This window comes from Amblyomma maculatum, chromosome 7, assembly GCF_055883805.1.
Source record: "Amblyomma maculatum isolate TAMU_Amacu chromosome 7, ASM5588380v1, whole genome shotgun sequence".
Classification (NCBI taxonomy): Eukaryota; Metazoa; Arthropoda; class Arachnida; order Ixodida; family Ixodidae; genus Amblyomma; species Amblyomma maculatum.
The window spans coordinates 124,430,703-124,574,881 of NC_139350.1; the positions used below are offsets into that span (position 1 = coordinate 124,430,703).

At 45.7% G+C, this 144,179-nt stretch overlaps 2 protein-coding genes across 2 annotated transcripts; both read left to right on the forward strand.

Annotated features, from left to right (window-relative positions):
• The first annotated feature begins 18,123 nt into the window (after positions 1-18,123).
• Positions 18,124-101,773, forward strand: LOC146184662 (uncharacterized). The gene is made up of 3 exons (XM_084609433.1): positions 18,124-18,422; positions 44,636-44,841; positions 100,372-101,773. The coding sequence occupies exons 1-3, from the start codon at positions 18,269-18,271 to the stop codon at positions 100,768-100,770; spliced, it is 759 nt and encodes a 252-aa protein (XP_084465559.1). The 5' UTR covers positions 18,124-18,268; the 3' UTR covers positions 100,771-101,773.
• Positions 101,774-122,967: 21,194 nt separating this feature from the next.
• On the forward strand, positions 122,968-126,222 carry LOC146184663 (neprilysin-1-like). The gene is made up of 2 exons (XM_084608596.1): positions 122,968-124,545; positions 125,770-126,222. Exons 1-2 carry the CDS (start codon positions 122,968-122,970, stop codon positions 126,220-126,222), a joined length of 2,031 nt encoding a protein of 676 aa, XP_084464722.1.
• Positions 126,223-144,179: the final 17,957 nt, after the last annotated feature.

Genomic DNA, 144,179 nt, shown 5'->3' on the forward strand with positions numbered 1-144,179 from the left:
CCTCGTTCGCCAAAGCAGATGGCACTTCACATATACAGACACTTTTATAACTCAGATGCCACCTCTCCTTAATCTAGACAATACACAAACGCACACACAACCTTTCGGGTGAAACACTAGAGACGGCCCACGCGGCACAACTCAAGTACAGTGTTCAGACTGGTGGTCTAGTGCATATCTGCGGTCACAAGCATCTCGTGCCACTAACAGTTCGAAGTCAGCGTTGGGAACAAGTGAAGCCGTTGGTCCGGAGCACAGCTGTCAGGTGTCCACCGGTAGACAGTCACGCAGTCGAAGGAGCATGGGAGACGACGACAAACCAAAGTCATCTCGTCCTTTCAGTTCGCCAAGTAGCGAGATGGCGAACCGAAGCTGTCATGTCGCTGCACAAAACACTCAGGCAAAAACCCCTGCATTTGAACACGAACACTATCACACACCACCCTAAACGCCACCCCGCACATACCATGTCATGTTCGCCAAACCTACCGCTGCACTAGTGCCACGACCACCACATAGGCCCACTAAAAAGAGTCGCAGATAACAAGATCATAGCAGCATAGCAGAACATAGCAGGATTGCACCATAATATGGCAGAGTTAGTTTGGCGCACCTGGTAGAGGTATCGACCAGCGTATTGCCAAAGGAAAGGGCTCAACTTAAGTACGAGAGCAATCGATGAGGTCATGACAGCTCAATAAAAGTATGATAAATTCAGTGGTGTACAGAAAGCCCCAAATAATGACTCTAGGAGTACATGAGGCCAAAGGCTTGAGCTGTCAATTAGCAGCACTAATTGAAATACCACATAACGGCATCATCACTTTGAATCTGGCAGCACAGATTCTCATTCTAGATGGACATAGCAATACCAGTATCTAAAAGGGGCAAAAGCATCAGTGCCCTCCACAGGAACCTTCATCACATTTGACGGTAAAGGCAAGTCTCAACTTATCAATGAAAAGGCAAGTGTTGCCTCTGGAACTGTGATCACTAGATTTACTGTGGCAGTATCGGATGACAGATCATGGAAGAAACCGAGCGGTGACGCGGAAATAAGGAACAGTGGCAAACAGACGGCGGCTGTTGTAGTCCAGGTGCTCAGGAGGTGAGGTTGAGGTAAAGTTACGAAGAGGGTCATAAGCGTATGCTCAGTGGTCGGCTTTGTCAGCAGCAGACAAGATACGGCAATGGCAGTGATGCATCACGTGTCAGGCGATGCTGAAGCTGTAGCAAATAGGCACATTGTCCAGAGTCCACCACGGTTTAAAACATTGAAGAGGTGGCAAAGCAGCAGGAACAGGGGTTGCCCGAGGGGACGTCAAATTGACAACTGCTGCCAGTGCTTGTCAGGCAACTTCAGTGTACGTAAGCAGTGCAGCAACGGGAGGCAGGTTGAAAACTGACTGCAGGACCTCAGGCAGTTGCTCCTGGACTATGTGCTTAAGGGTCAGTGCCATGTTTAATGGTCGGCTCGGGAAGGAGCAAGAGCTGTCAAGTGACCTTACGGACAAGCTGCTTTAAATGTATTGTGAGTAAAAGGGTGGCCTCCATCATCAAGTCAAGGTTGGTAAGAGCCTTGGTGTGCCCTGAGGACAGCTACGAGAAGACAAGTTGTCGGTGCAGCTCGTCATAATCCTGACATAGAAGGTCTCGGCAGGAGAGGCCTGGCGAGCGCGAGGGGCGGCGCGAGGAAAGAACCCCGGCGGAGACTGATTGACCCAAATGCAAGTCGTAGATTCAGGCTCACACAGCTGGTGGTGTCGTCATTTTCAGCGCCAGCACACTGGACCCAAGCCATCATTACACACTACTTAATGGCACGTAGTCATCTTGAACTATCGCAATGTCGTCTTTGAAGCCACCGTAGCAGATGCACCATCACCATTCGTCAGCACATCTATATTACTTCACTGTTAAGGAACCTCGTCTCCATAGCTTGCTCTCTATAGTTTCCTCTACAAGGAGTGTGAATCTTCCTCAGACAGCCACAGTAGCTGGGGCCCGGTGACACAGATTGTGTGCTGAACGGTGATGGAGAATGAAATATATCGCCTGATGACACATACATCTGATGATACATGCTCCCCTGTGCAGGTCGTCAATTTTCTGTAGTCACTGGCCGGTGTGTGGTTTTGGGGCAGCAATGGCAGAATTGAGCATACCTATTCGTTTGTACATAGATTCATCTGCAATGCCACGAGGATGCCATATAACCATCGAGTTCGCTGCCTACCTGTTCTCCTGTGTCCCTCACTCTTTCCCAGAAAGATAGTGGGAAACTGCAAAGCTTGACGTGATATGGTTTATAAGGTCACACAGAGTTGGACACGACTGAATTCAACTGATTCGTCTGTAGAGGCGTGGCAATGTGGCTAGCCTCATCGCAATGGAAGCACAAGAGGCAGTGGCTGGAAGTCCTCCATGCTCTGCTTTCCTGGGGCTTGGGCATCGCTTGTATGATGGAAGGGTGGCGTCCCTTCAATTACTGGTTCAAGTCGAAGAGGGTCTGGAGTGCAGATATGCGACCCAGACTTTGTACTATAGAGGCATAAGTTATGGCTAGAGCTTCCACTACAGTCAAAAATGGTCAGTAGGCAAATGCATGCTGGACTTCTTCATGGACGTCCATAAGCATTGTCATCTGAGGCTGTTGGAACAACAGTAGCAGCCAGCCAGCACACGTTTTCCCGAACTATCTCGCTAATAAGATCTCGCAAATTATCTCTACTTGTAGGTGTGCCATCATAGTGGCTTGCAGAGTATTTGAAGTGGTTGGTTGAATGATAGAGTGCCAAGAGTTACAACATTTTGGAACAACGAGAAATTAGTGATGCACTGCTGCAATCAATCGAGATAAATATTGCTGCATCGCGCATAAAAAAATTCATAAAGCTGCATCTCGGCATAATAGCGTCAACAAATGAACAGCATAAATCTTTGGGTAGCATTGTTGCATGCAGTGATGCTCATCTTGGAAATGGAGTAACTGTTCTAGAAAACACGGACAACAGAAACAGAAGTGGGCATGGACTTAGACAGGCTCACAACTGTATTTTACTAACCGAAAGAGGACATGTATACAGCAAACAAAAGTATAGCGTTGAGCATGCGGTTTTGTGCACTTTATATGCGTCATCTTTACTTAGTAAAATCCAGTTGTGAGTCTGCAAGCCTCCTGTCCACTTGTTTCTGATGTCCAAGTTTCCTAGTGCACTTACCCAATTTACAAGATATGCACCACTGCATGCTGCAATTATTGCTGTAAGAAATACAGAGATAAATCCTGCGACTCTTGACAAATGCCTCAACTATGAAGGTCACTGCTTGCCATGCTTGTCCATATTTTACTGAGAAAGGCAGCCTTAAAAAAAATGTTCAAAATTTTTTGACCGCAGGACGTAGGCCGATACTTATGTCTGAAAAGGCACAAGGTACTGACCAATCCGCATTTTGCGGGAGGATGTGCCGCCATCATGCGGGAGCGGGCGAGAAACACATTGGACGGCAGTGTAGCAGACGACGCGAAAGCGCACCATACGAAAAGGCCACGCCAACGCAGGTAGAAAGCGAAAGCTTCCCCCCTTTTTTGGCCTCTGGACAGAAAGTAGTGACAGTAATTGAAGTATATCATGTTCACGCAGTATGGGGGAAGGTAGAGCGTTTTCACAATCCACTCATAACACACGAATATACTATCTTCGTATTGTAAGAGCGTGTAGCGCGGGCCGTGTTCGACGTGACAGAATGAGATGCTCTCAGCGTGCAGGTTTTCGGCAGACAGGAGAGCGCGGAGGCAGAGAGACAGAGAGAGGGGTCTCAAAGGGCAAAGCAGCCAGGGGTTTGTTGATGCTGCAGAGCTAGGTGGAATCATCTCCTGTGACTTCGAGTGGCGCATATGCGCGGGGTGTCTTGAGTTACCGAGCACAATGCGGTCGCCGCAGCGCCGGCATGGTGCAATGGGCGTCGCTTCCTCCTCGCGTTATCTACAATCGTGCAGCTATAGGATTTCATCTACGAAGCTCGGCAGAGAAGCACTTATACACACCCCATGAAAAGGTCATTGTCCCGGCCGGAATGCACACCTGCAGGAAACGCGCGGCATTTTTCTGGCAACGGATGATTGAGCGCTGTAGCCGGTTGCTGCCCTCAGGAATCAGAACGGATGTGGTCGCAGTGGTGAAAAGGTTTTCAGTTCACAGCGAATGGTCATTCTGTTGCGAAAGGATCCACAACCTTTCTGACTCCGCCGCGATTTCTGCGGAGTCAACGACTTGGTGACACATGTGCATCTCCTACATATCGGATGCGCATCTCGGTCAGGAACCAACCCTGTTCTACGTCCAGAGCAATCCGATCTGCAAGTGAACGAGCATGAACCCTACAGGAGACTCATTTGTGCCGGGCGGTTTCCTTGCCGTTGCAAACGGTTGGACGAAGACGACGATAGCTTCCTAACGAAGTGCATCTGATTGCGTACACCGAAGAAACAAAATCCGAATGTTTTGGCGTGCACGAAGGCGAGCCTTTAAGGTAAAAAAAAAAATACTGTGCGTCGTGCAAGAGTGTCAAGTGCATCATATGCTCCGAGCGGCAAAAACACAGATACTACAGGTATGTATGCATCTAAAGGAAATATCCATGATGAAAAGTACCTACTGGAGTTCGCACCCAGCCTGTAACGCACCAGTGATAGCTGCAATGAGGATTTCTTCGGTGCGTGATTGCTTTAGTTGCGCCAGGGCCTGAAGGCGATGTATTTTGTCGTTTCTTTTCTTTATGTGCGAAAGGGCTAGGTAGCTTAGATATCACAGGCGGCTGTGTGCGCTAGGCCGTAATATTTAGCATGTTTTATCATGACTGCCACCTGACTAACAAGAAAAAAAAATACGGCGTTTTAATGCACTGCCGTTCGCGGGCCTCATGACCAGCTCAACCAATCGGCTCGCGAACGGCGGTGCCTCACAACAAACGCCCATTTTTTTTTCTTTTTAGTCAGGCGGCAGTCGTGATAAAACATGCTAAATATTACGGTGTGGCGCACACAGCCACCTGTGATATCTGCGCTACCCGGCCCCTTCGCACATAAAGAAAACAAACGACAAAATACATCGCCATCAGACGCGCCGAACAAATGCTCATTGCGGCTATCACTGGTGGGTTACAGGCTTGGTGCAAACTCCGGTAGATACTTTTCATCATGCACATTTCCTTTAGATGCATACATACCTGTAACGAATTGTTTTCCGCACAGTCGAGCGTACGCAGTCGGTTGCTAAGGTCGGCCATTCACATCTTGACGCTTGGTGGCCCTAATTCAAGCTTCACGTAGTTGTTGGTCGCGGCTCGTTGAAAGAAACCTGTAAAACCGCGTCTTGCATCTTCGCTCGCTTAGAGAGTGGGAGCCGTACGCGGCAGGTGTGGTTGGCATCGCTTTGCCAAGCCTGTGACGGTCACCGTGCCGCCCGGCGCCGTCAGCCCCCGTGCACTGGCGGCGCCGAGAAACGCCGTCGACGCCGTCCAATGTGTTTTCATCGGTCGCCGCTACGATTTCGCGCATGCGCAGAAAACTCGCGCAAAAGGCGGATTGAGGCAGACACAAGACAAAGTAGATAGACACATGACAGCTGTACAAAGATGTTCGGCAGTTCATTGCAAAGTGGCAACTTTATACATGCGCCCTACCTGTTACCATCTCAAAGTTTGGTTCTTGAAATAGTCAATAAAAGCAAAATCCCGTGCTACGCTGCCAACCCCCCCCCCCCCCCCCTCTACAGCTTTCTTAACACTGCTCATTGCCTTGTTGAAGGCAACATGATGAGACTGCAGTACGGCACCTCCAAACAGCTTGTAGAGTAGAGGCCATCGGGGGTAGGCTGCATCACTATAGATCACATATTTATGACCCATGGTGGTCTTTTGCAGGTTTTCAAAGTGCACCGTCTCCTTGAGGATCCCTAAAAGATAGCAAGAATTAAAAATATAACCAATGTGGGTCTACACAGGTGCCTCTGTTCTCTTTGTATAATGAGATGTAATTGCTGTGGCAAGTTTTTAGATACATTCTTTTCCTACAAATTTATAAAATGCCACATGCTAACACAATCTTGCATCACATACTTAAGTGCCACGTTTCTTTACAGATGAAATGCTGTTTTTCATGAGGTGGGTCATTGAGTACCCTTTCCCAAAAACCAACTCAAAAATTATAAAAGTACTTGTGGAATTTTCGCAGCAGAGATGTTAGGCTTTAATTTGGAAATGCACTCCCCTGATTATGAAAAACATATTACAGCTAGTTACTGCAATGAAGACATGACTGAACAGGCTTACCTGCATCGTGACGCCTGCCTTTAAATGGCCCGTCCAGCTGGCAGACTATGGCAATGGCACACATTAATGCCTGATATTTCTGCACAGGTGCCACTTGTGCCCAGAGAAGTCCTCCTGCTGAGCCACATGACAGTCGACAAATTTGCCTTGCTGTGCCATGATATGATGAAGCCCCAGCAGTTGAGCACGGGGGCCTGCCTTTGCATGCACCGCCTGAGGAGGAAAAATTGAAGCGGCTGCAAGCAACGATCACTCATAGAGTCCCTATAAAGTGGTCACGCGAAAATAATCTTTCAGTGTGCACCTTCTTTACTGTGCCGTAGCATAATACTTATTGCATTGCTCTTGGAAGAGCTCACTACAGTTCCCTCGCACAGGCCCATCAATTTTAAGGGTGAAAATCTTTAATGGCTCAGTCTGTCGGCATTCGTTTGTTTGGTCACACTATAGCTGTCAATCAAATGACGTCATGATGATGCCATCAGAAAAAATTCCACTGGGAGCCGAACCTCTATCACTCGCATCTCCATACGAGCGCTTTAGCCAACTGTGCAACGCTCGGGATCGTGAAACACACATCAAAATTCTCCTTGTCTACTGTAAGGATGATAGTAGCGATGACAATGAAGTTGGAATTAGCAGTGATGACATTAGCAATGATAATGACGGTGCATTTAATTCATAATGATGATGAGAGCAAACGTGATGCACTGTGTGCACCAGCAACGCTTAGACTTTCACATTTCTGCAGTGTAGATTCCGCAGTGCTCCCGGATTTTTCAACACTATCATCGACACTTGATTTTTTTTTTCAAAGCAAGCGAAATTCAGAAACCTACACTAGGTTATTTTTTTTCTGTAATTGAAAGATCATATATACATCTCACTTTTGCAAATGGTTTGAGACAGTAAGGATATAAATAAAGACCAGGAATTGCACAGAAATCATGTGTCAAATCAAAAATGAGCCAGATTCTGCTGATGTGCAGATGGAAATGAGCCAAATCTATTTTATTCTTGACAGCTTTCTTTCTCAGCTTTAGCATGATAGGGTGGACTACTGCGAGTGAAAATTCAATTATTGCTTCTCCATAGCTACTTCCTTATCGCTGCCTAGGATATGAAGAGATGAGAGGAAAATCTGAAGCCAGAAGATAAAACACTGGGAACATAGCCCTGCAGCAGACGAAGCAATTGTGCATAAAGCTAGAAAAACAACTTATAAAAGACAACATTTAGTTTAGCCTTTTGGCAGCGGCTTTCTGCATTTAGCAACATAAGCAAATAGCTGAAACTGGCAACAAACGACAATATTTGCCGCTGTCTTGTCGTTTTGCATCCTATGTGCATCTACCATTCCCCGGCAATACAATGGTGCACTGAATTAAAATAGCTCTTCATTAAACACATTCCAACTAATTTCTACCAATAGAAAATAGCCTCACATCTTTGCTTGAAGCAGAAGCCCACTAAGCATTTATTTGCTCACTTAGAGCAAATCAGTGCTGCTGATTGTGTGACAATAAATATTACAACTCTTCATCAGCTGTATTCACAGTATGATCATTTACAGGTATTATTTTCACAAAGAGACCAGAAACGACTCTGAAAAAAATTTCATTTAGTCAAAGTAGGGTGAAATATAGATTTTCATATCGATAAGGGCCAAATCCAAAATTGCTTACATTGTTTAAATTATTGCATAAAATTATATTAAATTTCTGTGTTGAGTATTTCTAATACATGAAGCAAATTAAAAAATAATTTGTGCTGATAACAACCCTTTTCGTATTTCTCAGTTTGTTTCCGTGGAGTTCCCTAATTAAAAAAAAATTGACTTGTAAGTGTGCTAGTGTTTATGTTGATGACCTTAAAAAGCAGCATAGCACTGGTTGCATTAGGGACGTTAAACAGTTTCACTAAATTTGATGTCGACAAGAGAGCACCTTCCCAAAGCTCTACAACCGAGTTGGAGAGCAGCGGTATATATATATATATATATATATATATATATATATATATATATATATATATATATATATATATATATATATATATATATATATATATATATATATATGCCTTTGCACAAGTGCGCCTACGTTGATTGACGTAAAAAAAAATCTGAATGATTACAGCAGACGGTCGATGACTGGGCACGAGTCAACTGCAATCGTTAATGTATATTATGTTTTACAGTAGCCAAAACTGATCGCCTGCTAGAAATGACACAACGCCGTTACGCGCCAGAGAGCACTGGCCCCATGCCGTCATCCCTAGGAGCATGAGCGCTGGTGCCTTTCGACTACAAAATGGTAGGGTTCTGGCGTAGTTATATCGAGTATAAGGCTCGGTAGCGTTTGTGCACACATGGAAGCTGATGGGGATGATGTGCAATGAAAAGCGCGAGAGTGCGTAGCAGTGTGCACGCGGGATGATACGACATCCCGCCCCGCTTCTCACAAGGAATTTATCGCTTTAAATCTGCTCCGGCCTTTTTTTTTTTTTATTTGAAAGCGCTATAAGCGGTCGCACAAGTGTTAGACTGTTTTGATAAGCTCCGAACTTCAGGATTAGCGCTAATTCGCATTCAAGATGTCTACTGAAACGCCACAGCCAGTCAGCTTTGCTTTACATGTTTCGGCGGGCATATTTATTTGACACAGAAAGCACTGATATCAATAATTTGGCTTGTAACCGTCAAGCCACCACAGCCACCACACCATGCGCTACTTACCTCGGAGAATCGCTGAAGAGCTTGCAGATCAAGCCACTTGCCATATCGTAGAGTAGATGACCGAAGTAAAAATCGAGCTGTGCCTCGGAGCCGGAGACCCTGACACGCTGCGCACTGATGACCTCATTTGGAATCAGGAGGGCTAACTGCAGCTCTCCGAAATCCTCTTCCTAGAATCTAAATACCCTGTTGAACACTGTGTTGTTGTTGGCGCCGATGTTGAAGGGTACCACGCTCACGTAAGTTCCTTCGAGGCTTTGGAGTATCGCACTCCCGTTGAAATCTATGCATGTCTTCAATTTCATCCCATGATAGGGTGCTTAAAAGCTGCCTGTCCTGAAGGGTGAAGGACGCTGTCGGCATGATGTAACGTAACGTGGGCAGGTTGCACCGATAGCAGAAGCTAACTCTAGCATACGACCGAACACCAGCAAACACGAGTATACAATATACGAGCACTTGTTTCCTTCGTCCATGCGAGCACCAAAACAAACGGATTTAATGCAACTAGGCTTGGATTGTTCAGGCTTGCTGCAGGTGACAAAGTGGTTAAAAGCATCATCATCATCATCAGCCTGACTATACCCACTCCAGGGCGAAGGCCTCTCCCATTTTTCTCCACTCAGCCCGGTTCTGGGCTAGCTGCATCAACTTGACCCCGCGAACTTCTTAACCTCATCCGCCCACCTAACTTTCTGCCACCCCCTGCTACGCTTTCCTTCTCTTGGAATCCAGTTTGTTACCCTCAGCGACCATCGGTTATCCTCTCTTCGCACTACATGTCCTGCCCATACCCATTTCTTCTTCTTAATTTCCACTAGAATGTCGGTAAATTGAGTTATTTCTCTGACCCACTCTGCACGCTTTCTATCTCTTAATGTTACCCCTACCATTTTTCGTTCCATAGCCCTCTGGGTTGTCCTCAACTTAAGTAGAACTCTCTTGGTTAGCCTCCACGTTTCAGCCCCATAGGTGAGTACAGGCAAGATGCAACTGTTGTATACTTTCTTCTTGAGCGATACCGGTAAGCTGCTAGTCATAATCTGCGAGTGCTTGCCAAATGCGCTCCACCCCAATCTTATTCTTGTTAAAAGCATAGGTGAGCTCAAATTAATAATTATTCAAAACACAGCTAACACGCCATCATGATGACTTCGGGGGATCTGCATGTGACATTTTTGTGACATTATTTGAAGTATTTATTACAAATAGCTTCTATCTTTTTTTATTGGATAGCCTCATCATCATCTACATATACGTCTGCCGATACGTTTGACGTATGGACGATACGTACAGCTAAAACGTGTTTTGCCCGGTATCAGACGAATACGTGTACATCAATTTGCACGCATGCGCAGTAGGCGTCCGATACGTCTACGTCTGTACGTCTCCGGCAGACGTCATACGTCATCGGTAAGCTAAATCTCTCTACTCTCTAGTGAGCCGGCGCTTCGGTAACACCGTCGCCGCCACGCAGGGAGAGATGAGGGGGGGGGGGGGGGGGGAGGGTGTACAGGCAGCAGCGGCGAACGGTGGTAGCAGGAGGGCGCGCAGCAATCGGAGAACACGCGCGGTCGCTGTCACAGAGGAAGAGGGGGGCTGAGCTAGCTGGGGGGCGGAGCTGGTTACGAGGCACGAAGCCGACGGCGACGACGATGACGACGCGAAACCCAGGAACGGGCGCCAAAGTGCTGCGCTCTAAAAGACGTCAATACGTGACGAAACGTCAGGAAATAAAAAAAAAAGTGACGAAACACGGCATCAATCAATGACCAGCAGGCTGCCGCCCCATGCCATTTATTCGAACGGCAAGAGGTTTATTCACACTTCAAGAAGTCGCTTGTTAAGATTGTTTTTCTCATATAGACCGAGAATAAAATAACTTTTGCTTTTTTGTTTTTCAAGAAAACTCATTTCAAGTTCTACTCCGTCAAAAGAAAACAGACAGCAGCTACAGTTTTGTGCAATTGAGTGTTCTCGGGTGTAACCTCTGTCGCAATGAGAGCGCGCTGGCCGAAGTAAACAAACCGTAAACATGCTGGCTTTCACTAAAACAGCTGATTACCCGGCTAGTCCCTGCTTGTTCCTATCGTCTGAAATCAAGGCATCGTGTGGTGGTCCTAAACGCGCGGATAAATCTGATCAAAGTCAAAGTAATCAGGGTTACGTTGCTTTCGCTCCACATTTCAGTCATCAGAAAAAAAAAAAAAAAAGATCCTTTCTCTGCCGGGAATCCAACCTCCATCCTTCGGACACCCAACCGAGCGCTCTAATAAACGGCACCATGCCCGCTTTTATTTTTTATTGCTCTCAAAATATACAATATTTGCCTTATTTGACTAAGGTAACATGACTGAAATTATTTCAATGCCTTTAATTTTTCAAAGTGCTGGAGCCAGTCAGGTGATAGATCCACAAGTTTGATAATTTCAAAATACCTTGCAATGACTTCCTTAAAGTATTCCCTTACTGGCCGTACCTACGTCAAAACCTGCATGACACCCCGCCATCCTACTTCTATATACTATGCATGCCTAAAGACATTACAATATCATGAGGAATACCAACCTCATTTTCAATAGGGAGATATGCCTGATAACGGGCCGGTTAAGCGGAAAAGCTTTCCTTTAGAGGACGTTCTAGCAGTCCAAGAAAATATGCTCAATAGTTTCGTCATTTTTGTACAGTAGACAGTGGATTCGCCAATATACAAAAATTCCTTCCTCTTGAAAGTACGCTTTAACAGGTAAATTTCCGATGTGCAGTCTGAAAAAGAATGTTTTGCTGTAGGAGTAATGCCGATTTTTTACAACTCGTTTTAGAACCATTGCACCTGGGCCTGGCCTAGCTGTACAATGTGGAGCTATACTAAATGGAGGAAACAACGTCTCACATATATTGCTTCTGCATTTGTTTGTTTTTCTTGTCACGTGGCTAAGGTAATCAAATGAAAAAAGTGTGCGAAGAAAACGACACGCTTGTACAACTTCTCGGAAATTCCCAAAAATAGCTATTTGAATGCAATGGGATGTAACAAAAAATTCAGGCAAAACTCCGCCCAGTCTCAACTGAATAACAGCGCGTAAAAAGTGGTCCTTAGTATACGATATACTAGCTACTGCACAAATAATTGGCATCAACCAAGACATCCAGCGCGTACGCTCCCAAACAAGTCGATTCGACTTGTCTTTTCCCAGGAAGAGCCTCATGCAAACACTGCAAACACTCTCTGCAACTTTTGCATATTTAGACGGAATCAGTGCAGCACATGCATCATGCACCACAGCTTGCTGATCAAGAAAAGAATTGCAAACTAGGGCACGTCCAAACTTTGAGAGGACAAATCTACCAAATCCTTTACGCTCAATTCTGCAGCCTTATATCGCTAAAAAGGTTCACTATACCAAAAATTCAAGAGGGACACCTAAATACATAGGAGCTTTTGTTGTCCATGATACATTGCGGAAGACACTCGGTGCCCGAGGCCATCCACATGCCAATATCTCAAGCTCTTTCTCGAACTTACCGCACTACCACATGCTCAGCAGAAAGCTTCAACTTTTGTAACAACTTACAAAATGCTTTCATACTTGGAAAAGAAAACAGCAGCATCATCAGCGTATGCCAGAACACGAACCTCTTCTTTGCGCAGTCGAAAACCAGTAAGACATTGGTTATGGATAATACTGAAACAGAACAATTCAATACAGATTCAAAATAACAATGGTCAAAGATGGCACCCTTGGCGCACGTATACCATTCCACTCGAATTCTGTTCCCGACCTTTTTGTTGACAATAAAGCGTGTTGCCCATCCACAGTAAGGCACTTTTGCTCCATTGTGAATTACCTTTCCAATATTGACCTGCTCTAGCGAAGACAGAAGAATATTGTGAGGGACACGGTCAAACGCTTTTCCAAGTCCTTTTCATCATTGCAACACATTTCAGCGTACCATCACACACTTCTTGACCATGGCGCGATTTCTGTATGCTTGTAACAATACTGCGTTCTTTAATACCGCAGGTCTGATGACTACCCACAGTATCTCTCGTCACACTTTGAAACCTTCTTGCCAAAACTGTCATAAAAGTTTTTAATCAACTTTCCTTAGCAGGATTTAACTTACGTCAGGCTGGTTCGATAACCTGTTGAAGCGAAAGCTTCACTACGCCGTGTAAAGCCAAGGTCACCGTGCCAGGCGGTGGCTACCACTGCGCATGCGCCCTATCTTGTTCCCTTATTCGGTCGTCTTCCGAACCTTCTTGCTTCCCGTCATCTTGCCTTCTTCTGACTTCTTTTTTACTTTTATTTTTTTTTTTCGAAGACTTGCCAAGTGGCATCTCCTTGGCATCTTCCGATTCTTCTTGCTCCAGTGACATTCTTCTTCTGTGAATAAATGCTACACCCCATGTAATCATTAGTAATTGAAGCTTTTGCTTACATATTAGGCTTAATCAAGCTAAACCATCAACAGCCTTTTAGGTAACATTTCTCTATGCGAGGAGAAAAAAATAGGTGGAAGGAGTTTCATGTCATAGAATTCGTTAAAAACATTTGTTAAAGCGGGTGCTAGTTCGCTTTTTTAGTCCATCCGGTCCTGGTGGTTTATTAGGGTTAAGGCCGTTTAAGGCTTTGAAGACTCGGGTAACAGAAAATAGTTTTTCCAAAATGTATCTCATCTTGTCACCCACTTTCGGCAGGAAGGGTAAATATTCTGCCTTAAACAGGCCATCGTGTAAATACAGGCTGATGGGCAAAGAGCATTTTACCTTAAAAGCATTTTCAGTAGCCATAGTATCGCTCGTTACTGACCCATTGTGTTCAATGTGGCTGATCATATTACTTTGGACATTTTTCCTTTCAAGAAACACACTTAGTCGGCGTCTCGCCAGCTGCTATATTCAGTGTCCCTCGGTGTTTTTCATCTTGCACCTCGAGGTTTTGTTTCGCAGTGCAATGTCATCTTTACACTTTCCGGTTCGACAGCCTCCCACTCTATGAACGTCTTCAGGTTCGCCTTAAGAACGCCTTCTGTGGGCTATTGTTGGGCTTTATTGCACTGAACCGCCCTAGGGCCTTCATCTTAGTGCGCTGTTTAAAGCACTCCCGCCAAACACTGTCTCTTTCATTCGTCGTTTTTAATACTTCTATTTCTGTTGAATACTGACTGTGAGAAGAACATCGTAATTCTCCTTCTCTAGCTTGAGGATGATAGTAACGTTGGTAATGAGGCTGCATTTAAATGATATTGATACTTGATGCACCGTGTAGACCAGCAACGCTTTGGCATTTCTGCAGTGTAGATTCCACAGTGCTCTCCGAATTTTTTCTTTAGGCAATACAAGACGCCCACGAAGCACGGTCTGTTTGGCAAGTCAAAACAGCTTTTTTGGCCGCATGGACGTCTGACACACAGATGAGTCACAGTGTACCCAGTTTCCGTCTGTGTACACTGCGAAGCGCACCCGCATCTTCAGTGAGCCAACATTGCATGGCACCAGCCACTCGAAGCACGCATTTGCTCACTGTCTGTTCTACGAGGCGGCGATGCTCGTTGCTATACGAAGACTTGAAGTCCTTTGGAAGAAAGAAAAAAAAAAGGGTACACACAGCACTTTTTCCGCCGCACCGACAGAGCGCTCACCCGCAGGCCTCGCAGTTCATAAGCGAGTTCGTCGCATAAACACAACCATTTCGCTTCCTCTTTCTCAGATCAAAATAGGCTTCGGAACAGACCACTGGGCAAGCAGACCTCATTTTCGTACACCTTCCTTCGTCGCTATTCGCGCCGACATTACCAACTTAGCGCCACAGCCACCAACACACCACCGCGGGCATAATTAGGCGTGCAACGTCAACCTGTTTTTTCGAATCCACGAGGCAATATAGTAGTTTCCAGTGGCGGAACTTTTCAATATAGCGGCGGTGACCAATAGGAGCGGGCTTTTTAGTGCTCACAATTGCCGAGGGGTTATAAAGCGGTCCGCAATACGAGCCGTGGGTTTGAAGCCGGAACCAGCGCCTAGCGTTCCAGGGATAATTTTGTTCTATGACAAAGTTTCTGAGAAAGCTGCACAGCTTTCCTTTGTAGCCGTATGGCTGCGCTCGAGTTAGCTTATGAGTAATTGCGCTTGTATTAAAAAAAAAACTTCACTGCGAGTCGCGCTCGCCTTTCGAATCTCGAGGCGCCCTTTACTGTGCTGCTGATGATTGCTCCCTCGGCCCTTCAAAACGCAGGCAGTGTGCACGCGAAACTGCCAGACTGAGTCTGGACACCCTTACACTGTTTGTCCCAGCTCCAATTCGACATCCACTCGAGGAGATATTTATATTTTGGCCTGTTTTAAGGCAAAATTTATAAGCCTTTCTTGGCTGATGGTAACAATCTCACTTGAGCGAGATCTGTGCTCGAGGTCTGTTTGCAAGAATCCGCGAGGTGTGTTCTCCTTGCCTAACGTTCCTGTCATCTCCACGGCAACGTAGGGGGCACGACGATGAGCTACTCTGAGCTGTACCAACTCCTCGTAAACTATTTAAAGCGCCCCGCCCCGTCTGGTGAGGTCATCCTCCGCGGATGCGTTCCGCTGAACGCGTACTGGGACGCATCACAATTAAAGAAGCGGCGTCTGAACGGCGAGCCTGAAGCGTCCCATTAATTTTTCCCCTTTTGCTGCACGCTGCTAGTTTGTCGAGCCAGTCACTTCTATACGTGCTGTTTTTCTCGAGCGCGTTCTGCGGCATTTGAAACAATTGTGTTGTGTGCCTTTGGGCCCAAGCAACTACAAGACGGAGAACAAGGTTAATGTGTTTTTTTTTCCCAAAGGATGAAGAGCTCTACAAGAATCGGTTGGGTGTGATTCCCCGAAAGGATTTTGTGCCTACTGCAAAGAACAAGGTAGTATACGAATCTATTTTCTCTGCTGTTGCCACAAATTCACGGTGTGTAAGGGAGCCATAAAAAAAAGAAAAATCTCTCCTTCGATATTAGGTAGTATTGTGTTGTTAATATTTGCTATTCTAATGCAGGTGTGCGCTTTACACATCTATGCATCCCGTCTCGAGCATGCTTTATTGTACACCGATCCTCGGACAGGGAAGGTGTCCGAAGTCCCACTGAAGGTGCCGTGTCCGCGGTTCAAATCAGTGCCATCCCAATTCCTTAACTGCACCTCGGGTCTCTCGAAATAAGATACCCTGCCAGCAATGGACTGCCCAGCTGAGAAAACAATATGCCCCGGAAGTCATATATCTTGCTCGTTCTATAAAAGCGCCTGCAGCCAGCTATCAAGAGCAAAAAAATGCAGTGTAAATTATCAAAAACTGCTTGAAATACTGGAGTGGGAAAAAGTGAAATGTGTTCCAGTTCAGTGCGCTGTTATTAGTCACCCAGACTGTACAATGTTACTGAACATTGTAAATGAAAGCGCGTCGATTCTACAGCCCTCTGTGATATTTTTCGCAGGTCTTCGCATCACTGCGTCTGTTTCACGGCAACTCAGTGAAATGTTTAGGAGATTCGGTTGTGTCCGACGAGGTCAGTGATATCAGTAACCTTCTTGGTGTAATAAATAATGGTTGCAGCAGATTCCAGATGACAAAGGTCCGTCTGATGGCTGTGCTGAAGTGATAGTAAACCTCCTTAAAGAGATCGAGCAAACAGTCCGCGAAAACAGAAAGGACGCTGTTAAGTTTTTGAATGAACAACAGGGAACGCAACAACGCGGCTGATGTTGAAAATACCGACAAAAAAATAACTGAAGACACTGACTTCAAACCAAAGCTATTTATCATACTGTTATTTACGTAGTGTTCAGTTGTATTGTGCTTGTCTAATGTGAATAAATTCACGCCATAAAAAGTATGGGGCAGCGCTTTACCGGAATCAAAGCATGTGTCCTCCCTAAGCAGCGCTTACAACACGCAGCAGTCTATAATAAAAATAATTATTCCTTCGAAAGATTTCATCAACCGACGTGCACGCTTTCGACATAGCATGCAGCAGACTTGCTGTGTAGAGACGTTGGAAGCAGCGCGGCGGCGTCGGCCGACCAGCGATGACGTGGCTGACGTCATTCCGCATGCCGCCCAAGCCTTATGTCTGGGAGGCGTTGACTGTACCGCCATTCCCACACTTGGAATGGACGCGCGCCAAGGAAGGCCACGCGACAGTCGTGATGCGCCAGCGAGATTCCGCGAGTGACAGATAGTGCGCCTTTCCTTGCCTGTAAAGCATTTATAGAACGCCGGCGAACTTTGATGCGTACAACGAAACGCCGGTTGTATCCGACAAGAGACACGCCGTTTTCAGGGGCAACTCTCAGGCGTCCGCATTTCTCCAATGCAGATTCTGCACTGCTCTCGCAATATTTTTACATTAGGCCATGAGTTAACTAGAACTAACAAACTCCATTTCTTTGCGCTGAAAGTGTTCATACGATGCGTGTTCACGAACGATGGAATAATAGGGATGTGACAAAGGTTCCTACCTACTGTGTATGGTACACTCAAAGCTCAAGACGCGATAATGTAAGTGAGCGAAGAGAGATTATTGTTTGCTACTGAATTTCACAGTCTACGGGTGTTGCTTTCGCTCATTTAAGAGCGAACAGTCTCTTAAACGACGAAGAATACAAACGAGACCATCGCTTCTCTTGTTTCACTTTCAAAATGGTAAATGCAGACGATGTGAAATTCCCCAATGGCTACGAAGGCTACGCACTGACGCGGCCCACGCTGGCGCGAGCGCCCACTATGCCCCCGTAGCAGACGACGCAGACACAGCTGTCGGACGACGTCGGCGGACGCTGTTGCCAGACACAATATTACCTCGCAGACAGCGCCAAACACGCACGGTGTAGAGCTCGCACTGTCAAGCTTTAGTATACCCTACTTATGACGACTCGACTGCAACAAACGAACATACTTTTCTTTCTTTTTTCTAGTCTAGACCTGCATTAGATCGAGTTAGCCATAATCGCCGGCGCGAGCACAACAAAGCGTGTTTTCCGCCAACCGACGCGAAGACGAAAGCTACTATCGTTATCGCCACTGACAACAGCGACAGCGAAGAAAAACAGGTCGTGGAGTGCTTCGGTTGGCATATTTTGCATTCTAGCCCAGGCAATTATTTGCGCTTGAAACTCACGCGTTTTCCGATTGTGAGCAGAGCGCAGGCCGCGGTATTTCATAATTCGCGATGGAATTCACTCATGACGTGGAAAAAGATCTGATTGCTCTTGTGGAAGTCCGGCCATGCCTGTGGAACTCTAAAGATGTGCACTACCACAACAGGCATGTTAAGGAGATGGCCATGCGGGAAATCACGGAGCAACTTGGAGCTGGGTTCACAGGTGAGCTCGCACGGCATTTCTATCGCTGTGCGTGGAGAGCCGTGGGCTGGACAAAATGGGTGCGTGGAACAGCGGGCAGTGGGACGCTAGTGCCATCTGGTGACATTCTTAGAAGGTAACGGCGGTTGGTAGTGCGCGCGGTATTCAAACATGGCGAGAGGATTTTAAATGTGAAGTTCGGTCGCTAGCCGTCTATTCAAAATTCGGCTGGGGTCCCACATCTTCGTCTTCCAAGGTCTGCCAGGTCAGAGAGTGTTTCAAAAGAATTAACTGCTGAGCTAGTTGGTATTCTGCCGTCTCATTTATCACTAGTTTATTCGGGTTAAGTCACAACGTATATATACCCGGTGATGTTTTATTTTGTTAGAAGTTTTTGTAGGGAAGCCTGCGAGTAATATGTTGTTGTGGTCTGTACAGGTTAACTGCACTGCGAGGCAGGCATTAGGGTTATTTCTTTTAAACCTACAGCAGCTACAGTAGTGTAGCAAAACACCATTAGAGGTATTGCGCTACATTGGTGTAGGTTAAAAAATTGTCCTGCCATCTCCGTTATGAGTATAGGGATTGTACTATTAATTAAATAAGGTTATCAAAGCATTTTGTTTTTGATATTAAGGAGAAATATGTCTCAGTATTGAAGGCCGTCAACACTAATTTTTGGTGACCGTCAATGGACTTGGAAGTAACGAACGATCAAAAGGTGCATTTCAGCGCCCCGCGGTGTAGGATTCCGTGCATTGCAAAGTGGTCAAAATTTTCGGAGCCCTCTTGTGTGGCATCCCTTATTACTGATGTCGCTTTGGGTAGTTAAATCCTATACACCAAACGAAACCTCAGCAGACAGCGCTGCTTTGGGAGAGGGGAATACACTCTGTCGCCTTACAGTGAACTAGAAAAAAAAATCAAATTGCTGCGAAGAAAACAGCTTTACAAATCACGAATTTCACCTGTCCCCGTGTTTCGTCTGTATGTCGATAAAAGGGACTAATAGCATAGCGCGACCTGCTGCTGTGATAGCTTCCGCGCACTGATGTGTGTCATATTCAAGGGCACAGTAGCGCCACCCATGCGCATGCGCTAGCATGATCCGATACGGCCAATGTGTACGGCGGGCGCGGCCGCCAGTGCGCGCGTTGATCGGTACCTACGTGGCTGATGTACGCGCTGCCGGGAAGCATGCAACTCGCACTCAAAGCAGTCACCGTATGAGTGATCCCCTGCAGATGCGGATCGTGCCAGTGCTAAGCTGCAACCGTAATAATAATAATAATAATAATAATAATAATAATAATAATAATAATAATAATAATAATAATAATAATAATAATTGGTTCACAGGAAAGGAAAGGTGCTGTATCAGTCACACTTGCTCTGTGAACACCTTAACCGCACTGTAAAGGCCGGAATACATGGAGCGTTTTTGCCGCGTCAAACCGGCGTTTTACGCCCGACGGCGCGCATTCGACGCCCCGCGTCAGAAAAAACGCGCGCCGCCACCGATCTGGCCTTGCCAGATATTTGACGCGCGGGCGGCGCGGCGTCCTCTCGAACCGGAAACTGCTGTCGGCGCGAGCCAATAGGAGCGCGGAAAGTTGGCATTTCCGGTTTGAGCGGCCGCTGTCAACATTGCCGCCATGCAGGGAGGAAGAAAAAAAACTAGGAGGGAGCGCGCGCAGCCTCCACAAGCCAACCTCCTCTGACGCCACTTCCTTCTCTCTCTTGCGCGCAATGATTCTTGGGAATTTAGCCAACATATTTGCCAGACTCAAAAGCAGCAGAGTACATGGTATATTTTAGTGTCTGGATGACCCCGCGGAAAGCCTACCGGAGTGGTCTGCCGAAAGTTGTGCGTCTCGTCGTAACACATAAGTTACTTTGTTTACAATTGTTGCATTGTACTCCGTGTTTATAGGCACACAGTGAGAACTGCAGGTAGCCTTTTCATCTTTGGTTTCGTCAGGGAGACTACGAATTCGACATAACATTACATGCCTGGGGAACTGGGTTCAGCTTAACAATGTGTATTTGAGGTCTGCATTTCCTAAATGAATCAAACGATTTTCATCTCGAACAATACATGCACATGCCCTGACAAACAAACGTTTCGTTTCTCGAGGAGTGCGCATAACAGCTAGGATACTCACCGTTGGAGCGACAGCCCCGATAGGTATATCCGTGTAGTTCTTGCGTCCCGGCACGCAGCATTTCATATGGCAGTACTTTTTGTTGAGCTAGTTGGTTTCAATTCATGCTTGCGGGACTCAGCGCACAAAGACAGAGCACAAGAACACAACGGACGACTGGATGAAGCGCTGATAATCGCTTCGTCCCCTCGTCTTGTTCTCGCGTGCTTCGTCTTTGTGCGTCGAGCCCCGCAAGCATTTCATATGGCGCAGCTGAGGGGACCCAGCCATACTTCGCGAAATACACGGGTGCACTGCGCGGCGGCGGCAGCCCCCACGCGATCAGCCCGTCTAAAAGTCCAATGTTCCATCCATCGCCTGCTCGCAGAACGCGCCTCAGGTTTCTAGTCGCGTAGCGAAGGCCACGCGAAGGCATTCCTTCGGAGCGAAGCGTGCGAAACCGCAACCGAAACCAGCTACTGGCTACCGCTTGCCGTATCACGTGACGGCTAATTTCCCATGATTCTTTCCATTATATTTTTTATGACTAGGCTTCACGTTTCCGCCGCGGCGCTTCCTCCTAGTTTTTTCCTTCCTCCATCCGCCATGGCTGACAAGGTAAGGGGCAATCTGGCCGCAGAAATGTGATTATCGTACAAATCAACGCTTAATCAAGCACGGAATGTCGCTTTTTTGTGAGTATACGACCTACTCTCGGATCGTTGTGTGTTTGTTTGCTCCCTGGAGTGAAATTTGTAAAAATAAAAAAGAAAACCGTGCCGCTGGTATCCGAGCGGGCATTCCGAAGTATCTTCGTTCATTCGAGCGAGCCAAATCCTTGCGCACCTATGTACGCTTTCTGCATTTAGCACAGTAGCATTAGAATGAGTACTTTCGCGATTTTAACACAAGGGAGAGCGTCGCTTCTCTCACGTACCTCGCTCTGCGGTTATTTCCGCTCGCTGATGCATTTGCTTTCGCATCGAGTCATCCGTGGCGGCGCTCGCGGCGCTTCGTCGTTCCATGTATCTCGAGCTGGGCGTCGCGTCGGCGCGGCAGTTTTCGACGCGCGAAAATCGTGGAGAAAAACGCCGCATGTATTCCGGCCTTAAGGGAAGGGATGAAAGTGGGAGTAAAGGTGGAAAGAGAGAAGGTGGAGCCGTAGTGGAGGGCTACGGAGCAATTTCGACCACCTGGGGATCTTTGACGTGCTCTGACATCGCACAGCACACAACGTCTCTCCATTTCGTCTCCAGCGAAACGCAGCCGCCGGCGGTTGGGATCGCACCCGGGCACTTCGGCACAGTGGTCGGGTGTCTTACCACTGCACCACCGCTGCGGGGCTGAATTATAACGCTCCAGCTCGAATATATCCGCCAGTTATGGTTTCATGTCCACGCCATTTTACGGCGTACTCTGAGCCAACGTTACTCTGAGCTGCAGGTCATGCTCATGCCGCGAACGAATGCACGTGCCGCGCGAATGGCTAACGAGGGCAGCGAATACTGCGAGATGAAATTCGCGGGAAAAAGCGAGCGGAACGAGAGCGGCCGTGAATGGCGCCTGGTGGCTAGTTAGGCTGGAAAAATGGATAGGGTGATTTTAATGTAAGATCGAAGGCAGTGCGGCTGCTCGATCACTTAGATTTATTTCATTTTATATATTGTTGCCTGCTGAATGGAAACGAAAGATCTGCAAATTGTTTTACCCAATTTTTTTTTTTTTTTCTAAGCACCCGACATTTTCAATGGCGAAGTGGTGTAGTACCGCGCTCGCTTGCTGTGCTGTTTTGGGCAACTGTGGATTTTTATTTATTTTCTATGCTTTAGTCGCCGAAGCATTATAGAGGGGATTGGGTTTACATAAATCGGAAAAAACAAACAGCGGTGATTTTAGCGACCGAACCCAATACCATAAAAATTTCCGAACATTGAACTAGAGCACAATACAAACATTAGCAAAGTTGCTCTAGCGTAATGGAAGTAGTGCAAATTTTCGACCAATACCTTAGAACACATACAAACATAAGCAAAACATATCATGGCAAAAAAGAATAAAATGGGCTACTTGTGAAGAAAACAAATCACAAAACAAAACTGCTGACAGTGACTAGCGAAAGAAAAAATACATAATCGCTTACTTACAGGGTCTATGAGAAGGTAGTTCTAGTCATTTAATGTACCTGGCGTGATCGAACAATAAAAATTGTTTGTGCGGCAGTGACTCGCTAGAACTCACTTATATAAAGTGGCTGACGGGACGAGTTTGTTTATTTTACTTTGCTGTGCGCTTTTTTTTTTGTGTTTCACCATTCCTGTCGTGAAACGTGCGACTGGAAACAGCGGCGTCGCTATCGACGACACCCCGTCGCCTGCGTCATTTTGACACTTCGTAGCAGATGATAAGCTACCCCCTGACCTCATCGCTTAATCTCCGGGAGGGGGGGGGGGCTAAGCCCCCTCGAAAACATTTCGGGGCCTGGGAGTCTCGAGTCTTTCAATACATCCCCCCCCCCCCCCCACGCATTTGGCACCTCAACTCGGATCGTGATCTGAGTTTGAATCCGGACTCATGACTCAGATCCTGTTTTGAATGCGAGTCTGTCTCATGACTGCGGTCATGACCTTATATCTGGGATTTTGAGTGTGCCCGTGATTCCACCGCCCTATACAAAAAGCAAGATACATGTTTTAGAATTTCAGAAACATGATTGCCGTCGGCACTGCGGGTCGACAAATGTTTGCTGTGTAGCATAACAGATGCGGAGTTTTCAAAATCCCGCACTCTAAGCACCGCGCCCAGCGCCTTCATCAACATTATCATCAGCCTGATTATACCCACTGCAGGGCGAAGGCCTCTCCCATATTTCTCCACTTAACCCGGTTCTGTGCTAGCTGCATCCACTTGACCCCGGCGAACTTCTTAATCTCATCCGCCCACCTAACTTTCTGCCGCCCCCTGCTACGCTTTCCTTCCCTTGGAATCCAGTTTGTTACCCTCAGCGACCATCGGTTATCCTCTCTTCGCACTACATGTTCTGCCCATGTCCATTTCTTCTTCTTAATTTCCACTAGAATGTCGGTAACTTGAGTTATTTCTCTGACCCACTCTGCACGCTTTCTGTCTCTTAATGTTACCCCTACCATTTTTCGTACCATAGCCCTCTGGGTTGTCCTCAACTTAAGTAGAACTCTCTTGGTTAGCCTCCACTTTTCAGCCCCATAGGTGAGTACAGGCAAGATGCAACTGTTGTATACTTTCCTCTTGAGCGATACCGGTAAGCTGCTAGTCATAATCTGCGAGTGCTTGCCAAATGCGCTCCATCCCAATCTTATTCTTCTTGTTATTTCCTTTTCATGGTCCGGATCTGCGGTTACTACCTGTCCTAAGTAGACATATTCGCCTACTACTTCCAGTATTTCGCTACCTAATGTAAACTGCTGTTCCTTCCCGAGGCTGTTGAACATTACCTTAGTCTTCTGCATATTGATTTTCAAGCCTACCTTTCTACTTTTTCTGTCTAGGTCATCAGTCATTATTTGCAGTTCATCCCCCGAGTTGCTTAGCAAGGCAATGTCAGCGCCTTCAGCAAGGCAGCGCCTTCAGTCAGTTGTAAAAGTGCCACATTGCCTTCTTTGGCCGGCGTGGGCTGGGGCAGCAAACACTTCGGAGCACTGCAGCGCGGGAGAGGCAGAGAAGGCGACGCAGAATTTGCTCCATGATGAACGGCGCTGGATGCGGTGCTTAGAGCGCAGGCTTTCGAAAGCGGAGTTAAATTTGGCACCAGATAGCTAATGTTTTGGGAAGCAGAGCGCTGCGGGTAAGGTACCGCGTTTTCAAAACTGAAAACTGATGTGGCTATTAGTAATGACCAGCTACAAATCCATATTCGCAACTAAACGCAGAACTGTTGTGTTACCAAGTTAATTATCACAGGTTTTAGTGAGCTTACTAGTTAACATTGTAATATTGTTTTTGGTATGCGTCGGTAATCTGCAATTTGCTGATGACATTGCCTTGCTAAGCAACTCGGGGATGACCTGCAAATAATGGTTGGTGACCTAGACAGGAAAAGTAGAAATGTAGGCTTGAAAATCAATATGCAGAAGACTAAGGTAATGTTCAACAGCCTCGGAAAAGAACAGCAGTTTACATTAGGTTGCGACGTACTGGAAGTAGTAGGCGAATATGTCTACTTAGGACAGGTAGTAACCGCAGATCCGGACCATGAAAAGGAAATAACAAGAAGAATAAGATTGGGATGGAGCGCATTTGGAAAGCACTCACAGATTATGACTAGCAGCTTACCGGTATCGCTAAAGAAGAAAGTATATAACAGTTGCATCCTACCTGTACTCGCCTATGGGGCTGAAACGTGGAAGCTAACCAAGAGAGTTCGACTTAAGTTGAGGACAACTCAGAGGGCTATGGAACGAAAAATGGTAGGGGTAACAATAAGAGATAGGAAGCGTGCAGAGTGGGTCAGAGAAATAACTCAGGTTACCGACATTCTAGTGGAGATTAAGAAGAAGAAATGGGCATGGGCAGGACATGTAGTGCGGAGAGAGGATAACCAATGGTTGCTTAGGCTAACAAACTAGATTCCAAGGGAAGGAAAGCGTAGCAGGGGGCGGCAGAAAGTTAGGTGGGCGGATGAGGTTAAGAAGTTCGCAGGGGTCAAGTGGATGCAGCTAGCACAGAACTGGGTTAAGTAGAGAAATATGGGAGAGGCCTTCACCCTGCAGTGGGTATAGTCAGGCTGATGATGATGATGGTGATGCGTCAGTAATAGGCAAGTTGTGGCGCGGGAGGCGTCGTCATATGTCAAATAGCCTATTTTTAAAAAAAAAACTGGTATACTGTTCCCTTGAAGTGCTTGTTATAATAATACCTTGAAGAGAACGTGATTATTCATTTACTAATTTTAGAAAATGCACTCGAGCAACAGGTATTCTATCAGTCCTCGCCGCAGCGCATAGGAATTTTTAACCTAGCTTTACTAGCACCAAACATAACGGCGGTCGAAAATGCCGCACCTCGTCTTCCGTCCCCTCAACTCAGCGCATGCTGGCGGGCAAAAAAGATACAAAGAAAAGACGCAACAGCGCCCCACCGCGCCCCACCGCGCTCCGTCCCACCCACATCTCTTGGGAGTGCCCAGTTAATGGGCGCTGTTGGTCAAAGCACTTACAAATTGCGTGGGTGCATCCAGAAAGCCCAGTTGATGTCAATGTTGTGAGCTGCCGCCAGGACCACTTAAAAAATTATTTGTAATTACAGGCTTCATGTAGAGCTTCTAAATTAGGTGCTAATACTCACAAAGACCACCTCAGTAGATTTCTTCCATTATAATATTGCTGCAGTTGTTTCCAGTGGCCCTTTTACCTCTGGGGCAAGTAAGTGGTATTTATTTGAAAAAATAATAAAATGAACTAAAAGATTTGTTCCACCCCAATCCGCCTTTTTTCACAAGATGTGGTGCTCTCTGGGGATTTGTTGCAAATTCGACCGCTACTGGTTAAAAACGCCTTTGGGAGACGCAGCTGCCTGCAAATCGACAATGTGTGTATTGACAGGTACCGTTATCAGCCGCATTTGACAGTCGCGAATGTGAACTGTGCATGACCTCTGAGAGAAGCTCTGGCTGCACCAATCGCAGGGGCAATAACTGCACATGCACAACTGTGCTAGTAGTTTGCCTTCAACCAGAGGAAGGGCGCGCTGCACAGAGAATCCGTGTGAAAAGGGTGGATTACTGAAATGCTTGAACTAAAGTGGCAGAAGAAAAATAAGGAGAGCAGGGAGGGAAAACCAGAAAGGGAGAAAGGAAAAAAATTAAGGAAAAAGGACAGGATAGGTTAAAATTACAATAAACACTAGTACAGTTCACAACAATGATTGCCTGGAGCCCACCTACAATTGTCTTAGCGCACGAGGGCTCAGCACATGGGTGGGCCTCCACTATGAGGGCTGCATCAGTGAGAGGCTGCCAGTGATGTTCTTTCTTTATGCCCCCTCCCTCTCCTTGTATACTCATTGTCCATTTGAAGCTGCTGCCCCCCGCGGTGACAATGGAAGGACAGGCAGAGGGGGCTGGAGATTTTGGTGTCACAGCATGAAGGCCTATGCTAACTCCACATACAGGTGAGAGGATTGAAAAGCAAAACAGAAAACACACAAGCCATGCAAATGCTGTCATCCTGACTCGACAGAGTCAGGTTGAGTTAGCTAGTCGAGTAAAAAAAACAGTTGTCGGGATCCTGTATGCACAGTTGTGTCACATAAAGTAGGCGGATGAGCAAGTCAGCTTGCCAGCAGGGGTAGGTCATCTTGCTTGACCCAGTATTCTAAACGCATGTAGTCTTGGAAAATGGTGTGGTCAGGGAGTCAAGTGATGAGGAACTCTGGGATCAAGCGCTTCAGCAAGCATGGAATCAAATGCTTTCTTGCACTCATTAATCGAGGAAAGTGAGTAAAGCCCTCAATAGGAAGCGGCAAAGAAATCAGGATGTATTCAAGGATCTGAAAGCCGAAATGCCTGCTATTGGTTTCAACTGGGCTTGGCAGCTGTTGCGAAACTGCTGGAAAAACCTGAAGAAAAGATTCATGGCTGTGAGTATACACAGTTCCTTAATCGAATGCAATCTCTTTACTGACTGATATGACGTTGCAGCAGCACATCTTTAATTTGTGTTACAGGAGCATTTCAAGCAAAAGAAGAGTAGAGCTGCACCATCTGCGTGGAAGTGGTACGAGCGTGCTGCTGAGCCATAAGTGCCACGAGCCAATGGTATAGCTCGGGACTATGGAGTGGAATTCATTGATGATGATGCCGACCACAGCAACAACTTGCAGCTGGACAAGTATAATCTTTGATGCGTGCATTTTCATGCTCAGTTGGTGCCATGTAGCAGGTCAGCAGTGCCTATTGAGCACTCAGTCACAACATTGTTTTGACGAGCTTGAGGTTGTCTACTGCACTGTTAAGTGGTTAGCTTGTTTTACATTTTTTATGGCCATGATCATTTAAAACCCACCACATTATGTGTGGCAATGCTTTGACGATTGCACGCCGGTATACTCTCGTACTAGGGGCAGAAAGTGTTCTGGTAACCTAAATGCTTGACAAATGCAGGGGCATCCGGCAATGCTGGCTGAATTCTTTTTTTTATGATGCAGTCTTGTAACTACGCAGACGTATTTGACAGCGGTTTCCAACCTAGGCACTTCAATGAAAAACAGGCCTACAAATGTTTCAGCCAGAATAATATTTTATTTGTGCCATGCACCCTGCTCCATCATGCTTTTTTTTCTCCCAAGTGGTGTGGAAGGTTTTATTGAAGTACACACGACAGCAGTGAGTTATGGTATCAAGTTAAATTTGAGGAAATGCTGCAGCATAGTTCCTTTTCCTCATAATATAGCCTTAAAATTTTGTTTTCTTTCCTTCAGATTAGTGTGGTGGTTTGCTTTGCAATGCATTGTCTTCTCATGCCTATTTCATTATCAATGGCTTGGAGGGGTTTGCCATCTTAATTTCTTTACTTAAATGCATGAACAGTCTGTCAGTAGAACATTTGTCATATCTGCAAATTTGGCAATGGCATTTACATTTTGTTGCGCTAGTGAAAAAGTGCACTCTGCCTACTCTTACGATCATGAGTTGTATAAAATGAGAATGGCCATGCAGACAAAACTAATGCTCAATTTATAGAATCTGCTGTGTTTGGCAATATGTATATAACATCTCTTAATGAAAAGTTTGAATGTAAGCATGGTACTACAGGTACCACTTAATCTGCAGAGTAGGACATCTATAAATACTGTGCATGAAAGGTCATTGTTTAACTGTTCACTGACTACTCTTTTTGTCTCTTAATGTCATTCCTGCATTTTTTACAGTAGCTGACTATATTGTACTCAATTTTATTCCCTGCCTCTTGTTAATCTCCAGGGTTTGGCCCCATGCCAGAGTACTGAAAAACTGCACTAGCCCTGTATACATGGACTTAAGAGCACTGGGTCAAGTCAGCATCGAGTAAGTGAGGCCACCCTTAATCAACCTGGTTGGCGTGTCCATAAACTCACCTGTAGCGAGTAAGTATATCAGTAGTGTATAGCATCAAGACTTGCACTTGTTGTGGAAGCTTCCTGTTCATTTGTGATTTCGTTGTCTTTTACTATCAAGAGGTTTAGTTATTTTTACCACTAAATAGGGCTAAAAGGCATTCGATTTCACTTTCGCTCCTTGTCGCCCTGGAAGCGTTTTGATCTCATAGTTCTGCATAACTCCACTCCTTGACTCGGCAATATTTACATGCTTTTAAGCAAGTGGGTTAACCTACCCCCTGCAGGCGATTTGACTCAACTCACTCCACCACTTTACTCTATGTGACTGTATATACATGAACTTGAGAACTGATTTTTACTCGCCACACAAACTCAACCTAAGCCTTCCATGTGCACAGGTTTATGTATATACTGCAGAGATGTAGGTATAGACAGTGTTGAAAATCCAATGTCTGAAAGTTTGTCGTGCTAGTCTCACTCATGGGGCTGAAACTTCAAGACTAGCAAAGCAGCATAGGTATGCTTGATATTTGTAATGTGCAGCAATGTGCCCTTGAGTGACTGTCAAAGAAAGACATGAGTATTCAATCTTTTAGAGGCTGTGGTGCAGTAATAAGGTAACAAAGTTTACTTGGAACATGCCATGCTAGATACAAAAGAAAGGCAGTTGAGTCGTGAAAGCTATCTTACAACTCTCAGGTTTGTAAGGTATGCTTTGGGGGCGTGCAGTCGGTTATTTCAGTAAATGTTCTTCCAATTTGCAGAAATCGGCAACAGCGACACAAAAATTGAAGACGAAGCTGATGCACTTCAGGAGCAGGGTGTATGTAAGCATGGGCAAACTTTAAGACTGAATGGTATTTTGGGGCTGCATACAGAGAGTGAGGGGGCAAAATTATCTACCTGGGGCCAAATTGCACACTGATCACAAAAATCACCACAAGCCTGTCAAAACTTACCAATCAGCCATGCTCCTGTTGGTCGGCCCTGTTCAGTGAACATGTCAGCTAGTAGAAGGGGGGGCTTATTGGTAGGCTTGTGACAGTGTTTGTGATGTGATCAGTGTATAATTTGTCCCTTGGGCACATGTTTAGCTTTGATCTCAAGGTGTCATTCCTTTGATACACTCCCCGCTGATTAGTTGAGTCGGTGGAAGCAGATGTGCTGGCTACCTGCTCTGCTAAAGGCCGCTGTACGGTTGCTTTTAGACCCGCTCCGCATGCATGCGGGCGCACCGAGACGACCGGTTCGGAGGGGCATACAATATCGCACGCCCGCATCCTTCATCCGCAGAAAAGTTGACTCAATCACAACTTTTTGCCCGCACGTGCTGATAGCAAGGCGACCAGATTGCAGCTATTGGTTGCGCTGTAGGCAACATCTCTGGCTCCTCCTCCTCGACCTTGCCAGGGCAATATGGCCGCCAGCGGTGCAAAGCAAACCGTAGATGGTAGTCGTTGCTCTACCGCAAAAACCAATATACTTACTGCGCATCGCTAATACTAGTGTTCCTATCAACTGTGATTTCCTCTCAAGTCGGATCACATGCACCACTGTTATCTGCACTGAGCTGGAGACACTGATCTTCCAACCGGCGAAGTGTACTAGGTCGCACCGGTGTCACGATGTGTTTGTGATTATCGCTAGCCGTGAGGATCTTCACGGCCGACGGCCAGCAACAGTAGTTCGCGGTGATTTTCATGCGCACGAATCGGCTCCTCAGCGCATCGAAAAGTGCCCGTGCATGTGTTGTTAAAGTGTTTACGACTTGAGCGACTGCCTCCTAGCAAGGAAGACGACTGTCCATGTTTGCAAAGTTCGTCACACACTGTGTTTTCCTAATGCTGAAATTAACTTGGTTACAGCTAGTCTGGCACCCCTTCTGCTGGTCGCAGTGACCGCAACAGAAACGAGCACACAACGTTGTTTCCGCGACGTGTCGATCACCTGTTGATCGTGGTCCGTGTATGTGCTGCGCTTGCCGAGCCCTTCCCGTGCGAGCGCTGAGCCCTTCGACGACGGTAGTTGCACGGCTTTCGGGCTTACTAATATGCCACTATTCCGCGGTTTGTGTTTTGTGCTGATATGGGTGCTCGACGGCACTGTGTACACTGTGAAAATATTGTGTGCTTTCACGGCAGCTGTCACTTTGAGAGTACCTTCCTGTTTATTTTTATTTCCTGCTAGCTATGTGCACCTATGTCTGCAATAAATATCTGTGTGATGAATTGGTCGACTGAACACTTCTGTATGTGATAGGCTAAACACTTTATCACCATATCAGGTCTTTAAAAAAAAACATTAATTAGACGCGATACCAAAAAACGTAGAGTATGGCGGGAGGTTATGCTTATGAAAAAAGGCACACCATATGCAACTGGGCCTCATGATATGGACACTTTGGTGTACCTAAGGCATGTTGAGCATGAAAGCATATTTGCTTAAAAAGAAAGAAAACAATTGAAGAAATTATTGTGGTTACAATCTGCTTTCTTCCTGCATAACTTGGATGAGTTAAGGTCATTGGACAACTGCTTAGACAAATGATGTATGTAGGCTTTATACTGACATAATGCTGTTATGGAGTTGCACACATTACATCCATACTTGTTGCTTTGACAGCTCTACTCCCTATTGCCTTGCGATGCTTGGGCTGTAGCTCGTCGCCTCCCACCGCTTCCAGGAAGTTCAGGAAGACCAGCTTCCACTGTTGCCAAGGTACTGCAGGTTCGCCTGGTGTAGGCAGGAACGGTGGGGGCGGCGGGTAAGATCCGCCCGACATGGTGAATGTACAATTTTCGAAACGGAAAACTGCTTGAATCCTCGTCGCCATTCTGTGGTGTCCGGTATCCGGACGGGAGGGAACGAACAGGCGCAGACCGCAGCTCAGGGTAGACTATTTACGTCAGAGTGTGAGCGTGTGAGCTCGAGAGAAGAGAGAGAGAGAAATGTGCTGATGATGATAGCACTGGTGTATGGAAACGAAACCGAAACTTGTGCGGGATACAACAGATGTCTTGCATTGTTTGTAAAATAAGGTATGTGTAATCAAGAGACAAATTGGGAGATCTCACTAAAAGTAAGGCACATGGTGTACTAGACATGGCAATACTTGACAATATAGAATTGACCACAAATGTAAAGGAATGTTTACAGCCACAATACAAAGTTAGTATAATCCAAAATGACATTGCCTTCTTGACTGAGCCGATGTTGTTGGAATGCTAAAAGGATGATTACATGCAGGAGCTAACCATAAGTACTTAAAAAGCTTACTAGTACAGCTGTAACTATGCACACAAGTAGAAGAAAGCCAGTGAGGCGCTGTGCACTGTGAATTACAAGTGAACAATACACTTTTTTTCATACATGCGGTACAATAACTAAAGAGTTTAAAATGTGGATGCACTTTAAACAGATGACCGCATTGCATCCACCTGCACATGGTATATGCTACTTACACGTCGCGGCACTGGATTGTAAAAAAAAAACGTACAAGAGCTTACCTTAATGTGAATGCCAGCTTCTCCCCAGCTGACAAACTGACCACTGAAGCTTTGAGTGGCTCAATCAGAGGTCTAACTCTAGGAGGCTCAAACCTGCACAATAACAGCAGCATAATGAAACACTTGTCTATCGAATAAAATGAGTTAGACAACCCCACGTTTCCTGTACGCAAAAAAGCGCGGCAGATGCATGTATGCTAAGTAACAAGGGCGATATGCTACAGCAGCCACGGGTAAAATTAAAATTAGTTCATGCTTGTTACTGATGGAGAAATTCATGAACATGATGTTGGCCGTACTCCTTCATATCGGGTGAGCCTAGGTAATTACCGCGAAGCTGAGGCAAAAACACACACACACACACAAAAACAGTAATAATAGAACCAACTATGCAAGAAATTGATGTCCATACTTTATTTCTTTCATTGACGAGCACTTCCGCGTCTTTGGCTCGCTTTGTTGAAAGGCTTCGTTGAAGCTAATAATCCACAGATGTAACCGCGTTTGCATTCCCAGTCTCTTTCATAGTTATGAGTAAAACAAACAGTAATAAAGTTTTCACACGCTCTATGCTCTGATGGATGAAAACGCACTTCCCATCTCATGCATCCCTGATGCGAGCACACTACCTGCTCCAGCGTACTGCGCTCAAGAAACTCGCGAAACACAGGCAAGGATGATATGAACATGTACTACTTCCGCTACTTACCTTTCCACAGGCATGCGGAAGTACTGGAGGAAGTCTGCCGTCTCCACTCCTCATGTCCCGCACCAACGTAAAATACTCGCCAAGTCGCCGCCGATCCCTCAAAAGACGTTTTATAGGCTTATGCCTTTTACGTTGCTGCTGGTCAATTACGTCGGCGGCGATGAACTGAGCAACTAGACCAATTCGCATCGCTTCTGGCGGCCACGTAGGTAGTCAGTCGCTCTGCTAAACTGCGATTCATGTGGTAGCTGACGAGACCCATCGACCACACCAAAAGCCTCAACAAAAACCATGCCATGGCGATTCCGACACAGCCGAGATGCAGCACGCTGGAAAGGAAGACGCGAAAGAGCTCCGCGGTTGTCACGCAGCAGTTGGAGTATGATGGTATTGGACAGAAGGCGACGCCCAAACGCGCCAGTCGGGACGCTGGAATCGTCCGGCTGACCGGCAGTCAGCAAAACGATCGTACAACACCCTTTCTGCACCACGTTCGCTTGAGACAGAAAACGTGTGGACCGCATGCTTGCGGAGCGGGTCTAAAAAGCAACCGTACAGCAGCCTTAAGCACTTTCGGGCCATCTTGAAGATAGTAGAGTATGCTTTATTACTGATCTGGCAACCTGTTTTTGCTGTATAGCCTGTGACACTGCAAATGGGGCTAATGTATCAGTGGTTGGGAAGTCATGCCAATTCTAGAATGACGTGTGTAAGTTTGGTGTGTATAGCTACTGCTTTAACATCATCAGTGACTCTTTGTGAGTCTCTGAAGAGATCATTATTAAAATGTTCAAGTTATTATTGCAAAGCCCAATTGCTTTGACACACAAAGGTATGCTGCTTGCCAATTAGTATGATTGCAATTTCAGGACGAACACTATAAGCAGATGAGCTTGTATATAGCAGATGCCAGTTGTACTTCATAAAATTTCTGTTAATAATCTCATAGGGCAGGGTTGAACAAAATTCTGACTGTTCTCACTGCACACTAAAGTTTATGAAAAAGACACAGGCAGAATTGCTTCTTTTTATGCAAAGAAAAATTTCCTAGCATTCAGGTCCTATACTTCAGTATATATTGTGAAATATTTAACCCCTCTTTTGTTAACAATTGCACAGGCCAGCTCATTTCGATTTGTTTCAGTTTAGTCCTCATTCCCTCTACTTTTAACTAAACAAGAATATTTTTTCTAGTTATGTGAGTTTTCCCTAAAATCATATTTTTTCAGTGTTCATTGAAATGTGCCCGCAGAAAGGTTAATGCATACATGTGTACCATTTTAATTCAGTAGCTTTGCATCTCTGTGTTTCTTATGTTGGAAGAAAACAGCCTCATATTTAGCTTGCTTTTCTGTTGAGTTATTAAATTAAACAAGAAATGACATTTTGCTATTCAAGATCAGCAACAAGGAATGTTTACTGTAATTTTTTGAGGCAGAAGCAGCATGCATTCAAAATTCAGTTTAGTAGCCACTACTATGTAGTTATGTCATTTTGCTGCTCAGGCTGATTTTTCTGTTCTCCACCTCATACCAGTGAAGTACATGCCAGTGAAGTATGTGATGGATCACCTCACACGACAATGACACAGTCACACGATGTTAATCTGGGCCATGCTGCCATAACAGAATGTGAGTGCTACACCTTGGAAGGTTATTTATGCAGGTGTATGGTATCTTTCCCAATATGGATTATTAGCCACTAAGGTGGCTTGAAAGCACAAGATGGAAATGTACAGTGCAGAGGAGGACAAGGACAGAATGAAGACACATGAGCACTGACTTGCTGCGGAAATTGTGCAGACTGACAAGGCCCAGTGGCTCAAGGAATCCTAATGGCAAGAAGAAGCACCGAAAACAGTGTAGAATGTACACATTCAGTGGTTTACAGCATCCCTTTGAAATGTGGGCAAAGCTGTGTAGGGAAAAGAGGTAGGTTCTTGAACGACTGCCTCCGAGAACATTGTAACAATGTGTCTGAACAGCAAGGAGGGTTTTGTATTTACACTGCAGGAAATGTAAGCAAAATATTATAGACGAAAATGGGAACCAGCACGATTCAGATGAAATGTCCTTGTGCCAGCCTGTGTACCAAGAATGCTCTGTTATCATGAAAAATCACTGTCAACTGATTCGAAATATTATAGAAGCTGAGATGATAGATCAGCTGGTGGGTCTTGCATGTCCAAGCCTTCTATCATTCTTACTCATAAGGAGCTGGTATACTTGCGTCAAGTTATGAATCTTTCACCTACTGCGCATGTGTGATGTTGGCTTTTTTTTAGCTATATATAGCTCCGAGGCTCGAAATAAACAGTTTCCAGTCAGTGCTCATGTGTCTCAGGTGTCTAATTTGTCCTTGTCCTTCGCACTGCACTTTTCTATCATGAGTAACCAACACACCCAGACTGCTATGGTACTGAAAGCTCAAGGTGTTTGCTATGTCACATTTTCACAACAGATCATTCATCTCATTGTAGTATTTCTGGCCTTTATTATAAAAATGAGTGATTTTAATAAATACTGACCTAGCGTTAGGTTAATTTGTTGCAGGGTTGCTTTATGGTTTATGGGGTTTATGTCCCAAAGTGACTCGGGCTATGAGGGACACTGCAATGGAGGACTCCAGATAATTTAAACCTCTTTAGGTTTTTAAACATGCACTGACATCACACAGTACATAGGCACTGTTTCAGCTCCATCGAAACATGGCCGCCATGATCAGGATTGAAACACATTACAGATTAACCAGATGAAATACAATTTCATGGTTTTTCAACTCTAAAGTTAACATACTGTTACGTGATGGCATGACAAGCAATGAAACACGGTGACACAACAGAAACAGAATGACTTGATGACATGACGATGAAATATGCTTTTAATGGCCAGCGGGCCTGGCGCGAGCGCTCAGCCCCGCGCCACTGCCGCTTCGTCATTTTTGTAGCATTACCCGGGGCCACCGAGCGATCGTCCCGATCGATTGCTAGAAATCCAATGCATGACGTGACGATGAACACAGACACAAAATTGGTACATGAAACGCTGGACACCACAATGAATGCGAAGATGGGAGGAATGCTTGCACCGGAGCATCAAGTCCAGTCTTCACCGTTTGGCGAAGGATAAGGCTCATGTACACGCCGAACGCCTTGGGCGGGGGTGCTGTCTTCGCTCGATTGGTCGTGAGGTCGGTAGGGTCGGCTTTGGGCTCTTCCTGGTCGTCGTGTGTTGTGGTCAGGGCTGGAGACGAGGCTGGGGTCTGAGCAAAAAGGGCTGGGGCAGAGCTGGGCGGCGATCTCCACGGGCTTTCGGCAGATGGACCCGGCTTACGGTTGGCCTCGACGGTGCAAGGCAAGGATGGGGATGGACCGCACCTCCAACCAAATGTTACGTGGTGGCATGACAAGCGATGAAACACGGCGACACAACAGAAACAAAACGACTTGATGACGTCACGATGAAATATGCTTTTAATGGCCAGCGGGCCTGGCGCGAGCGCTCCGCCCTGCGCCACTGCCCGCTTCGTCATCTTCGTAGCAATACTTCCAAAAACACAGCTTCCAATAGACTTTTCAGTGCATTTATCTTCTTCAACCATTGTGCTTTCTCAGTATTGTTCTCAACTAGAGAGTAATTTTTATCTATTTTCATTTCTACCTGCCATTGCATTTGGAATTGGCATACTGGCAGTCAAGCATTTCCTGCTGAATATATTATGGTCTTTACACCTTTCCTTGCTTCATAGTCTTTATGACACTCGCTTACTTGGGCCAGTATATACATCATTACAAGGCTTCCTCATAATGTTATAGAGTACTGCAGCTCTTCTGGAAGTCCTATCCTTTGCAGGGGGAAAGACATCTTATGTTCAGAAGATTGACAACAGTGGGGATGCATTACGAGCAACATTGTGTGGCTCAGAAAGAAAAAGTATGTTGTTTCCCTTTGTGTTCATTTGTAATCTTTGCTTAGTACCCTGCCCTGAGTTGCTTTCAAATTCTCAGTTGCAGATTTGTTGACATTCACTTTTATATGATCTTGTTTTAATGATGCCTGCTTTTTGTTGCTGCCTGTTAGCAAAATGTATGCACGCTTCTTTTAAGGGGCGATACAGGGGAGAGGGGGATGGTATGTTTCAGTGCCACCCCCCCCCCAAAAAAAAAAAACTTTCAGTGCTTCATCTTCCCTCTCCATTTGGTCTTTTCACGCATCCTTTTTTTCAATCATTGGCATATAACACCCCAAAAATATTTCTGCCTATTCCAATGTTTTTTTTTATTGCCTGACCAGGCTGAGAGAACTCTGATCTATTTTCCTCCAAACCCCATTCACAGTTCTTGTATACATGTGGTTTCTGAGGCAAATCTCAATAAAGTGTACTGACATTTAAAATTTTGTTGCATTATGTATTCCTTGGTCAATGCAGGTATGGTAGGGCTGCTCAAGATATAAGTGAAAAAATGCCGGCATTACTAGTAAGTTTTCTGCACAGTGTAAGTGCAATAATACTTTAGTATAAGACAGGTCATGCATGTTACAAAAAGCAAAATTGCCTTTAGTGTAAAAGATGATAAAATACACAAAACACACAAAGTAGATGCCAACTGCCTAGTGGAGTTTGCATGACATTCTCTTCATGTAACACCTGAACATTAATGGATTGAAGTACTAGGCAGCATGCAAATTCCATTGGGAGCTCACATTTATCCTTGCTTATGCTCACCATTTTAGTCTTTTGTACTAAAAACAATTTTCTGCTGGATGCAGTTCATGAAATGCTGCTTGCAAAATCAGGAAAGTTTTGATCTATGTAGCTGCTGAGGCACTTCCTTATTTTTTACTGCTATGTGCTTATGAAGACCTGCTGAGAGGCTTCAGGAAGTCTGCTGTTTCAATAATTGAAACAGTGGCATTTCCAGGATTCTTAATATGGTTCCTAATGCTGCTCACAAAAGTTGTGCAGCATGTATGCCATGAGGGCAATAGTAGGCACAGCCTTGTATCATTTAGGTGCTTCAAGAAAACATGCCAACAACTCTTTATTCTGCCAAGTGCCTCCTGCACAATGCTGCTCCCAGTGCTAGGATAGACATTGAATGACTCCACTTTTTTTGATAGCCTCCTTATGTAGGGTTTCAAGATCCAGGGCAATGGAGGGTATGTGGTGTCAGCCAGAAGCATGTGTGGAAGAGGCGGTTGCCCTTTGGCATCAGCTTTTTAGAACTTAGACATTTTAGAGCCGTAGAATTGTGTGTGCTACCTGGTGGAATGCGTGATATACAGTGAAACCTGCGTGCATAAAAATGCGGTACACTTAGAGACAAAGAAGGCATTAAAGTCTATCATTTGCGCCATCTATTTAGGTGATGATATATTGTTACAAAATAAAAACAGTCAGTTCATGTCGCTGTAATTGCCACAACAGGGAGGCAACCCTTACCTCCGAAACGATGTCAGCAGTTAAGGAATTTTAAAAATGTCCTGAAAACATAGCCTCCAAACCATGCTAATTTAACAAAACTAGTATAAGGGCAAGATGGTCCATAGCTTTTGGAAGGAAAAATAGCACATAGTAAAGGTGGATGTCTTGTATATTATTGCCTTTCTGGGTGCCTTTTTGTACTTTTATCCTGACTGCTAAATGCTGTTTGATATACTTGGTGGTGTCGGTGGTGGTGGTGAGCCCATGGGCTCACAATTTACCAACATAATTACGTGCACATATTGATACAGCTAAGGTATTTTTTTGCAGTGTTCTGTTTAGACTAATGCTGTTAATTTCAGTGTACTGGTACCCTCCATGTAACTGCACATGCACAAAAGAACACTTGCAGTACTTTACACATAATAGTCATAGAACTAAAATACACAGATAACGCAAAGGACACCATCACAAGGTATGTTGAGCTTTCTGCTCGTGCTCCATGTTGCCACACCAGTTTGATCGGCTCCAAAAGAACCATGCAATGATCGTCGTATAAGTTGCGCAGCATCATGTAGGTTATCCCATCCAGGTCTGACGCCGAGCGATGGCTGCAGCGCGTTGAGTTCTGTCGACGTGAAAGGGGCGTTGCACAAGCCGTCAAGGATAGGAGGGACACTGGCAGTTTAGCGGTACCGCTTACCACTACCGTTACAGCCACCGCGCAAGCATCAGAGCGTATGTACAGATGACCCCGAGGGCGACAGATGGCGCGACTTTCCTGTCAAATTCCGGCGGACTCCACACGCAGGGACCAATCAGCGCATTCTGTGCTGATGACGCACGGTAGCAATAGACGGCCGCGGTAAGCGGCAGCGGTAAACTAAATTCTCCTCTGCAGCCTGCCTGGCTGCGTTCTCAGGGGCTTGGGCGCGAGCGCCACCACTGGAATGAATGGCGCTATCGGCGACCTAGGGGAGCAAGTAGGATCACGTGAATCTTGTTGCTGCTGCTGGATCAGACGCTCGATTGAATTTGTGCATTTTAAACGCTAATAGACGTATTTTTTGTAGTTTTGCGTGATAAACAGTGCCAGCATTGCACTCTGATCTCACATCGCTGCTGAGGTTGCTGAAATTTATTAAGCTGTTGCCACGGTCAGTTGTTGCTCTGTATCCGGATGCACGCTACAGAACCCGGCGCAAGCTGCCATTGCTACCCGAAAATAAGCTGGCGGAATCTTCCTCTTTCAAGATTTCAATAAGCAAAGAAGCGAGGGGTCATTCTCATGTGTGCAGCAAACATTTCAGCGAGCAAGGTTTCATCATGGAGTTCGCACTGACAGTTCGGTGAGTGGCGGCAGAAGTAACTGCGCGCGCGTTTTAATTTGGGCTTGTAACTTCTGAAGCTCACGAATACCTATTGCTGACAAGATGGAAAATATGCTTCCTTTGCAGAGCAGTACGCTCTCAGAAGAAGGAATGTTCATTCGAAAGACGAGTCTCGTTCTTCTGAATGGATGCGTTGACACGCAAGTTTCACGGAAGTTTCACGGAAGTGAACTAAAGATCGATTCTGCAGCCATGACCAGCGATTTGAATGATGAGTAGTCTAAGGCAGCGTCGCCAGTGGGGATGTAATTTCAAATGTCAGCGTGTGTGAATAAATGAGGAATGGAGCGTTACTTATTGGGATATGCTGAGGTATGTGTCAGCAAGGATATTCTGTGCGAGGAAATCAAATAAGCGCACCCGAACCATGATTGCCAATGACGGTATAGTCTGCGCAAGAATTCGCTACGTAGGAAGCACTCTTCACATTTGCTATAAGAACTAAACCATGTCTTCCACATAGTCTAACTTTTCTGCTGTGTTCAAGGGAGCAGATGAACGGCACCTCTTCCACCAGCGCTGTTTGAAAGTGCTCAGCATCTGTCAGGCGCCTTTCAGCACTGCTTCCTCTAGCAAAGAATTCTGACGATTGAGATTCACTGGCAGCTTGCTGCTGACTGGTTCTGTGGAAGCTTCAGTTTCTTCCAATAGCAACAACAATGTTGGCCGGTCCGCTTCCTCATCCAAGTAAACTTATCGCCCGGGTCTCCACTTCGGCAGCTAGCTTACTCGATGAAGTGCTGTCTTGCTGAATGAGTGGGCCTAATACTTCAAATTAAGCTTAAGCAGGGTCAAACTGAAGTGTAAATAAATATGGTGGATCCAGCATTAGCCCGCAACTAAACTGCACAGGAAACTCGCACAGCAGCAGTTCTCCCCCCCCCCCCCACCCCCCTCAGGAGTGGCGCAATGGTTACGGCACTCGACTACTGTGCCCAAGGATGCAGGATCGAATCCAGGCCTCGGCAGCCGCTTTTCACTGGAGGCGAAAAGCAGGGCGCTTGTGTGCTGTGCGATGTCAGTGCACAGTAAAGAACCCCAGGTGGTCGAAATTTCCTGAGTCCTTCACTACAGCGTCTCTCATATTCTGAGACACTTTCAGGCATTAAACCCCACAAACCAAACCAGCAGCTCCCACATAGTGCTTCACGCGGGGCTGTCTAGAGGTGGCGCCACGGTATGTCCTCGCGCCCATTAGGGGCGCAAAGCGGACCGCAAACCACTCTGCTAGTTGTTTGTAGCGAAGGCCGCTCGAGATAATAATATTGTTTATTTCGACTAGTTTATACAAATACGGACCTGTCGAAGTCACGGAAGTCTTCAGTGGAAGCGCTTGGCAGCAGCTAATGCACATGGTATACACTGCCGTAAAGACAGACACAGCAAAAATTAAATAAAATCAGTTTATTCGGACATGAACACGTGTACACAGAATATGCTCACGAGATGAGGCAAAAGGAAGAATCTGATGTCATACTTCCTGACGAGGCCTCACCCCTGGTCACACATCAATGGCAGAAAGATGGACAATCATTTTCACCAAAAACAAAACATAACGTTACAAATAAAGATTTGGGCATAGTAAGAAAGTAAAAAAGAGCAATGGCATTGAAAACAGAAAATACATCAGTAACGCTACAATTCGCAACACAAATTAAATAAAATAGAATAAGATGTACACTACATGTCACACATATTTTGGTGCATTGCTAAGAGGTAGAAAAAGCAAGTTCGCTTTCTTTCTAAATTAATAAATAGCTTTAGTGTTTATAGCGCCATCATTGAAGGATAGGCATTGGATACTGTACTAATTTGGTTATCATATGTCGGGGCTGTAATTAGTCCGGGCGCGAGTGGAAACAGGGTAACACCCAGACTGTCACCTATATTTCTGTTCACATACACATTTCTGAAAGATGTGATGTCCTGCTTAATTTGATAAAAGATATGTACAGCAACAGAATACTGATGACACAGTGGGAACGGAGGAATATGTAAGGCCTAAAATAAGCGGTCGCTCTTATGAGGGTTTGTGGAACAAGCGCGCAGCTCTTGCAAAAAAATATAGTCTATCTGAACAAGTTTCGTTGTATGTGCCCCATATTACAATTGCAGTATACCAGTTGAGAATGGATTAGGGCAAAATACAACTGTTTTTTATCTGCATGGGCAACAGGTGCCTGTTGCGATTGATCACGTCAATAGATCGAGCTACCTGCAGACGAACATGATTTACATGGTTACCCCAGCCTAGGTCACTCGGAAAAAGTACGCCTAGGAATTTGCAGGTTACAGATCCAATCAGGATATTGTTAAACTGGACTTGGATGGGATAATCTGTAGGTATATTTTTAGGATGGAAAAGTATGAATTTTGTTTTCTTAACATTCAATTTCATTTTATTCACAGCAAGCCACATCATCAGTTCACGTAGCCGCCTCACTCTAGAAGCCACAGCAGTACCATTCACAATGCTTGCTACAACTTGCAATACTTGCAATAGGGTGTTTACCCCGGGGCACTCTATCTTGCGCACTAGCGATATTGTGAAGGGGTCTCCAGTATCCCTGTGCTGCCATTCATCACAGTTTCCGAGAAGTCTCTTCTGGACAGCCATGGCTGGTTTCAGCAGACCAACCAGAATCTTGCGCTCCAGCTTGGCGAGTGCCAACTAAAATGGAGTGGACCAAACCCCTCTGAGCCGCACTGTGCCCCCTAGTTACGCTAACATCAGCAATGCTCAAGCTGCAGGAAAGCGCTTAACAAAGGCATGCTTTAACGTGTGGTCAATTGAATCGATCAATAGTAATACATTAGCATTAGTTTGGCAGCACACAGAACACAAACATAATTAAGCCACTAGAGCCGAGGCAAGGAAATAAGTTATTTTTCATGGAGGCACTGTAGCATGGCCGTTTCATTTCCCTCTCAGAAAGTGGGATAAAAGGATGGAACTGAGTGCGGGAGGTCTATGTCAGTTGTGGTGGAAGTAAGGATTTCCCTCTCCATCCCTCTTATTGTCTCCATTGCATGTTTTAGACGTTGCCCCCCTCCTCCCACATTTCTTCTGGCGCCACTGGGCGGAAGGATTAACTCTTGCCCAGTTTACAAGCAACCGCAGATAGCTTTCTAAGAGGCACCCCCGGGATGGCGGAAAATTTTTTTTTTTTCATTTTCAGGATAGCGCCTCACCAACTGACCAAGATAGACGATGTTAGGTGCATGACAGGAGCACGTTCTGGCCGTTTCGCTTCATACGTTACTTGACGTTCCATTATGCGTGGTTTCATATATTTAGCAGGTTACAATAAATAGCCCCCATTGCCATGCTTTCAGAGATGAGTCCCTGGACTGCAGCCTCCTTAGCTCTCCCGTTAATTCATCTCTGGGAGTGAGCGTCCCGGCTGCGTTGCCATGGTGTGCAGATCATGTCCTCGCGCGTTGTTTTCCACACTACCCCAGATACAGTAATGGGTGTTAAAATCCCCAAGGAATATTTTGCGTGGAGCGCATCACGAGGAAACTGCAATGAATCACAGTGCGCTCCACGGCACAGCTGGGCGCACGTGAACACAATCCACCGACGCGGACTGCCACCACTGCGCACTCCTGTGCTTCATTCGTCGCCGCCGAACCGACGAGATGTTGCATGCCTCGCTGCACATTCACCGTACATGGCGATCTTCCGGGCTTGTGCTATGGATCATAGCATGGCACTGTAGCATAGGACACCTGCTCGAGATTGTCGGGGTATGATATCTGAAGTATCCAGGTAGCCACATTTGGGGCTCCCCCTTTGTGCATGGTCTCCTAGGTTTTTGTAGCCTCTGGGGCAAACGGAAGCGCATACTGCATATAATTTAACAGAAATTATGCGTCAAATAACATTTTAACCGAATTTCAATGATGACTTTGTTGACAACACCTTGCCCATGGTCAACAGGGTTGCATTTTATGTTGTATATCACACTACGTAAACAGAATGGTAACGCTAATTTTGTAAGGGATCTTCCTGGCATCTCGGACAACTCGTAAGCAGTTGGCTGTGATAAACGCTGCACCCAACGCTACTTTGCTATAATTGTGGCCATTTTCGTGATCCCCGGAAAGCATGTGCCTGGGTAGTGTCATGAGCCGCCTGTGTCCCCGTGACTAAGCGAAAAAGAGCACTTGCTGCGCTAAACCACTTTGGAGATCTGCCTAGCTCGAGTGAAACCATGCATTTTGTGATGGGGGTAAATGAAATAAGGAGCAGCGTTGCTTGAGTACATAATATGCTGTATATCCGCTCTGATCTTTGGACTGAGGTGGACAGGGGACATTGAAGGTGCAGAGCATTAATAGGATGAGAAGGCTACACTTTGCGAATGGCTTTAATGAAGTCACTAATTTTGTCATGTTGGACTTTTGTACTTGGAGTTTTGGTGAATGAGCAGAGAAGCTTGTACGTCGTATATTATCGCGTGTTTGTTGAGTGGTTATGTGGGAGGATTTGAAAATGGCTCAGTTTCGTTAGTGATCGGTGTAGGCTTTCCGGGTGCATTTATTGTGTACGCGTACTACCCCATAGCAAAACGTGTGGCATCCATGTTTATTGTTATACATGTCCTGTTTCTACGGTGGTTTTACTTCTGCTTGATGTCGACCATCGGGGGGGGGGGGGGGGGGCGCTATGCTTTTTTGGGGTTGGGAAGTACCATGTTGCATGGTAGTTAAGGGTTTTGACTAGCATGTCAGCAGAATGTGGGGACTCTTGCTTATTTCAGAATGTGGCATCCTTGCTCTGTACAAGACAGGCGTGCTATTTGTGATAGAGGCATCACTGGTTTTAGGTGTATATCGGTGGACCAAAGGCGGCTTTGTGGAGAGGTTTAGATGAAGATTCGAGTTTTTTAGTTTTCGTCAGTGTTAGTCATGGAACAATATACAAAAACCGTGCTTTACACAAGCACAGCGACGAGCTATACGTTCCTTTTTCTCCGCTTCGCAGAGGCCGTGGTGAAAGCCAAGTGGGCCAACCTGCGCTCACAGTTCCAGCGTGAGGTGAGGAAAATCAAGGACTCGGCGCAGGGTGGCCACCCGTTGGACCGGTACGTGCCCAAGTGGGCACACTACCAGCAGTTGCAGTTCCTCCGGCAAGACGACGCTGGCGAGGCCGGGTGCCAGTCCCTCGAATTGGGGACAGACAATGGCATGGTAGGTGCGCTATTGCGATGAATGCACGGAAGCGCACCGCTGCACACTGCAAAATGTTTGCTGAATAATACAGAAAATTTCTGCCAGCTTTCCTGCCAGAAATTTTCTGTTCTGCTGTGCTTTCTGCTCTAAACTTCTTTCTGTGATTTAGCACTTTTTTTTTGCTTACAACTAACATAAAATTTCTCTACATTAACAGAAATCTATTATACTACATTTCATGTACCTCTGTTTTACTTATCTGTCAGTCCACTGTCTTTTCTCTTGCAGCTAACAGAAAATGTCAGTCTTGTATATTTCCCTCTGTTCATTCTGCTATTTCTTCATCAGTTCTAGCACATCTATATAATTCTGCCCTATCAACTCGTGGTTTTCCTAAAATATATGCATAATTACGGTCCAATATCTATTTTACTGGTATTTTGTAAAGGTCTAAAAAATTATAACAGACTTGAAAATTTTTCTACAAAACGTGATTTTATAACTTAATACCAGTTTGGCTTTAAAAAAATTGTGCAATAGCGAAGGAGCTTTGCTAACACAAAAGAAAATAATTTTAGAGAATATAGAAAGAAAACTGATGACTTTGGGGATTTATTTAGATTTCAGTAAGACATTTGACTGCAATAATCAGGATCAATTAATAGATAAATTAAAGCAATATGGATTCCCCAGAAAACGTCTATAACTAATCCGATCATATTTATCATCGCACTCTCAATTTTCTGACATTAATAATTCCCATGTAAGGTCTCTAGAATCTGGGGTATTACAAGGTAGCAGTCTTGGTTCTGTCCTTTTTTGCTTTACGTTAATGATTTAGACCTAATTGATAAATCTTGCAGCATCGTTATCTATGCGGGCGACTGTAATATGTTTTGCTTTAAAACACGAGAATGTGCCTTGAATAATAACCTCCTGTTAAATGAATCGAAAACGAAACGCATTCTTTTTCGTCCACCAGGCAATCGGTTGTAGTCTTTGATAGCCTTATCATCGGTCCATATGTCAGTAATACAACAAAATAATACTATGCTGCAGAAAACCAATGAAAAGCCGTGCTAGCCGTCACGCAATTCTGTGCGCTACCCAACCGGTCGAGGCAACGCTTTTAGCGGCGTTAACTGAGCAGACGAATAATGGTCGTCTGACCAGTTTTCTCCGTTCTCGCTGAATGAGTGAGAGGTGGATTCATGCACGAGCAGCATCGCCTAATTATGATAGCATGGCGGGGGGAGGTTTCTTGGCACATATTGACAGATGTTAGGTTTTTGCGAGACCAAAAAGTTTCAAAACCTCTGCTTTAAAAGCGGTGGCTGAATCGCTACTTCACAGAATAAAGGAGCATGTGACGCTTGGTGATAGTGTTGCAACTAAGCGAAAGAAATTTGAGGTGACACAGTACTTTCACAAGGTGGCCCAAAACATAATAATGGGAGCTGCAAAGCAGCTAGGACATTGACGTTCTGTTTTCTATACCCCCTCTAAGCTCACTCCCTTCTGCTCAGGCACCTCGATAGGCGTGTCGCGCCCCTGGCTTATAAGTCTCAGCTTACGCGCGAAAAGATTTACATCGGTCAGACACGCCGATGTATCAATGATCAACTGCGTGAACACCAACTCCTTGAGCTCTGTTGATGATTGAGCAAATGTGCCTCGCCATTCCAGAAAGTGTCACTCTTACCCTCTGTTCTACAATCTTACCATTCTTGGCAAAAGTAGGAGCAAAGAAGAGCTCGAAATTTTAGAGGTTTACTTCATCAATACTCATGACGATAACTAGCAGTACCACTTCGACGCGCTTCTTAGGAAAACAAATATGCAGCCCCGCCGGGGTGGTATGGCAGTCGACTATGTGCCCAACGACGCGGGATCGAATCCCGGCTGAGGCGGCCGCTTTGATTAATCCCGCTCTAGACGACCATCAACGAGCAAAAGTGGCGAACATATGTGTCTTGTGTTCGCAATTTTTTTAACACTGACCGTCGAAGTTCGATGCTGACACGAAGCACCAAAGTTCCGAATGACACACCCCAGATTCCCCCCGCCTCAAGAAGACGAGAATGAACCACTTGAAAGTGAAAATAATGGAAATAGTTGACGCCAAGGTTGTGGCTCACAAAGAATTCTTACCCGAAGGACAGGCAATCAACGTTGTATACTACTTGGATATGCTCAAGAAATTGAGAAAAAGGGCCCTCCAAGCGCGAAAAGAGATTGCCGATACCTGGCAATTGCACCACGACAACGCTCCCAGCCACACTTCCCTGTGTCTGCGGGAGATTCTGGTCAAGCTCAACTTGGCGACGCTACCCCAGCCTCCCGTATATCTTGTCCTGAGGTGGCCCCGGCAGTCTTCTTCCTGCTCCCGAGAATCAAGAGCGCCTTGAAAGAAGTCCGTTTTGGCAACGTCGAAGCGATCCCAACCGCTGTCACAAAGGCTTAAACGAAATGACGTTTCTGTCGACGCCTTCCAGGATGCGTATAGTCCTGGAAAAAAAATATATAGATGTCAAAGGAGACTACACTTCAAATAATTTTGAACGTTTCTAACGATGTCGTGAGTATTTTTTTTTTTTCTGCGGATAAAATTACATTACACACCCTATAGTACCAAGCTCCTCTGACTGAGTAGAGCAGCGCCGCGACATTCCGTTCTCTCAACGGTAGGGTCCTCTGAGCAGCGTCACCTGGCAACAGATAGCGGAAATATTGTAAAAATGACTAAGAGCGCATTTAAAACCTGCGGGGCTCGTTGCTTCAATGGCGCGATGGACTGACACTACTTACCTGAGCACAGAGCAAATAAAACATTTGTTCGAATCCTGTAAATGTAACTTTTTCTGATTTTTTTTTAAATGCAACGTTAAAATAAGCTACCAAGATCCTTTCGAGGGGTTCTTCCTCTTTAGGTTGCATTGTGATGTTTTCCGGACTCCTCCAGTACGGCGTCTCTCATAGCCTAAGTTGCTTTGGGACGTTAAACCCCACAAACCAAACCAAACCATCATTCTTATTAGCCACAAAACCAGCCGTGAACGCTACCACGAGTAACACTATTCAGTTAGCTTCACCGTAATCATTTCCTGCCTTCAGTGAGAGTATGTTACCTTTAGGTTGCGTTCAGAAACACCTCTCGGTAACAGTCGCGGTTTAACCCACTGGGAGGCAACAGTAAGGAGAAAGAAGTTGCGGAACCCTACCGTTGAGGAGATGGAATTACGCAGCAGCGCCCTAATCACAGCCACCGCGGGGAGGATAATGCAGCAACTAAAGATACGGCCGATTGTTCTGTGCTAATTCGTCAACTCTGAGGACTGAAAGAAAGTATGGCAGAATTTGCTACGCGTGTTTCTCGAAGCCTTCAGTTAATTAGCTGGCTAAACTAGGCTTGAACATTCCTTTTCTAAACGTTTGGGTTCTTGTGTCCCCTGATATATGGTCAGCTGACGATGCGGGTAGTTTAGCCAGTTCGTGATGGAATCAGTGAAAGAGCAGTCGCTCTTTAACGTGTCGTATCGATCTGCCAATTTGCGCCCTGGAACGTTTTTGTCTGCGAGGAGTTCTAAGGACAGGAATCTTCTTCTTCAGCTTTCGCCGATGTCTGCATCATTTCCTGCGAACATTCGTCCGGTAACCGTGAAAGCGGAAATCTGGGCGTCGTCATGTGTTTGTGCTTGGGGTGCACAGTTCGCGGAGCATGTCCCTCAGAGCCGAGCTCTGAACCAGGATGTTTCTTCATGGGTTATTCCGCGCCAATCGCATCGGGTTGTGCGCGACCATCTTCGATTTCCGTTTTAAAAAAACGTGGTCTTTTGTGTTACTGTATCGAACATCATTCCGACTTGTTCTTGGTGAAATTTACATATATATATACATTGTCTTCCTAGGTTTTGCTGCCGCTTGCAAACTTAAGATGGCGACCACTGGCAGAAAATAAATTTCGTCAAAATAAGTTTGAAGATATATATATATATATATAGTTATATAACTATATATATATATATATATATATATATATATATATATATATATATATATATATATATATATATATATATATATATATTTATATATAGTTTTCTCCGAGTAGTCATTTAAGCAATTTTAAGTTTTTGAGGAGACAAATAAACCTGTAAAAATAGTCCGGAGATCAAACAATGTAAAGCGCATCGGCCAGGAGGGGAGAGAGGTCCGGGCCACCTGCTTCCAGTCTCGATCGTTGTCGCCGTTCTTAAGATCCGACGCGGTGGTCTCCGCAGCTCGTCCGATGACAATAGGGCAGAAATAATATTGCAAGTTGAGTGCTTGCGACAAACCACTGCGAAGCTCCCTGCTTGCTGTTTAATGCAGCCCGCTTTCTACTGGCTGCAAATATACACAGAATCAGCACAGCGCTGCTAAATGCTGTAGTGCGGTAGGCATGGTCACTGCCAGCTTCGACAACACATAAATCCGCTAAACGGTAGGAGTAGAATAACGTATTTTAGAAAACTAATAAAACGGAAGTGGCAGCCTGGCAGGAGGGTCGTGGCACCCCGCAAGGCAACTTGAGATGCGGATCAAGGCAGATGCTGTTCTCAGCCCGTAGCTGCAGGCGCCGCTTTCGGTCGTGCTCGAGCAGAGCCTCAACCAAAACACTACAGAGCTGCCTATAGGTCGGGAAGCAGATTGCGGTATGAGCAGTAGGAGTATGAAACCTTGCGAGATAACGTGCCATGTTGAGTCTCAGCGAAACGGAGTAGGTTCTTTTAACAGCAAAGTATAGGGAGCATCCACTTACAGTATACCGTACAGTGATACTTATGCCCCTCCTTGACGTCGGTTCCAGAGTCCATTGCATGTCAAGAGCAAGCGGGGAGCAAAGTCGGGGTTGAACCCAAGGGCTGAAGTTGTAATTAAATTAAACTCCGGGGAACAAGTACCATTGAATGGTACAGTTCAACGTAATATCTATATAATGAGGGTATTTCACGTAACTTGAACCAAGGATTAAAATAAAGCGAAGCTTGTATAGTTGTCTGAGGCCAACGACATATTGTTTCGCTTCATGTAGTGCTCCTTGGAGCATTTTTATATTTCGCTATTTGACCAAGGTTAATGATACATTTTTTTATTCACTTTAGGGCCATGTGAATTTCATTACGTTGTTGAGGAGGTCAAGGTACAACCGGTCCAGTTTTTTTTTATTAACCTATCTACTATGCCATCGTTTTTTTTTTTTTTTCAGCATTTAAAGAAAGTCCGCGAATTATGAAAAAATACCAAATGACTGCGGTCCTGGGCTTCCGAATTGCAGCACTGCCAAACGCGCTTTGAATTAACGAAACGTGCATGCTCCCCGCCTCGAAATGAGCGGCTGACGGACTTCACTATCAGCATAGTCTCAGAACTGCGGCAGCACATTCTGCCGGAGCACAGAAACTGCCCGATCAGCGATTAGCGATCGCCAGGCCACCGACAGCCATCGTCGACGGAGATTTTGTCAAGCTATCTGAGCACTTTTCAAGTTCCTGCAGACGATATCGTGCACCAAGTAACGACACAAGCTCCATGCTTTACATCTTCGCCTGTCTTAATTTCTCTACAGACGGAAACATCCGGAGCCACGAACACGGATTGTTTGTTCGTGCAGTCAATTTGATCTTCACTTGTTTTGCAATCTTTTCAGCGCTCAGGCAAGCGTCGCAAGCGAACCGCTGTGTATTGAAGCAGCTAAAGCTTATTGTAAATGTCTTTCAAACGCTTTCTTTAGCTTTCGATTGCAATGATCTGGGCCCTTGGAGGAACTTCGCTAGCAGCAACGGCAAACGAACCCTGCACTGAGTTCTGTAAAACGTTACACATTTAGGCATGTCACGCTCCGTTTGCAAAAAGCGCCGATTTAGTGGCGCCTCTGTTATCTATTTTTAGTGTTACACACACGACAAAAGACAAACGTGCATGCGGCGTCGTGGTGACATGATATGGTTGGCATCGTCTCCTGAAAGCAAACGATGGAAGGAAGTTGCAAGGTCATGTGACGATAATGCTGCTTCCTGTCAGAGCGGAAGCCGAGACATGTCAGCAAGTAGTCCGAGACTCGAAAATTGAATGTACCCATTGGCGAAACAAAAAAGCAGAAAAAGCGCTCAAGTCGCCTAATTCAAGGCAGGCTCGTTTTGAAGCGAAAAGCTTCACTATACTCGGGGACAACTTTCTTTGGCAATGGAGTCAAAGCTACGGGGTCAGGGCTTTACTAACGGTGTTACTACGCCATGTAATTCCGAGTACCTGGCCTCGGCATGTCGGCAACGCGCACGACATACGCTTTCAAAAGCAGACGCACATTGCGAATGCGCGCAGAAATGGGCGGATAAAAGCGGCAGACGCATCCCACCAGACAGCCATCGACATGAAAGTTGCATATTAAACTCTCGCTGTACTGGCTAGTACTGCATTATAATCCCGATACAATAATAAGGTTAATAGTTCCGTAATAGTATAACAGTCCACAGCATCACCTGCGAAATTTCTAGAGGCACTATATTCTTGTGCGGAGCGAGCTGGTGCGCTTCGGCTCCGTAGCTTCCACCACATTGCCACAGAAAGTTGTCCCCGAGTATAGGCTAGTCAACTCCGAGTCTCGCGTGTGCTCCGTCGTGCCACTGGCAGGAGCTGCCAACTGGGGTCGCTCCTTTCATACGGGAGGGTGGTATCAGAATACAGAACGCTTTGCATTCACATTACCCCTAGAACACGCAGGCACGTCCATACGGCTTAGTTAAAGCGAGACTTTATATGTGAGCTGTTAGCTTACGCTCTTGCGTCATACCCTTAAAGGCTGAGGTTAAGTGTCCTCAATAACGTAACGCCCTGCACTGATAGGATGGGATAGGAGGAATAATGTAGCAGGCAAAAGAAGTTTTCGCTTCCATCAAGGTTTAACCACAGCTAATGTTTTGTTTGTGTGTGCCATGATGCAAGCCCGTAAAATTAGTGGCGGCCTCTCGCTTGGGCACGGTCACCGCGTACCTTTCATTCGCACAAACGTTGTTGAAAGCGCTGCAATATTTTTGCGCACGGGCGCAGTCACGCGGCATTTTTTAAATATTTTGCGGGCTTTCTTCAAATGTCGAAAAAAAATGGCGACGTCATAGCTATTGTTGGTATAAAAAGCTGGATATGTTGTTTCTGAAACCCCTCCAAAACTTGATGAAATCCACTTGGTCCCAAAAGGAATAATAAATATTTTGCAAAATTTATCTTAGTTAACTAATTGAGCGAAATGTAAGCATACTATGAGGAGCTCTATATGACGGAAAAGTATATGCCGTTGGTTTCACAAAGCTTCGCTGCATCGTTCTTTTTTAATCCTTGGATTAAATGAAGTATAACTGCAATAAATTTGCAAGTTAGGCCTTGCTTTCAACCCGAATTTGCTCTGTACTTTCTCTTCTCTGCAATGGACGCTGGAGCCGTCTTCAAGGAGACACAGGAGGAGGCTGGAGTACTTGCCTCCTGAGCTCCGATTTGAAACTCTTGCAAATAGGTTTTGCATAGCCCCAGGACGGTTCTAACATGCCAAACATAGCACGAACTTGCATGGTCCCGTCCTGGGGCCATGAAAGGCACAATTGAAAGATTTTGAAGTCGGTGCTCTGGGGGCAAGTACGTCTGTATCAAGACTGGTTGAGGGCGCACGTCCAAAAGAGGCCAGATTTGTCCGGACCATGCCGCTCCTTCGAAGGATACTAGAAGCTTGCGGTCCAAATGACTGTATTTCTCTGGCACCTTTAACCGTCTCAGCCTTCCGGTCAGCACCAAGGTCAAACCGTTCCCAGTGGCTAGCGTAAGTGTCCTTGGCGATGGAGTTTTGCTTGATGATGACCTGAAAATTCTACAAGGGCCAAAATTTGAATTTCAACCGGCATATAGCAAGTGCCATTGAGGGTGATAGAGCTGGCCAAACGCGCATACCTTATCAAGAGAGTGTGCTTGAGATTGGAGAAGGCTTAGACGTCCTACTTCGCTATAGGGCTTCCACAGTTGCAGGCTAAGCCTCCCATCTTGATCATCGCCAAGCACCTAAATAAAGGGTATCTCGTGGCTTTGTAAAGTGACAAAGAAGGCGGGTTTGTCATCCTCGTCGACAAACTCTTCCAACAGAAAGCTGCAGCAGCTTTGGACAAGAATTTCGGTATGGTCTAATTCCCGTACAATAAGCATAAGACTACAAGTGTCGTTGTTGCTGTTGCGTGTCTGCGTTGGGGTATTTTGGTCACAGAATAAAAACTCCGGTGAAACAACTGATTTAATGGCTACATGGAAACTACAAGAATTTACACCGACGACCGTTTCGCTCGGCGTCTTGCAAGCCACTGATCCACCGGCAGGTAGTAGTGAGCAGCAGTCGTACCAGAAACGCTACACTAGCCGCTGAAGAGCACCGCGGTGCGCACAAATACGCACACACACGCACGCGCACAAACACACACACACCCGCGAGTGGCCGCTCGGTTGGTTGGGGTGGCTCATCGGAAGGGAAAGGCGCAGTATCTGTCACACTTGCTCTGTGTACACCTGAACCGTGCCGTAAGGCAGGGGAGGAAGGTGAACCGTAGTGGAGGGCTACGGAGTAATTTCGACCATTTGTGGATCTTTAAGGTGCGCAAACATCGCACAGCACATGGACGCCACTTCGTTTCGCCTCCATAGAAATGCAGCCTCCGTGGTCGGGCTCGAACCCGGGAACTCCAGCACAGTAGTCGTGCGTCTTACGACTGCACCACCCCGGCCTTTCTCCGTTTTTGTCCCCTACAACACGGCTGAGATCGCTGAAGGATTTTCTTTTTGACAGCATGAGAACATGGGCCGAGAAAGCAGTAAGCGTATTTTTTACAAGAAAGACCCACATGCCTGACTGCTCACTGAAGCCGATTGTCTCAGAGAATGGCACATGGCAAGCAGTAGTCGATTCATCGGAAGTTGTTCTGCAACTGAAATAGGGTATGAAGGATACTGCAGTCGGCTTGATGCAGAAGACCTGTCGGATTGGTGTAGAAGGCCTGTTTACTCCGTCTCTCACAGCAACCTTCTCGCTGCTGTTCGTGAGGCAAAATACTTCACTCAGGAGAATTGCGCTTCCAGAACAGCTCTGGTATTACCAGCGATGGCTTCCTTCAGCTGCTAGAATTCTATCTATATTCGATGGTTATTCATTTCAATAGTAGACACTTTGTGAAAAAGAATGGCATTGGCATAGAGTCCAATCGCCCCAGTTCTGTGTGACATCTTCGCGGCTGCTGTCGATAAGCGTAAATTCGAGAGACTTCCAGGTACCGCAGTTCAGACCATATATCGGCATGTGGATGATTTCTTAATTCTCTTTAAAAGCCGCTCTCATTACTCCGTTCACAGAGTTGTTTCTGATGTTGTTGCTCTTTTCAAGTCTCGATCCAGAGGGCATAACTTCGCGTGGGAACCGCCGACTGGTAATTGTGTGCATTTTCTTGCTCTATCAATCAGTTTTGAACCTAACTACCCGTGTTCGATGGTGCCATCCTGGTTCCAAGAAAGGCCTGCTTCACTTGGCTAGCGCGCACTGGAAACTGATCAAGCGCAGAATATTGTTATCAGCTATCCAAGCTGCACTGGCCAAAAGTTGCCCGCACTCCATGCTGAGAAGTGTTGTAGCAAAGGTTCAACGACTTCATATAACACGGCCCCGCCGCAGTGGTGCAGTGGTTAGGGCGCTCGACTACGGCGCCCAAGGATACGGGACTGAATCCAGGCCGCGGCGTTCGCTTTTCGACAGAGGCGAAAAGCAAAACATCCGTGTGCTGTGCAATGTCAGTGCCTGCTAAAGAACCCCAGGTGGTCGAAATTTCCGAAGCCCTCCACTATATACAGCATCTCTTATAACCTTTAGTCGCTTTGCGACGCTAGACACTACAAAGCACATAATCAAATTACTGAATAGTTTAATTTTTATCGACAGCATATAGCTGACCATTTCTTTCTTCATCGACTGTCTACAACACGATTGAGTGTCGTCAACGTCTCCCCACTGCAAGGTCCGGTCTCATATCCGAAGTCGCTTTGGGACGTGAAACCCCATAAACCAAACCAAGCTTCATAGCACATGTTACCCTTCAGATCTTGTGCGTAGCTTCTCGGAGACCCTTCTATAGAACGCCAAAGGAAAAGTTGGCAACAAGCAAAAGCAAACCAAAATAATCTTAGTAGTGTTTGTATCATACTGCCAAAGCCAAAAAAAACTAGTGCCTTGTTAAACACATCGATCCTTTTTCTGAATGTGCCACTTGTGTAATTTATAAGATTCCGCTGAAGTGTGGCCGTATGTACAGCGGCCAAAGAGGCAAGTGCCTCAGTGAGATTGTTTGAACACTGACGGCTTGTGCGTAACAAAGCCGGCGACCATCTGGATGAGCACTGCAAAGCATGCAACGCAGTTAAAAAGAAGTGTGAGCCACTGTTTTTAAAAACGACAGTTCAAAGCACGGGCTCAGACTGAAGTCGAGAGGGTCATCATTGAAGCACTGCTGATTGCAAAGCCGGAGACCAGTGTGACAGTACCTTTTGAGTTTTACTGACTCACAAGAAATTAGGTTGTTTGGAACGGTTTTAAGTGTGATCTTGCTTCTACTTCAATGTATTGACACTGCTTTTGCATTAGTGGTTGATTTCATGGTTTAATCTGCCACGTGCCCATTGATCCATTGGACTTAGGTGTGTGACTCAGCTTTGGCCCCTACTTGTTTTCTTTTGTTAATGTTGTTAACTGTTACTTTTGACTCTGCTTTTGTTTCGATGCTGCTGACTCTGCTCTGGTTGCTTTTTTAGTTTTCGTTTGTTTTTTTTAGTATCCGGGTTCGATCCCGACCTCTGGCGGCTGCATTTCGATGGAGGCAAAACAAGTTTCGAAGACGTGTCCGTATGCTGTGCGATGTCAGTGCACGTTAAAGACCTGCAGATGGTCGAAGTTACTCAGGAGCCCTCCACTACGGCACCTTTTCTTTCCACTTTCACTCCCGCCTTCCTTCTCTTACGGCACGGTCCAAGTGTCCACAGAAAAAGTGTGACGGCGCCTTTCCTTTCCTGTGAACCAGTTATTTTCCTTTGTCTCTTTCACTGATTTCTTGTGTCCTTCTGTTCGTTGTTTCCGGTTACGTTTGGCTGTGCGGCGCTTTGAAAAGTTTGATTATAAGTGTGTAATAAGCTAGGGCAATAGGAGGATGACGTTTTGTTTGATTTTTGTTACTCTTGGTCTCTTGGCGTCACATCGGTTGTGGATTGCGTATAGCTGCTCCCTGGTTACAATAAACTGTTGGTAATTCAGCGCCAGTCCTGTTGTCTTGTGTTTGTCCTTGTCTGTTTGCGCTGCTTCTTATAATTACGCATTCTTACCAAACAGCGCAACCCACTTAAGGCTCTGGTTGTAATGTTGCCGTCTATAAAACAGGAATACTGAAGGGCTTAACCTATAGCCACTGTAGAGCCCTCCAGTCATTTCAAGCTGCCAATAAACCCAATATGCGCCATGATTTAATATAGCTGGGATACGGCCACTTTTTAGAAACGGGTAACAAGTTGGAGGAGATGGGGCGTTTAGTTGAGAACTCGATAGACATAGAGGACTGTTCTACTCTATTCCTCATGAAGCCTTGTTTGCAACACTCAAACAGCAAGTAGAAGAATACGGTGAAGTCAGTTTCCACAACGCTGTTAGCATGTCTTTGGAACAATACCTTGAGCTGTGGAAATTTTACCTTGCGTCAACAGCGATTTGCCACAAAGGACAGTTTTACATTTACAAAAGTGGTATATACATAGGCTCATCTGTGGCACCTGTTTTATGTAGTATTTTTCTTGCTTCTTTGGACCAGTGCCTGAAAAGTTGTCTACCCTTATAAAAATGGGAACATCCTTTGAGTTCAACGTGAACTCAAAAAAGTCAGAAGGAAGCAACTTACTCTGAACTGAGAATTGGCCACTGACTTTGAATTCACAGTGAATTAACTTTCTCTGAACATCCTGTGAATTTCCGGTGAATTTCCTTTGAGCTCCCAGTGAACAGACCGTTGTCAGTTTGAGTTAAGTTCACAGGCAGTGTCCAATTATTGGTTCAAAGGAAGTTCGAAGGAATGATGACTATAGGATATTTGATGGATGTTCAAAGAAAGTATGTTCTGACTGAAACATTTGTTTGTATGAGCTTATATTTATTTGAATAGATGTACTTCCTCTGTTTAGGCCTTGCAATTAGGCCTGCTTTTGAAGACCCTGTGACAAAAAAATCGGATCACTGCCCACAATCCCAGTGCAAACATGCGCAACTGCCGGCTACCACCTTGGCCAGTACTCTATTGAGCAAGCAGGTGTAGGCTGCAAAAAGAAAAAAAAAACGGAAACATGACTGCAATGAACAAGCTAGAGTCCATCCAGCCTTCTTTAGTTTTTGTAAATTAAATATGCAGAGCACAGACAGTGTAAGCGCCATGCAGGCACAACAGCATTATGCATTAAGGCAAGCACTATAAACCTAACCATCACTGAAAAGTCAGCTATTTGGACAATATTTCAGATCCCTCTTGCATCACATGCACAGGCTATGAGCTCGAGGACTTACAGATAACAGCATCCAATTTTGGGCAGTCTAGTGCCTTCTTTGGAGCTTCTTCCTTGCGGGCATTGCAGACACGGCCATAGAGTGAGCTTTCTTCCAGTTCTTTGGGAACCCGCGCCAAGTTACACGCAAACTTCGTTGCTAGATTGCCCGCATTGAGTTTCATGCGTTCAATCAACTGCTGATTTACCATAATATTGCTGCCAATGTGCACCTGCAAGCACAAAAAGCAAATATTAGCACTATTACCAGCATCGTAACATGCAAAAGTATTCCTTGAAATGCAATAAGAAAATGAAGGGGCTTTACTAACAACAAAAAACTAAAACCAGCTTCAGAACATTCAAAGAAACCCCAAAACTCATAATTAAGGTCATTTGTTTTCAAGTGAAAATTAATTTTATTTGATTATTGCACCCTGAAGACGTTTTCAAAATCGGGTTAAACTCTATGCACACAAAATACACATTCAAGAAGCCATACTTTAACATGTACAACCATGAAGGCATACAAAAACTATTGGATGTTTTCAGCACCTTCCCGAGCGGTGTTTCATCTAATAATTTTGAATGATGCCAAACATCTTTTAACATTTCATATCCACAGCACGTCATGATTAGTGGGGAATTTCGAGAAACTGCAAGAGATAAAAACACAGCTACTGAATTGGACGCCTTTCCAGCATGTTCTATGTAGCATTACCCAGAATATTCTGCTCAAGATTACTGTGCAGTTAAAATGGCTAACATGGTGTTATATGTTTCAGCAACGTGCAAATAAAGCCACAGAGGTGTAACGTAGATGCAAAAATGGTGCAGATGGAAATGGCAACATATGCACCAAAACAGTTAAATACAATAAACTAAACATCTCATACCGTAAACAGTTTATTAGCGTAACCTGACAATTCTGTACTATGTGTTTAAAGTAACTAGCCAAAAAGAGGGCACATAATGCCCCGCAAAGGATTGAGCGCTAATAGCGCATTGTTATAGCAGAAGAAAAAACAAGAAATAAGAGATTTTTTAAGGACCTAATTTATGCTCGCATTTCAACAATAAAAAAAAAAAGATTTTAAGTCAGAAAATGAAGGGATTTACTCATCATTAACATTGTCATTAAACGGCCATTAAAAGCTGGTTTAGACAGCGCACAGTGCCCAAATTGTTACCTCCTGTTTAAAAATACTAACATCCTTTTAGTACATCAGAAGCTCAACCAATTAAAAAAACTGCCAATGAAGGTTTAGTAAAAGCGTGCACTCCCTGCTCTGTATGTTCTACTTTGAGCCAACATTTAGTTTCCAGCTTGCATAAGTAGCTTTCATAATTTAAACCCTCAAGCGCTTTGAACAAGCAGCTCGTCCTTGTAAAGCTGCCCTCAAGCCATTTTGGACGAGTGTAGCTCATCCTTGCAGGATAGTCCCTCACCCTGAGAGTTTTAGGCGGGTACAGTGCTCCTCTGTGGCTTAGGTCATGCACCATTTGACAGATGGCACCACTGACCCGTTAACTGCTTTTTGTTCTACCACTTGAAAGCTTTTTAAGCAGCCTTAATAAGAAAAATGGTGCCTGGTAGAGGCAACGCATGCACTGTTGGCCCGTCATCGCGGAAAAAAAGCTTTTCTTCGTTACCGTCCTCGCCATCCGAAGATGGCTTAGACACCAATTTTTGCATTTTTATGGGAAGCAAAGACGACAGTGATGACATACGAGTAGTTCTTCCGACGAAGATGATGACAGCTCAGAAGATACTATTGCGAGTTCTGCTTCAATGGATGAAAATTGACAACATTCCGATGAAACCCCCTGGGCTTCCATTCTTGGTCATCCCTTGTAAGACATTTCCAGTTACCTCGCTATATGACTTACTCGACTAGATTGCTGCTTATTGGCGGGCAGTTGATTTCTCACGTAATGAGCAATAAACTTCACTGTGCTCATTTGACTTAGTTTCTGGTTCAAATATTTTTTTGTCTCGGATACCTCTTTTTTATTACACTACCAATAGAAACCAGCAGTAAAAATCAAAACTAGAGGGGCACTTAAGCTCCGCCTTTAAGGGTATGACGCGACAGTGTAGGCTACCACCCAACATATAAAGCCCTGCTTTAACCAAGCTGTATCAACATGTCTGATTAGCCTAGGTGTAGCATGCCTGACTCAGCATTGAAGAGCACTGGAAGGTTGATTCGTATTTCACCTTCCCACTTCAAATGAACGACCGGAGTTAGCAGCTCCTCCCAACTTTTGGATATCATGTGGTCTCGTTAAGCCACACAAATCATCGAAGAATGTGTATTCAGCCATGCCACTTGCCAGCGCCATGCTCGTGATGTTTCGCTCACAAAGACAACAAATTTTCTTGTAATGGGACCTTTAACGATATTGTAATTTTAAGCAATTCTAGTAGAAATCTCGAAATAATAGTGCTCAAGAGGTTAAAGTGAAATGAAACTATTGTTCGATCAGCTTAAGAAGCCACAACTCCTTCTCAAAGGAGACCCTCCTGGCAATGCCATGGTGGTTAATTGCCTTAGACTTGTCAGAGTGACATTGCAGGCGGATGTCAGGTGCAAGTGGATTATCTGCACATTAGCTTGAATACCATTAAGACTGGCCCAAGTCGCTTGCTAAAATGCCTCATAGGAGCACCAGCTGCGTCATTTGAGTTGTAGTGCAAAAAGATGGCCTTCCAAGATCGATAGCCTAAGAAATTGCTGAATATTAAACAAGCTAGTGGAAATCTCATTTCTGATGAAAAGGGCTTTGCTACAGCCCAAGCGAAGTATGCTCAACAGGAAGCGTAAACAAAAGTAACCTTGCACTTCCAATCACTACAGCTTTCACAAAACCTCTTTCACATCAAAGTACACACGAATGAAGTACTAAAACGGAAGGAAGCAGTTAGGTTTTTTTTTTTTCATGATTGTTTTGATGAACCTAAGAAAATAGCACTGTCTGTCTTTTGGCCTTTCTATTAAATTGACATTCATTTAAAATATCATTATACTACTAATTATGCAGTCTGTGAGCCCAGCCTCATATAGAGCATCCCATCCACGGCAGCCGCTTTTCAATGGAGGCGAAATGCAAGGTGCCCATGTGCTGTGTGTTGTCAGTGCACGTTAAAGAGCCCCAGATGGTCGAAATTTCCAGAGCTCTCCATTACAGTACTTCTCAGCCTGAGTCGCATTGGACATTAAGCCCTAAGAACCAACCAGTCATAAAGAGCATTGCTTTTTGCCTATTCTGCATAATGAAAGGAAGCAAGCACTTTTCTACTAATGTTCAAAATATGATGCAAGCCAAGACCAAAATTGTGAAGTATGAAAAAGTGTACCTGTCGTAAATAATCATGAAGTAATCATTCGATGAAAGCTCTAACTTTGACCTCTTGGAAGAACCTACACAGTCTCGACTAATTTTTTAGCATGCAAGCATGTATATGGCCACATAGTTTGCATGCTCTCGCAGAGCATCTGTTCATGCACTGGCTCCATGTGTTTCTACAAGCTCGCACAAATACGTGAGCAGCTCATTCTCATTCAATCTTGTACAGTGGCTGTGCGTGCTTTTGTGGGCTCACTCATGGGCACATTCAATCTCACATGAACTTGTACAATTTCATGCATTCCTGCACAGTGGCTCTACGTGCTCTCATAAATCCACGTTTAATCTCCCAAGAACTCATATATTCTTATACATTCTCATTCACTCTCACACTTTCTTGTACAGCTCACGTACAGGTTTTTCAGTAGGGAAGGCTGTTCAGGAAACAAAAAGGAAAAACAAAGGAAGTAAAAAGGCAAATTCCATTTTTATAAGGGTCCGAACAACGCATTGTGCGCATTTTTCGGTGCGTTGATGATTATATCGTGATGTTAAACCTCTCTTCTTACTGTATAGTCTGCCTGATTCAGTTAGTACTATCCTTAATGTTTTCAAGCGTGAAGGAAAAGGGTTTAATTTTAATTGCCCAAAGGAACCAAATCCACTTTTGGACATTAATCTGGAATTTACGCCCTCACATATCTGTTGGTCATACGACCCCAGAATGAACAAGCAGTGACAGTGCACATTCAAAGTTGATTAAAAGAGCAATTGTTCACCTTGCCTGCCGTTCGGCCCTAGAAAAGTCATGTGAGCACAGAATAGGTTCAATTCTTAACCGTCAGATTGAGAGGTTGTATGCTGCTGGGTATCCGCTGCAACTGATAGCCTGCGTTTGTGAAAGTCTGCTACAGGGGATGAAGAATACGAACCGCCAAACGAACGAAGACCGAAAACCAGTGTGTGTGCTATGCCTTACCTGCACCGAGTGTCTCACAATATCAGGAAAGTTGCAGGAAGATACGACGTCACACTCGTGTTTGCGGCGCCATGTAAGCTCGCTAAACTGTGTGCAGTCATGAACCGAGATGATAGACAGCAAAGATGCACCTGAAATCACAGCCATGAGTACACTGAATGTGCCAGAGAAGTTATTTACCAGGTACCATTATCCTGTGGCAAGACGTACATCAGTCAAACCGGGCGATGTTTCAATGAGATGGCGGCTGAACATGTTCGCAACCTTTCTACCAACTCAGGAGGAAATTTAGATTTACATTGTACGAAAAAACTGATTGTCACCCATTTCTCGAAAGCACGAAGTTCCTCGCTAGAACCAAAACGGAAAGGGAGATAATTGAGGCCTTCCTAATCGCGAAGAAGTCGAAGAATTGTGTGAGCACACCGTCCATTATGCTCTTTCTGGTAAAGAAATCTTGATTTTAGAAAGAAACACATTAAACCGTCCATTTCAAAACCTCATCTGTACTGTTGTTATTGTTTTTTCCATCCTTCATAGATTTTAGCCTGGTTTTTGTCTTTTTATTGCTCGCGTCGCCTTTACCTTTGTTTTTTGTTGTCTCCATCTTTCACTCTCAGTTTCACAGTTTTTAGCCTCCGTGGTTTTCTTAATTTTTAGTTCTTTTCAGCTTACGTCTTTTAGTGGATTTGCACCTTCATCGTTTTCTATTATTACTGTAGGTTCCGCGTCTCATCCCATTTTGCTGAGTAGGTTTCGCTAGTAATACAGCGTTTTATTGATGCCCTCATTCGTGGTTTGGCATTATCTTCACTTTCAGGATTTTATTTTTCCTGTCCTTTTTTTCTTTTATCAAGGTTCAATGGTGCGTAAGGTTGCACACACTGGTGTAGTTTAGATTGGGGCTCTGGCGGGTTCGCGCATTATGTACGCGTAACTGTCAATCTTATCTGTTTTTGTTCCTGGCTGTGTCATGTGGTGGTTGTTTAGAGGGTATAAAAGGCATGCTTGAAGCGTTTTTTGAATAAAAGTTGGAAGTTCTCCGCTCTATGTGCGTACGTGTTTTCTGTCTCGTAACTGTCAATCTTATCTGTTTTTGTTCCTGGCTGTGTCATGTGGTGGTTGTTTAGAGGGTATAAAAGGCATGCTTGAAGCGTTTTTTGAATAAAAGTTGGAAGTTCTCCGCTCTATGTGCGTACGTGTTTTCTGTCTCTGTCCGTGCTTTTTTCGCGCAGTTTAATCATGAGAACTCAAATAATAGCTTCTGAGTGAAGGAAGTCGTGCAGCGCAGTTTGTTTGATCAAAGAACATTTGGAATTGATAATTGGGCTTAGATCTGCTATCTGTGCCAATATATAAGCCGGGATCCACTTTTTTTATCTGTCTGTAGCAATGGTGCAGGAACTTGCAGATGTGTGCGTGTATTTTCCGACCAGGTGTTGACCTGGCGCGTGTTCGAGGTGCTCGTCGTTCCAACATCTCAACTGAAGGTGCACGTAGTGTACACTGCAAGACTAGCACGTTTCCGCCGATTTGAGACACTACATAACACTCAGCGTTCGCCTGTATAGAGCACGAATCAGTCATGCGTGGTGCGCTTTCTATTTCGGAAAATAATGCGATACGGGGTACACAGTCTTATGTTGATATTTTTCTTCTGCTTAATCAGCGCCCTCTAATGTAGCTGACTGGAGGGAAAATGGCTGGCCGAAGATTACGGTTGACTGGGTTTTGAAAACTTTTTCGTCGTCAACGTCAGCCGTCGCTACGTTCGCTGCGAAAATGGGTCCTTGTAAGCCGCGCCAGCTGTGAACCTCACCCGAATACTTTTGCCTCACGTACACCAACCTGGCTCTCTGCAACCCCCGGCAATGTTCTGTTCGCCTGGAATAAGCTCATTTTCTCTAATATGACAGGAGTCATATTTTCTCCCCATCACATGCCCCTGCCAGGGTTGTATTCTCTTTTCAGTTAGGATTCATGGACGTTCTCGAGTCAAGCAGTTTGAGAGCTCAAAGGTCAATGCAGTGTTACGCCCGTATTCAGAAACGCTCCTGGACTCGACGTCCCACCTCCACTCCATGGAGTGGAGAAAACAGCCGCTCCTCCACTCCAGGGCCGATTCAGATTTATGACAATATTCCCTCCACTCGAAGCAGAGCACTAGGCGCATGGAGACGAGATTAGACCAGAGCGTATTGGTACCTCCGCTCCGCTCGCAGTGCCCGCTGAGCCTAAAAAAAAATATTTTTAGCTAAGCGGAGGCGCAGGTGAACTGCACGAAGAGCCCCTTGGTTATAAAAATTGGTACTAGGCACCACAAAAAATATTGGGTTATTTTCCCGTCGCACTGCAAAATAGTATTTTTGCGCGTTAACATTTTACATGTGAAGCGAGAGGCATACACTGTCTTTGAGAAGGGATTTGTTATTTGTGAGGCCGGGCCGTCGCGCAACTTGTAGAGTCACCATGTGCGACGCGCTCGCAGGGCCGCTCCGCTAGGACCACAAAACAAGCTGAACGGAGTGCCGATCCGCTTGCGCGCTTCCGTCCACCGTACTCCCGTCTGAGCGTTTGGCACATGCGCAGTAGCTCTATCGCTCGCGGGCTGAGCAGAGCGGAGCGCATAAAAAATTTACCCCGAGAACAGCGTGCTGGAGTGTGCAATACGCTAATTTTTTCATGTCAAGTCTTCTAAACAACCTTCGCAAGCAACCTCGACGTTTACAGTATGGTAAAACTTGTTTTGTAGGCTGCATGAAACGTACTCTCAGGCGAGGGGCAAGCCAATAATGCGTGGGGTGCAGCACAGATGTCCGCACAGCTGCACCTCGCTTCCGGTGCCCCCTAGCTTACTGCATGCAACACGCTGTTCCCCCACAAGTTCCTGGCCGCCTGCCGCAGCCACCGCGCAGGGCCAGCCTCGGAAGGAACGCGCCGCCGCCGCCGCTCGAGTCCGGCCGCGGGGCGAGCTCACCGTTATCCGTTAAATGCGCGCCTCATCTCTGCAATCGGTAGGGTCTGAAATGCTTTTCCGGTATTCGGTGATGACTTGAAATGTGCCCGCGCAACAGAAGCGTAATGCGATGATGCGATGATGAACTACAGCACTGCTGTCGGTGGCTGATTATATTTATCCATGTTCGGCATGAGCGCTAGGGACGGCATGAGGCTATAGCCACGGCCGCACCCGTACAACGATAACGTGCCAGAAGCCCCAGGTCGCTGTCACTTTAGCCAATGCTTTAAGAAAGGTTCGGTGCATCATCATATCCACTTTCGTGAAAAGTTTGGTATACTGGTAGAACTAAGTCCACAGAACGAGCGACAATGCGACGCCCGCCATGTTTACAAGTGGAGTGGCGGTCGAGGAGCGGCCAAGGTAGCGTCGTTGGCGATTAGAAATTCTCAAGAAAACCCCAGTTTTCTGCGCCGTTGGAAGAGCGATTCGAGTGGAGGTTGCTTTCTGAAACGAAAAACAGGCATTGAGGGCCGCTTGGAGTAGAAGTTCGCTCCGTATATAGCGAGGCCACGTGGCTTAAAGCTTTTGCAAGTAGGAATTCGTGGAACGTTGACTGTGCTGCAAAAACCTCTGCCATGGGTCAGCGGCTGTAGTGGCCTGATAGCATGAGTAAAATTTGTCGGGTTAGTTGGTTCATAGTTCAATGCAATAAAAAGCTGCGCAAATAAGACACGGACGAAGGAAAGGCAGGACGCACACAAACGCAGACTGACAACTTTATTTCGTGAAGAAAACCAATCGCGTGAAGAATACGCGATCTCCGCTACTATCTAATCACAAAAAAGAGCAAGCGAAGAAGTGACGTGCACTAAATCAACACAAAATATCAAATTCTGCTGCAGAGATGATAAACTTAACTAGGGCCGGCCCACTAAGTAAACCAAAACCAAAAATCTTCCAGTCTAACGGATTATCAGCACAACCATCAAATGGTAATGCACGAATGCAACACAGTGATGCAAGACAAAACCCATAGTACATCATACCACCATCTTCAGGGTGGACAACGAAGCATGATCTCTGGTTCTACTAACACATTCGCTGTAGCTGCTGCTTAGTGCAGGCCGCAAAGCAAGTAACATTTAGGAGTAGAAACTATGCTTTTTGCGGCGACCAGAAAAGGTCACAAGGCCGCGGCGCCACTATCATGCTGGCGGCGCCTGTCGGCGTGGAAAGAAATTACCACCGTTTCGGTTGCCAAGGCAATCAGTCCAGGTTTCTTTTTGTCGTTGCGGCTTCTACGACGCGCCGCATACCGCCGCCACTGCATACAGCCGCGTCATGCTCCGTGCCGTCGGCGCTACAATTGTGACCTGATCTGGTCGCCCGCGCTCCCTCACGCTGACGGGAGTTTCACCTCTTAAGTGGTTTCTTGCTCCGTGGTGCAGGCAAAGTGCAGAAGTGTGTTGCGTGCCCAATTTCCGAAGCTCATAAAGCAACCTTAGGTGGTAGGGATTAATCTTAAGGCGTCCACATCGTGTATCCGTGGTGCACTTTTGCCACTGGAGAGAATAATTATTTTCGCATGCTGTAGTAAAAATATTGTGCCTCGCTATTGCGCCCCCCGCCCCAATTTAAATACTTTTCATTTCTTGTTTAATGGAGACGTTGAGTGCGTAAAAAATGCAAAGTGAGGCGAAAAAAACGCACCGGAGCTGTACTGCGCAGACAGGTGCTTTCCTTTTTTACTTCTTCGAGGTTCGCAAATAAAAAGCCGCGCTAAATGGCTCGTTCCCTTGGAAGTCCTTCGTCCCCAACAAGTCTCTCCTGGCCCGCGGTATCATTTTCTTGAAGAAGACTACGCCATCATTATCATTTTCGCTCTGTCCTTTCCATCTTGGCATCTGCCTATGTTCTGAGCCTAAAACGTAGCTCTCGCGTAAATGCGCTGACAAGTACCTCATGGCATATAATCTTTTGAGGTTATCTTGCTAGCTCCTGTATCAGCAAAGTTAATTCGTTATCTTATTCCTTCTTCTTCTCTTCTTTTTTCGCCGTATATTATACTGTCTGCTTAACTGTTCTTGTACGTTCGTGTATACGTTCGTTTGTACATTCGTTCTGCCAGCAACCAATGAAACAAGAACCCGAAAACTATGATTCCAGCTCGAAAACACATGCATATGTGCACCTGGAAAGGAAGCAAGAGAATAACACTTCTAAAAGGCAGTCTTCGCGCTTTCGAAGTGAAGTTAACCGATGCCAGTTTAGAGCTTCCCTCGGATAAGTTTTCACATTTTTTGGTATTCGTTTTTCAGTAGTCTTCTTGGCGTTTCATTGGCTCCTGATATATCTTATCACCTTACTGTGACATTTTTTGTTCGAGACCACCGCCAGCCCATGAGTATAACTTATTATTATTATGAGCATTGCTTATTTCTGCAGTTCAGCCTTCAGAATTCACCTCTCATTTTCTGCGGCTTTACTGACATGCAATTTCAATGTTCGCGTAAGCAATTGTTCATGCGCCAATTAAGCATTTTTTCTGATGTTAGCTGGTCATAGTGTTGTTAATGAAACTGCTTTATCGACTTAAAGCAAAAATAACGCAGGTGTTCCAGCTAAATCTATCCATGCTTTTAAAATAGACTGAGTGTCCTGGTCCAGTGAAACCAACTGAGGGCTGTTGTCAGTCGCGCGGCGTAGTCTGCGATATTTTTTTTCTTCTTCAACTGTTTCTTTAGTCGGGCTCGCCGCGGTGGCGCAGTGATTGGGACGTTTAACTGTTGTGCTCAAGGATGCGACATAGAATCCCGGGCGCGGCGGCCGCTTTTTGGTGGAGGCGATAAGGCACCCGTGTGCTGTGCGGGGTCAGTGCGCGCCTATGAACCATAGGTGATCAAAATTTCCAGAGCACTCTGATGCGGTCCCTCTTATAGCCTTAGTCGCTTTGGGACATTCAAAGCCCCATAAACCAAACCAGACTTATAGTCGAATGCAACATAAGTCTGCAATAACCGACACTCACAATTTCCCCGCTGCAGAAAGCAGTCCATTGATAGGACTTCTCTGGTTACACTGATAAATTGCTAATCCTGGGGAACAGATTAAAAGCGCAGGAGTTTTGATGCTCCTGACTTGGTTGGTATTGTCAAATATTAAAAGCTGATTTCATTTACTGTCCACCGGAGGGATATGCACGCCGCGTACCACTGCCCATATAGTTAGTAACTGCTGTTTATTTTTTACTTATATCCTACTGTAGTAAAGAATTATTACCGAAGTTTCGTTTTCGGGTTTGAAGACGAAGTATCAAACAAAAGTTCTTAATCGTCTGAAAAAAGAGCTAGCTGAAATGCTTGCACCAAGGTATCTATACTGTTTACGCAGATTTATTTACTCCCGTCAAAAAAACAAGAACTATTGCATGACCAGCTGCTAAATCGCATCTCTCCCACAGTGGACAGAAAATTCCCATCGTGAAGAACACGCCAGGGAAGCGCAGATTTTGCTCTTTGATGCGCGTCTTACGACGCTGAAGTAGCATTGATGTCACACGGAAGCATTTTTATTGTCAGTGTTAGCTTGTAAGACCAGTAAAGCGGAAACGTGTAGGAAACATTTCAGTAAGCTGTTTTTCAATACGATCTACGAGTTCTGTGCTGATAAGCCACTAAGTTAAAGGTTAGCTAATTAGCCGTTGCTTTCTGCTAAACTTTGGGATACGAGCCGGTTCGTTTCACAAGCACTATAACACTCCGTCTTTTAAAGCCCTTTTTGTCTTTAGCTGAGGCACTCATCACGTTACTTGCGCAGGAAAAAAAAAAGCAAAATTTAAGAGGCTTGCACAAAAGTTCACAAAACACCCAATACACCCAGTCAGAAAATGGGAAGATATTAAAGTCTAGCTTAAGCATTCTGTGCGTCGCACATGTGTGTCAGATTTGTGTATGCCCGCCTGAGCTTTCGGAAACGGAAGTTATAGACGGACACCTGTCGATAGACCGGGCAGGGCGGAGCAATCTTCTTTGAACTAGGACAAGATGACGTCATTTATTTTTATTTTTTCTCAGAGCTGTCGATTGCTCCTACCACAGCTAGTCTCGAGGAGAGCGCTTGCTTGCGCGCGCTCCTATCGAAACTGCCCACGTCCTAAGTATGGAGAAAGTATGTCGATGCACGCTCGTGCACGCTCCCTCATACGACTTAATTAAGAAAAAAATATTCCGAAACTGAATTAGAGTCGTTTGGCAGCATACTGAACGGCTATACTTGTCCAAAAGGAGCCCAGGTCGGCCAGAATGGGTATTCGCTCAGAATTAGCGCATAAATGCTTTCTGTTGTCTTCCTCGTCGAAATGTTATAACTTACAAAGATGATCCTGATTTTAATCACAGTTGTAGTGATTTACAGTGGTATGTGCTCCGTCTTGTACCATAGTCTCTTCGATCAAGGTCCTCAGTGAGTTTTAGAAAAAGAAAGCCAACTCAGTTTTTTTTTTTAATTTTTACTCTTCGATCAAGTGACATAAAAGGTCCTCGGCCCGTTTTTGGAAAGAAAGCCACTTCAGTTCTTTAATTTTTTTTCACCCTTCGATCAACCAACATAAAAGATTTTCAGTCCGTTTTAGGGAAGAAAGGCAAAAGCCACCTCTGCTTAATTTTTGGAAGTGTCTACTTATCTTTCTAGCTGTTGTAACTAGGAAAATAGCGAGCTTGTTTCAAGTTGACACCGTTTCTTACTCGTTCGTCGGTTGGCATAGTGCTGTCCTCTCTTGAGGGCCTCAGGAATGCTGAACCGCCAAGTTTTGATGACGCTCGGAAGATGGCGCGAGGTCACAGGCCACTATAAGGCTCCTCCATTTTTTTAAAGGTAGCGACAACTACACGAGCGCCCTCTCGAGGGGTCCATGGAGCAGCGCTAGCAGACGACGCGCCGCACTCTTTCATGCATACCGCGTGTTCATGAAGCCGCGCTCGGTGCACACATAAACCGATGAATTCAACAGATTTGTATCCTATGCTGCTCAAAAAGCTTCAAAAGACAGGAATAATAACTTAAACATGCGTGTGCAGCATAAACGTCAAAAAAAAAAAAAACGCTTACGTTAAACAAGCCAGCTCATTCTTCTGAACCGCTCGCCTCAATAAAGCGGTTAGGAAACTTCATTAATTATGCTTTGAAATTAGAAGAAACAATAATTCACTAAACGTATTGGGTTCGGTTCCTTACTAAAAAATAAGTAGACTGCGAGTTTTCTGCAACTTTTGGAAACGTCGTTGCGCATAGAGCTCTAATGCAATATGGGCGTGATTTCGTTTGTAACCGTTCGGGTACACTCCGTTTTACACACTTTTTGGCTCAAGTTTATTTCATTTACACAGTATTTCAATAACTTTATTTCGGAGAAAAGGTCAGTTTCTCTGCAGCTGTGCATTGTCAACGCATGTGTATCTTCCAACAACTACAAAAAAAAAACAACTAGTATGATGCGAAACAAAGCTCACGGATAACGTTTTACTTTTCTATTCTTTATTTGCTTTATACTGTTTTCCTTATAGCCTGCCGGGCAGTAATGTCACCAGTAATATTGGATGCCGCCTCTTGAAACTTGACGACTCCCTGTGCGCATTCAGCGGAACTTGTTTGCATTCGGTGCAACGCCGCGAGACTCCTCCGTTAAAAGAATAGCTCAGTAGCGTTTCACACACATCGGCGTTTTTACACTTTTTATTGTACAATTTTTTTTTTTTTTTACTTTTATACGCCGATATTGAGCATAGGCAAATATTGACTTTCCATTTCGATCATTTTGACACATTTGCACCCTCCTCTTTTTCCAATGTTACATTTTCCATTTATATCAATTAACTGATCAATCGTTCGGAATAAATTTTCATAATAAGCATTATCAAGTATTTCCTTTTCATTCTGAGCTTTTTGACACCATTGATTCCACGCGTTATATTGCAGTTCTGATCTGTTCGGGGAAAGTAAGGGGGCGCGAAACGGCAGTGAGTTTTCACTAGACATCCACAGTACAAGTAATGGCTACATAGTCATAGCGTCCTTGATATTTTGCTGATGAAATAGCATATGCCCAAACAAAGGACATCCCGGGCAAGCGAACGGCTTTTTAAGCAGACAGAAATCGCTTCTCATAGTCGGGTGTTTTCTGTGGCCATGAAAATCTTACGCCCGATCCTATGAGGCCATAGCTTCTTTCTGTTGCTATTATAGTCACCGCGACGAATGGCAAATGACTTTTTCACGTCTTCCGCACGGTCCCGGCAGCCGAAAGCACAGCAGCCCGGTGTAGCCGCATGTCACGCGTGCGCTTCAAAATTTGAGTTCAGAGATGCAATTCTTGCGTTAGCTTAAGCATTAAGTACTGCATATACACTCCTAAAAATGCAATATAGGTGTGTGAAGTACTTTTTGCTTAACTAATAGGCCAATATCGCAGACCGCCGTGCGTTTCAGCGGCGCAGCGAGCACCGCTGGACCCTTTGGGCGGAGCTTGGCGGCGAAGAGATCACGTGCAGCCAACCGGCCTATCGGAGGGAGGGGCGGCTGGATCAAGACCTGTCGCTACCTTTTAAAAAAGTGGAGCCTGCTTCAACGTTACTAGAACAAACTCTCAACGTTGGCCTGCATGTTATGCTGCGGGCCACGACACTCCTTCTTCGCTGCACTTTCCTCCTCGTTTCTCTTCAGAAGGATGCAGAAGGAAGCATCAGAAGGAGGCGCTACAGCGGGAAAATGAGAGAGGCACTTTACCTCGCACAGAACGCTGCTTCTTGTCGGCACGAAGTTTTTTCGGCCGATATAATGAAGCTAGTGCTTCGCCTGCAAGCTATCCCGCTTTCCTTGCGATATTAAGAAAACTGCATAACCCAGGCCAGTTAGAACAGCTAAATGCGCAACACTGTGGCATTTGGCGAGCGCACCGCAACCAGAAATAACGTGCGCATGGTCTGCTTGGCTTGAGCCAGTGAAAAATGGTGCGAGCAACAAAAACTTCACGAAGAAAACAAAAAGTGCACGCGTAACCATGAGCGATTCCGGAGACAGCCAGAGAGACCAATCAGCGCGAAGCGGAGCCCGGTGCGCAGAGATGCGCAGCCAGTGTTCGTCGCGCGAAGCTCGGAATCCGAGCAGGTGGCGAGGAGGTTGTGAGGATGTGACGCGGCGGCGGTAAAGTACAAAGCGAGACGGTACTTTTTATCGCGAGACTTAATGCCAGAGAACAACTTGCCGGCCTCTTTATTGACATACAGGGGTTCTTGTGCCAGAGCTAGCGTTACGGAAGCACTGAAGAGTTACACTGATACACAAGCGGGCGGAGACACCGACAATCTTTGATCGTGCCGTCCAGTCACTGTCACCAGTGTCGTGTACCGGCTGTTCGTGCGTATCGTGAACGAGTGGCTAAGTGGGTGGGCCGAGGCTGCCGTTATCCTCACCGAACTACAGAACGGCTTCCGCCCGGATCACCGTTTAGATAATTTCTTCGTCCTCACTCAGTGTGCCGAAATCGCAAGACGGGAAGGGCGCTTCTTGCTGTGCTGCTTCCTTGACGTCAAACATGCCTATAACAATAAATTTTGCGCATACCGCCTTGTTCAAGCCCATGTCGGAGCTAGGTATGCATGACGAGCCTCTGCACCATTCGCCACCTGCATGACAGGAACGAAATCGTCTATTTCGGCGACGCAGTATCGGCGCCCGTCACCGTAGCGAAAGGTCTACGCCAAGGTTGTCCTCTCTTGCCACTTTTGTACATTTTGTATGTCACAAGCATTGAGCGGGCCCTGCTCCAGGCACACACTGGCTTCCGCTTGCCGTGTTCTACCAGCGGGTTCGACGAGGATCATCGTTTACCAGGCCTTGCTTTCACGGATGATCTGATGCTATCGGCGGAGTCGCACGCGGACATGCAAGCCCAGCTGGACGTCTGTTCCGCCGAAACCAATGGGCTAGGCCTGAATCCCGTTGTCGTCTGCATGGCTGGTGGGAGAAGGCTTTGGTACTGCTGATTTCAGGCTGGGTGGGCAGGGAATTCAACTACCTCGGCGTATGGATCAGCGTAGGAGTCGGCATGTGCAACCTCCATGAGCTGCATCTTCGAAAGGCCACTCCTAAAGCGCAGTCCATACTTCGTCAGTCGCCGCTGCCTCTGGGACTACAATCGCTTCTCGTGGTTCGCGACTTGTGGAATCTGCTCCATGTGCTGGGCCTCACATTCGCAAAAGCGGTGGTGTGCCTCCCGGCGGCAATCACAAGGTGGCTGGAGCGGCGACAGCGAGAGATGGGCTGCACCGCGCTCGGATGCCATGGCCGGGTGGCGAACGAGACAATTCAGGGTGACCTGGGGTAGTTGACCTTTAAAGCCCGTCAGGCAACGAGCAAGTTGGTCTACCTCGACCACCTGTGGTTTCTGCCCAGAGACCGGTGGGCCCACCGGGCCCGCCGGATGGGCCACCAATACTAGCGGGTGAAGAAATGCAGCATTTTCCAACAGCGCATTGGAGCGGCCACTGTGGCCAATTGGACGGTCGAGGTGCGTGGTCGCATACAGGCAGCCGAGTGGGAGGTGTAGTCCGCTAATATGGTGAAAAAGTCCATGCTGACCTTCTACCGGCTCCACAAGACAGACATCGTGCATGTGCCACTGCATGAGAACAGCGGAGCTAGCAGCCTCCTCTTCGATGTCCTAGCTGGGGCTCTCCGGACGCTGTTGCAGCCGTTTTGATGCAGAGGTGTCATGTCCGATGTGTCAAGTGGGCGACGCAGCGGAAGAAGTGGAGCACCTTGCCCTCAATTGTAGCGGATTCCGCGACGCCGTCCATGGAGGAATTTACGCTGTCTGAGGTGCAACTCGCTCAGTTTTCGGTTCTTCTGCTGTCTGAGGCGCTCGCCTTTGGGCAAATGAAACCGGCAGCAGTGGCAACCTGCAAGCACCGCTTGGTGGAGTGGTGGTCGGGGGTGCGTGCGTGACTGATGGGACCCAACCGTGCCGAGCACCGCTTACATTCATGTGTTTTCCTTTCCTTTAATGTAGCTTAACATTTTTTTTTGTTGGACTCTTAATCAGACGTCCACTCGTTAAAAAGGGCAAGTCCTCGATGTCATCATCATCATCAGAGCTGATACATAGTGCTAAACGCGCTAAAAGCTAAACGCGGGACCCGAGACTTTGCAGGTTAGGTTGATAGCGGGTTCGCTTTGTGTTGTCTCGCCTCGCCTATCCTAGATAGCTCTGTCAACAAAACACTCGCAATCTCGGCTCATTCGTGTCGCAGGCGTAAAGACGTAATTCCACCAAAGCTATCATGCCGCTATGCGTTTTGCTTATGATAGTACATAAGTGCACTTAAGGAGCGTCGTATTCATAACCGAGAGATAATATAATAAAGAGCTAGACTGAATATCACTGCTTCGCAAAAAAAAGATAAAAACATCACAGGAAACAGTAAAAGCTAAAACCATTCACTCTCATTTTCCCATGATATGGGAACAATAGCAAATTTATTCAATTTTAAGCTATCATCGACACTTCCAATAAGCAGAAAACGACTTTATAAGCACTGAGGTATTGGATATTGCGTGAGATAAAATGTAATTAAATTCAGCAAATAATGAATCGAATTTCCGAAGGATACTTTTAAGGGGAAGGCCTCAGTAATTCTAAACTAAAGCAATGCGCTCAGTTTTTTATTTATTTTCATATTTTCGTTCTGAATAATGCAACACTTCTTAGTTCCTGATGTTTTTGAAGAACTCGGTATTTTTAGGCGGTTTAAATGAAAATAAAAGATGGTGATGTTTTTTTAAAATCGAATCAAAGCTGTCCATTATCTATATATTTTTGAAATTTTGACCAATTTCGAAGTAATATGGAGAACGAACAGATAACTACAGAGCTACAAATTTTTGCAGCAATAAAAAACAAGGCCTGCGTAATACCTAGAAAAGGGTTCAATGGGAACACTATTGCATGGTGCCAGAATGTAGGGCTAAATATTGACAATTTTCAGTACAACCTCTTAGTGTTATATTAAATTTTACAACTTTAAACACTATAATGCAACACATTTTTAGTCCCCCATGATTTCGGGGTATTAGGGCTCCTCAGGTAAGCGGTAATAAAAATCGAAGTTGGTGCTTTTTTGCTAAATTGGAACCAAATTTCTCTTTTTTGCTGCTTTCGAAATTTTGCCGAATTAGATGCGTTGCAGAGGAAACGCCTGACGGTTTAGAACCTCCAGTGTTGCATCAAGTTAAGAACATAGCCTCTATAATCCAGACAAAGAATTTGTAACAAAAACGTAATCCTTCGTGCCAAAATGTAGGAGTGAAAAACGACTTTTTTTTTTTTAGGCGTGTTGCTCATGGAGCAAAGTTTGCGATTTTTTTTACTAAAACAAATGCAGGAAAAAAAATGGTTTTAGTAATTCTCCTTAAAGTAAACGTTCCAGAGATTTATTGAGTAAAAAAATAATCCACAACAAAATTTTTAGTGTGCAAGCAACAGGGCTTCAAACTTGCAAATTTTTGATAACGTGAATAAGATTTTTTTTTTTTTTTCCGAGAAGAGGACGGCGCATTTTGCAAAACTAAGGTTCATTCCTTTGTGCCGAGACATTTTCCCTCCGCATAAAAGATTTCATTGCAAAAGAAAAATGACCATGCCCTTGATTACCGTTCTTTATATATAATACGCTTTTGTTCGTTGTTCATTTTATTTACTGTTATTTTGTCCGGTTAATTTTCACCACATCCAGACACAAACATATATGTATACGTACATACATGCACTCAGGGGTAGAAGTCGTGCTCCATTCTGCTCCATTCTGCTCCATTCTGCTCCAAATTGCTTTCCCTGCTCCATCCTGCTCTGAAACGCAATATTGCTCCAAGGTCGCACCAAACGGACTGCCGCAGTGTTTTACTATCAAATTAAGCCGAACACGGGAGCGGTGATAGACATATCATGCATCTTGCACTTGGTTTAATAAAATTCAAAATTTCTAAAGCTAGTGAAGCGTGAAGCATAATACATATAAGTTCATAAGTAAGTTTAATGCGAACCGCAAGCTATTGAAGGTTAAGTCCGAAAAAAAAAGTACTGCGCATTTCACATAGCACGTCCTCCCAAACTTTTGGGTGGCTGGTGTAGAGAGAAGCGGAGCAAGTGAAGCAGACAGTGCAAACTACCGCGAGCAGAAAACTTGTTTGGGTGGAAAAACCGCGCGAGTTGTTCTAATGATTTTGCTGTGAAAACAAGCAGATGCTTCACCATCAAGCATCTTTGTAACAAGCCTTTCAGGCGTACGTATACGTCAGGAAAAAGTATGCTTTAAGCGTCATGGGGTAGTGCACCGAAGGTGCCAATCACTGGAAGCCTTCTCAAGAGTGCTGGAACGCCATAAAGGATTGAAAATCGTGTCTCGGGCTTTGAAGTGACACCGCAGCCTCGAGGAAGTTTTTTTTTTTTTTGGCCTGTCTTGGCGTCACAATATAATCACTTTACCCAAATTCTAGTTTGATGGAAATAACGTAGCTAGCCGTTTTTCGACACGATATACAACTTTTGCATTCACACTTTTTCTCTCATGTCAATAATTAAAAATAGCTAATTAAACTTTACTAATTAATTAACTTTCATGAATAAAAAATGCTGCAGGTCAGCATAGACGACTCTGAACAGCTCTAACTGATTTGACTGCACTATGGCACACTGTATTCTAAAAGGGGGAGGGGGGGGGCTAATTTTTTTGTTTTGTTTTGACATGGATTAGTTCTCTAACCGTTTTAGAAAGATGAATTCAAAATCGAAAAATAACGGGCTGACGGTGAGAACCGAACCCATAACATACGAATATTGCGTTCGGTGCTTTTACCAACTAACATCGACAGTTGTCCAACCTTCTACTTTCTTGAATATTAATGTTGCCTATAACCGAACCTCAGAGTGTTCACCAGCGCCACCCTCAAGCATAGCGACGGACATGGATCGCGCTGCGTTACCGCGAGTGTCAAATGGAACGTGATCGGGAGAGAGAGAGAGAGCGGAAGCTGTTCGAGAACTGTCTTGCGCCACCCATATGGCTTCAAGACTGCCAGAATCGAGATCGACCTTGGCAAGCTATAAGCAGAAAATGAAGGAGAAATTACGGTCTCATTATGATACACGAAGGAAAGACGCGAGCTGTCGGCAAGGCCAAAGAAAGCGTAGGATATTTATTTTTATTTCTTTTTTTTATTGACATGAAATAACACTAATTATTTTAGGGCAGATGATGGTGGGGTATTAAAGTGGCCTGTAACCGAACATCAGTGTGATCACTATCGCCGCCCCCCCCCCCCCCCCCACACACACACTATATATATATATATATATATATATATATAGTATGTAGGTATATAGATACAGTGTCTTGAATATTTGGGGACTGGATTTAAAAAAATTCCTATGCAAAATCTACTACCCCATTCGAGCTGAAATAAATTTCACAAAGTAGCAAAATATAGTCTACATTATCTGATAAGTGCTTCAACATCGGAACTTGCCTAGATTTTCCGAAATCGAGAAAAACTGCTCTCGATGACGTGCACAATTTTCGCAGAAGAGAGTCGAAAAGCTATTTTGGCATGATACGTCATCTGTCGAGCAGTGAGGCAAGCTCCATTCCGGCCGTTGGAGCGCTTGCCTCGCTGTCCGACAGATGACACACCATGTCAAAATAGCTGTGTGTGTGTGTGTGTGTGTGTGTGTGTGTGTGTGTGTGTGCGCGTGCGCGTGCGCGCGTGTGTGTGTGTGTGTGTGTGTGTGTGTGTGTGTGTGTGTGTGTGTGTGTGTGTGTGTGTGTGTGTGTGTGTGTGTGTGTGTGTGTGTGTGTGTGTGTGTGTGTGTGTGTGTGTGTGTGTGTGTGTGTGTGTGTGTGTGTGTGTGTGTGTGTCGGACTGATCGCTGGTGTATAATTTTTGGTTTCGGAAAACAGGTCTTATTACAAACGTTGCAAATCGCTTCGAGAGACGCTGTGCTGGCTCCGTTATTTTCATCACTTCATGATTTACGCACGTTTATCGATTGCCCGTCAAAGAAAGCTGTCAGGTTACCAGCTGCTATTCGCATTCTTTCGCAAGGCGCGCACACAATGCTTCATCGGAGATAGCACTGGAGAGAAAAACGCATCTGTTGTTTGGTATGCGTCTCGGTAGTTGGGACTTTAAAAGGGCACCGCCTTCACAAGAAAGCTTTTTTATTGAGCCAGGTACCGTTTCGGCAAACAAACAATTTCACGTAAACGCTAGCTTCATGGAAACAACTCTGTTAGCATTTTTCGAGGTGATGTACTACTTTTACTTTGACATCTTTTTCCTCGAAACAATAATTAAAATTTAGCGGATCGGTCATTACTAATCAACTTTCGCGAACGACAAAAATGCTGCAGAGTAGGCCAGGCAATTCGGAACAGGTTTTGTTTTCCTAGGGCATAATAGCTTACCGAAAATTTTATAACCTTGGTTACGTTATGTCGAAGTCCCTGTGTGCATGCACACCCCTCTATAATGCGTACGCTTTTGAGAATAAAATGAAATGTGAAATGAAAAACAAGTTTCTTTTTTGTACTGCAGAGGCGCAGGCAGTGATTGTGGGACAAAACAAGTTTAAGGGTGATTGTTCGGTTGTTTCTGGACGATTTCACACCTTTCAAATATGTTCATTTCGCCGTGTTTGAACAGGAGACGATGGGGCAGGTGATAAATACATTTACAATTTACCGAATTTTTTAGCGTTGCCAATGTTTTCTTTTTTTTTTTTTTTTTACTGCTAGGGATACGTCGTTGTGATCTGTGCAGGTGGTTTTACGGCAAGGTGGACTTTATACAAATGATGGTGCTTGACGAGGAGATGATTAGGTAACCAGAATTGACCGATCAATGTTTTTATGATTGATTTTGAGGGGCAGTGTAATAACGCCGTCAGCATCAAAGGTGATTCCCAAAGGCGCACTTGAAAGTTCGTTGAGTTGCCTTTCCCGTGTTGCATAACTAGGTAATCTTGTTACATGCGGCAATGTTACCAAAACCGTATTCATTTGTTCTACAGCGTAAAATACGCCAGCGCTATTTGTATTTAGTGCATGACAAGTTCGATAGATTCCACTTTCTTAATGTACAAAGCGGGAAAGCCATTCAGCAACCTTGCATAGACGCATTTTTGACATTCTGTACTTTGAACCATACCAGCGATAAGAAAATTAAAAAGCAGGGCTCGCCTTTAATGTTGACGCTCATCAGTTTCGCGAATACGATATTGCCCCTTAATATCAGAAATAAGCATTAATTAGTCATAGCTCCCCTTCATGGATCACTGCCTTGTCGTGGCGGAGGGGCTTGCGAAACTCGATGAAGTCGTGTGCTCTGCTGTGTATGGGCCACCCAAGATAGACAGGTCACGGCAGAGAGTTCTGACAAAATGTGATTCACTGGAGAAGGTAATGGCAACCCACTCCAGTATTTCCTGCCAAGAAAACCCTATGGCCAGTCACAATACCATTAATGATATGGCGCCGGAAGATGAGCCCCCCAGGTTGGAAGGCGTCCCACATGTTACTGGGGATGAACAAAGGGCGATTCCTAGTAGCTCCAGGACGAATGAAGCGGCTGGGCTAAAGCCAAAAGGACGCTCGGTTGTGGATGTGTCGGGAAGCGACCGGAAAGTCCGATGTTGCAAGGAGATATATCACATAGCAACATGGAATGTAAGATCTATGACGCAAGGTAAACTGGATGTCGTCAAGCGAGAAATGGACAGATTGAACATTGATATCTTGGTTATCAGCGAGCTCAAGTGGACCGGAATGGGAGAATTTAACTCCGGCGACCATTATGTCTTTTATTGTGGGCACGAATCCAAGAGAAGGAATGGGGTCGCCCTCATAGTAAACAGAAGAATGGGCAAAGCAGTGCTAGGGTACAACCCCAAAACGACCGAATGATTTCACTTCGAATCCAAGGTCACCCTTTCAACATAACAGTCTATGCACCGACCACTACTGCTGAAGAAGCTGACGTTGAGAGATTTTATGCGGACCTACAATGCCTTTTAGACAGCACCCCATCATCAGACGTCGTTTTTCTCATAGGAGACTGGACTGCTAAAGTCAGGAGTGAAGAAATATCCGGAATTATAGGCAAGTTCGGTCTTGGCGAGCCAAATGAAGCTGGGCAGAGGCTAGTAGAGTTTTGTCAAGAAAACAACCTGACCATAGCAAATACTCATTTTAAACAGTACAAGAGGCGCCTGTACACATGGGCTTCACCGGACGGTCTGTACAGGAATCAGATCGATTATATTCTTTTCCGGCAGAGATGGAGAAGCGCTATACAAGCAGTAAAAACAAGGCCTGGGGCCGATTGTGGCACCGATCATCAGCTTCTTGTTGCCAAAATTAAGCTCCGATTGAGGAAAACGCAGAAAACTAGAAGGCCTCTCAGGTATGATCTGGATCAAATTCCATTAGAATATGCTGTGGAAGTGAGGAATCGATTTCAAGAATTAGATCTAGAAGACAGAGAGCCGAAAGATGTGGACTGATGTTCGTGATATAATACAAGAAGTTGCTACTAAGGTAGTTTCAAAGCAAAAGAAATGCAAGTAAGCAAACTGGTTATCTGAAGAGGCTTTGCAAAAAGCTGAGGAAAGGAGGATGGCAAACGTTATGGGGGAAAGAGAAAGATACAAGGTTCTCAATGCGGATTTTCAGAAAATAGCAAGGAGAGATAAGAATGCCTGCCTGAACATACAGTGCCAAGCAGTTGAGGACAACAGCCAATTAAGGAACACAAGAGCTCTGTATAAGACAATCAAAGATATCAAAGGAAGCTTCTGTGCTAAGCTGGGCGTGATAAAGGACAAACGAGGCAAGGACCTCACTGAAGCCTGAGAGATAAAGAAGAGGTGGCAGGAATACACAGAACTGTACATGAAGGACCCGAATGTGCAAACCCAAGATAAGACTGTTGTGATTACTGACCTCGAGCCGGGCATCCTGAAGAGTGAAGTTGAATGGGCCTTAGCCAACCTTGCTAAGAACAAAGCTAGCGGAATTGATGGCATTCCAGCTGAGTTGCTTCAAAACCTCAACCATGACGCTGTTAACATTCTGCATGCATTATGTCAGAAGATTTGGACAACCCTGCAGTGGCCACAGGATTGGAGGGAGTCAGTTTACATCCCCATTCCAAAGAAAGGCAGTGCCAAAGATTGTTCCAACTACCGCACGATCGCGCTTATTTCGCATGCTAGCAAGGTGATGTTGAAAATCCTCCAAGGTAGGCTGCAGCAGTATGTGGATCAGGAGCTTCCGGACGTGCAAGCTGGGTTTCGCAAGGGCAGAGGAACTAGTGACCAAATTGCCAACCTTCGCTGGATCATGGAAAAAAGCAAGCGAGTTCCAGAAACCCATCTACTTCTGCTTTATTGATTATGCGAAAGCGTTTGACTGCGTAGATCACAGCAGATTGTGGCAAGCTCTCCAAGGGATGGGAGTTCCAATTCACCTCATCTGTCTCCTCAGGAACCTGTATGAAGGGCAAGAGGCCACAGTCAGAACTGGACATGGTCTTACTGATTGGTTTCCGATTGAGAAAGGAGTGAGGCAAGGCTGCATACTGTCGCCCTGTCTATTTAACCTATATGCAGAGTGCATCATGAGGAAGGCCGGTCTGGACGAGTCTTCAGCTGGAGTGAAGATTGCTGGAAAACGTATCAACAACCTTAGATATGCGGATGATACCACTTCAATGGCAGAAAGTGAAGTGGAACTCAAGAGACTTCTGATGCGCGTACAAGAAGAGAGTGAGAAGTTTGGGCTTGTACTTAACATTAAAAAGAGAAAGATCATGGCGTCTTGCCCTATCAAGTCCTGGAGCATCAATGGACAAGAAGTGGAAGCTGTGACAGATTTTCTCTTCTTGGGCTCCAAGATTACCTCGGAAGGAGACTGCAGCCATGAAATTAGGAGACGCCTGCTTCTGGCAAAGAGAACAATGGTTAGCCTTGACCGCCTAGTAAAGAGCAGAGACATTAGTCTGCCAACCAAGATCCGTATAACTCGTGCTATGTTCTTTCCAGTTGTGATGTATGGATGCGAGAGCTGGACTGTGAAAAAGGCTGAGCGCCGAAGAATTGACGCGTTTGAATTGTGGTGCTGGCGAAGACTCTTTAGAGTTCCTTGGACTGCCAGAAGATCAAATCAGTCGATATTGTTGACCATAAACCCTGACTGCTCATTGGAGGGTCAAATTCTAAAGTTAAAGCTCAGCTACTTTGGTCATCTGATGAGAAGAGAGGAGTCGCTGGAGAAAGATTTGATGTTGGGAAAGGTTGAGGGTCGCCGGAGAAGGGGTAGGCAGCGAACGCGATGGTTAGATGACATCCTCGAGGCACTGCAGATGAAGTTGTGTGATGTTAGGAAGATAGTGAGAGACCGGAAAGCATGGCGTGACATGGTCCATAGGGTCACGAAGAGTCGGACACGACTGAACGACTGAACTGACTGAACTGAACCGAGTCATAGCTCATCAGTCATATCATCAAGATCTATCTCGTACGTGATGTCCGCCTTGCTGTTGAACCTAACTGCACAGACAGGACAGACGTATCTCTCGTAGAAAACGGTTAGAGAAATCATGTTTACGAGGGCCGAGTAAAAGGCAATTTTAGTAACTGCAATGTTAGAGACAATCAATCTCATCCAAACAGACAACTTTGCGCGTCCTTACTTTTCGACTGAGGGTTTCAAACAAAGCCTAGATCTTGTAAAATTATGAGCTAAGCACGCAGTCTCTATCTTGAATGCTGTTTCATGTTTTTTCCTCCGATTTTAAAGGCCTAAAAAAAACAAATGGGAACTGCCGTTCTTTAAGGCCAGACCCGGGCTTCGCTAACTCAATAAAATTCTCATACAGCCCCTGGAGGCAGAGGTGGGCATTTGACCTCAAAAAGTGCAACCTCACCTCAACCTCAATAAAAATTTCCTGACCTCACTCAACCTCAACCTCACGCTTTGAGGGTGAGGTTTGACCAGGTGACCTCACCTCAATTTTTCTGATGCACACCACCGACGTCACTCAACCTCACCTCAAACTCAAACTGCGAGATTGAGGTCGGTCGCTCGACCTCAAAAAAATAAAAAATAAATAAAAGGTTGTTCACTTGAGAACACTAACTATAAAACGTCATGGCACAAGTCCTGTGCGTTGACACGCCAGAATGACGACATAAATTTTAAACATTGAATATGATGAGGCTTACTTGTAAAGTAAAAAAAAATTAAATGAACATTTGCCAGCGGGGCTACTGATTCATAGCAGGCTGACCTAATAACGGTCAGTTTCAACTCTTCAAATTTTATTTTTATTTGTTTTGATATGGTGACTTTTGACCTAATTCCCGCTGTAATGCTTATGTGTCCTTGGTGCTGCTGGATGCGAAATCCCGAAGGTCTGCAGTGAAACGTCGCACATATCTGTGACCGTCAAATAGTGTTTCCTCATGACAAGCAAGTCATAATTTCTTGGTGAAGACATTTTCCTGCGATTTGAAATCGAATCGGATGACAAAATCACAAACAATCTAATGTTTCTTCAGTGTAACGTCTCTGTTACAAAAAAAAAGTAGATCGACCACTTGCGTATATATGGAAGTTGTAGTACCATAACATTCTTTTATCAAACTGACTTCTGACGTGGGACTTGTCACAAGAGGCGGACAGAACAAAATGTTACCATATGCAGAGACGCTTAGTTACGAAAAGGTAAAGCATGCTTGACTTTTGACATTGCGCTACTTTCGATAATCCTGACGAGTGGGTTGTGCTGTATAGAGCAAACACCGTGACAAATTATTGGAAAGGTTACCTTCCCTTCTACTTATAATAACAAACGGTGAATTTGCAGCCCCAAAACATTCCTTTTATCATTGATATAAGTTAAAGAAATAATACGTTGGATTAGGGATAATTCGCACATTACCTTGAGATGCCAAGAGAAGCTCAAAAGCTGGTTTCCTTGTCCACACAGTTTCTTGTCGCAGTGAATGCATTCGAAGTTTACAGTGCTTTTCGTTTCTTTTGCGTGGCTATTGTAACGGAAATGGCCTTCGATGTCTTCGCCAATTCGAAAACTGCGCGCGCACACATCATCGTCGGTATACTTAGATTTTTTCGCTATATCTGCCATAACCAGACCTGCCATAACCGCAACCATGTCATGCACCCTCGACGCCGAACGCAACAATGCGATAGACCTCGAAGAAGAAGGGCAGACCTCAGCTGGAAAGGGCGGAAACTTCCGTCATAAATTACAGCAAGTCGCCGACCACGGCATGGCTGCGTGTCTTCGCTTGAAAAAGACGGCCACGGTAAATGGCGAAGAACACAGCATGTCGTTTAGATGCTGCCTTTTATTTTCTTTTTGCCGATTTCGGGCGGCTCACCGACGCCGTTTGGGGGCGACTTCCAAGCAGACGTTCCAGGAACGATTGGTGTCGATGAGAACGTGGGGCTAAGACACCAGCTTCTAGTCGCGACGAGAGAACCACGCCCACTGGGACAAGGAAGCGCGAACACTTGACCCATGCTACGGGAGTTGTTTCGTTTTTCTTCGACTGCACAATATTCGTCAAGAGAGGAAGACTAGCGGGTGGTGAGCAGGGTGGCAACGCTTCTACAGGGAGGAAGAGCAGAGTTTGAACACTGACTAGCGTTTCCCTCCTGCGAAACGATGAGATGCCTGCATGGTCGACAAGCGACAGAAGTCCGCGCAGCCGCCGCGGCATTCCGAGAAGCGAGAAGGGCCTGTCTTTATATTTCTTTAGACCAACAGGAATACGCCAGTCGGAAGTATAGCGCACAACCAAAAGCTAAAGAAGCAAAAAAAAAAAAAAAGAAAATGTTGCGAGAGGAAGAATCTGAGAATTGTCTTTTCTGATTTTTTTGTTTTTTTTTTTCTTAGGAGGAGGAGGGGGGGGGGGGGAAGGGTGACGACTGGCCGTACCGCAGAAAAGCGGCCGGTTGTGAGTAAACGCGGGTACACAAACGCGAGAGGGGGCACTGGTAAGTGACCACACAAAACGAAAACAAGAAGTGAGGAAAAATAGGAGTGGTGCAAGTGTACTGAGACACTAAAGAGAAGAGGAGACTCAGATCTTCACTCGCGCATTCCTCGAGCACCGCGCACACAACTCGCTCTCTCGCCCACACTGCCACTGTCCTGGTAACTATCGGCCCCGTTGACAGAAACGCACCTAAATATACCTAAAACTCACAAACTCCCAGAGGCGCGCGTATGTGGAGTGGCTTACTTTCTAAGAAATGCCGAGGGGTTCCCGGGTCTGCGCTTTGTCCGCTAGTTGAGATCGGACACCGGCTGCGGAGCCGAAAGAGCAGAAACCAGCTTACGAACAAAAGGCGCACCCGCCACTTTGGCGGCATGCTGTAAAACGGAGGGGAGGCCCTCGATAAACAAACATGTAAATTAAAAAGGCGCAAGCTCACGTAGGGTATGAGAATGACTGCAAGCAGTCGTCAGTCACCTGTCTGTTCTTCAATGATTCTTCGAGAAGAGCACATTAAATTTATATTTTTATGTAAGGGTTATTTAATGTCTAGTGACTAATAATAATAATACAAGAGTGGATTGCACTGATACAACTACGATCTACCGTCCTATTGCTTTCTTTCGTTTTTACTCGTACCATATACAATAGCAAAAGCAGATTTTATTTACTAAAATACAGTCTTCGTGGGGTGACTTCTCGTCAAGCCATCTATCTCTCGTCTCTTCTGCATCCTTGTTCTTTCCATATGCCTCTCTGAAACCTCCTTTCTCGTGCCATCCTCCCCAATCAATTCCTTGGTTGCTGGATCTTGCGCTTCCCTCTTTTCTACTATTCTAGCTTTTTTTTTTTTTTTTCCGAGAAGTCGACATACCCACGTAGGTCTGGAAATCCTTCGAGTTTGCGCATACTTTCTTCACTTCCCAAACTGGCTCAGAATGGTGGCGGGATCTTGTTTCACCTTCTTTCGAGTCTGCAGCCGTCGTCCAACCCCACTCGTTTGCCGCGCTGCGCTTACGCCCCCCCCCCCCCTCCTTTTTTTTTCGTGTCGAACGCAAACGCACAGACGCAAACTGTTCGTTACGTGCGCATTGGTAGCCAAAAGAGTGTACACGACAGGCATTATGAAAGGTGTTTTTCCGGCTATTTTATCGCTGCGGGAAACAATAATTTCGACCTCACAAGCCGACCTCACTCAACCTCAAACTCACGCATGAGGTTGAGGTCTCATTTGCTGACCTCACTCAAAAATATTTCAGGTATTGCCGACCTCACCTCAACCTCACCTCACTCCGTGAGGTTGAGGTCATTTTGAGGTTGAGGTTGACCTCATGAGGTTGCCCACCTCTGCCTGGAGGTAATGCGCAACCTCAGACTCAGGGTCGTACTGTACCTACAAGAAAGAAAGCAACAACAGAAGCAAACAAGAAATAAATCAACATAAGATTCTAAAGAAACCTCTCTGTCCACGGGAGCTTCCTGTTTCCACGTTCGTGCACTTGCGTCACCGCATCTAACCCGCCGCGCCGCGCCTCCGTACCTCATTTTGAAGGATAGCAGGTCATTTTATCTAAATGTTGCCAATCGATGGCGATTGTTGCAAACCACCGTGTTTGTTAGAGCCGGGCGCTCGACCTACTCACATTGGAGGCATAGCATAGCGCGATCCGCTATAGGAGACCCAAGCATCGCAGGGTGGCGTTGCGGGCGCCAGTGAACAGCGCCCTCTCCGGCTAATGCCATGCAAATGGTCGGGCAGAGTGAATAGCTCGCCTGTAGACTTTCGTGTCTTTGCGGCATCTGCACGCGGAAGCAACTCGCTTTGCGCGCGCTCGCGTTCTTTGGCGCTCGCATTCTTGAAAGTTGCTTGCGCGTGCGCGCCTCCTGCTTCTATACTTTTCAAACTCACGCTTGGACGAAGTGGTGTTTGAAGCGAGTGTGCAGCAATGTACAAGCTTCGATGTAGTTTAAGAGAATAGCCGACAGCGGTTATTTTCGCAGCGCAAATGTCAGAAAGGGAGAGCTGTTGGTCAGCCATGTGCATTCTGTTAAGCAGATTGCAGAAGACAACGCTGTTATTGTGAAGGCTAAGTGTGTGTCGCAGGTCAGCGACCACATCCTATACGACGTGAGATTTGAGGCAAGTATTTCATTTTTATTATACACATTTAATTACGGCCCAGATTTGTAAAGCGAATGCAAAAATTCGATGCGCTGTTTGCTTTAATTTCTGAGGAGCTTGCAGATGTAATCCAGTTGGTGCATATGAACTTAATAAAATCACGTGGGTTCATTCGCATCTTAGGCGCGCTTTTCGGTATATGCCGATATGTTAATTTTGATGCCAATTGTCGTGCAATAGCATACTCAGAACATTTCATACGTAATTTTCACCTGAATAGAATGTGCATTCACATGTATACGAAGAAACATCAACCTTTCGGCCGCAAATGAGATATTTTCGCGTTTTAATTTTCGTGAATTGCATTCAGCTCCTAATAACTGGCCCCGCAATTGATCGAGTAATTTCAATTCCACACAGTAAATGAGGCAGTTGTGGACAAAATCTAGAAAAACAAATTTTCGCTGCGTGGTTATTACTTCATTGTTCGTATAGCTTTTATATTGATATATAACTGTTTTATTCAATCACTCGCCCCGCCGAGGTGGCTCACGCGTTAGAGACTGCTGGTCATGGCGACGCGATTGGGATCCCGGCCGCCGCTCGCTGGAAGCGAACTACAAGGAGGTTTTTAGAAATATAGGTGCCCGTTAAATAACCACGAAAGGGAGGAGGGGGGTGAAATATTTACAGGTCTCCAATACAGCGCCCCTCGTAGCCTTGTCGAGCCGGAGTGTACAGGGTCATCCACTTCTAGCTATAACATGGACGCTGCTTTCAAAGCAGTATTACGTCGCACTCAGAGGCATATCGATGCAAAATGATGCAAACACAGAGGGAGCCGGACGTGCTTCTTCACATGGCCTGCCACTTAACTTTATTGCGCGGCCGGGTTAGAAGCAATGGCGATTTGAAAGCAGGGACCTTGTTATAGCTAGAAGTGGACGGGGCTGTACGTTAAACACTACAAAACTAAACGAACATGATCACTCAATTGTATCCTTGCTTGCAGGTCATTTTATATATCCTGCCTTGGAGCTTCAGTGTCTGCTTTCTGAAGAAGAAACAATCTGAGTCTGAGCATGAGTTGCGAGGCAGCATCCTTTTCATCTTTTGTTAGTTTTGCTCCGTACGTCGTGGGTTTGAAATGAACCAAACGGCACGCCTCTGTTATGTGGCATGTTTCTTTGCAGATAGCACGGACATGCCCTGAAAAGCGCCAGCTTGCGATTTCCCGTGCCAAGTGTACCTGCAAGGTACGAATTCAGAGGCGCTGCAAGCATGCTGCTGCTGTGTGCTGTTTCATAAACTCCCACGAAGATGAGTCCTGCACAAGACAGGCACAACAATGGGGCAAACCCAGCGGCAAAATCGGAAGCCTTCTTTAGAGAGCATCTGTGCTTTAATGAAATGGGTATAATAAAAATGTAATACTTGCCTCAAATCCCACGTCGTACACGATGTGGTCGCTGACCTGCGAAACACACTTAGCCTTCACGATAACAGTGTTGTCTTCTACAATCTGCTCAACAGACTGCACATGGCGGACTAAGAGGTTTGCCTTTTTGACATTTGCGCTGCGAAAATAGCCACCGCTGTCGGCTATTTTATTAAAACCACATCGAAGCGTGTAGACTGCTGCACACTCGCTTCAAACACCACTCCTTCCAAGCGCGAGTTTGAAAAATAGAAGCAGGAGCGCGCGCGTGCGCGCAAGACAGCTTTCTTTCAGCACGGAAGTCCAAGCGCGCCAAAAGCGCTTTCAAAGCGAGTAGACTGCGATAAGGGCGCGCGCAAGCAGCTTTCAAAAACGCGAGCGACAAGGAACGCGCGCAAAGCGAGTTGCTTCCGCGTGCAGAAGCCGCAAAGACACGAAAGTCAACAGGCGAGCTGTTGTGACAGCCAACAACACAACAATACACTGTCCCACATTTCGAGCGTCGCGGAACCACTCCAGCCACGTTTTAAACTCAGCTGTGACACCTGTTTGCATGCCTGCGAAGCCACGGTGGCAGGCCGGCGCGAGCACTCATAAAGAGAGGTAACGCGAGCGACGCGAGCAGCACACGAAGCCGCCAAAACACTTTCGGTCAAGCGCCGCATCAGTGCCGCCCCCGACCAATGCTTCAAAATTTTGCCGCTTGCGGAGGAGCGCGCGCTGCAGTCGCACAGCCAACTTGAGGTTGGGTTTCCTATCCTTTCCCGTGACCCGCTAGTGCGCGTTCCACTGAGCATGTCCACATCGCTTTGACGGTGCCGCATACCGGCCAGCATACCGCCACATTCTGGCCCGCGACGCGCAGCACTGCCACGTCGTGTCCAGATGCGCGGTAGTGGGTCACGGTGACGGATCTGGCTTTAATGAGAGGCGGTGGAGCCGACCTGTATGACTACAAAGAGTGAAAATGGTTTACTCTTCGCAGGCTCCGATTCTATTGTGGTGAGGGCGCCCACAGGGATGTGCTAGTTTTTTTTTTTTTTTTTCCAAATGCGACAAGCTTCATTTTGCTGATGTTTTAAATCTTTTCACACGCGCTTATTCTGCGTCAAGGAATCTACCTTGTATCACTCTGATAACAACCTGACTCGTTTTGTGACTATAAATTCCTTCTGTTCGTGAATTAACGTCAGTTGCTAGTCAGCGCCTGTGTTGTGTGGTCTCGTCTTCGTTTTCGCGCTGTTTTTCTTCACCTCTATAATACACAAACTAGTCCGCCAAAATGCTCTCGTAGGTACCTTGACAGTCGTGCAGGCATTGCGAAATCAGAGCTCAGACGAGGCGTATGTGAAAGTACTGGAAGATACCTAGTGCCTGCAGAGCAGCCATAGTTTTCAATAAAAAAAAAAGGATAAAAATTCCCATAATGAGACGTGTTGGGCAAGGAGACACGATTTCTGCGGTAGTATTCGTCGCTTCCGTGAAAGAAATATCCTTACCCGAAATGGGGACTGTTAGCGGTAAGGGTTGGTGGAGAGTAAATGCATCAGTAATCTGTGATTCGCTGATGACATTACCTTGTTATGTAACTCAGCGGAGGAATTGCAATATAATGTTTATAGATCTATACAGGCATGACAGAACTGCCTAGACTAAACTATCGCTAATAGCCGCGGAAAGGCACTGCAGTGCACGGTAATAGCTGCTTATCCAGACCACTAAAGTGAATTAACGTGAAGGATCAGACTGGCATGGAACGCGTTTTTCATGTACTCTCAGATCGTGAGTAGCCGCTGCCAGTATCCTTCAAGAAGAAATAATCGGGAAACGAAGTAAAAGCAAATAACGAAGAAGCCAGTCAACAGTTTAGCGGTTAGCGGTTAGAGGAAAAGTGGATGAATTCAGAATCTTTCTGTAGGATAAGTACTCAGCTTTAACCAATGAAGATGACTTTAGACGTAATGAACGATAATGTCAGTGGTATCTTATGGCTTGATAGTTAGACCGGATGCCAGTAAAAGTTTTGAGGAGGCAAAAGGTTTTATTAATAATCTTCATAGCATGAAAGCCTCCAAACCAACCTAGAGTATAGAATTGTATAAATGATAATCAGTAAGCATAGTATATCCGGCTTAATGAACATATAGAATTGAGCATAGTGTAAGGACGACTGTTGCCTGAAGACGGTCAAGAGGGAACTAGGCATTGGCAAAAGTCGGATTTTTGTGAGTGATAAACAACAAGGTTGGCGATGTCGTAACCAATACGGGCGGGGTAATCAGTGTAACCGAGGAGTTCTGTAGTAACCATCACGATAAGCAGTGGCGTAGAACTGTCAAATGTTCCGCCGCAAACGAATAGCAGAAAACATTACAACCTATGAAAATTGACGGAGCACTTGGGGAGGATCAGGCAACTGCAGATTTGCTGAAAGAGGTGGAGAGATGGGGCTAGAAAAACTGCCACCCTGCATACGCAAAATCTAATCTCGACTACGGTGCCGGAATCACAGAACAACTATGACACATTCATCCAGAAGACAGCGGGTGTCTAGTATTACAGATAGAGCAGCTTACTGCCTCTCACCACATTAAGCAATTACTAAACTTCTAGCTTTTAGAATCGGGGAAACCTTAGACTTCAGTCAACCAAACAATCTAGCAGGAGTTATTAAATGCTACTGTAAAATAGGTCGTATGCACACTATCAACCAGGTGACTTAAAATGGTAACTCTTTTGCATACATTCATACTGCAGACTGCGAAAAAGCATATGATTCAGTCGAAATCTTAACCGTCATGCAGGCACTGCGAAATCGTGGTGTAGACGAGGTGTATTTGAAGATACTACCTAGCAGCTGCACGGCAGATAGTCTTCCATAACGCTATGAAAAAAAAAAATTCCATAAGAAAACGTGTTGGGCAGGAAGGCATGATCTCTCCGGTACTATATTCACTGCTTGCTTAGAGGCAGTATTGAGAGCCCCGGAATATTTATTTATTTATTTTATTTATTTAACAAATACTGCCGGCCTGTGTCACAGGCCTTAGGCAGGAGTGGGGTACAAACATCTTGGTAAAAACAAGATGAACATTACAACAGAAGCAGGAAATAATCAATCAAAACCAGAGCATGCCACACAAAACCGAGTGCAGAGGCAGAGAGTTGACAAACGATGTCTAAGTTGACAACGAACAAAGGCATTCAACTTGGCCCAAAACGGGGAAACATAAGAGCCCTATGCTTCATTAAGAGCTTGTAAAAATAGATTCACGGATTTGCAATTGACAATGTCTGCGGTTAAACCATTCCATTTATTGATGGTATGAGGAAAGAAGGATTATTTAAAAACATTTGTTTGACACGAAAACGTGGAGACTTTTTAGAATGGTAGGAGCGTGTAGGGCGACGAGATGTGTGCTCAACTAAAATTCCTTTTATTTTTATTTTACTGTGATAAAATAAGTAGAACTTTAATTTTTCGCGATGACGACGCAAGGCCAGTTCTTCAAGACCTGCGGTTTTCAGTAGGGCTGTTTGAGAAACTTTCCAACTGTAACAATTAAATATAAACCTGGCTGCTTTGCGTTGGACATTTTCTAATTTAAGTTTGTTAGTTTCGGTCCAAGGGTCCCACACTGCTGCAGCATATTCCAATATTGGCCTAACGAATGTTTTATATGCTAAAAGCTTTATTTCTTGTGTGGTTTGTGCCAGCGTTCTTCTCAGATAGTGTAGTTGTCTTAAAGCTTTTCTTTCTATACGATATGTGCTCGTTCCATCGAAGATCAGAGGTTATGTGGATTCCTAAGTACTTAAAAGTGCTTACAACTAAGAGGGGTTCATTGGCTATGCGGTATGTAAAACTTAAAGGATTCTTTTTACTTGTCACAGTCATTGCTACAGTCTCCTTGGAGTTTAGAGTCATTTGCTACGTGGAGCACCATTTTTCTATTGCAGATAAATAATCGTTTAAGAGGAGTTGGTCGTCAGGGCTACTAATTTCTTGATAAATTATGCAATCATCTGCGAATAGGCGTATTTTAACATGTATGTTTTGAACTATGTAATTAATAAATACTAAAAAGAAAAGGGGCCCCAAGACTGAGCCCTACGGAATACCAGATTCTGCTGGAACAGCATCAGAAAGGATACCATCAATAACCACACTTTGACGTCTCTGCGAAAGATAGGCTTCAATCCATGAGAGAAGACAATCGTGTTTGAGTATAGGTTTTAACTTCTGCAGTAATTTCTGATGAGACACACTATCAAACGCCTTCTCGAAATCAAGAAAAACAATATCAACTTGATTATGCATATCTAGTGCTGCCGCTAAATCGTGAACTGCTGCAATAAGCCGTGTTATTGTGGAGAGACCGCGGCGGAACCCGTGCTGATTATTATGAAGGACGTGGTTCTCCTCGAGAAAGGTAGTGAAGTGCTTGCTGATGATATGTTCAAGCAGTTTTACTGAAGTGCACAAAAGGGAAATCGGCCGGAAGGAAGAAGGTGCTGATTTGTTTTGTTCTTTAGGAATAGAAGTGAGTTTTGCAAGTTTCCAATCAAACGGCGATTCAGAGCGTTCTAGTGATTTTCTAAACATTAAAGTTAAGTATTTTGCGCACCATTCCGCGTATCGTACTAGAAAGGTGTTGGGTATTTCGTCAATCCCTGGCGACTTCTTTACGTCTAAGTTAAGCAAGAGAACTAGCACACCTTCCTCTGTTTTGGAGACAAATCGTCAAAATAAGAGCATTATGGGATGCAGCCGTCATCGTGCGTAAATACGGAGCTGAAGTACTGGTTGAGTGCCTGTGCTCTAACTTATCGTCCATAATTGCAGTATCTGCAGAAAGACCAAGAATCATTTCTTGCGTGGCGCGAGATATCGCTAAAACTTGCTTAGAGAAGAAACAAGGAAGTTTTTAAGCGTTCCGCGTTCCGCAACGACAGGCGTAGCACGGAAATCTTATCGGCAGTCCGCGAAGAAGGACGTTTTGAGTGTTGCTGTCTCGCTTTCTTTACTTTACGTCGAAGACGCGTGATATCTTTTGTCATCCATGGATTGCTACTGCGCAAAATTTTCCGTTTTCTTTTTGAAGAAACGCCACATGCGTTCAACTGAGGTGCTCTGTAGTCCGTACAAGCGGGAAAAAAGAGAATGAGCTGTCTAATAGATCTAAGACATCGACATCTCTTGCACGTGAGAATATCGGGATAATTACTTCTCTCTGCAGAAGATTTGATGTAGGGTGTAGTTCCAAAGTTAGATGTAGCATTTTGTGGTCTGATATCCCCTCAAAGACAGTCACACGAGGCGTTCGGCGTAGCAGGTTGCCAGAAACAAGAAAAGGATCCAGAATTGACTGCGAGTCATCTTGTATACGGGTAGGCTCGGTGACTAGCTCAGTCAAGTTATGAAAAAACACTACGTCGAGAAACAGTTGGGAGGCACCGGTAAGAGCCACTGGAGTATCAGGCAACCAATTTATTGATGGAAAGTTGAAATCTCCTGTCAACAACAAATTGGCTGAGCGGATTTCGTTCCGGCATAAGAAATCATTAGGCTTTTCTGGGAATATGTTATGAGAATTCGGGGGCCGGTAGAATCCCGCAATAATTAAATGAAATTTCTCAAGGAATACTTCGAGTACAACACTTTCTATCCCGTCAATGTTTGGCAACCTTGACACCCGCAGTGACTCTTTGTACATAATGGCGACGCCACCACCGCGGCCATTTCTGTCGCTCCAGAAAATATAACCACATGGTGTTATTTCACAGTCGCCAATATCGGGGTGCAGCCACGCTTCCGTCACGACCACAATGTGGGGATTATGCGCAAGGACCATGCTCTCTAAATCAGTTACTTTAATCAGTATGCTTCGGGCATTGACGTTGATACAACGAAAGGTCTTTTTAGAGCAGTCATCTATTCATTGTGACCTTTTTGGACTGCGGCGTTCTTCAGTTACGGGAACCCTTTTCTTCAGAGTACTGTCCCACTGAAAGACATCATTTATTTTAACCTTATCATATAGAAGTTTTACTTTCTTGCCTTCTTTCCTTTCCTGAGCTGTACTATCCCAAAGGTGCTTTCGAATAGTTCTTGTAGCAGTGGAGAAGTCTTCAGATACACAGATGCTCTCTCCTTTGAATTTGTGGCAATTCTTAAATATGCCCACTTTTTCGCGGTGATCAAATAATTTAAGGATTACTGGTCGTAATTTGTTAGCTTGTTTACGCCCTATTCGGTGAATTCTTTCTATCGAAGAGACCTCCACCCCTAGTTTTTCCTGAAATAAGTTGGTTACAGTCTCTGAGAGTGATTCAGAAGTCGCATCGTCCTTTTCGATCATGCCATATATAATAACATTGTTGCGGCGACTTCTGTGCTCGAGATCAACCAGTTTCTTTTCTAGGCTTTGAATAGTGCTAAGTCAGTGATTTTGCCGCCTAGTTCCTTTATCATTGATACAGTCTTCTACCTGCTTTTGCTTCGCATCTATGCCATCCAACCGGTTATGGATAGTTTTCTGTCCTTCGAGTAACTGCTGGAGCAGCTTTGTCGTATTACCAGGCCCAGGATTACACTCGACATCACCGCAAAGCATGAAAAGAGCAACAAAAACATTGCGGATGCACGAAAATAATGTACACACACTGTGGGGGCACTCCAGCTGGATGAAGCAACGATCACTCGTTCTAATAGAACCATATTTGTTACTGACCTGCATAAAAAGCAGAAAGAGATTCATGGTGATGTTGTCGGACGGCCAGCCGATGTGCCCACTAAAGGAATCCCAGATCGGACCGCTCCTTAAATAGGGGCAAGACGATAACGTGCGAGGGGGCGGTGTCCAGTCGATAGCGTTGACTCGGCGCGACTTTTCGTGTGCGCATGCTCCGTTCAGGCAAGTCGATAAGATTTGGCACACTGCTTCATCCGTCGAACTGTCCAGTTCCAAATGTCAATATCTGCATAAAAAGCACAAAAGGGATTCATGGTGATGATGTCGGACGGCCAGCCGATGTGCCCACTAAAGGAATCCCAGATCGGGCCGCTCCTTAAGCAGGGGCAAGACGATAACGTGCGAGGGGGCGGTGTCCAGTCGATGGCGTTGACTCGGCGTGACTTTTCGTGTGCGCAGGCTCCGTTCAGGCAAGTCGATAAGATTTGGTACACTGCTTCATCCATCGAACTGTCCGTCACTGCAGTTCCAAACGTCAATATCTGCATAAAAAACAGAAAGGGATTCATGGTGATGTTATCGGACGGCCAGCCGATGTGCCCACTAAAGGAATCCCAGATCGGACTGCTCCTTAAGCAGGGACAAGACGATGACGTGCGAGGGGGCGGTGTCCAGTCGATGGCGTTGACTCGGCGCGACTTTTCGTGTGCGCAGGCTCCGTTCAGGCAAGTCGATAAGATTTGGTACACTGCTTCGTCCATCGAACTGTCCGTCACTGCAGTTCCAAACGTCAATATCTGCATAAAAAGCAGAAAGGGATTCATGGTGATGTTGTCGGACGGCCAGCCGATGTGCCCACTAAAGGAATCCCAGATCGGACCGCTCCTTAAGCAGGGGCAAGACGATGACGTGCGAGGGGGCGGTGTCCAGTCGATGGCGTTGACTCGGCGTGACTTTTCGTGTGCGCAGGCTCCGTTCAGGCAAGTCGATAAGATTTGGTACACTGCTTCATCCATCGAACTGTCAGTCACTGCAGTTCCAAACGTCAATATCTGCATAAAAAGCAGAAAGGGATTCATGGTGATGTTATCGGACGGCCAGCCGATGTGCCCACTAAAGGAATCCCAGATCGGACCGCTCCTTAAGCAGGGGCAAGACGATGACGTGCGAGGGGGCGGTGTCCAGTCGATGGCGTTGACTCGGCGCGACTTTTCGTGTGCGCAGGCTCCGTTCAGGCAAGTCGATAAGATTTGGTACACTGCTTCATCCATCGAACTGTCCGTCACTGCAGTTCCAAACGTCAATATCTGCATAAAAAGCAGAAAGGGATTCATGGTGATGTTGTCGGACGGCCAGCCGATGTGCCCACTAAAGGAATCCCAGATCGGACCGCTCCTTAAGCAGGGGCAAGACGATGACGTGCGAGGGGGCGGTGTCCAGTCGATGGCGTTGACTCGGCGTGACTTTTCGTGTGCGCAGGCTCCGTTCAGGCAAGTCGATAAGATTTGGTACTCTGCTTCATCCATCGAACTGCAGTCACTGCAGTTCCAAACGTCAATATCTGCATAAAAAGCAGAAAGGGATTCATGGTGATGTTATCGGATGGCCAGCCGATGTGCCCACTAAAGGAATCCCAGATCGGACCGCTCCTTAAGCAGGGGCAAGACGATGACGTGCGAGGGGGCGGTGTCCAGTCGGTGGCGTTGACTCGGCGTGACTTTTCGTGTGCGCAGGCTCCGTTCAGGCAAGTCGATAAGTTTGGTACACTGCTTCATCCATCGAACTGTCCGTCACTGCAGTTGCAAACGTCAATATCTGCATAAAAAGCAGAAAGGGATTCATGGTGATGTTGTCGGACGGCCAGCCGATGTGCCCACTAGGAACAGTTAATGATAAGGGTTGACGGCGAATACCTCAGTACTCTATATTTTCTTGTTATGTAACTCGGACATATTACAGATAATGAATATGATCTATATACAGGCAAGGCAAAACTGTGTGTCTAAAATTAATGTTTAGGAGACTGAGGTATCTTCAACAACTTCGAAAAGGATCTGCAATGTACAATGGTGGTGACGCTCTGGGAGTTTTTGGGAACATTTCCTCTTGACCGCTCTGGGAACAATTACTACTGTGAGGTAGTAGCCGCCTATCCATACCACTATAGAGAAATAACTGGGAAAATCAGATTGGGATGAAGTTTTTTTGGCAAGTACTCCCAGATGATGCCTAGCAGCTGCCAGTATCCCTCAAGAGGCAGGTATAATGGAACAGAATAACTAGTCAGGCAGAAGACCATCAACGAGTTAGCGGCAAAAGGAAAAGTGAAGGAAATCAGGATCTCGCTGCAGAATTCACGTTTAACCAAGGAAGACGACCATATTTTAGAAGCAGTGAATAGGATAGTTGGACGGGATAGGGTAAATTTTTAAGGAGACAAAAGATTTCATTAAGTAACTCCATAGCTGGAAAGCCTTCGAACTAACGAAGAGGATATAATTCGAAGAGCTATAAGATATAATAAGCCTAAACGTAATATGTGCGACGTAAATAACTCTAACATGGATTAGCTTGAGAGAGCTGTAAAGAACGGCAAATGCCTAGAAAGCGGTCAAGAGAGAACTAGCCATAGGCAAAATTCAGATGGATGCGACAAGAGGCAAGGCGGGCAATGTCATTACCAAAAATTAGGAGTACGCCTAAGTTTCGCTTTTAGAGTAGACGCAAACAGCATTTAACACCGCCTTTTCATTGCGCGTATTTTTGAATTTTTCTTTTTTCATCGTTTAAAATTATTATCACTGTAACATCAATACATATTCCATAGACGCGTTAGCAAGTCACACGCACCTCTACGCGTTCGCTTGATGCCCTCTAACGTGCTTGATACCAACGACCCTTGGCGTCCTATACGTTGCGTGTCCGTCCGGCAGAGGGCGTGGTCTCGAACTCCAACAGCGACAAATTCATTTCGTTGAATAGCTTTGTTTGGAATGTGGTGTGTTCCGCACGAGGGGTGGTGACTTCATAACCCTGTTGACCATTCAGGATTTTCCCACACGAATATTTCTGACACGCTGGTGCCGACAACTATACTACAACGACGCGGATGGCTTTTTGACCGAACGAGCAGTATGCGCTTCGCATAAAACGGACAGGATATTCATTGTAGCCCTGCAGTTCTGTACGTATCTGCTCAGTAGCCGAAGTAACCTGCATGATGATGAAGGGAACTGTAGCGCAGAGCAATCAAACGTTCCGCCGGTAACGAGGTGCCGAAAGCATTAAAAGCTATGAAAGTTGGGGAAGCAGCGGAGGAGGATCTGGTAACTACATATTTATTCAAGGACGCTGGTGACATAGTGCTCGGAAAGCTGGTCACCTGTGTGCGCAATGCCTAATCACAACGACGGTAGCGGAATCTGGGAAGAGCACTATTATCCTAACGCATCAGACAGGAGATGTCTAAGGCTTCAAAAGTTGCAGGCCGGTCAGCTTACTGTCCGTTTCGTACAAATTATTTACTGAGGTACTAGTTAATAGAATCGGGGCAGTCGTAGAATTAAATCAATCAAATGATCTAGCAGGATGTCTTAAATGCTACCGCGCAACTGTGCTAATAGAATTGGGCAGCCTTAGACTTCAATCAATAAAGTGATCTGGCAGGATTTTGTAAACGCTACTTAACAATGTGTCATATCTACACTATCAACCATGTAACTGAAAAATGCACAGAATATATCCAACCTTTTCAAGCCAATTTTTTAACGCAGCTTGGTGTTCCTTTGAGTTGACGCCTTTTTCGAAGAGGACTTGATAGACTTGACGCCGCCAATCCAACCAAACTGATAAATAATTATACCTAAGTATTTGGAACTAGTAACATCATAAATAGGACTGCTATTAAGACAGTCGTTAATATTAGTGGTTTGTATTTGTTGTTTCTTTGAGAAACAGCCGCCATCAGTCTCCACAAAATGTGTACAGTTTTTTTTTTTATATATGGCAGTGGGCTTAATAAATTAGCTCCCATTATCTTCCATTTGAGAAGCAACTTACTATAGCTATCCGCCCATTTCGTAGTCGCAACGTTCCGTGGTGAAAAGAGTGGCGCACCGGCCTTTTTTGAGTTCGAGATAGTGGCAACCTCTCTTGGCCTCATGTGACGCCAGCAGTATGAAGCGAAGTGGGATCGCTGAGCGGAGCGGTTTACGTCGGATGGGCTCGTTCCCTACCTCTTTTTTTACGGTGTGTAGCAGCCTATAAGGGTGACTTTTGTTTCTCGTCCTGCGAGCTACTAGCTTTGTTTTTTTTTTTTTTTTAGAGTGCGCTATATCAAGGACGAGCCCAGAAATACCTAGCCCCTAAATAGAGAAAATAAAAATAAATAAAACATTTAGTTCAGTGGCATACTAATTAATTGAAGTATTCTGTGTTTTATCTGGTGCCCACAGTAGCCCCCAGTGCAACTCCAGCGCTTAATTAAGTCGGAAGCAAATACTTTTTCTTTTATTTTTTGGACACACTATAAGGAAGAACACCTGATATATTCGGTCACCGGTATTTAAAGCGATGCAACAATGTGCTTTCTAGTTTTAAACGAAGAAATAAATGTTAATTATTCCTCAACCTGTGCGAGTCTGTGTAACTGCGATAAAATGGTGTCTTGGGATCTGATTGCCGAGGACATATGAACGGTAATAAACGAGGAAGTAAGTGTTAGGGGATAAGAAAGGAATTCGAAAATAACCGAAAGATGGCAAATACTACGGTCATTTTTCACACATTTAAGCGCAAAAAAAGCTTTCTGCAATGGTGTAATGTTTGTATTTAATGACAGCCTTGTGATCCCCCCCCTCCCCCCTTTTTTGTGGTTTTGGTGGTATAGAGAAAAAATAATAACTAACGTGTATATAAGCACCCAAGCACTTGAGTAAACATTCGATGTGGAAACCAAAAAATGCACTCGGCGCTTAGACTCACATTATGCGGCGATGGTTGTTTCGAACGTTGACAACATACACTTCCTTTTTCAGTACCTGTGAATAGCTTCTAAGCTCACCTACTTGTGGAATTTAAGTAGCGCGAAAATTTATCTCGTACCGGACATTCATGCGTACCCGGAACACATCCTCTCGGCGGCTGAAACTCCGTCTTTGCAACGGCATTGTTCTCTGCATGATCATATGTTTGTCATCAGAAAAAATGTCTTATCCACATTCTTTGAAAATCTACCGCAGGAACACGTCCCGGAGATCCATGAGGCCGAGATTTCCCAGGCTGGGCCGGCAGGCCACACGCCCAGTGTCTGCGTGTCCCTGAAACGCAAGTGTCTCGGTGACGGCGGCACAGCTGCCGTTTTCGGAGCAAGCAGTTCGAGCGCCTTCACCGGTACCCGCTACCGCCGTGATTTGCCTTCAGAGGAACCTGCCAGCGCGCAGACGGCCGCTCCCGCGGTGGGTTCGTGCCGAGCCTTCGGCCTCATGATGGAGAACTGCGTCAGTGAAATCCCCGAGGGTCCTAACCGCGACCTGGCGATGCTGGTTGCATACCAGGCCCTCGTGAGGTTCAAACTTACACTCAGTGGACATGGAAGTGACGCGGTTGACATCACGCTGGCCGAGCTCTTCAAGAGTTGAGCCGCATTAGCTGATCTCATTTCGCTCTTACGTGCTGTAGGCGCCCGCTTAACTGACTCTTGTCGAAGGATCAGTAACGAATTGTAAATCCCCTACAGGTGCGGGTTGTCGGCACCAGTTTCGTAGTCAACGTACGGGGGCTTGTGATCATGAGCGACAGTTTTTTTTTGTTAGAAAGGAGGTTTTGGTGAAGTGTCGTACTTTTATCTTTACTTAGTTCTCTTCTTGTGTGTTGCGTCTGTGCTGTTTCCGTAAGTATTTCAATCACTTTTTTATGTACCATGAAAGTCGAAAATGTAAAAACTGCTGTAGTTTTGGTCAAACTGCGTACGGTTTAAATGCAGCGACATTTTTCAGCACAAACATCACTGTGATTGAGGGCTGCATTTTGCAAATGCAGTTGGAGTTCCCTTGCTTGCATTGTGGAGAGAAGGCAGTGAGATGATAATTTATGGGAGACAAAAGAAAATGAACAAGGGTTGAGAGAAAGCCTCAGTGCTCTAGTATTTACCTCGTCTAATCGTCATAGAAGCCTGAGTGTCAGACAAGTCCTAATGTCGGAGTGAGTTCTAGGGCACTGAGGCTTCCTGTAAACCTTTTTTCATGGGCATAAATGCTTTGCATGCTAGTCACCAAATTGTGCTTGTGGTTTAGGAGTTCATATATTGCAACAAAGAAACCGTAATATAAAAATGAATTTGCACCTTTCTCCCTGTATGTGCCACGAAAAATGCAGCTGTCATGACGCGTCGCTATCAACTTCAGATTTGTCAAAATTTATTTGCCAGGCAATATTGGGTATTACGAAACGAGCAAGGTAATTGTGAAGTATGTGATTGGGCTGACACTCTGCTTACTTAAAAACTATTGTGGACTTTTCTCGGCGAATATTATTTTCTATAGAAGAATTTTCGTTTATTTTTTTTCTTCTGTGATATGTGTTGCATCTTTGCGCACTAAATGTCTCATGTTGTGTATCATGTCTTGTCGTTTATTTTTTTTCTTCTGTGATGTGTTGCATCTTTGCGCGCTAAATGTCTCATGTTGTGTATCGTGTCTTGTCGTTTATTTTTTTTCTTCTGAGATATGTGTTGCATCTTTGCGCACTAAATGTCTCATGTTGTGTATCGTGTCTTGTCGTTTATTTTTTTTCTTCTGTGATGTGTTGCATCTTTGCGCGCTAAATGTCTCATGTTGTGTATCGTGTCTTGTCGTTTATTTTTTTTTTCTTCTGTGATGTGTTGCATCTTTGCGCGCTAAATGTCTCATGTTGTGTATCGTGTCTTGTCGTTTATTTTTTTTCTTCTGAGATATGTGTTGCATCTTTGCGCACTAAATGTCTCATGTTGTGTATCGTGTCTTGTCGTTTATTTTTTTTCTTCTGAGATATGTGTTGCATCTTTGCGCACTAAATGTCTCATGTTGTGTATCGTGTCTTGTCGTTTATTTTTTTTTCTTCTGAGATATGTGTTGCATCTTTGTGCACTAAATGTCTCATGTTGTGTATCGTGTCTTGTCGTTTATTTTTTTTCTTCTGTGATGTGTTGCATCTTTGCGCGCTAAATGTCTCATGTTGTGTATCTTGTCTTGTCGTTTATTTTTTTTTCTTCTGAGATATGTGTTGCATCTTCGCGCACTAAATGTCTCATGTTGTGTATCGTGTCTTGTTGTTTATTTTTTTTCTTCTTTGACATGTGTTGCATCTTTGCGCACTAAATGTCTCATGTTGTGTATCTTGTCTTGTCGTTTATTTTTTTTTCTTCTGAGATATGTGTTGCATCTTTGCGCATTAAATGTCTCATGTGTATCGTGTTTCGTCGTTTATTTTTTTCTTCTGTGATGTGTTGCATCTTTGCGCGCTAAATGTCACATGTTGTGTATTGTGTCTTGTCGTTTATTTTTTTTCTTCTGAGATATGTGTTGCATCTTCGCGCACTAAATGTCTCATGTTGTGTATCGTGTCTTGTTTATTTTTTTTTCTTCTTTGACATGTGTTGCACCTTTGCGCACTAAATGTCTCATGTTGTGTATCTTGTCTTGTCGTTTATTTTTTTTTTCTTCTGTGATGTGTTGCATCTTTGCGCGCTAAATGTCTCATGTTGTGTATCGTGTCTTGTCGTTTATTTTTTTTTCTTCTGTGATGTGTTGCATCTTTGCGCGCTAAATGTCTCATGTTGTGTATCGTGTCTTGTCGTTTATTTTTTTTCATCTGTGATGTGCTGCATCTTTGCGCGCTAAATGTCTCATGTTGTGTATCGTGTCTTGTCGTTTATTTTTTTTCTTCTGTGATGTGTTGCATCTTTGCGCGATAAATGTCTCATGTTGTGTATCGTGTCTTGTCGTTTATTTTTTTTCTTCTTTGACATGTGTTGCATCTTTGCGCACTAAATGTCTCATGTTGTGTATCTTGTCTTGTCGTTTATCTTTTTTCTTCTGTGATGTGTTGCATCTTTGCGCGCTAAATGTCTCATGTTGTGTATCGTGTCTTGTCGTTTATTTTTTTTCTTCTGAGATATGTGTTGCATCTTTGCGCACTAAATGTCTCATGTTGTGTATCGTGTCTTGTTGTTTATTTTTTTTCTTCTTTGACATGTGTTGCATCTTTGCGCACTAAATGTCTCATGTTGTGTATCATGTCTTGTCGTTTATTTTTTTTTCTTCTGTAATATGAGTTGCATCTTTGCACACTAAATGTCTCATGTGTATCGTGTCTCGTCGTTTATTTTTTTTCTGTGATATATGTTGCATCTTTGCGCACTAAATGTCTCATGTTGTGTATCGTGTGTTGTAGTTAGAATGAACAGCACACTCGGACGACACCAGTACAAATATTGCAAAAATGATCTGGTTAGATTTAAAGGCCATCTGGTGTGATGAACGCTCTCTCACTTTGCCAGTAGCCGGTTTTCAGATCCATCGATGAAAAATATTTTCCGTTGCACAGTGGATTCAATGTGTCGTCTATGCGATGGAAGACGTAAACATCCTTCGTTATGTTATAGCGACGGTAACCACGCAGAAGCGCAGGATGCCGTCCTCATTGGAACGACTGGAGCCACCCAAAAGCTTCTCGATGACTGCACGTCATCGCGAAGCGTTTCCTCAACTTGATCGCGGATGGCCTGGCGTTACCACGGTGATACACGTCAGGGGCTTCGGTGCAGAGGTCCGGTGTGTGCGTCAGTGCCAATGCTGTGCTTGACCAACTAGTCTGACACACCTTCGGTGCTGACAAAAGCATTCGCTGTTGCTTTGAAGATGGTTTTTTTTGTGGTTTATGGGGTCTAACGTCTCAAAGCGACTCGGGCTATGTGAGAAGCCGTAGTGGAGGACTGCGGAAATTTAGACCACCTAGGGTTCGTTAACGTGCACTGACATCGCACAGCACACTGGCGCCTTGCTCTTTGCCTCCATCGAAACACAGCTACCGAGGCCAGGGTTCGAACCCGCCTCCTTGGGCGCAGTAGTTGAACGCCGTAACCACGTTGCTACCCAGGCGGGGCGTTTTGAAGAAGGGTGCGTATCTGGTCTTGTTTGTATCTTTGTAGCGCTGGGTCGATATCTAAAGTGGACTGGTAGCGTTGGTTGGGGCACATTCTTCGGGTTATTTGGTGAGGGCGAGCACGTCTCGATGCCTGCTAGGTTTTCAAGAAAAACGGCTGTCGTGGCCTTGTTGAGAAGCCAGTATTCTTCGATGAAGTTACTGATCAGCGCGTGAGCTTGTTCATGCCGGAAAGTGGCAATGCCCCTCACGATTCCCAGTACACTTTCCAAGAGCAACTGTGTGCTTGCTTCCACGAAACCTTAAGTAGTTTCGATGTCTCCTGCACCCGCGGATACAACCACGCTTGATGGGGCGGTAAACGCAATTCTTTCTCGAGGACGTTTAGAGCAACGTGTAGAAGTTACCGCAGTGGGTATGGGCCTTATCTGTCGTAAGCTTGATGAGCTTTCAGCAAAGGTTGATGGTCGCTTGATGTTCGTTCAGAAAGTCCATGCCCAAAATCACGTCGCCCGAAGACTGCTGTATAGGACCAAGAAGCCCGTATGGGTAAGTACGTCCATATACAGTTACTCTTGCAGTGAATCGTCCCGGCGGAGTAATGAAGTTGCCACCAGCGGTGCTAATCAGCGGGCCATCCGAAGGGGTGGTTACTTTCCTGAGCTGAGAGGCAAACGGTCTACTGATGACTGAATAGTCAGCTCCAGTATCTACTAGGGCAGTGACTGTGCGACCGTCAACAGACCTTCAAGGTCGCTTGTTCGCGTTCTCGCATTGCGCGTGAGCCTTGGTTTCCGATCTCGGCTTCGTCTTCGCAGCCGGGGCACACTGTTGTCACTTCGCTGGGGGTTGGTGCCAGCTTGGAGTCTGGACGCGTTGTCGATGCTGTCGTCATGATTACCGGAGGTATAAATGTTGCAGCGTAGTTACTCATCGTCTGCGACGGAGGACGTTCGTTTGTTCATCGTGTAGCAATCTCACCTCTAAAGTTTCCCATACGGTTGCTGAAACCTTCCTCGCACACTGACATCATAGTTGCGGCCCGGCAAAGCAAATCGGATGGTGTTCGGTGATGGGGACCTCAACAGACGGCTTAACGGCACGCACTCTCCGCTGCGCAGATAGTTGTCGATTTCTTGCGGTCGTTCATCGGGGCGGAGTCGTGGGGCGTCGAGTGCGAAAACGAAAGCACGGAGGCCGATGCGTCTGTACGGGCGGTTGCGTAGAATGTGCCCGGCCTCGCCGCAGTGGAAACAAAGTGGGCGTTTGCTGTCCTCCAGGCGTTGCACTTCCGGGGGCTGGAAATTTGTGTGTAGGCTTAGTTGGCGGCACAAATAAGGTCCCGCAAGCTGTCTCCACGCGCTGATCAGTCGTAGGGGTTTGTGTACACTCGTTTCTGAAGTGATCGATTGTATTAGCGCATGTGGGCGTCAGTAGCCCTCGATGCATGGTGGACGCCTCCCTTTAAAATTCGGCCACAGTTTTTGTGGATTTCTGACTCGGCCGACAAAAAGCTATTCTTTCACGCTCCGCATTAAAAACTTTTTTCCTCTTCAGTCACGTTTAGGTTGGCCTGGTGAAAGAGGGTTTTCCTTTCTTCAACGTAGGCGAGGACGTCTCGTTGCGGATCTGAGCTTTGGACTGAAGAAACAGTTCCGCTCATTTTTTCCTTTCCCTCGAGAACTGTTTCAGCGTTGCAGAAGAATCGTGGTTTTCATACCTCGTCCGCGCTGCTTCCATCAAGAGTGAAGGACACGTTTTGGAGTTTCAGGACGTCGTCCCAGTTGTTAAATGTGGCAGCACGTTCCTACTGCTCTAACCAGTCCACTAGATATTATTCCGGGGTGGCGTTGAAAATGGGGGGGGGGGGGGGGGGGGGGCGAGGCTGTCGGCAGTCAGGGCTGCTGTATGACAACCGGTACTGTAGACTGGCATGTTGTTGAGGCCTTCTTTTGGGGTCAAACGGGATGCGGTAGCAGGCCGTGTTCGGGTTGAAGCCCCTGAAGTCGGCGGCTGGTTCGGTGGCCTGTAGGTGGGTCCCTCAGGGTGACAGGGACGGGGATGTGATCTTGGCTTGAAAGGGTGGACTCGAACACAAATGGCACCACCTCCACCAGATGCCACACGTTTGTGACGATGCCGAAACCAAAGAAGCTGACGTTGAACTGAATGAACTCTTTCTTGGGCCGACTTGCGCCCGCAAAAGAATTGAGCAATTCGGCTGCGGCGATAACAGCCAGCGTACTCGTCGATCGTCGGTCAGAGAATACCCGTTGCATTTGTCTGCGCTCTATTTATATTAGGTGAAGAACCATATAGATAACCAACCAAAGGAGCCTGGATAAGTCTGGAACGATACGGAAACGGTTGTGCATCGCTGCAATCACTCAGGAAAAATCGTGCATTTTGCGTTGCAAAGAAAGTGATCAAGCAATGTCTCGCGGCAACGAGCATGAAAAAGATCGTTCCGCGCGCTACACTCACAGCGATAAGGCCGCGTGCTGGCGGCTATTGAAAACGACAAAGCTTTCAGCAGTTCACGGCAATATGTTATACTAACGAGCCTGAAAAAGTTAGTAACTTGTAAATGGTCAAGCTCTAAATAAAACGCAAATAGAAGCCTATTTCTAAAAAAAAAAAGAAAAGCTGGTCGCTCAATAACCAAGCGAGATAAAAAACGACCGAAAGCAACATTTGAGCAACGTGCTTATACATTGTCCCCGCTTAGGTAGGTGGAGCCAGTCCTGTCTAGTCGCCTTCGCGTTGCAATTGATTTTCTGGTTCAAGTGTTTGTATACGATACATTGCTGACTCCTCCACTCGCAGTACGAATGTGAAAGCAGCAAACTCTTCAAAGGAATACCGTTTCCAAATGAAAAAAAAAGAAAAGGTGACCGTGGCTGAAATTCATAAGAAACCGGTGGGCCCTCGATCACGTTGTTGGCATGATAACGGCAGCGGTGGAATGGCTGCTGAAGCGTCGCGGAAGCCAGAACAGAATTGTTCGTAACGCTTTAGCGTGGCTTCGAAGGGACGGCCCCTTGTTAGGTTACAAGCATCACCAGTGTGCTTGCAAGCTGTGTGAAAATGTGGAATCTCCTTGACCAAAGAACAGCTCTGAGAGTGTGGTGACAGTATGAGCAGAAGGCGAACCCTGACAAGGTACTGGATCCTCTCCGTCTGCATCCCGCATTTAAGAACAGTAACTGAGCAGTATTTTGAAACTCGCACTACCTACATTTTGTTAAGTACAGCGCTTCGGGCCTCCACACTTTCTTAGTGCTCTCTGGGGACCGCTTGCAACTCTAATGCAATTACAACAAACACCAAGCTGTGGCGCACATTTGAACGATGCTGACTACTTCTTATTAAAAGAAAATTTCAATAGAAGTGAATTCGGTGGCGTACATTTATCGTCTTTCTTTGCTTTACACGGAGAGCTCCAACACCACTTACGCTCCCGACACAGATGCACACATACGCAGCGAATTCTGTGGACTCCCCAGACTGACGATACTCCCGCCTTCAGCTAAGCTATGAACCAAGTGCGACGCGTAACCTGCGCGAGCTACGAGCCTAAGTGACCTAAAAATGTCCACATGCAAATGCACTTTCCGCGTCAGGGTGCACGCTGTGTGCAATGTCATGTGGGCCCGAAACGGCCAGATAGGGATGGCGGCAAAAACATTACGAGGGACTTTAGCGACTAAAGTAGTGAAAGGCAGAAGCCTGAGAAGTCTCATCTTGTCTAGCGTTCCTGCCATCTGCAATCCCACACTTGAACGCGCGCCAAGGAACGCCACGCGACAGGAGCGATGGCGTACCATCCAAACGCACACTTGACGAAGCTGTAATAGATACTGCGCCTTTCCTTCAGAAGTCTAATCTTGTCTAGCGTTCCTGCCATCTGCAGTCCCACACTTGAACGCTCGCCAAGGAACGCCACGCGACAGCCACCGCAAAAATTACGAGGGACTTAAGCGACTAAAGTAGTGAAAGACGAAAGTCTAAGAAGTCTCATCTTGTCTAGCGTACCTGCCGTCTGCAGTCCCACACTTGAACGCGCGCCAAGGAACGCCACGCGACAGGAGCGATGGCGTACCACCCAAACGCACACTTGTCGGAGATGCTGTGATAGATACTGCGCCTTTCCTCCAGAAGTCTCATCTTGTCTAGCGTTCCTGCCGTCTGCAGTCCCACACTTGAACGCGCGCCAAGGAACGCCACGCGACAGCCGCCGCAAAAACGGGACACACTTTGTCTACGACAGCAGGAGCCATTAAAGGCTTTCGCCTTAAAAGAATCAAGGCGAAACCCTCTTAAAAGAAACGCCGTTGGTTTTAAAGCGACAGCCCCATTAAGCGAAAATCCCGTTGTAGGCTCGATTGTCCCCCAAGACGACTTCGGGTGTCCACAGAAACAAGTGTGACAGATAGTGCGCCTTTCCTTTCCTGTAAACAATCTATGAACGCCGGTGAATTTTGATGCGTTCAACGGAACGCTAGTTGTGTTCGACAAAGGGTGCACGAAATAACGTGCGCAGCGGGAACGCTCAGGCTTTCGCATTGCTCCACTGCAGATTCTGCAGTGCTCTCGCAATTTGTTTTTGTTTTGTTTTTTTGTAATTAGGTCTGCTGGTCGTTTTGAGTCGATTTCTGGGGCTCGAATAGGCATTACTTTATTCTTCACACTTCCATGCCAAGGCAAAACACCAGATGTTGGTATATCGATGAAAATCAGATCAAGCTATAGAAATCATGTTCTGCGCGTGCATGGTTTTCCCTGCGATTAGCACTGCCATTTCGACTTCACTCAAGGGGCTGCGAAAAAGTCGGAAAACAATAATATCCAAATTTTACTAAGGTCGTGGTGAGGTCGTGGTTAGTATAATCTTATTAAATTATCTTTCGCTTTAATTCATTGTCCTTTAAGACGCACTTCTCTGTTTCTGAGGAGCTGGCAGAGAATGCACTTTTTTTTTTTCAACGTTTTTCAAATTCTTGGAGGCTCCCTGCTATGGGTCCATGGCTTCTTTCGCAGGAGCCAAGCAGCTGTACATAACTGGGACTGTTTCCCACATAAATCAAGATTCTTGTTGTCTTTAGTGACGTGCAATAAGAGTTCTTTTGGTGATATGACATTTGTAATAAATAAATTAAATCTTAATCGTTTTTTCCCTCACATTCGTGGCATACGCAGAAGGCCCAATCTCTGCGAGAAAGAAACGATGAAAAATGCACATATGTAGCAGACTTATTCATTTTCGATGCATTTGAATGTAGGCCAGCAGACATCTAACACACCTTAAAGGGGCCCACAAACACCTCCCGAGCATTGCTCGCAAACTATCCCAGTCGCTAGGTCATGCTGCGATACACATCTGAACGTAACAAAACACGTGTACGCGCAGCACAAGTCCCGCAACCCTATTCGATAGTTGGCGCTCTCTTTCCATTGACTTTTGCGGTCCCCCATCTCCTCTGTGCAACGCGTCTACGTACATGCGTTTTCGAATGACTATTGGTCTGCTTCTTTGCGACATCACGCATCCATAAAACTACCACTTATGCCAAAATAATTGTAATACGCTTAACTTTTAGTTATCAGGAAAGAAAATTAGAATGTTTTGTAGACAGAAACATTTTTTGAAAGCTTTTTTCCTTGCACTTCCGGTTTCATTCGGACACCGCGGTAACCACAGTAACCACGGCGCGGTCGCGCGTGGCGACCTCGTTTCAGTTCCCTGCGGGGTGTTTTCCGCCTGCGTATGCTCTCGTTTCTTGTGTCTCCCAAGCGAAATGGACTTCGAACTTGGCTTACCGGTCTCCAGCATTAGGTCGGTGCCTTAAATGCCGTGCCCCAGTGCACCGCGCCGTACGTAGTACAGCAAAATTTCGGAGGCAACCGCTCCGTTCCCGTGTCCACCAAACCAAAATACGCACCTCGGATCGAGTCAAAGCGACAACATACGCTGGTAAGTAATGTGTTTACTAGCCTGAATATAGCGCACAGATAAACGACGGTTTCACAGGTGCAATGAGAGTTTGTTGTGATGCATCATTACTGTGGCGGCTTTTAAAATCCTACCGTCTCAACTGTTTACTTGATTGCATCAAACTCGTTTTGTCACGTAGTACGTTTGTAGCGTATAAACTTTTGTCGCACAGTAAATTAGCTAAGACAAATGTACCTACCTGGCTCGGCCGTGTGCGATGCGCGAGCCCGTGGTATCATGTGCCGGCGTTGGCAGCTTTCGGTTCCTGTTACTGGCGCAGATTGCGGGTTCGCATTGTACGCAGCAGCAACGAATTAAGCACCCTTACCTAACTTACTACGAGCAAATAAAAGTTACCGCAATATGAAAGCTCCGTGTGCAGCTTCACCACAAACGACTGAGCGGTTGAGCCGGAGAGATGCAAGACGCCGCGTTAAACACGCGTATTAGGATTCGCATGCGTTATCTGCACCTTGCAAGGTTTCACATGACGTGCAGTGATGAGGAGGCACCAAAGAAACAAAGAAAACAACTTTATTTGAAGAGAAGGCCTACATTATTTCTCTAGATTAGTCCTAGAGCATATTTAACTATGGCCTGAGGCAGTAAACAGTTGACGTTATTAGAAAAAAAATTCTCTCCGCGGCGAAGCGCTTGCTTTCTTAGTCGCTCAGCAGTATAAATTACCGCTATGAAGACGTATTATTTCGCGCACATAATAATAATCAGCGCAATTACACGGTTGTCTTTTAAACTGTGCACCTTAACGGATGGGACAGCGAGCCCGTGAAAAGAGAGATGTGACATGGTCACTTGTGAAGCCGGCTCACTTTAATTACTTCCATTTACTTCCAGCTTGGCCTCAAGAAGCTGAACAACTCTGATCGGCATAATTATTCGCAATCTAGCTTTACACACACCCTGAACCCACATTAGCTCTGCCTTTCCTACTTTTTGTTTCAAGAGGCAGCTTTGATGCAATACTTGAAGGGCCTGCGAGCGGTCGCACACCATGTGGAGTTGCCGCGATAAGCATGTTCTGTGTGCACTTTTGCTTGGACGCAGCCAGAAGCAAAACACAGAGACATGAGTGCAACAAGACTGCACTCACTCCGACAGAAAAAGTCATATGAAACTGCGCTCCAGCTATTGTTAGTCACAGCAAACATATTGAAACAATTGTTTTGGCTCCAGCGGCCAATGCTTTGCGGCGCTGATGCCAGTCTGTTGAGCATTTGGGTTGAGTATACTGACAGTTGTACTGTGCAATTGAATAGTCATGATGAAGCACAAATCTATGCCTGTGTGCAAAAATTAGTTCTTCTTTTGACGGTCTTTCATAGGCATCAGTCATAACGTGGCGCTCTGAAGCTATGCTTGCAGCTGTCTCTCTGTGTGAAGAGCCCTGAGACCGTTTCTCTGCATCCTGGAGCAGCCTCTGGACCTACGCTGCGTGAAATAGTCATCGTGATTACAACAGTTCACTTAGTTTTTGTGTAATATTATAAGTAGAGCAAAGTTTCTACTTACAAAAAGTATGCTCCATTTTCACTGGAGTGGCACTGAAATGTTCTTTTCTTGATTTTGCCATTTTCACTTTCCAGCGGTCCTCTGCTTTTCTTTTCTGTGCCCGGAGCTTAGAAGAATTTTCATTGAAGTGAATAACAGCCAGATGTGACCTAAAAAGAAGGTAAATGTGAATGAATTTCTCATACTTTGGAAAAAATTGTGTTTCTTGTTGCCTACTAGCAAAATTATGCCAAGTAGAGGCTACTATAAGGAACCATTATGCATTATATTCACACCACTGCAGCAGAAATTGCTTCTGTTTTAGCTTCTATATCCAGCCCTTTATATCAAATTGAGAATGTGATGCAATAATCTTCAAGCAGCAAAATGAATGTATTACATGGGCTATACAACATCATATTGTGGATCACCCGTGTTCTCCCTGCTGTTGTATTCTAGCGATCATCATTAGTCCAAGTGATCAAGTGAACCTTGAGCATTTTATCAGTTTCAACACAGTAGCTTCAGGAAATTCGAGACTGTTCTAGAGGGGTCGAAAACTTACGCTGATAACTTCCAGTTCTTTAAAAACTACCTTTGTCTTGGGACTGCACTAAGATGAGGAGCACAAAGAAAGACGAGGTGTTTTTCCAGCCAGCCCTCGATGCTTGCCCTCAACTTTGTGTCATTGCAGTGTCTCAGCTCATGTCATTTCTGTCTGTATGTATTCCTGGTGCGCGGTTCTTTATCTAATCACATCTGCCCATTCTAATATAACAGCAATGAGTTTCAATAAGGACCCTTGGGTGGCCTGTGCAGCACGTCTATAGCCTCCTGTCTCACTTTTTCCATGGAAGGGGATTACAAAATGACTAGTGCTACCATCAAATATGTTTTTACCATATTATATGAAGCATCCTTGAATGTCAGAGGTGTGCACTGCAGTCTCCTCCAAATATATGATAACTACCTTTGGCATGGCAGTGTTCCAAGTTTCGAAAAGAAAGACACAAGATAAGGTCAGCTAATTTTACAGCAGTGCATTTACTATCAGGATTGTGACAGCTGGCTCATAAGGTGCATTGGGTGCCTACTTTATGCAGAAGCTGGGATTGAGTTACGTGGTGGGCACTTTTTTTTGGCAGATGTCAGGGTCGACTCCTGTGAATCGCAATTGTAGGGTCTCGTTTTACCTGGCCTGATAACATGAGAGCTCCAGATCAAGCACTGCACTAAGGAGACTGAAGTCAAGCCCACCTCCCATAAAAAGAAGGCGCCAAATGCGTCCAATAACACAGCAGCTTCTCCCTCCTCACATTAAAAAAAAAAAAAAAAAAAAAAAACACTTCAACTCTTTTTCTCTAGACCTCAGCACATCATGAGAAATACTGTTTTGAGATGCTTCAAATTGGTCACAAAGCAATTTTTCAGCCCTCCAGGGCTATTCCATAGCACAAACTAAAAGTGATCTGCTTAATTGCAAGTTCCAATGGGCTGCTTAGCAAGTTGAAGAATCAAAAGGAGCAAAAGGAAAGGGAGCAAATGAAGCACAAGCTTTTATAAATGAACTTCTGTCTTTCTTTTTCGCATTGTGTTCTATTTCTTTTGGCCTCTGTTCCTTTTATAATGACAATATTATGTACCTACATACATTAAAAGCTTCATGCAAGGATTTATTGTTTGCACATGCCATGCAGAAAAGTTAGACTACATAGTCGCACTGGAATGAAAAATAATGTCTTAGTCTTCTCTTTCATTCAACTTACCTTACTTGCATCACACCGTCCGAGTATGCAATTGATGTGGGAGCTAACCAGATGACAAAGTTGTGAAAAGATTCAAGGGAAGATGTTTGGGCTTTGGGAGACAGTTGTTGAGTTCAATAAAAAACCGGGAGTTCTTCAGAATGGAGTTGCACATGAATCTGTTAAAAATATATACATAAAAATATATATAAATATTTGGCCAATGAGTTGCAGGGTTGTTGTGTATTCTAGTCAATCGTAGATGCTGAACCTGCTTACAGCTGCTGCATTGCAGCTGAAAACAGTTTTAGCATCATATTCATAAAAAGACCCCAGTTCTTGTACTACTATATTACTGTGAAAAGAAATCTAAGAGATGTCGAGCAAACATGCTGCACTTTGTCTTCTTTAAAATTGTCAGTATAGGACAGTATGGAAAATCCCATTGTATTTGTGTTCCATACTGGCATGTATAACCAGCATTTATCTTGCAGTCTCAGCACTCACATTTACATTATTTTGTTTCTTCACTTCATTATGGGTTTCTTTCTCGGCTATGTCATATGTGTACTTGCTGTTATGTGCAGCTGTGTAGAAAGCTTTTTCCGTGAAGTTCTATTTGCATTACCCATCTCTTAAATTTATCATTGGTTGACAAATGCCACAAATGTGAGCCGTGCACCTTTCAAACAATATCAAAGTGAAAACTTTACAAAAAAACAACCTATACAAAACAGATTACGTCTGCGCATCCATTGCCTGTTTGCAAGGAGCTCATGCAGGCATTTGCTCTATGGTCTATCATGGCCATCATGCTTATCGCATATGTGGTTCAACAGGTTGCACCACATGCTGATGATCAGGTCACCATCACCCTGGCCCAGGGCAGCAACATAGTAAACATGACCTGTAATTGTCTGGGCCCATGGTTCTATTGCTTCACAGCCCTTCGACCTGCTCACAGCTTTCAACTTCTTAAATGCAGTATAGAATAATGTTATTACCATGTGTTCGCCCTAATTAATAAAGCAAGCAACTGCACGCATATTTAGTAATGTGCCAGGCATCAAAGTAGTGCTGTATGGGCAATTTGCTGATCTTGCAATATGTCCGGATAGCTGGGTGGCGGTTCTTAGGTAGATGAAATTAAAAACTCATTACATAATAATATATGTCAGCAAATGTACCTCTTCCCCAATGGTTTGCAACGATGAAACATTTTGTAATTCAGTTGTTTGTATTATATAATGATTAATTTGATTCTTCTTATGTATAGACATGCAAGCAGCACTTGCCAAGGGCACTCTTGGTGAGGTTGAAAATAATTTTTCCTAATAATATACAGAAATTGTCGCCTTTTGTTGAAGACTGCACTGAGACTCGTTAAGTTGAGGCCAGGCCCCATGCTCGCGCTATTGGGCACTGCAGAAGACTTCACACAGTTAATATGAATTGCAGCTTGCCAATTTTCGTATCGCAGCATTGCCTTACCTCTCCTATTCTTACCTGTTCCCATTGTAGAATATGGTCAGTCTGAATGATAACAACATTGTACGTGCAGTACTTGGCGCTGTAGCCCGGGGAGTCGCAACGCCCATCTCCTGCGAGGTCCACTTCCATTCCATCCAGCTGGCTGATGATCTGCACCCGCTGTTCCTGGAAAAGCTAGGACAAAAATAAATGTGCATTTGTGAGCCACTTGTAACATTGCTCCGAACTGTGTCACTCGATCGTTGCACTACTGGGCGCGTGCTGTTTTTTTTTTTTATTACGCAAGCTTGCCACAAGGCATATTATAAGAACCCGTGCAAATTATTTCCCGTTATGAACTAGAGAAGGCTCCTGCTCTTATTGTAGTCGTGAGCCATATGGAGAAGTCTTCTTCCCTTGTAGCGGTTTATCTCCCCCCCCCCCCCTTTCCGCAGGAAAAATCTAGTTGTGTATAACTCCTGTCTATGCTCCTGTCAAAACCAACACTTACACTTCCGATCGGCAGCTGATCGCTTAGTGATAAAGCGGCACAAATTTGAGCGACTAAGCCAGTTCACGAGAGTGATAACGTTTCATTCGCGATCCCCCCCTCCTGCTGAAGGGTAAAGCCTCTTGGCACTTTTTTTTTCTGTTTCCATCTCTTCATTGCTGACGTTGTCCCTCCTTTTTTCTCTTTCTTCGTTATTTTATCAACCGCCATCTCGGTTTTCACGTGTTTTTTCCTGGCCGCCTCGGTTGGTGAACATGGACGTGGCTCCATCCGCGCGACATTTCAGTGTGCGCTCTGCCCAAACACCATAAGGCGTAAAAGAAAAAAAAGAAGTCTACAAGACGGGAGTCATGCTGCGATAATAATCGGGAACCGAACAGAGTTTGTTTACTTCTTGTCAGCGCGCGCATTCACCGTTTCCCCGCAGTCAGCTGACGCCGAACCGCGGCTGACAAACTACACCACAGCGCACAACTACCCAGTCCCCTTCTCCTCATCCCCCCCCCCCCCCTTTATTCTTCTTTGGAATCGATCGTTATCTCTCACGAAGGGGCATCGTAAAGTCAAACGCAAGAGGAGCCTAAACACCAAGGTTTCAAGGTTCGAGCAAGGTGCACGGAGAGTCTCCCTCCGCAACGCTCGGAAGACCGCTGTCTGCGATCTCGATTCTGAATTTCTAGACGTTCGCTAACATCTCATACCCTTGCTGCGGTACGGATATTACGGACCCCGAGCTCAAAAAGCAACTTCGGCGACTGAGTACCGAAATGGGACTCGACCCCCATAAGTGCACGCCATTGAAGAATCCGCTGCTGAACCCTGACGACGATAGTATACGGCTTATATGCTCATTGGTGCGTGGGGTCGACTAGCGTAACCGTAAAAAATGCCAAAATCCCATCGTAAGTACGCCATTGGTTTATTTTGTGCAGTGTAATTCACAGTGATTATGACAAATCTTGCTTATGCATGCCACAACTCCGAGCAAGATCGCCTGAGTTAAAAAAAACAATCCACACTGTACTGTGATAACGCGTCTAACGCTAATATTGTCAAAATCTTCATTTTACACCGGCAATGTTGGAAGAAACAGCGTTGGTACCGCTCCTTCACGCAGACGCAGTCTTGTTGGGATCCCCAAATCGCGAACCACATCCGGGTAAAACAAACGTAGATAAACGCTTTCTTCACCGATGCTGGCTATCCGATTAGCTGTAACCACTGTTTCCGGAGGTTGGCGTTTTGAAGCACTTTATGCTGAACATTTTTCCTGCCGTCACTAGCAACACCTTCGCAGCCAGGAACTGCACAATGTAACAACCTCCCGCTCAGGTCCCGTCAAAAGAACAATTCAGCGCTTTGATAACTGCCTTCGTGAACTCAAGAGTGTGGCCAGTCTATCCCAGAACTGTCCTGCACCCGTCGCGTACACGACGTAACACAAAATCGAAGGTGAGGTCAACGCCAGGGATGTATAGCGTGGCAACAAAACTCTCGAGTTGTGCCGAAGGGCGATGACGATGAAGCAGACGACAAGAGGCCCCCGGCGGCGCGTCGGCAAGCAAGCGCGCCAAAACGGAAGTTGCGGCGTGCGGCTCTAAGCAAAAAAAGTAAAAGCGCAGATGCGTCAGTTGTGACGTGTCAGTGGGCGAGACCCGTGGAGGAGGGCCAGCCTTTGCGCGTGCTAAAAAACTGAAGGGAGGAGGAAAGTTGCGAAGGCGCAGATATTCAAATTTTGATTGCAAATAACTCTGCTTCCAAATGTCGCATTTCAAAAATTCTTGCGGGAAGGTTATCTTACATCGACATTCTTTCACATACTAGGCATAGGGAAACTGTATCGCTATGGTTGTTTAGAGCCCCTTTAAAAGACCTGATAAAATTCTTGTGAATAGTTCGATCTAGAAATCCATTTAGCTATGACCCGGGGAGGAAGTAGGAAATTACTGAATTAATGGAGGGGACGACTGAAGGCGAAATCCAGTACACAATTATGCAGTGGGTTGTCATTATTACTCGTACGCCAGATCTGGCTCCGTGCTTGCGACACTAATGGCAAATGTTGAATACAGCCCAACGATGTGCTCGGTAAACCCAGGCTACGATATTGCACATGCCTATCCATTGCATATATGTGTCCTATAGTGCTTGTAAAGCTATTATTCTGCGGGAAAATGCGCAGTCGCGGAAGAATCCCGTTTGGCAGAAAAGTCGGCGTCGGGGCCGTTGGTGTGAGCATAGAATGGGATTGGACGACAGTGTCATGACGTCACAACCACATGATCTCATGCGGAAATTTTAATTAAATGCCCAGAACATTACGGCATGTAGTATTACTATTTAGGTAAGGTCGTACTTTATTACTGCATGCTGATGAGTGTGTTTAATTTTAGGTGCCCACTGAACACTATCGCGTCATACCCTTAAGGCGGAGCCTAAGTATCCCCCTAATTTCTTTTTATTTACTGTGCATATTTCAAAGGATGACTTCAGAAATCACGGTAACACTGTGTCAGTTCATGGTGCTACGAGATATCGCGATATTCGCTTAATCGTTATTCCTCTCTGTATAGCTACAGGTATTGTACTCTCTTTCCTCACCATCATCAGCTCAACTACGTCTACTAAGGGTAAATGCCCATCTCATTTACCAACTGCAAATAATCCTGCCTTGTGCCAGCTACGCTTGCCTTCCTTCCCTGGAGTCCTCTGCATTAGTCTGTCAGCGACCATCGATTGTATGCTGTCTGCATTGCGTTGCATCCCCGCTCATGACAATTTTATTTATCGTTTCATTTAGCCTTTAGCAAAATCTTCAGTGCGAGGGGAGGATACCCGATGGTAATTAAGGGCAACAGACTGAAATTGGCAAGACGATGAGATAAGGAAGATTGTGGGGACAACGTTGCCGTATCTGGAACCTAACTGGATTAATTGGAGGGATATGGAAGATGTCATTGCTCTGTTGTGCGCGTAAGCTATGATTGGGAGTAAAAAACATTCTCAAAGTGTAGTATGACTTCAGCAAGGAAACAAAATGTTCAGGAGCACTTCAGACTGTCTGCGTGTTGTGAAAGAGAAATCGCGTACTTCTCTTCGTTAATTTTCGTTGTTTTCACTTGGCTTGATTTCAGTTCTATTAGTTTTTCTTTTCATTTTTTACTTTTAGCTATCACTATCACAACTGCTGACGGCATCACGCATTCACTAGGTCTACCTGCATTCAACTTCGATCAGCCAGCTTCAGGGCCTGCGAGTAACTTGCCCATCTCTCAATCCTAACTGCTTGGTTTGATTTACAACTGTTATAGAAAGTGTCTGAGAAAATTTTACGTCAGTCCAAATAGTTTTGACCTATGACTTCGTATGGTCCAAGAAGGTATTTCGAATTTAACACCAGTTTGATTGGCCTTCTGGTGATGACTTCACAATCCTGCTTACCAATCTCAATTTCATTGGGTGGTGGCCGCCGACGGTGGCTTTTGTTCCAATGGGAATATGTAAAGCTTTCGTCTTACAATGCCATGTTTTAAGGCAAAAAATAAAACGTAATAAAAAAGCAGGTTTGTTGGCATATACATTACGGAGGCTGCCCGTACACACGGCAGGAGTCGAACGACCCTGTTCAGATTGGGCTCTTTATCCTCTATAGGTATCTGATGGGCTACGGCCCAGATATGATAAAAAAAAGACTCCTCTGTTTTCCTTTTTGAGTCATCAATGCCAGAAATTCATTGGAATATATTGTTACGGACTTGTTCTCAAACAGAGCACGGAGGAAGAAAGAAGGAAGAGGAAGAAGTGTGCGCACCCGTTCGACCTTTGTCTTGTGGCACCTGTGTCGTTTCCGCTGGCCGTGTGTACCTAGCGTACTGAACAGACTAGAACGTCTCGGTCGCAACGCTAAGGGCGTAACATTGTGGTGGAGGTGCTGGGTAGCGAAACTCATCTTCAGGTCTTCGGGTTGGACGCCGGAAAAAGCGAGCAGGTGGTGTTTGAGGATGGTACTCATAGTGCTGATCATAGTGCGACAAGAAATTAGTCGGGCGCGAGTCGTAGCGAGGCGGGTGACCAGTGCTATCGAACCTTGGCGTTGGGCTGTTGGAGCAAGCGTCCGTGTGTGTCTTATTGATAGAATTCACAACGGGAATCGAAGGGAACAAGGAGGGAGGCCCTCGAGAGCCGACAACGTGAGAGGGCAAAGATGATGGAGACCGTACAGGGGGCTCAAACCGCTGCAGTTCCTCGCGAACTATTTGCCGGATCGTCGACGACAAGTCCATGAAGTTGTCTTCAATGCTCGCCACAGATGGAACGTTGGCAAGCCGCCCAAATTTTGGCTTTATGCGACGAGTCTTCAATGTCTCGAATGTGCGAACATGCCGAATTACATCACAGACGGCGTTCAGGTCACCTTTGGCAATTAGAAATTTATAAACATCATCTGCGATGCCCTTCAGAAGATGTCCTACTTTATCTTCCTCGGTCATATTAGCGCTTGCTGTTTTGCATAGCTTCAGGATCTCCTCTATGTAAGTTGTACATATTTCCCGAGGTAGCTGAGCTCTGTGCGTAAGCGTGTGTTCAGCTCGCTTCCTTCGTGCAAGGCAGTCGCCGAAGCACTAGCGCAATTCGGTAACGAAACGGTCCCAGGTGGTAAGAGAGTCTTCGTGGTTTTCGAACCAAACAAGAGCGGTATGTGTTAGGAAGAAAACCACGTTTGCGAGCTTAGCGGCGGCGTCCCATCGATTGTAGCGGCTCACCCGTTGGTAGTGGGTCAACCACTACCTGTTATCGCTGTTTCGCTGTTATCTATACGGGCGGCCCTTCACAGTGGTCACAGATCATCATTCCCTGTGCTGGCTGATAAATCTCCGTAACCCATCTGGCCGTCTTGCACGCTGGGCAATCAGTTTACAAGAGTTTGATTACACAGTTTCGTACAAGAGTGGACGCCGGCATGCTGACGCGGACTGTCTCTCACGTTTACCGCTTCCCACAACGGAATGTGACGCCGACAATTTTGATCATTACATCGCTGCGGTTTTACCTCCATTCCCCGATACCTGTACGTTCCGCACTGAGCAGAGGAAAGATAAGAATCTCCAACCATTCTTTACCGCTGCAGGGGACCCTACAGCTTCCAGTCCCTATTGTACACGGAGTGGTCTTTTGTACAAAAAGGACTATTCTCCCACTGGTCTCCGCTACCTTCTGGTGGTGCCCGTCAGCCTACGCTCCTCTGTTTTGCGCGTTATGCACGACGACCTCACTTCGGGACACCTGGGATCTGCGCGGACGCTCTATCGCATCCAAGAACGTTTCTACTGGCCGTGAATGCGTGAAACCACTGAGAAGTATGTGGCTAGCTGTGCTCAGTGTGCGAGTCATAAACGCCCCGCCGGCACTCTTCCTGGTCTCCTTCATCCGGTGACGCCTCCAAGATCCCCTTTTGAGAAAGTCGGGGTAGACCTCTTGGGACCCTTTCCCCAAGTCTCATTCTTGCAACCGCTGGATCGTCATCTGCACTGATTACCACACTCGTTATTGTGAGACGACAGCCCTTTCATCGGCTACTGCACACCAAGTCTCCCTCTTCCTACTGCACTTTGTTATACTGCGCCATGGGCCTCCCCGAGTGTTGATCAGCGACCGAGGGCGTCAGTTCACCGCTGATGTTGTCGAAGAACTCCTTCGTTTGTGCCAAACGCATTTCCGACATTCTACCCCGTACATCCGCAAACAAATGGGTTGACCGAGCGAACCAACCGGACACTCACCAACATGCTTTCAATGTACGTCGCCGCCGACCACAAGGACTGGGACTCTGTGCTACCATTTATAACATACGCATACAATACCGCCCAACAGGAAACAAGTTACAGTCCATTCTTTCTCCTCTATGCCCGGTCTCCTCGACACATTCTCGACACCATCCTCCCGTTCTCCACAGACGACGATCCTGGGATTGCTGAGATCCTCTGCCGGGCTGAAGAAGCCCGCCGGACAGCCCGCCTGAGAACTCTCGCCTCACAAAAGCGCTCGAAATCCCGCTACGACGACCACCATCGCCACGTCGCCTACCTCCCTGGCGAGATGGTCTGGGTTTGGCGTCCACTAAGGAAGCGTAGCTTAAGTCAGAAACTGCTCGCGCATTACATCGGTCCCTATGTTATCCTCGAGGCAATTAGTGACATCACTTATCGGATTGCGCGCCTTACCAAAAGTGGCCGACGTTCTTCACGAACTGAGCTTGCCCACGTCGCGCGTCTGAAACCCTGTCATCCTCGTGCTGACGATTGACTCGCCCGGAGGGCTTCGCCTGCGACGGGGGAAGTGTTGCGGACTTGTTCTCAAACAGAGCACGGAGGTAGAAAGAAGGAAGAGGAAGAAGTGTGCGCGCCCGTTCGACCTTTGTCTTGTGGCACCTGTGTCGTTTCCGCTGGCCGCGTGTACCTAGCGTACTGAACCGACTAGCACGTCTCGGTCGCAACGCTAAGGGCGTAACAATATAATCATTCGCCTGGAACGTCCTCTGCGAAGTCTAGGCGAAGACACAGACCTTCCCTGACTTTCAAGAGAAACTTCAAAACTGTACTGCGCATACACTGCATACAACAGTCTTAGCCTGGATATTCCTTTCACGTAGTCCATCCGGCGTCCTTCTTCACGGCGTCGAATGCCCAACAAGGCTTTTTCAAGCCAGTCTACCGAAAGGTACTTACTGTTCTCATTTCAGCACTCATTGATATAGTTCCGATTGACTAACAAGACTTTAGTTTGCGCTAGTTGACTGGTACGAGACGTATGTTCAGAAAAGCCGATTGAACTGTGGATTAAACAAAGACTACAGAACTAGTCTTGCTTTTGACTGTCCATGACTAAAAAGCCCGTTATACCTAGTGGCACGAGCAGAGGCATATTATTTCATATTTGTTTTGGTAGCCTCACCATAATATATGTCCATGACTAAAGTTCACTGTCTTTTTTGTTTCGTGATCGTTGCCTCTCTCCAGTTCGCTTTTCTGCACATATATTAGGAATACTGAAACTCTAAGGCGGCGATAACACCAGGCGGCGCTCACCTTACATAAGGCGAGCAAGGGGTAGCCGTGACATTATCATCGTCATCAGATAAAGTGGAGTGCGCTTAGTGTGTAATCTTTCTCAGTCATTTGCTTTTTCTATTCTTTGTGCACCGCTTGATTGTGGGAATAAATTTAGTGATTTACGCATTCTTTCTACCTGCGCGACGATTATCCACATTCGCATCAGCTAAACTCCATCATGTTCACGCGCGCCATTCAGCGCAAAAGAGAACGGCGGCCAGGCGATGAACGATGCACAGTGGAGCTCTAAGAGAGATACACGAACCGAACCTCAGCTCGCGCACAGCTTCGTCCATTTGCTGGTCGTCGTGTTCGTCGCCTCAGTGGTGGGTCTTTTGTGGCTGATCGCTATCCACATGACCGGCTCCGCTCACTTCAGTCACCAGGCAGCGGCCAACGAGACTGGTCAGCGCTGCGTCTCGAGTGCCTGCGAGGAGACGGCGCGCATCATCAAGCGTTTCAGGTCGGTCAATACAAGCCCGTGCGTCGACTTCTACAAGCACGTGTGCGGGAGCACGGGTGCCGCTGGCTCAGAACTGGCCAGTTTGCGTCAGGTGGCCATCGCGGTTGTTGCAACCATCGTCGCCCACCACCTTGCGCAAAGAGCTCCGCGTTGGCACCAGACGGCCAGCCAAAAGGCTTCCGCGTTTCTTCATATGTGTAAGACCCGTGTGCTTCGGCATGAGGACAACTTGCCAGCACTCAGGTCTTACGTGGAGTCGAATATGCTCTTTGCAGAGGACGCAGATTATAACCCTCTGGTCAAGATTGCGGAGCAAGTCTTCGTCGCAGGATTGCCTATTTTCTACCAGATGGACGTCGACGGCAGCTTAGTGTGGAGGCACAGGTACCTTATATCTTTAGAGATTTCCGCGGCGATAAAACTGTGGTTTAAGGCGCAGAGAGCGTTCGCCGACCGAGAGGGTTACAGGAAGCTCGTTCAGGGAATGCTGCAAAACGCTGGAATGGACTCGGGTAAAGCAGAAGCGCTTTCCTCTGCTATCTTCGACCTGGACGATGTTGTTTACTCCGCCTACAACCAGTACCTCATAGACAATAAAAGCGGAGTCAGGGAATTTATTGTCAGTCTCGACGAGTTCGCTTACCTTGTCAGCAACGACTCAGAAAGCAAGGAAGAATGGAAGTATTTCGTTAGAAACAACGTCGCCGAGGGTTTCCCGTTTCCTCCCCATGTCTACGTTACGGAAGCTGCGGTGGCATTTCTGAAAAATGTCATCGAGAAACTTGACGATGTCGAATTGCGGACTCTCATCAACTGGCAGCTGATCCGCGAAGCTGTGGCGGCTTCTGGTGTCGCTCCTCTTGTAAGCCAGCACACGCAGTGGTACTGCATCGAGATGACGTTGCACATTTACGGTAACGCACTAACTGTCCCTTACCTCCGCTCGTACGTGAAGCGAAAGACACTTCGGAAAATGGTCAGTGTGTATCACAACATAAAGAGCCATTTGATGCGAGCTGCCAATTTGTCGCTGTGGCTTCGTGGGTCGTCACTTGCTGTGATGCTAGCAGAATTTCAGCGTCTGAAAACTCGATTGATTTTCCCGCCCACGCTGGAGTCTACGGATGTGCTCAATGAGCTATACGGAAGCTACCCAGACGTCAGGAGCCCCTTCTTGAGTGCTTATTGGACCGGGCTCAGGGCCAACGCTAAAAGCGTCATCTCACAGACAACAGCGATGTTCACCGACGTCTCCGCAAGCGATGCGCGGAAAGTTTTCGCCATGATGGCCTACAATCGGAAGGCAAATACTCTATTCATTTCAGGCAGCGCTGCGTCTGCACCGGCTTTGGACGCAGAAGGCACCGAGGAGGTCAACCACGCTTTCTTTGGTCGCATTGTCGCGCAAGGGCTTCTGCATGTTCTGGCAAAGTTCGCAGATGACACAAGTAATTCTTCGAAGATAAATAAGGTGAGTAAACTGTGGGTGTTGGGTGGGTGGATGTAAGGATTCGCTGCCGCGCTAACGAAGAGTATGAAAAAGAACAATATTATAACGTCGCTTTTTGCGGGAACAGATGTTTTGACCTAAACGCTAGTGTCCAATTCTTGTAAATGATAGCGGCGAATGAGATGTTTCGAATTTCTCTAAGAAGTGCCATTGCCTTTAGAGCCTGCTGTGATGATATGTGGTGAGGCAGCTTCCTCTACGCATCTCATTTATTGCTATTTCAGTAACGTGTACTGTAACTGAGTAATGAATGGCCAACGAACAATAAAAGTTGGGATGGTTCTAATTTTCCAACTTTATTTTACAAGTTTGGAATTAAAACGTTCCCGTACAAATTTTGAATTCCCGTTTGTAAGCAAGGCAATTTATGTTCGTTGGAGCACTGTTTTACGAAATTATGTGCGGTTTCAAGCCTGATTTCACGGGATATTGCACACCAGTGCCTGGAGAAACTTCTGCGAGTAAGATGAGATCATACAGGCTTGGGCGAATGTTTCATAAAAAAAAAACGTTTTTGATTTCCACGCACGCGAAACATATTCTTAAAAAGGAGATCAGGAAAGTCTTCGCTGTCGAAGTTCGACACAGAAGTTGTAATTTTCGTGCAGTTTCAATGAAATACGTTCTTCAATTTGACCATTTGACCATGCAGCCCTGACGATAATGAAGGTCCTATGCGAAAGTTGCATGAATGGTCATCACAGGCGTTTGGCTCACTGGCGTCCGAGGGCAAACGACGAAGTAATTACAATGTGCTTATGGGCGCGTGAAGTGCGTGGCCCAACAATTCAGAAATAACAAAATGAATTGGCTTTTTACCGGAGATAGTTCACGCGGTCGAATGAACAGAATTCTTCTGATATGCGGAAGTTCAATATTTTGAAGAAAATTTTGGGGCATACTCTGCATTTCATAAAATTAGCTTTCAAGTGAAGATCCTAAGTGCCAGACCCAGGATGACTGAACAGTAGATGTCCATGGTGAGCCAGGGGGCACACACTGACCTAACGCTCTATGCATCAGAGAAAGGCTTTAATGCGACGCTCCTCGCAACTTAGGAGACTGCGTGAAAATGGTTTGTTCGGAGATGCACTGCGCACTGCGCACAGCTGCAAGCTTCGTTGCTTGCATAACGCCCGAAGCTGACGAAAGGTATAGCCAACGTAATGCGTGGCAACTTCGCAGGCCTGGAGCACTTCCACGAAGCGGGGCTTCTCGGAAGTTGTGCACTGCCTGGAAAAGCAGGCTGTCGCGTTCCGACAGAGCTCCACGTGGCATCACCGCAGACATAATCAGGTTCGAGACGCGGCTCGTGGTGGCGGTCTGGTATCTCTGCCCGTGGTTCTCGAAGCGCTGGGCTTGATGCCGCTTTACGAGGCCTACGCTACCGCTTCAAGGCAAAGGGCGCCTCTGTCCTCTCCATCGCGACTGCCTGGGCTCAAAGACGTGTTCGGAGATCGGCTGTTCTTCTTCGCCTGGTGCTATTCCCTGTGTAGTCGCGACAACTCGCCGCCTGATCGTTCACTCGCGGTTCTCCGGTGCAACCTGCCGCTGGCGAACCAGGCGGCGTTCATCGAGGCCTTCTCCTGCGGTAGAGGGCAGCCTATGAACCCTGACGTAAAATGTCCTTTGTGGTGATAGGGACAGGAGGACCCGTGCTGGCAACTTCAATGATCGTGATGAGAAAGTGAGAAAGTAACTTTACATCAATATTTTAATTAGTTGCCGGATGCCGATGTGCAATGCGATGTACTGCACTCTTCCTAATGTAATTACGTAGCTAGTATAGTTTGAGCTATTTATACGTGCTTTTCATCTCTGCGATAAAATACACCGCCTCCCAAATCCCCCCCCCCCCCCTCTTGCTAAAAAGAGATAAATGAGCTTTACGTCCATAGGAATGAAACTCCTGGCTGTAAAGCTGCCGTTTACGACGCACCAGGAGCGCCGGCGTCTTCTACCTTCGTCCATGTTTTTTTCATGAGCTTGAATAATGTCTCGCAATTGTCATGTGGCCACTGGTTCATTTTGCTAGCCGAAAGTAATTATGGAAACGTATTAGCTTTATCGACCGACAGCTCTATACGCCGTTCGGAGACGAAGCCTCGCAAGGAATACGCTCAGAGGCAACCTCTCATAGCCATAGCCCACTCGACCAGCAATCACTGCCAGTGATAGGATGCATTATGATGGCGACCGATGGGTTCACCTAATGCACTCACCCAGTATTTACACTGAAATGCTTTCCCCCTCGTTCGAAAAAGATGCATAACAATATATAGAAAGACGCTTTCAGCTGGTCGTCACTGACTTGCATGCCTAATAACGCGAGTTGAGCTAGCAATTCGTAGGCGAAAATCTCTAGGCACGTGCAGGCAAATAGAAATCTATCAAATGAAAGGCTAGCAATATAACTCCATAAAAATTTTTCACACAATTATTCCACGCAGGCATGCTCGCTAGTCATGCTTGCAAGTAACGAGTAACGAATTATTTATTACTCATAATTAATGACGTTTTCTATACAATTTTAAGTGCATTGACAACTTGTTGCAAGTGATAAAATTTTGGGTATCTAGATTTTTATTACTGTCAATTACTTTTTGATTACTTGTCCATTTCTTTCAGTTAAGTTTCTCATTACCTATAGCCTGTTACTTTTTACCAGTGGCACCACTTCGAGAACCGAACATAATAGCAAACAGGGAAGCTAGTGCACAGCTTTCCTAAGTCATAAGGGCGACAGTGCGGAAAGGCCGTGCATGCGAAAAGCTCTGGAGAGAGAGAGCGAGAGCAATTTGTTGAAAAGTGTCGGCTAAAATCATAACGGTGGTAAGCAAAGTAAGCTAAGGCTTTGCTTAACCCACTATGGATGACTCGAATGCAAAGCTCCACAGTCAGTTTAAGTGTAGATACAGTCATTTTAGGTAATTGGCTTTTAGAATAGATCTCCAGCAGCGTGCCTCTCGGAACCGAGGAAAAAGAGGACGAAGCTGAGTGCAGTGTGTGAAACTGATTTGTTCAGTGGTTGCCGCCTTCTACTCGTTACATTTGCTGGTAAAGGTGCGGGTTACGATTCCCCTTTTGCTGAGTTCCACCCCTCAAGGGCAACCGAGAGTCACCACGCATTTGACACCGGTCCACCGCAGTACCAGCCGCCGTCTTCGAGGTCAGTCGCTAGAGTACAGGGCTTTGTCCTGGACGCCTGTGACCACCATGCATAGATCGAACACGAACATTGTGGCTAACTGAGAGAGTTCACCCCAGTTCGTCGTCCTCCAGTCTCGAACGCCACCGTTCTTCCATGGCAAGCTTTATGAGGAAGCTGAGGACTGGCTGGACCAATTCGAACGGGTCGCCAACTACGACGGCAGGTATGAGTAAAGGAAGTTGCATAATGTGTACTTTACTCTCGAAGATTCGGTGCGGACGAGGTTCGTGAACCACGAAACGACGCTACCATCATGAGACATCTGTCGTCGCCAGCTGTTGTCTACCCACACCGCCAACGACCGAAGGGAGCGTGCGGAGTCGGCACTGCGATCTCGCTGTCAAGCCCCAAACGAAAGTGTTGGAATGTACTACGAGGACATGATCCGCCTTTTTAGGTGTACTGATCCAAATATGTCTGAGGAGAAGAAAGTGCGCCACCTAATGCGCGGGGTGAAACAAGAATTATTTTCTGGGCTCGTCCGCAATCCACCTGGCACGGCACCAGATTTTCTAGCGGAGGCCACGATGATGGAACAAACACTTTAACACAGGGCACAGTACTATAACCGTGACGTGTCCGCCATGTCACCAGCCGTCTATGCTTCCGGCTTCAACGATTCTGGTGACGCCTTAAGGGAACCTGTTCGATCCGTGGTCAGAGAAGCGCTGAGACACATTCAGCTACAGGGTCTAACGTCGTCATCGAGGCTTCCGTCACTCGCGGAGGTGGTTCATGAGGAAGTAAGGCAAGTATTCCCGGAGCCGTCTGTGCCTGCTGTGCAGCCCCCGCTTCAGCAGAATACCCTGTGCAATTCTCCAAGAGCGAACACCACTGTACCTCATCCAAACCAGCACCATAGCAGATACGACTCTCTTAGAGCCAGCGTGGGCACCCCTACACTTGATCCAAGTCAGCGTCGTCCTCCTCTTCTAGCCGAGGCACGGTTTCGAAAGACTGACGTCTGGCGTGCCCCTGGCCAGCCGCCCCTTTGTTACCACTGTGGTGAGGCCAGTCACATGTTGAGTTCTGTCCGTACCTCCTCGCCGGACTTCGTGGCTTTCATCCGCGTGCACGATGTCCTCAGAGTGGTGAACGACCACCCGAAATCGAGGAGTACGTGTCAGCGCATACGGATTTCCCAGACGTCCCACGGTACGGGTCCGCGTCGTTCCCTCTTCCCGTTAGCGTTCCCCATGTCCACGCCCCTCTACATATACCGCACTGGCCGCTCGCCGAGCCCCCGCTCCCCGAGCCATCGAGAAAACTAGGAACAGCGACCTGCGGAGATGAGGCCGCTGACAAGCGAACTGCCGAACATCCTCCATCACGTTTATTGCAAGATAACGGCTATCAGACGATGTCATGTAACGATGAACCTGAGTGCGCAGCTTCGGACATATCGGTTTCTATGGACAATTTTCTCATTACCGCGTTAGTTTATACAGGGGCGGACTATTCAGTTATAAGCAGTGGGTTAGTCAGGAAATTGAAGAAAGTTTTAACCGAGTGGAATGGGCCTTAGATTTGCACGTCAGGGGGACACCTTATTACCTCGGCTGGAAGATGCGTTGCGAGAGTTGCAATTGACGGATTTGTTTATATTGGCGACTTCGTTGTTCTCACCCACTGTTCACGAAACGTCATACTCGGCTTGGACGTCTTACAGGCTAACGGGGCGATAATTAATTTACAAAAACCATGTGTGAGGTTTTCGCTGAGCCAAGCCATTGCGATATCTAGCGTCGATGGTTCATCAACACCCGCCTTACGTATTACCCCTGCTCATGTTACGGTCCCGCCACGGTGCAGCATTATGGTTTTGGTAGAAAGCGACTCACCATGCGACCGCGACAGGAACGTGAGCCTGTGTCTTGAGAAAGGGATCTGCGCTGCAAGAGGACTTGTTCGCTTGCGGGACGGTTGTGCGCTCTGGATTACGAATTTCGGGACCGAGGTTCAGACATTGCGAAAGGAATGGCCATCGCGTATGCTGCCGACTTTACTGAGCCAGCGAACATCTGTACTCTGGCGCCGCCCTCGCCAGCCGGATGCGATGCACCCGACATCCTATCAACTGTGGACACTAATCCCAACCTGTCGGTGGTTGAGCGACGGCGACTCCTAGAGCTCCTTCAGGATTTTGGTGGATGTTTTGCAACGTCTTCGAAAGTTGGCTCACCCCAGTAGCCAAACACCGCATTATGATTGACGCGGAGACCAAGTCGATTTCCCAACATCCATACCGCGTGTCGTCAACGGAACGTGAGGCTATTCGTAGCCAAGTGCAAGAAATGCTTACCGATAATGTTGTGCAGCCGTCTACCAGCCCCTGGGCTTCGCCTGTAGTATTGATTAAGATAAAAGACAACACCTCGCGTTTCTTCGTCGATTATCGTTAGTTTAAATCAGGTAACGAAACGGGACGTACACCCGCTCCCGCGTACCGATGACGCATTGGACCTGTAATGCAATGCCAAATATTTCTCGTCGCTTGACCTCAAGAATGGCTACTGACAGATAGAAGTGGAGAAAAGGGACAGAAAGAAAACAACGTTCGTCACCTCGACGGCCTTTATGAATTTAAAGTGCTTCCTTTCGGTCTCTGTTCTGCATCGGCAACCTTTCAACGAATGATGGGCGCAATTCTCTCTGGACTGAAGTGGCAAGCGTGCCTAGTGTATGTAGACAATGCCGTCATTTTCGCGGCTAGTTTTGATGAGAACCTCGACCGGCTGCGAATGGTACTTCAGCCCAACTGACGATAAAACCACAGAAATGCCATTTCGGATTCCAGGAGCTCCGCTTTCTTGGCCATGTTATTAGTGCCGAGGGCGTGAAACCAGATACCGACAAGACTGCTGCTGTGGAAAACTTTCCGTGCCCAACCGACAAAAAAGTCCGTTAGAAGGTTTTTAGGGCTTTGTGCCTATTACAGGCGTTTCGTCGAAATTTTTTCAGTGATTGCCGAGCCTCTTACGCTTCTTACCCGAGACAATGTTCCTTTTGCGTGGCAAGATGATCAAGAGGCTGCCTTCAACGAGTTACGTCGGCGACTGCAGGCCGCCTCGATACTTGCCCATTTTGATGAAAACGCTGCTACGGATATTCATATCGATGCCAGTAATTTTCGACTCGGTGACGTTCTGATTCAGTGGCAAAATGGCACTGAGAAAGTTATTGCTTGCGCGAGTCGCTCTCTTTCAAAAGCAGAGGCAAACTACTCAACCACGGAAAAGGAATGTCTCGCGGTAGTTTGGGCGATCACTAAGTTCCGACCATATCTTTACGGCCGCCCTTTTAGGGCTGTGAGCGACCACCATTCGTTATGCTGGCTAGCCAACCTCAACGACCTCTCTGGACGGCTTGCAAGGTGGAGCCTCCGTCTCAAAGAGTACGACATTACGGTTGTATACAAGTGTGGCCGCAAGCACAACGACGCCGATTGCTTGCCGCGTGCACCAGTTGATGCTGCCCCTCCCGACAGTGAAGACGACAACTTCCCGTTTCTTGCTGTAGTCACGACCACCGACAGGGCCCAGCGTTTAAGGGCTGACCCCGGTTTACGCCCGCTTATTAAGTATCTCGAAGGCCTTCATGTAGCTGTCCCACGCGCTTTCGCACGGGGTTTATCCTCCTACAGCACTCGAAATCGTGTCCTATGTAAGCGAAACTTTCAGCACAACAAGGAAACCTTTCTTCTCGTTGTGCCGTCCGACCTCCGGCCAGAAATCTTGCACGCATGCCACGATGAGCCTTCGGTTGGTCATTTAAGTGTCACGCGAACATTAGCACGCATTCGGCAAAAGTACTATTGGCCTAAGTTGCTGCCTTCAGTCCAGCACTACCTGAGAACATGCCGAGGTTGCCAGCGGCGAAAGACACCTCCGCTGAAGCCTGCAGGGCTTCTTCAGCCGATACCGCCGCCAACAGCCCCTTTACAGCAAGTGGGCATAGATCTTCTAGGTCCTTTCCCAAAGGCCGCTTCAGGGAACAGATGGATAGTAGTGGCGACGGACTACTTAACGCGATATGCCGAGACTCAGCCACTTTCCCGTGCAACTGCTGCTGAAGTAGCCCAGTTTTTTTCTCAAGGCAATCGTACTGCGCCACGGTGCCCCATCGGTTATTATTACTAACCGCGGTACAGCCTTCACGGCCGAACTAATGCAGGCTCTTTTTAATCTTACCCGCTCAAGTCATCGTAGGACTACTGGTTACTATCCGCAAACAAACGGGCTGACAGAACGCCTCAATAGAGCACTTGCAAACATGATTTCCATGTACGTCGACGTTGAACATCGCACGCGGGATGAAGTCTATCCGTATGCAACTTTTGCATACAATACGGCTAAACAGGAGACAACGCGTCTTGCGCCATTCCAGCTAGTATACGGTCGTACCGTCACCACAATGTTGGACGCTATGCTACCCATAAGTCACGACGACGATTCCACCAATGCCTATGCGGCCGTCGACATATTTCTGCAGCGGGCCGAAGAAGCGCGCCAGCTCGCACGGTTCCGTATTCAACATCAACAACACCGCGATGTCGGTCGTTACAACCTCCGACGCCGAGACGTTCACTGTACCAACCTGGCGATCTTGTATGGGTGCGGACACCAGTGCGCTGTCGAGGACTTTCCGAGAAGCTACTTCGCTGTTACTTTAGGCTATACCAGGTCATTCGGCGTCCTAGTAACGTGACCTACGAAGTTGTTCCTCGGAGTCAACGACCCTCAATTCGGCGGCGCTGAAGTGCTGAAACTGTTCAAGTAGTGCGGATGAAAACCACTATGAGAGGGAGTGATCTTTCGCGCGTCTGCATCTTTGTGTTCCCTGCTTCTCCTGTGCGCATCTACTTTGAGGACACTCCCAGCGTCGAGTCGCCGTTTCCGAAGGGGGGGGGGGGGGGGGGGTAATGCACCGTGCCTTTCGCAACCGAGGAAAAAGAGGACGAAGCTGAGTGCAGTGTGTGAAACTGATCCGTTCAGTGGTTGCCGCCTTCTACTCGTTACAGTATGCATGATCGCGACGATGAATTCACCTACGCAGCTAAATAATTAACAGATTTTTTCTTGTGGTGTTTTGGTTTCGCTTTAAGAACTGCATGACAGCTGCGATCTCACAGACGAGTTGCGGTCACTTGAGTCGTGAAAAAAAAAATGACTACGGCTTAGCTCGGCTAAACCTGGCTATGCAAGCGAAATATTTGTTATGCTTGGTCATTCGGTATTGCTAAGCCTGGTTAGACTCTCATAGACCTGAACCTAGCTTAGAGTGTGAAAGCTCGATTAAGCGCAACCAGACGCGGTTTCCTATGCTTAACTCTTCTATGGCTGTCTGCGAACGAAGGAGAGGCAGTCGAAGCACTGATTCCAGCACGCGACTCTTTCATGGCTGTTTGCAAACCCTGCAAATATCGCGGCAGTTCAGCCGTTGTGATGCAGTGGTTAGGGCGCTCGACTGGTATGCCCGAGGATGCGAGATCGAATTCCTGCCTCGGCGGCCGCTTTTTATGGAGGCGAAAAGGAAGGCGCCCGTGTTTTATGCGATGCCAGTGGTCGAAATTTCCGGAGCCCTCCACTACGGCATCTGTTATAGCTTGAGTTGATTTGGGACGTTAATCCCAGAAGCCAAACTAAACATCAAAGGCACCAGAGGTTGCTCGATAGAAGACGAAGGTGTCGAGGGCGTTTTTAAGGGGTAGAGAGGAGGCGAGTCAGGTGGGCAGCATGACGGTAGGAGGAAAGGGTAAGGAGGAGACTGGAAGGCTGTGTGGCATTATGTGAGGCACTGTTGTATATTTCTGGATATATATACCGCCACGAATAAAGTTTGCCAGGTATGTGAAGTAGAAGTAGCGAGCAGCAGCAGCAAAAGCGCGGCGCCGGCTCCTCGCGCTGCACCTAAGGTCAATTTGCCGGCGCCGATGGTCGACGACGCTAGTAAAGCTTTCACTTAAAAAAAAAAAAAAATACCGACGGTTTGGCATAGCCAAGTGCGGAATGTCGTGCAGTAGCACCGCTTCATTTGATTTAGCATTGCTTTGATTTGCTGCGCCACGACCTTACGACCCGTTCGCGTATTGCCATACCATATCCCGTAGGCACACTGGAGCAGACGACGCTTTCAGCGAGTTAAACGGCGATTGTTGCTGAAAGATCTCTCTGAACGCAACCTACAGAATAACATACACTCACTGTGAACGGTGATTGTTGCTGAAAGATGTCTCTGAACGCAACCTAAAGGTAACATACACTCACTGAGGCACGAAATGATTGTGGGGAAGGTAATTCCTTAGTGTAACTGTTGTTATACCGATTCTTACTTAAAGGTGTCTGTAAACGCAACCTAAAGGTAACATACACTCACTGAAGGCAGGATATAATTACAGTGAAGGCAATTGCAAAAAAAAAATTCGGAAAAGAGTAGGACACGAGAGTCGAACGCATGTTTAACTAGCATCCGTGAAGAGATGCGTGGTGTTAATCCTTTGCGCCAGCAAAACGACGTGAATAGTGGGCTTTAAATGTGTTCTTATTCGTTTAGACAATATGTCCACTATTGGTCGCCTGGTGGCGCTGCTCAGAGGAATCACGCGCCAGAGCGTCGTCTGCTCGAGTGCTCCTACGGGATATGGTTTGCTAATACGCGACCCGGGTCGTTCACTCCCACTGTCGTCATCGTACGCCCCGCAGCTGCTCTCGTCGTTGAGCACAGCAATATTCTCTTCAGATAATCAGAACGAGTCAGGGTTAACCTCAGTGCTAAACCAAGAAAGCAGGCACAACCATTTGAGACACTGACTGAAAAATTTTATTCAGATTTAAAGGGACAATTCGTTTTCTTCATCACCTGGAGGGCAAGGTGTTAAAATACGGCCCCACGCTCAAAGTCACTGCCACGAAAACCGGTCCTTAATGCAGCTTTGTCAGAGGAGATAAAGCAATGAAGATGGCGACATCCAAAGCGCAGCGTCAAATACTGGCAGTTTAGCACGTGAAAAACGCTGCTACGGAGATGGCGCTGTGGTCCAACAGAGTAGCCTGCAAAACTATTCTGTTATCCGCGGCCTCGGTCCGAAGCCCACTGGCGGCAAAAAAAAAAATTTTTACTTGAAGTATACACACCTTGTTCAGTCGAAAGAGCCTCGCAGTCGCCGTCATAAGCTGAAATTAGACAAAACGCTTGCGGAGAAAGCACGTGCGTAATTTCGTATCAAAATTATGACGCAACCGTGCTCTGAGAAGGTTCAGGGTGATGTCATACCATTTCGCCTCTGATTGAGCATCCATCTGCTAGTTAGGTTGCATACCTCTTTGCTACAGGGGTTCAAACCGACGGCGCATGCACCTCCAATTTTATGCCGTTCATTGTCAGTTAGGTGCCCACCGAGAAGTGAGACTGATACTGCGCCTTCCGTTACTAAAAAACCGAACCATCTAAATGAGTGCAGTGGTAAGACGTCCGACTACTGTGCCGGAATGCCCGGGTTCGATCCCGATCGCCGGCGGCTGCGTTTCGATAGAGGCGAAACAAAGAGGCGTCCGTGTGCTGTGCGATGTCTGTGAATGTTAAAGATCCCCAGGTGGTCGAAGTTACTTCGTGGCCCTCCACTACGGCTCCTCTTTCTCTCTTTCCGCTTTCACTCCCACCTTCCTTCTTTCCCTTACGGCACGGTTCAGGTGTCCACAGAAACAAGTATGACAGATGCAGCGCATTTCTCTTCTGTGAACCTATTATTATTATTATTATTATTATTATTATTATTATTATTATTATTATTATTATTATTATTATTATTATTATTATTATTATTATTATATTCAAGTCTTACTGGGGCTCCCGCGTTGAATACTATTTTTTTATTGTATTTTCCTGTATTTCTAGCCTATGTTTTAAGTACCACGCACTTGTTGCGCCCTCAATGGTTGTTTATTTTATGTATATTTCTATATTACTGTAATCAATGTCAGTTATATGCTGTTGTTTTTCTCTCTATCTATCGTTTTTTTTTTCTTTTTTCGTGATGGGCTCAACAATTCTCTCACTGCGTATATAAGACATGCTACTCATTTATTTCTTTCTGTGACACTTTTCGTCTCAGTTTCATTTCGTGTGTTATTTATTCCGTCTTTTGTGTTCTATCTGTGTGTGTAACACTTGTGTGTGCATTTTCCTTTTTCATTTTTTTTTATTTGTGCTATAGCACGAAGACCACATGGTTGTTCCTGCGCACATTAAATATTGATTGATTGATTATTATTATTATTATTATTATTATTATTATTATTATTATTATTATTATTATTATTATTATTATTATTATTATTATTATTATTATTATTATTATTATTATTATTATTAATTTTATTATTATTATTATTGTTATAGATGCTTCAATGATCCCAAGTGGTCTAAATTACTCCGTAGCCCTCCACTCCGGCTCTTCTTTCACTCCCACCTTCCTCCCTTCTGTGAAGCGCGGTTCAGGTGTTCACGGAGCAATGTGACAGATACTGCGCCTTTCCTTTCCTGTGAACCAATTATTATTATTATCAGTATGTTTAGCACAGCCAAACTCTCTGCCAGTCTCTCGGTTCCAAACATTCGTGGAATGAAAAAGGCGGCGTTTAAAGGCGGTATTGCTTCTATTCTGAAAGGGACAGAACACTGGAATCTAGGTCTCACATTTTTTTCGGCGCAATCGAAAGATTGATGTCTAAAATGCTCGATTCCATAACGGTTTTGGTAGAAACGGTGTAGAAAAATTTTTCCGAGAATTTTTCGATCAATGCATGCGCCCGTTTTTATGTAGTCCCATACTGGAAACAGTGAGCAGCGATGATGACTGGTGGTCGTCAAAAAACATGTACCCATAACAAATATAAATTCCACTCACCGGACAGGAATCAGACATTTTTTTTTTTTTTTTGCGTAGAGTAAGGCCCTTTTCAGTTTCACACTCAGTGCTTTTACGGCACAATAACGCACGCCTCGCCGACAAAAGCTTTAGTGGGCACTATCATTGCTTCGTTCACGGAATTGCAAACACTGTGGCACCATCTAGTGGTAAAACCTGAAGGTTTTTATTTAAGAACCACTGGAGAGAGCGCAAAATATAATAAATTATAACAAGCACTCCGAGAAGAAAAAATAACAGTGTGCAGTTACAAAAATCATCGATATTTTGCTGACATGTAGTCACGTGGGGTACTACACTGGAAGTAATAGAGTTTTCTCGCTAGATAGCGCCTCAGTTGTTTTATTGCGAATGCAATACTGCTAGCACTTCGAACCTTTGGCATGTCGTGGCGCCTCCATACATGACCTTTCAAGTGACCGTGTGACGTCACGCCAGACCGAGAGACGGGGCCCAAGCTCGCGCCATCTGATGGTGGCAGTGAGTCCTTACAGGTGCCACAGCGGTGACGTCATGCCATTTTCACGTGACCATGTGACGCCACGCCAACCGAGAGACGGGGCCCCAGCTCGTGCCATCGGATGGTGGCGGCGAGTCCATACACGGCGCTGTGTCGCAGCCGAAAGAGGGCGCTCGCTGTTTGTGACGTTTGTGAGAAAGAAAAGTACAAAAAAGAAATTTAACACTAAGGATCAGCTACATAAACATGCAAGGAGGTAGAAAAAGAGCGAAATGGCTAGAGATAGAACAGCAGTTGAAGGATGACAAAATAGGTGTGTACGCTCTTGCGAGACTCATCTCAGGGATCTTGAAGATCCGCCGTTTATAGAAAGCTACGTCTGGGAAGGGTGCAACAGAACGAGAACGGAAAAAAAGGTGGAGGGGTAGGTATGTTGATACACCAGGGAACAAATTGGCAAAGAATTAAATCATCTTGTAAAGAACATATCTGGGTTTCAGGAACCATTGCCGGCATAAGGACATGGCTAGGGGTAGTTTATTTAGGAACAGGACATCAATGCAGGCAAGAAAACGGGGATCTTGTTGAATGTCTCAGTGACGATATGAGGCAGTTTGGAAACGGGTCCAATATTATTCTGCTGGGGGACATGAACGGCCACATCGACGATCTGGATGGATACACGGATTGTAACGGGAAGCTAATGCTAGATTTCTGCGAGCGACACGATCTAGTTATAGTAAATAGAGAAACAAAATGTGAAGGCCAAATCACGTGGGAATTCCGCAACAGGCAGACGACCATTGACTATTGTCTAATGTCACACGAAATTTATAGCAAGGTCACAAAAATGGAAATAGACGAAGAAGGGGAGTGTAGTCTGGGAAGTGATCATAAACGTATTAGTCTGCAGATGGGGCCCTTGATGAAAAGAGAAATGCAACTTAGACAAAACGTAAACGCAAAATTAAACGACGATCAAATAGCGCAGATAGCAGCAGACATAGAGGAAGCAATAGAGAAAAGCCCCATGGAAGACTGGGATTATGAACAGGTAGAACTACTCATAAGGAGGAAAATTCAGGAGGTTAAAGTGCAAACCGCTGGAATGGAAAGAGGAAGCCACGGAGCTGGTGGAATAAGGAAATCAGGGAAGCTATTGAACAACGACGGGCTACTTCAAGGGAACACCGAATGGCAAAGAAAGCACAGGTTTCTCAGGAGGAAATCGACCAAAAATGGGAATCATATATCGACAAAATAAACTTCAAGTGCAGGCCCTCGTCCAAAGTAAAATAAGACAGTCCACCGATCGCTGGATGGCTGATATACACGATGCCTCTAGAGGCGGAGCAAGAAAATTCTGGAACCATATAAGCTGGCTAGGGAAGAAGAATCAAAGAAAGCAAGATCGGATTCAAGATAACGAGGGAAATTGTTTTAAGGGAGACAACGCCGTGAACTACATTACATCAGTTATAGCCGAGTCATTTAAGAGCGACGATAGGGTAATCTCCGCAAATCAGGAAGCAACACAAGGTAGCAGAATACAAAGCACCTTAGAACTGACCAATCTAAACTGGAAAAAGGCAGAAAAAAATATTCCTAAAAACACATCTACAGGAATAGATGGCATTCCGATCAAGCTGATTAATGAACTCGGTCCAAAAAGTAAGGAAACGTTGTTAAAAGCTCTGGAAACAGTCATAACGAATAAGCAAATTCCGGACAGCTGGCGGCAGAGTAAAATGAAATTGATTTATAAAGAGAAAGGAGACAGGATGCACATAAAATCCTACAGGCCGATTACCATAACATCTGTTATGTACAGGTTAGCCATGCAGGCGGTGAAATTAAAGGTGCAAGCATGGGTTGAAAGTAACAAGATACTCGGAGAACTTCAGAACGGCTTTAGAAATGGTAGGCGCTTAGATGATAGCCTGTTAGTGCTTACCCAATGCATCGAAATATCTAGAGTGGAAAATAGACCTTTGTATTTGGCCTTCCTGGACATAAACGGGGCGTACGACAACGTAATCAGGGAACTCCTGTGGAACATATTAAAAGAAGAAGGTATCGGTTATGAGATAATAGAGTTCCTACAGGAAATATACCGGGATAACAAAGTAGAAATTACGTGGGAAGGGATAAGAAGTACGGAGAATGTCAAAGTATGCAAAGGATTAAGACAAGGCTGTCCTCTATCACCGGTGCTGTTCATGCATTATTAGATAAACCTGGAACGGAGGATACAAGACAGTAACCTAGGTTTCAACCTGTCATATAGATTAGGTGGAAAGGCGGTAGAGCAGCGCCTCCCCGGTTTGATGTATGCAGACGATATTGTGCTGCTAGCTGAGAATCCGGAAGAATTACAAAGTCTAGTTAAGTATTGCGGAGACGAAGGGGACGCTCTAGGCTTCAGTTTCAGCGCAGTGAAGTCGGGGCTGATGATTTTCAACGGCTCAACTGATCAGGGTCTTAAAATACAAGGCCTTGAAATACCTAGAGTAGCAGAATATAGGTATCTGGGGGTATGGGTAAACGAAGGATTGGCATACATTGGAAAGCATGAGCAATCACATAAGGCCAAAGGGCGAAGGAATGCCGGGATAATGAAGCATAAGGCATTGTGGGGATACAATAGGTATGAGGTTTTGAGGGGTATTTGGAAAGGAATTATGGTGCCCGGACTTACTTTCGGAAATGCGGTTTTGTGCCTAAAATCAGAGGTACAGTCCACATTAGAAACAAATCAGAGATCCGTTGGACGATTAGCACTAGGTGGCCACGGCAAAACTACAAATGAGGCGGTACAGGGAGATATGGGCTGAGCATCTTTCGAAGTACGGGAAGCTCAGAGTAAAATGTTATATGAGGAACGCCTGAGGAAATTGGACAGTAAGAGATGGGCAGCTAAAGTATTTAAATACCTGTACCTAAAAAGCGTTGACTCACAATGAAGGAAAAGAACTAGGAAACTAACTAGTAAGTATGCTAGTCACAAGGACGGAGAAATAAAGAGTATTAAGCAACAGGTGAAAAACACAGAAGGTAAAAATTGGATAAATTCGATGGAAAAGAAACAGAGTGTGGAATTATACTGAAAGTGGAAAATGCAGATCAGGAAGGAAGATTTCTTTGATAACTCAAGAGGCAGTGCCCTACTTTTTGAAGCTAGATCAGGGTGCCTTAGAACACGCAGCTACAAAAAGAAATTTAACAATGGAGATGACGCATGTGCTGTATGTGGAAACTCCAGTGAAACAATTCACCATATTATACTCGAATGCAATGGTATCCATCCGGAAGTTGATGCGGGTGCAATCACTGTTCCTGAAGCTCTGGGGTTTAGAGATGACAGTGGCCGGGTGAATAAACCGGCGGTGGAAACTAGCAAAAAACGGCTGGAAGATAGGTGGCTTAAAAGCAGAGAAGTGACATAATGTTAGTAATGTAGGAGCAAAAATTAATAAATAGAATGATGGTTTAGTTAACCATTCTAAATGAATATTTAAGATGGAGGACTTTTCGATGGAGGCAAAAAGCAAGGCGCCCGTGTTGCTGTATGATGCCAGCGCACGTTAAAGGACCTTGGGTGGTCGAAATTTCTGGGGCCCTCCACCACGGCGTCTCTCATAGCCTGAATCGCTTTGGGACGTTTAACCCCATAAACGAAACCTAATTTTTTGCCTGTCACATTAGGCATCGCGATAAAAAAGGGGGGTTCTTTAAATTGAGAAAATACGGCAATTACTGTTTATTCCTGTTTTTAGATTCTACCTCTTCAGTAGACTTGCTTGAGGGCAGTTATGAATTAAAATGAACAAAACAGATAATATTGCAATTTCTAAGCTCCCCAAGCTTCCTCAACGCGTCTGTGACGTCACTGCCTCATTTCGACGTTGAAAAGTTTCAGTTTTAAAATATTTACTGTAAGTATTTATTGTCTTTGTGCGAAATGTACGGGGATAGTTTTGTTCTGTAATGTCCTGCACATCATTCCAAAAGGATAACCGATACAACAAACACTTTGCGCCTGCCCCTTTCAGTATCTCCTTTGCGGCAGTTTGCTAGATCTAATATGCACGCATGTAAGCTCGAGCGGCTTACATTTGATTAGTCCCTTGGTTCTTGGTTGCCATTTCGGTACGACTGCAAAAAAAAAAAATGTCTTTGATTAGTGAGCCTGCGCTCGTTTCCTTCAGAGTAGCAACAACGAAGAGTATACCGCTGAGCCCATGATATATAGTGCGCAAAATACCCGTATTTACGTTACACCGCCCTTCTCTCCAGTGTGTGCAGGTACAGCATTTGTCAAAAGTTTAGAGCCCAGAGGGTTTGCTTTTACGCCACATATTATGACTTCTATAACAACCGTTGAAGTCCTAGCTATTGGAGAGGGTAGGAGGAAAATTCTTCTTGCCTTCAGCAAGTTTGGAAATCTGGGAATGCATTACGAGCCGCGTGATATGGCTCAGAAGTAGACCTCTTGGGCTGTAAACTTTTGACAAATGGCTACCCTCCGAGGCCGCTGAAAGCGTTCTAGCTGGCATGCACGAACAGGCGACGCAAACGCGGGAGCGTTTATTGCTTATGCAGAGAAAAGAATAAAAATGCACTCCAACACATCCACAACGCCAGTTAGAAGTAGTATAGTATTCCGAGTTTTCCGCGTATCCTTCAGCGTCTGTACGGAGGCTGATAGTAACGTCGCCTGCGCCCACGCGGCTGCTCAATGTGTTCACATGTGCTCACAGGACTGCGCGAGAAAGCGGCTGTGGCCCTCGTTCGTATGTCCTGTCTGCCACACTTGTTGATGTGGGTAACCTAATCGCGCTGTAAATGAAGGGAGGAAGGTGGGAGTGAAAGTGGAAAGAGATGGGTGCCGTAGTGGGTGCCTTAAGAGTAATTTCGACTACCTGGGGATCTTTAACGTGCACTGACATCGCACAGCACATGGACGCGACGACGACGCGAAACACAGGAACGGGCGCCAAAGATCTGCGCTCTGAAATAAATTAAGAAATCTTATCTCCACCGGATATCGAACCTCCACCCCTTGTATCCCCAGCCCAGCGCTTTACCAACTCTTCATAATACCGCTTGCCTAATATGAGGGTGAGAGCGGGATTCCTCGAGTGACAGATACTGCGACTTTCCTTTCCTGTAACATAAGTGTGACAGATACTGTGTCTTTTCTTTCTTATAAATCAATTATAATTATACGTAGAACTGCAACGAATGCCGATAAGAGGCAAACAATGAGTGGCAAATGATAGAAGAGGAAGGGTAAAAAAAAAAAAGGAAAAACGGCAAAAGGCAACCAGATAACTCTATTGCCTGCTTTTTAGCCTGAGAAAGCCAGGCGGTCCCTATCCCAGAACAATCCCAGAATTTTCAATGTCGGACTTTCGTGGAGGGGGATTCCAGACAGTTGGAGACGGATCGGCGTCGCCGCGAGTTTACGGCGACCCCAGCGGTTGGCGACCGACATCGACATATTTTTGTTCGTGGAAAGCTTTAGGCTGACAGATTTTGATAGTAGTAAAAGAAAGAATAAAAATTCCAAGTCAAGTCAAGAGGCTTTATTTTCTGATTCAGGGAATATTTGTACGAAGCATTTTAACCGATAGCCTACCTGGCTAGTATCCCGTGCTATATAAAACATGGCGTTTATGTAGCATTATAAGTAACGCACAAAACGTAAACGAATTGCGTGCACTTCAATACAAAAAAAAAAATGGGGAAAACGGCAAATGACAACCAGATAACCCTGTATCCGGATTTTTAGCCTGAGAAAGCCAGGCGGTCCCCGTTCCCAACTGATGAATCGACAGTGCCAGAATTTTCAATGTCGGACTTCAGTGAAGGGGGATTCCAGATAGTTGGAGACAGATCGGCGTCGCAGCGAGTTTACGGCGACCCCAGCGGTTGGCGACCGACATGAACATGGTTTTGCTCGTTGAAAGCTCTAGGCCGACAGATTTCACATAATCGGCAGTAATAGCTACAGAGCCAGTAGCAGGCCCGTGTATTTTCTTTTCCTTCTTCCTAGAGTCGCAACAACAAGATAAGAGAAAATGGGAGGAGCTGCCACGGTGGTATCTGTTATGCATACTAGGCGTTTCGGTGGGAAGGTAATGGCTGTTGCGAGGCCAACTTTCTCAAAGCCATTGACTGTTGGCAACGCCGACAAGCAGAGTTTCGCGTGGTGGGGCTAATAAGGCTTTCGCCTTAAAGGTGCTGTAAAGTAGAAGTCAAAATATTGCCCGCGCTTATTAGGTATGCAAGTTTCTCACGTGTTCCGTAGAGACGTTGGTTTGGTTGATTTGTGGTGTTTAACTTCCTAAAGTCACTCAGACTATGAGAGACGCCGTAGTGGAGGGCTCCGGAAATTTCAACCGCCTGAGGTTCGTTAACGTGCACTGGCAACGCACAGCACACTGGCGCCTTGCTTTTTCGACTCCATCGAAAAGTTGCCGGAAAAATCAGATTCGATCTCGCCTTCTTGGTGACAGCAGTCAAGCCCCTTACCACTGCTTTACCGCGGCAGGGACCGTAGAGCTGTAATTGTTACTTGGGTCAATATGTCAGCTTACCTGTGGCATTCATGTGGAAACATATGTGTAAGGTATCTCCTAATATTCGCTAGGTAATGCGTGGCAAAAATGTTTACACGGGGGTGTGCTGCGTATTACCCGTGTCATATTCGATTGATGTGCTGTAATTTGTTTAGTATTCACAAGCGCACATTACAAAAGCGTGCAGTTCGTTTTGTAGCCACCGTTATTTTCTTATTGCTCTTATCTTTTAAATAGGATGCGTTTTCGGCAGCACCTAACGCAACGATTAATGGCTGAACTTGGGCGGTAATACCTCTTACTTTGATAGAAACGAAGAAAAAAAATGCGACATAGAGCCCCAAAACTTCGACTGAATCGTGTCCCGAGCCATCTCTGAATGGTTCATCTAAGCCGTTCCTGTTCTCGTTCGTT

Bases quoted from the DNA above. Each gene is read 5' to 3' on its own strand.
- LOC146184663 (XM_084608596.1), top strand. From the start codon at position 122,968: ATGACCGGCTCCGCTCACTTCAGTCACCAGGCAGCGGCCAACGAGACT. The intron at 124,546-125,769 runs GTGAGTAAACTG...GCAACTTCGCAG, and splicing joins ATTCTTCGAAGATAAATAAG to GCCTGGAGCACTTCCACGAA.
- LOC146184662 (XM_084609433.1), top strand. From the start codon at position 18,269: ATGGAATTCACTCATGACGTGGAAAAAGATCTGATTGCTCTTGTGGAA. The intron at 18,423-44,635 runs GTGAGCTCGCAC...TCCGCTTCGCAG, and splicing joins ACTTGGAGCTGGGTTCACAG to AGGCCGTGGTGAAAGCCAAG. The intron at 44,842-100,371 runs GTAGGTGCGCTA...AATCTACCGCAG, and splicing joins TGGGGACAGACAATGGCATG to GAACACGTCCCGGAGATCCA.